Raw genomic sequence first — 144,179 nt, 5'->3', positions numbered from 1 at the left:
TGAACGTGTTTTACGTTCAGAATAAGCTAGCGTTTACTCAGTGTGAATGCACCCTAACTCTGTACTGTGCTGACCTCATGTTGATGACCCGGTATGGACAACTACTCTCTGGTACTTTGCTGCCATCTACTGACAACCGCCTGCCGCTGCCTTCTGGTTTTTCTTTCCTGCATCTCTACCCTGAAGTTTGTGTCCAGCCTTTCCTGACCTTTACCACTCTGCCTGACAGTAGCCACCAAGTCCATCCTCACCATCAGGGGCTCTGGTGAACACCACTGTGGGGTTGGAGTTGGTGCGGCCGGGGTTTGCTAGATGCTCAGCGCCGTGGGGTCTCATCTTCCTCTTAGTTGGTGACAGCTGTATGGGGGTGAGGTGGGTGATTTGGGGTATAACGGTCCGTGGAGTCTCATCTTCCTCTTGTTTGGTGACAGCTGGACACATTATTAGCTGTATACAGTGATATGCTCCCCTATTATTAGCAGTATACAGTGATATGCTCCCCTATTATTAGCTGTATACAGTGATATACCTCCTCCATTATTAGCTGTATACAGTGATGTGTCCTGTATTACTAGCAGTATAGTGACATGAATCTGGGGGCAGAGATGGAGAGGACATGAATCTGGGGGCAGAGATGTGGGGAAATGAATCTGGGGGCAGAGATGGAGGGGACATGAATCTGGGGGCAGAGATGGAGAGGACATGAATCTGGGGCAGAGATGGAGGGGACATGAATCTGGGGGCAGAGATGGAGGGGACATGAATCTGGGGGCAGAGATGGAGGGGGACATGAATCTGGGGGCAGAGATGGGGGACATGAATCTGGGGGCAGAGATGGAGGGGGACATGAATCTGGGGGCAGAGATGGGGGACATGAACCTGGGGGCAGAGATGGAGGGACATGAATCTGGGGGCAGAGATGGAGGGGACATGAAACTGGGGGCAGAGATGTGGGGATATGAATCTGGGGGCAGAGATGGAATGGGGGCATGAAACTGGGGGCAGATAAAGGGTGTATATGAAACTGGGGGAGAGATAGAGGGGGGACATGTAGGAGGATTATACTGTGTGCGGGCACATGAAAAATTAACGAGTGGGCGGAGTCAACACAGAAGTGGGCGGGGCTAAATTTGCCGCAACGCACTACGCGCGCCGCACATTTTGTCCCTCTTTCGGTTCTTCAAAAGTTGGGAGGTATGCCTCCCCCATTATTAGCTGTATACAGTGATACACCTCCCCATTATTAGCTGTATACAGTGATATACTGTACCTCCCCATTATTAGCTGTATACAGTGATACACCTCCCCATTATTAGCTGTATACAGTGATATACCTCCCCCATTATTAGCTATATACAGTGATATGTCCTGTATTACTAGCAGTATAGTGATATACCTCCCCCATTATTAGCAATATAGTGATATACCTCCCCCATTATTAGCTGTATACAGTGATATACCTCCCCCATTATTAGCTGTATACAGTGATATGTCTTGTATTACTAGCAGTATAGTGATATACCTCCCCCATTATTAGCTGTATACAGTGATACGCTCCCCTATTATTAGCTGTATACAGTGATATGCTCCCCTATTATTAGCTGTATACAGTGATATGCTCCCCTATTATTAGCTGTATACAGTGATATGCTCCCCTATTATTAGCTGTATACAGTGATACACCTCCCCATTATTAGCTGTATACAGTGATACACCCCCCCATTATTAGCTGTATACAGTGATATACTTCACCATTATTAGCTGTATACAGTAATATATCTCCCCCCATTATTAGCTGTATACAGTGATATACCTCCCCATTATTAGCTGTATACAGTGATATACCTCCCCATTATTAGCTGTATACAGTGATATGTCTTGTATTACTAGCAGTATAGTGATATACCTCCCCCATTATTAGCTGTATACAGTGATATGCTCCCCTATTATTAGCTGTATACAGTGATATGCTCCCCTATTATTAGCTGTATACAGTGATATGCTCCCCTATTATTAGCTGTATACAGTGATACACCTCCCCATTATTAGCTGTATACAGTGATACACCCCCCCATTATTAGCTGTATACAGTGATATACTTCACCATTATTAGCTGTATACAGTGATATAACTCCCCCATTATTAGCTGTATACAGTGATATGTCCTGTATTACTAGCAGTATAGTGATATACCTCCCCCATTATTAGCTGTATATAGTGATACGCTCCCCTATTATTAGCTGTATACAGTGATATGCTCCCCTATTATTAGCTGTATACAGTGATACACCTCCCCATTATTAGCTGTATACAGTGATACACCTCCCCATTATTAGCTGTATACAGTGATACACCTCCCCATTATTAGCTGTATACAGTGATATATCTCCCCATTATTAGCTGTATACAGTGATATACCTCCCCCCATTATTAGCTGTATACAGTGATATACCTCCCCATTATTAGCTGTATACAGTGATATACCTCCCCCCATTATTAGCTGTATACAGTGATATACCTCCCCATTATTAGCAGTATACAGTGATACACCTCCCCATTATTAGCTGTATACAGTGATATACCTCCCCCATTATTAGCTGTATACAGTGATATGCTCCCCTATTATTAGCTGTATACAGTGATACACCTCCCCATTATTAGCTCTATACAGTGATATACCTCCCCATTATTAGCTGTATACAGTGATATACCTCCCCCCATTATTAGCTGTATACAGTGATATACCTCCCCATTATTAGCAGTATACAGTGATACACCTCCCCATTATTAGCTGTATACAGTGATATACCTCCCCATTATTAGCTGTATACAGTGATATACCTCCCCATTATTAGCAGTATAGTGATATACCTCCCCCATTATTAGCTGTATACAGTGATATACCTCCCCATTATTAGCTGTATACAGTGATTTACCTCCCTCATTATTAGCTGTATACAGTGATATGCTCCCCTATTATTAGCTGTATACAGTGATACACCTCCCCATTATTAGCTCTATACAGTGATATACCTCCCCCATTATTAGCTGTATACAGTGATATACCTCTCCCCATTATTAGCTGTATACAGTGATATACCTCCCCATTATTAGCAGTATACAGTGATACACCTCCCCATTATTAGCTGTATACAGTGATATACCTCCCCATTATTAGCTGTATACAGTGATATACCTCCCCATTATTAGCTGTATACAGTGATATACCTCCCCATTATTAGCAGTATACAGTGATATACCTCCCCATTATTAGCAGTATAGTGATATACCTCCCCATTATTAGCTATATACAGTGATATGCTTCCCTATTATTAGCAGTATAGTGATATACCTCCCCCATTACTAGCAGTATACAGTGATATACCTCCCCCATTATTAGCTGTATACAGTGATATGCTTCCCTATTATTAGCTGTATACAGTGATATGTCCTGTATTAGTAGCAGTATAGTGATATACCTCCCCCATTATTAGCTGTATACAGTGATATACCTCCCCATTATTAGCAGTATACAGTGATATACCTCCCCATTATTAGCAGTATACAGTGATATACCTCCCCATTATTAGCTGTATACAGTGATATGCTTCCCTATTATTAGCTGTATACAGTGATACACCTCCCCTTTATTAGCTCTATACAGTGATATACCTCCCCCATTATTAGCTGTATACAGTGATATACCTCCCCCCATTATTAGCTGTATACAGTGATACACCTCCCCATTATTAGCTGTATACAGTGATATACCTCCCCATTATTAGCTGTATACAGTGATATACCTCCCCATTATTAGCTGTATACAGTGATATACTTCCCCATTATTAGCTGTATACAGTGATATACCTCCCCATTATTAGCAGTATACAGTGATGTACCTCCCCATTATTAGCAGTATAGTGATATACCTCCCCATTATTAGCAGTATACAGTGATATACCTCCCCATTATTAGCTGTATACAGTGATATGCTTCCCTATTATTAGCTGTATACAGTGATATGTCCTGTATTACTAGCAGTATAGTGATATACCTCCCCCATTATTAGCTGTATACAGTGATACACCTCCCCATTATTAGCTGTATACAGTGATATACCTCCCCATTATTAGCAGTATAGTGATATACCTCCCCATTATTAGCAGTATAGTGATATACCTCCCCATTATTAGCTGTATACAGTGATATGCTTCCCTATTATTAGCTGTATACAGTGATATGTCCTGTATTACTAGCAGTATAGTGATATACCTCCCCCATTATTAGCTGTATACAGTGATACACCTCCCCATTATTAGCTGTATACAGTGATATACCTCCCCATTATTAGCAGTATAGTGATATACCTCCCCATTATTAGCAGTATAGTGATATACCTCCCCATTATTAGCTCTATACAGTGATATGCTTCCCTATTATTAGCAGTATAGTGATATACCTCCCCCATTACTAGCAGTATACAGTGATATACCTCCCCCATTATTAGCTGTATACAGTGATATGCTTCCCTATTATTAGCTGTATACAGTGATATGTCCTGTATTAGTAGCAGTATAGTGATATACCTCCCCCATTATTAGCTGTATACAGTGATATACCTCCCTATTATTAGCAGTATACAGTGATATACCTCCCCATTATTAGCAGTATAGTGATATACCTCCCCCATTATTAGCTGTATACAGTGATACACCTCCCTATTATTAGCTGTATACAGTGATATACCTCCCCATTATTAGCGGTATACAGTGATACACCTCCCCATTATTAGCTGTATACAGTGATATACCTCCCCCATTATTAGCTATATACAGTGATATGTCCTGTATTACTAGCAGTATAGTGATATACCTCCCCCATTATTAGCAATATAGTGATATACCTCCCCCATTATTAGCTGTATACAGTGATATACCTCCCCCATTATTAGCTGTATACAGTGATATGTCTTGTATTACTAGCAGTATAGTGATATACCTCCCCCATTATTAGCTGTATACAGTGATACGCTCCCCTATTATTAGCTGTATACAGTGATATGCTCCCCTATTATTAGCTGTATACAGTGATATGCTCCCCTATTATTAGCTGTATACAGTGATATGCTCCCCTATTATTAGCTGTATACAGTGATACACCTCCCCATTATTAGCTGTATACAGTGATACACCCCCCCATTATTAGCTGTATACAGTGATATACTTCACCATTATTAGCTGTATACAGTAATATATCTCCCCCCATTATTAGCTGTATACAGTGATATACCTCCCCATTATTAGCTGTATACAGTGATATACCTCCCCATTATTAGCTGTATACAGTGATATGTCTTGTATTACTAGCAGTATAGTGATATACCTCCCCCATTATTAGCTGTATACAGTGATATGCTCCCCTATTATTAGCTGTATACAGTGATATGCTCCCCTATTATTAGCTGTATACAGTGATATGCTCCCCTATTATTAGCTGTATACAGTGATACACCTCCCCATTATTAGCTGTATACAGTGATACACCCCCCCATTATTAGCTGTATACAGTGATATACTTCACCATTATTAGCTGTATACAGTGATATAACTCCCCCATTATTAGCTGTATACAGTGATATGTCCTGTATTACTAGCAGTATAGTGATATACCTCCCCCATTATTAGCTGTATATAGTGATACGCTCCCCTATTATTAGCTGTATACAGTGATATGCTCCCCTATTATTAGCTGTATACAGTGATACACCTCCCCATTATTAGCTGTATACAGTGATACACCTCCCCATTATTAGCTGTATACAGTGATACACCTCCCCATTATTAGCTGTATACAGTGATATATCTCCCCATTATTAGCTGTATACAGTGATATACCTCCCCCCATTATTAGCTGTATACAGTGATATACCTCCCCATTATTAGCTGTATACAGTGATATACCTCCCCCCATTATTAGCTGTATACAGTGATATACCTCCCCATTATTAGCAGTATACAGTGATACACCTCCCCATTATTAGCTGTATACAGTGATATACCTCCCCCATTATTAGCTGTATACAGTGATATGCTCCCCTATTATTAGCTGTATACAGTGATACACCTCCCCATTATTAGCTCTATACAGTGATATACCTCCCCATTATTAGCTGTATACAGTGATATACCTCCCCCCATTATTAGCTGTATACAGTGATATACCTCCCCATTATTAGCAGTATACAGTGATACACCTCCCCATTATTAGCTGTATACAGTGATATACCTCCCCATTATTAGCTGTATACAGTGATATACCTCCCCATTATTAGCAGTATAGTGATATACCTCCCCCATTATTAGCTGTATACAGTGATATACCTCCCCATTATTAGCTGTATACAGTGATTTACCTCCCTCATTATTAGCTGTATACAGTGATATGCTCCCCTATTATTAGCTGTATACAGTGATACACCTCCCCATTATTAGCTCTATACAGTGATATACCTCCCCCATTATTAGCTGTATACAGTGATATACCTCTCCCCATTATTAGCTGTATACAGTGATATACCTCCCCATTATTAGCAGTATACAGTGATACACCTCCCCATTATTAGCTGTATACAGTGATATACCTCCCCATTATTAGCTGTATACAGTGATATACCTCCCCATTATTAGCTGTATACAGTGATATACCTCCCCATTATTAGCTGTATACAGTGATATACCTCCCCATTATTAGCAGTATACAGTGATATACCTCCCCATTATTAGCAGTATAGTGATATACCTCCCCATTATTAGCTATATACAGTGATATGCTTCCCTATTATTAGCAGTATAGTGATATACCTCCCCCATTACTAGCAGTATACAGTGATATACCTCCCCCATTATTAGCTGTATACAGTGATATGCTTCCCTATTATTAGCTGTATACAGTGATATGTCCTGTATTAGTAGCAGTATAGTGATATACCTCCCCCATTATTAGCTGTATACAGTGATATACCTCCCCATTATTAGCAGTATACAGTGATATACCTCCCCATTATTAGCAGTATACAGTGATATACCTCCCCATTATTAGCTGTATACAGTGATATGCTTCCCTATTATTAGCTGTATACAGTGATACACCTCCCCTTTATTAGCTCTATACAGTGATATACCTCCCCCATTATTAGCTGTATACAGTGATATACCTCCCCCCATTATTAGCTGTATACAGTGATACACCTCCCCATTATTAGCTGTATACAGTGATATACCTCCCCATTATTAGCTGTATACAGTGATATACCTCCCCATTATTAGCTGTATACAGTGATATACTTCCCCATTATTAGCTGTATACAGTGATATATCTCCCCATTATTAGCAGTATACAGTGATGTACCTCCCCATTATTAGCAGTATAGTGATATACCTCCCCATTATTAGCAGTATACAGTGATATACCTCCCCATTATTAGCTGTATACAGTGATATGCTTCCCTATTATTAGCTGTATACAGTGATATGTCCTGTATTACTAGCAGTATAGTGATATACCTCCCCCATTATTAGCTGTATACAGTGATACACCTCCCCATTATTAGCTGTATACAGTGATATACCTCCCCATTATTAGCAGTATAGTGATATACCTCCCCATTATTAGCAGTATAGTGATATACCTCCCCATTATTAGCTGTATACAGTGATATGCTTCCCTATTATTAGCTGTATACAGTGATATGTCCTGTATTACTAGCAGTATAGTGATATACCTCCCCCATTATTAGCTGTATACAGTGATATACCTCCCCATTATTAGCAGTATAGTGATATACCTCCCCATTATTAGCAGTATAGTGATATACCTCCCCATTATTAGCTGTATACAGTGATATGCTTCCCTATTATTAGCAGTATAGTGATATACCTCCCCCATTACTAGCAGTATACAGTGATATACCTCCCCCATTATTAGCTGTATACAGTGATATGCTTCCCTATTATTAGCTGTATACAGTGATATGTCCTGTATTAGTAGCAGTATAGTGATATACCTCCCCCATTATTAGCTGTATACAGTGATATACCTCCCTATTATTAGCAGTATACAGTGATATACCTCCCCATTATTAGCAGTATAGTGATATACCTCCCCCATTATTAGCTGTATACAGTGATACACCTCCCTATTATTAGCTGTATACAGTGATATGTCCTGTATTACTAGCAGTATAGTGATATACCTCCCCCATTATTAGCTGTATACAGTGATACACCTCCCCATTATTAGCAGTATACAGTGATATACCTCCCCATTATTAGCTGTATACAGTGATATGCTTCCCTATTATTAGCTGTATACAGTGATATGTCCTGTATTACTAGCAGTATAGTGATATACCTCCCCCATTATTAGCTGTATACAGTGATATACCTCCCCATTATTAGCAGTAAACAGTGATACACCTCCCCATTATTAGCTGTATACAGTGATATACCTCCCCATTATTAGCTGTATACAGTGATATACCTCCCCATTATTAGCTGTATACAGTGATATACCTCCCCATTATTAGCAGTATACAGTGATATACCTCCCCATTGTTAGCAGTATACAGTGATATACCTCCCCATTATTAGCAGTATACAGTGATATACCTCCCCATTATTAGCTGTATACAGTGATATGTCCTGTATTACTAGCAGTATAGTGATATACCTCCCCCATTATTAGCTGTATACAGTGATACACCTCCCCATTATTAGCTGTATACAGTGATATACCTCCCCATTATTAGCAGTATAGTGATATACCTCCCCATTATTAGCAGTATACAGTGATATGCTTCCCTATTATTAGCTGTATACAGTGATATGTCCTGTATTAGTAGCAGTATAGTGATATACCTCCCCCATTATTAGCTGTATACAGTGATATACCTCCCCATTATTAGCAGTATAGTGATATACCTCCCCCATTATTAGCTGTATACAGTGATATACCTCCCTCATTATTAGCTGTATACAGTGATATACTTCTCCATTATTAGCTGTATACAGTGATATGTCCTGTATTACTAGCAGTATAGTGATATACCTCCCCCATTATTAGCTGTATACAGTGATACGCTCCCCTATTATTAGCTGTATACAGTGATATGCTCCCCTATTATTAGCTGTATACAGTGATACACCTCCCCATTATTAGCTGTATACAGTGATACACCTCCCCATTATTAGCTGTATACAGTGATACACCTCCCCATTATTAGCTGTATACAGTGATATATCTCCCCATTATTAGCTGTATACAGTGATATACCTCCCCCATTATTAGCTGTATACAGTGATATGCTCCCCTATTATTAGCTGTATACAGTGATACACCTCCCCATTATTAGCTCTATACAGTGATATACCTCCCCCATTATTAGCTCTATACAGTGATATACCTCCCCCCATTATTAGCTGTATACAGTGATATACCTCCCCATTATTAGCAGTATACAGTGATACACCTCCCCATTATTAGCTGTATACAGTGATATACCTCCCCCATTATTAGCTGTATACAGTGATATACCTCCCCATTATTAGCTGTATACAGTGATATACTTCCCCATTATTAGCTGTATACAGTGATATACCTCCCCCATTATTAGCTGTATACAGTGATATGCTCCCCTATTATTAGCTGTATACAGTGATACACCTCCCCATTATTAGCTCTATACAGTGATATACCTCCCCCATTATTAGCTGTATACAGTGATATACCTCCCCCCATTATTAGCTGTATACAGTGATATACCTCCCCATTATTAGCGGTATACAGTGATACACCTCCCCATTATTAGCTGTATACAGTGATATACCTCCCCCATTATTAGCTGTATACAGTGATATACCTCCCCATTATTAGCTGTATACAGTGATATACCTCCCCATTATTAGCTGTATACAGTGATATACCTCCCCATTATTAGCTGTATACAGTGATATACTTCTCCATTATTAGCTGTATACAGTGATATGTCCTGTATTACTAGCAGTATAGTGATATACCTCCCCCATTATTAGCTGTATACAGTGATACGCTCCCCTATTATTAGCTGTATACAGTGATATGCTCCCCTATTATTAGCTGTATACAGTGATACACCTCCCCATTATTAGCTGTATACAGTGATACACCTCCCCATTATTAGCTGTATACAGTGATACACCTCCCCATTATTAGCTGTATACAGTGATATATCTCCCCATTATTAGCTGTATACAGTGATATACCTCCCCCATTATTAGCTGTATACAGTGATATGCTCCCCTATTATTAGCTGTATACAGTGATACACCTCCCCATTATTAGCTCTATACAGTGATATACCTCCCCCATTATTAGCTCTATACAGTGATATACCTCCCCCCATTATTAGCTGTATACAGTGATATACCTCCCCATTATTAGCAGTATACAGTGATACACCTCCCCATTATTAGCTGTATACAGTGATATACCTCCCCCATTATTAGCTGTATACAGTGATATACCTCCCCATTATTAGCTGTATACAGTGATATACTTCCCCATTATTAGCTGTATACAGTGATATACCTCCCCCATTATTAGCTGTATACAGTGATATGCTCCCCTATTATTAGCTGTATACAGTGATACACCTCCCCATTATTAGCTCTATACAGTGATATACCTCCCCCATTATTAGCTGTATACAGTGATATACCTCCCCCCATTATTAGCTGTATACAGTGATATACCTCCCCATTATTAGCGGTATACAGTGATACACCTCCCCATTATTAGCTGTATACAGTGATATACCTCCCCCATTATTAGCTGTATACAGTGATATACCTCCCCATTATTAGCTGTATACAGTGATATACCTCCCCATTATTAGCTGTATACAGTGATATACCTCCCCATTATTAGCTGTATACAGTGATATACCTCCCCATTATTAGTAGTATAGTGATATACCTCCCCATTATTAGCAGTATACAGTGATATGCCTCCCCATTATTAGCTGTATACAGTGATATGCTTCCCTATTATTAGCTGTATACAGTGATATGTCCTGTATTACTAGCAGTATAGTGATATACCTCCCCCATTATTAGCTGTATACAGTGATACACCTCCCCATTATTAGCTGTATACAGTGATATACCTCCCCATTATTAGCAGTATAGTGATATACCTCCCCATTATTAGCAGTATAGTGATATACCTCCCCATTATTAGCTGTATACAGTGATATGCTTCCCTATTATTAGCAGTATAGTGATATACCTCCCCCATTACTAGCAGTATACAGTGATATACCTCCCCCATTATTAGCTGTATACAGTGATATGCTTCCCTATTATTAGCTGTATACAGTGATATGTCCTGTATTAGTAGCAGTATAGTGATATACCTCCCCCATTGTTAGCTGTATACAGTGATATACCTCCCCATTATTAGCAGTATACAGTGATATACCTCCCCATTATTAGCAGTATAGTGATATACCTCCCCATTATTAGCAGTATACAGTGATATACCTCCCCATTATTAGCTGTATACAGTGATATACCTCCCCATTATTAGCAGTATACAGTGATACACCTCCCGATTATTAGCTGTATACAGTGATATACCTCCCCATTATTAGCTGTATAGTGATATACCTCCCCATTATTAGCAGTATACAGTGATATACCTCCCCATTATTAGCTGTATACAGTGATACACCTCCCCATTATTAGCTGTATACAGTGATATACCTCCCCATTATTAGCTGTATACAGTGATATACCTCCCCATTATTAGCTGTATACAGTGATATGCTGCCCTATTATTAGCTGTATACAGTGATATGTCCTGTATTAGTAGCAGTATAGTGATATACCTCCCCCATTATTAGAGGTATACAGTGATATACCTCCCCATTATTAGCAGTATAGTGATATACCTCCCCCATTATTAGCTGTATACAGTGATATACTTCTCCATTATTAGCTGTATACAGTGATATGTCCTGTATTAGTAGCAGTATAGTGATACACCTCCCCATTATTAGAGGTATACAGTGATATACCTCCCCATTATTAGCTGTATACAGTGCTGTCCCCCCCAATATAAGTGTACACCCCCGTCACACACAGATGGGCCGGCAGCCAGCTTCCTCGGTGTGAGGTACTGGCAGTGAGGGCCGTCCGCCGCTCTGCGCCTGTCCACCGTGCTCACCCCCGGCACTTCCTGCTCCTCCTCCCGTCCTGCGCTCCATTTCACCGCCCTGCTCCGACTACTCATCTCTGAACTGAAAACAAAACTTTTCCCATCCGGAGCCACTTTCGTTTCTGGCTGAGTCTCCGGCGTCTTGTTGTGCTTGTTCCGCCCTCCTCACCTGCCTGCTTGCCGCTGCTCTTAGTCATGTGCCCGGGCTCCATGCTGACTGCAGCTCAGTAGCAGGGGGCCCTGTCTGTCACCTCCAGCTGGCACTACACGTGGAGAGCCTGTGCCCCTCTCATGCCCCCTACACACAGGCTCCATGCCACACGGCCCCTCTGCTCCCCATGCCCGGGTACCCCTTTCCCATGCGGGCTAGATAAGGACGCTTGGCTGGCCTCTCTTGACTTTCGGTTCGGCGTTAGCTTTCTAGCAGGTGGGCAGCCATGGCCGGGCACAGAGAACAAGGCGCAGCCCCTGTCCCCGGCAATGCTGGAAATGCGGAGGAGGCTGCAATGGACACTTATCTGAAGTCTAAGGGGCTGTACAGGAAGAAGATTGCCAAGGACGGCTCCTGTCTGTTCAGGGCAGTGGCTGAGCAGGTAGGTGCCCACATGTCACTTCTGGGTATACACAAGCCTGAGCTGCCACCTGGGCCCTTAGTTGTAACAGTTGGCCTGCAGGGGGCGCAGTTTATTTACATGGGTCCTCCTGCTGATGGGGGGGTAATAACAGTCAGCTCTATAACCTGTGCTGCTTGATGTCTAGTGCCTGGCTTCCTTGAATACTTCTTTAAGGCCTGTAAAGGAGCGCTCCTCCAGGAGAAAAGGCCTCTACTTGCTTTACTCATATAGAGAATACCCTATCACTGCATGGTTCAGGGTCTGAGAAGTAGGTGGGGGTTTCTCTTCCACCTCAAGGGTCTTTCTACATGTGTGATGAATCGTGTGAACATATGTCCTCTAATCCCACCCGCAAATGTTGCTTGAGTTGTATAACAGACACTTGGGTACAATGTTTGGATGCAGCCTTGCTACATTTTAATCCCCGCTAAAGCAATGGCAGGGTGTCCTTTCATTCCTGTTGTGTCCTACAATGATGCACAGGTGGACGTTCCTCCACATGCTTTGGGAGCGGCCATTTATACAGGGGTTCTAGGAGCACTGTGCTACTATTTTTGGTAATCATGTTGGCTTCTTAACATGAACCCTGGTCTCCGCTTACTGTCGGTCTTAGATGCCTACATGCTTTTAATCATTTATGGCTTATGTACACAGTTATATTACAGATGTGGGTGGAATAGACCCTTAATGCATCTTCCATACATCTATTCAGGTCCATACTATGCCACCATGTGCTCTATATTTTGTGAAATTTGTAGTTTGCTGCATTACTTTGTATAATGTAGAGATACCAAGTGCTCCATTATGGTCAGTACTGGTCTTGGGGACTCTACTAGCCTTGAGAAGGTTGGAGCTGCAGTATTGGTGTAGCTTTGTGGCCCCCTCTTAAGTTTTTCCTGCACATCAACGTCCTAACCCCGGGCTCCAGTAATATTCACAAGAAAGAAGCCACACTACAATTCCATGAGTTTTTTTTTTTTTTTTTCTGCTATATAGTATGTAGACATACAGACACAAGACACATATTCAGGTAAAGAAAGTCAGTGGTCTTTATCATCTATAGTTAGGGGTTACATTAGTCTTCATCAAATACACACCTGAATATTTAAAAGTCCATATACGCATTAGATTGTCAGACAATGCTAATTTGGAATGGAGCTGGCCAACTATGATGTGGATTGGTGTGCCATGACTCTCCCTTCCCATTTGATATTGGAGAAAGAGTGCTCTGGCGTGCTCCATTGTATGTGGGTGTATGACCGCAACGTATTGCCCTCTCCTGAGCACAGTATGTATGGCTTGGTTTACACTGTGTAATTTGGAGATGAATTTGACTTGATCCTTAGATCATCTAGATCCTATCGAAATTCTGAAACTGTGCATCCCTGTTTATTCCCAGATACAATAGCCCACATTTAAGAAGGCGGATGCACTTTGAAAATGGCCAAAATGCACCACAGCCTCCATATCTTGCTCGCCGTTTTTTTAAGTAGATGGAGTGGGGCAGGAATTTAAGTGGGTAGGGGGGAGAAAACTGGCATCGGTTATACCACAAATCAGTCCCAGGCTGACACCAGCATAAATCTACAACCAGATTCACCTACATGCGCTAGAATTACTAAGGATGGAGCCTCATATTAATTCTAGAAAGTTTTATACCTAGAGGGGAATGAATTGGGAATAGCATAAGGATCGCCAGTCTTAATAAATTTTCCTCAACTGTGGATTACTCGGATCTGAAGAAAAGACATTCTGGCAATTGGTAGGTGTCCGAGCAGAACCCACGCCACCTGATTCCCCATAGATTACTATTTATTGCCTGTCCACTCGATAGGTAACAAATGCTTGAAGCTGGAGTGCTCCAGCAGTGTAAAGCATGGGGGTGAAAGTAGCATGAGATTCTGCTAAACAATTTTAGTTTCAGCTGCATCTTAGCATGGCAGAAAAGAAATTGCGGGAAGTTGTTTACAAGTTGAATAAAATGGTTTCTGCACTGCAAAATATTTACAGCCAGAGGCATCGAGATCACCTGTCTACTCTATATGTTATCATGCAGTGCTTGTATATACTTGTTAGCTGTTACATAAAGATTCCAGATACTATGAGAAACTATTTCACTGGTATTGTAATGAGGTTCAGTAATTCAGTGCCAAAATCCACCGAGAGGGTCATCAGGTTAGTCTAAAGCCTCGTTCACATCTGCGTTGGTATTCCTTCTGGGGGAGTCCGGATGGGGACCCCCAACGGAATACTAAACACAACTGCAAGCTATGTGCCAGTGAAAGAATACGGACCCCATAGACTATAATGGGGTCTGTGTGCTTGCCACCAGATCTCTGCAGGGATTATACGGACAAGAAAGTCGTTCACAATCTACTTTCCTGTCCGCATGATTCATGCGGGCAGCGCACGGCAAGCACACAAACCCCATTATAATCTATGGGATCTGTGTGCTTTTACTGCACACTGCTTGCAGTTGCGTACATTATTCCGTTTGGGGGTCCCCATCTGGACTCTCTGAACGGAATACTGAACGCAGATGTGAACGAAGGGTCAGCGTAAAGGTGACTTGTACCTTTAGTCAAGTGACTAGTCTCTTAGGCTAGTGTAACATGTGCTCTGGTGTCTTCGTTGAAACCGCAGTACTTGAGGTCGGAAGTTTGGCTTATAATTTTACCATCACATATAACGCTAAGGTCACTGCTTATGAAATTTCTTTGGAAAAAAATATCCAAGAAGTTATTTAGTAAATGGATTGTACACTTATTGACAAAAAATAATACCCAGATAGAGATTCATCATGTAGCCGTGTCTCTGTCAGATATATAACGGTTTACATGTGTGATCTGACTGGACACTGAGTCTTTCCACAAGAAGGTATAAAAGTACTTCCCCCTCCGCTGTAGTATAAAGAAGACTCTCAGAGGTTACCTCTTAGTGAGAGAGTATCGACTGCTAGATGTCAGCCTCTAGGACGCACTTGAAGACGTTTTCCCAGCTGACAGTTTGAAAGGGTGGATCATTGGACTGAGAAAAGCAGGATGGCTGCTCATGATTTAGGCTGTCCTGACCTAGCTGTGGGTAGGGAGCCTCGGCTTTCCAGCTGTTCCAAAACTACAACTCCTAGCATGCATTCTTGCTCTGCTGTTCATGGAAGTAAATGACGCATGTTGGGAGTTGTAATTTCACAGCAGCTGGAGAGCCAAGGGTCTCTACTCTTGTAAAGTGGATGCTAGGAGCAGTGGTCATGTGGGGGGCACACACCACCAATAGGCTCCAGATGGTCCAAACTGACCATCAGTAGAGAGGATCATTCAATCTGTCAACCAGCATGAGCCGCTCCCACAATTCCTGATCCACCATCCATCCCTTCATTACACATCACTGCTTCTATCCAAACCATTTCCAGGCACTTATCAGAAGGTAATTTGGTGTCACAGATCCCATTATGTGTCCTGCCAACTGGCCAAATGCCAGCCACTGTTGCCTTGTTTATAGTGCTATCATGAACTAGAAACCAGGTCTGTTGTGGTCTGGAACCATCTTGTCTTTAGTGGGGAATCCAGGATCTGTTTATAGTGAGCGCTTCAATGTTTGCTGTGGAGCAACACTGTGCTCCAACTACTGGTGTGATAATCTGTACAGCACCATGGAAGCAGTGGTGCTCTATAGATAATAATCTGGGAAGCCATCATATACGACACTATGATCCTTGTAGTGATATGAGGATCAGTGACATATTGGCAATATGTGCAGGATATCCTGTGATCACGTGTTGCCTCTCATGGCAGGGAATCTGGTATTTTTTCAGCAGGATAATGCATGCTCACACACAGCGAAGTTTTCCCAGGAATGACTAAACCAAATTGCTTCATTTCCTGGACCTTTCCTGTCTCTAGGTTCATTGCTAACCTAGCATTTATGGGACCATCCGGAACACTACAAGTATACAGGGTGTACCCCCAGCTGCAACATCTTTGGGCTAGTTCACACGGGGCTAGTGACCGAGTATTTTGGTCCTGATTTTTGACGTGGGAAGCCGTGTCAGAATAGGACCAAAATGCAACTGTCGCGGCTTCCAACAGTCGCGGCTTCCTGCTCCGGAGTAGGCCTAAATGAATGGGCCTAGTCCAGAGGGTGCTGTCGCGAGGCCACGGAATCCGCCTGAAGAAAGGGCAGCTCGCTTCTTTTTTCTGCGAGTTGGAACAAACTGCTCACGGGAAAAAGAACGCTAGTGGTCTACATAGACTTCTGTTGTGAGGGGGCAGGTTTTGAGTTAGATTTGGTGTCAAAATCCGCCCCCTCTTGCCCCGTGTGAACGAGCCCTTAGGATAGATGTGCTCAGGATACATACAAAACTTGTATCCAGGCTAGAGGTGGCCCAACAGGGTACGAGAGCCTTCTTTCTATTGTATAGTTTCCACCAATAAATGTATCCTGTCGCTCTAATGTTATAGTAATTTTCACATGTATAAAGCTTCATTCCCACAACTCCTTAGTGGGATTTTTGTCACTGAATGTATATTAATATATTAATAGTCTATAATTTCTGACTGTGATTTGTCAGTTAAACACCGTACACTTCTATTAACCACAGCTCTGCTTATCACAGCCTTTTTTTCACATTGCACACCTCCTGACATGTGGTTACTGCTATTTTATTGGCACTGCATAACCCTAAACATTTATCAACATTTGTGGGCACACATGAGATGACTCCTCTGACCACTGTACTGTTGTTGTGGCCTTTATATCCCTACTAGTAGTGATGATCTTCTCTTTATACATTATTTTAATTCTCTACAGTTTTAGTACTTTACTGCTTTTTTTTGTATTCTCCTTCTATTTACATCAGAATGTACACCATATAAAGCCCCTTGTACACGACCATATGCTATCCAGGTTTTTTCCGGATAGCACACTGATCCTTTCATTTCTGTCAGCGCTTGCACATGACCATGTATTGCACAGATCTGTGTGCGGGCTGACATTCCGGGATGCCAAACTCAGTACAGGTCCTATTCCCGTCTGGTTATGCAGCCATGCTTTCTCGGCTCCCATTCCATGATGACTTCCCTGTGCTACCCTTGCACTGACCATGCTATTCAATCACGCTCTGTAACCTGCGCATGCTAGTGTGCAAAGGGCCTTAATTGTGTAACACCCTGATTATATACCAGTCATAGTTCATCATTCATTGGTTGTGATAAAGAAAGGAATGAAAAGGATGACTTTAGTTAGGTTCATGACAGCCGAACGACTGAAAGCCAGACTGCTAAAACAGTGGTTACCCATGAACACCCTAGACCAGTGATGGCGAACCTATGGCACGGGTGCCAGAAGTGGCACTCGGAGCCCTCTCTGTGGGCACCCATCTGTGGCACAGATCATACTGTGGTGGCCACCATGGAGCAGATTGTACTGTGTGGTGGCCACCGTGGAGCAGATTGTACTGTGTGGAGACCCTTCACGATTTATATCACACAGTATCAGTTATATAGCAGATATGTGATATTGTTATAAGTCATAATAACATTGCACGGTAACTATGAAACAGATCTGTGCAATGTAAATAGTGAACATTAAAATTATGCCAAATGCAGTACAAAATTATTTCTATAATTGTAATCTCTTAAAGGCCCATTCACACGACTGTATTTTGCGGGTCCATAATTGTCCGCACTTGTGTATCTGTACAGTATTAAGGTTAAATTGTCGTGTTGGCACTTTGCAATAATTTAGTGGGTTTTGGGTTGGGCACTCGGTCTCTAAAAGGTTTGCCGTCACTGCCCTAGACTATAATGGGGTCCACTTGGTGACTGCCATTTTCATACTGAAAGCAGTAGAGAGAATAAAGTCCTCAATGTAGGACTTTTTTTCTCCACCGATTTCTGGTGGCTTCTGCAGTGGAATCTCCTATGGCGCAAATGTGAACTTAGGCTGGGTTTACATTTCCGCTCCTAATCGGTTATATCACTGGGCTTATAACACCATCTGCCATTATGAGTTTGGAGAGAAAAGTCAGACTTGCTGCACTTCTGCTCTGTCCAAAATATAAGCCTTCATGACAGACAGAAACCTATCCATTGCAATCCATTGCATGTTGCTGCTGGTTATTTAATATGGTTCTTGTGTTCCTCTTATTAGGTTTTACACTCTCAGGCACGACATTTGGAAATCAGGCAATCCTGTATAAAATATCTGCATGAAAATCGAACCCACTTTGAAGCAGTAAGTAAAATGAGAATTTTTCCTTTGTCTGCATCTTCCAACTTCTTTTCATAAATTCTCTTAGCATATATCTAGCAAACAGTGGGTGTTCTTTTAATTCGAATCCTCTTTGTTCGATAAAACCTAACACAGCCTCTTGGCGTAAAGGGGGAAATAAGGCTCTTTACAAATGCCCTCAGCGGGCGTTTCCCTTTTTTTTTTTTCTTTTTTTTTTTTTTTTTTTTTTTTTGTCTCCATTGAGCTGAAATTTTATTGTTCATTTGTGTCATAAATGTAAACCTACAAAAAAATGTAAGAAACCTTCTGAATAGAAAATTTTTACTGAAGACTACTTACTGAAGCCTCCTTAGAGTCTGTGCAACTCCTTCATAGAACTGGTTGTGCTGCTGCCTCTGACTCAAATCTGACAGCACACTGCTTCTAGACTGGCCATACACATACCTTATAGATTAGATTCCTTTTGACCAAAATGATCAATTCGGCTGACAAAATACTGTGTTGTAGATGCAGCTAGCATCTGCTGAAAATGGATTGGCCAAAGTGGATATATTTGCATCCTGTGTGGGATAAATTTATTTTATTTTTTATGGACCCATTTATATGGGTGAGTTGGGTCTATGAAAACCAGATCCTTGTTTTATCTGAGGGGGGCGGAAAGGATTCTCACATGGATCATAGGCACCAAAGAGCCTATGAGAGAGAAGCTAGTGATAAAAAGGAATGACATACACACAAGATCAAAGTTTGGAGAAGAGCAAGTATCTAAGCCCTCAGGAAGGTCAGATCACAGACTCTGTATTAGAGTGTATATAGGGAGGAAAGCACACTCCATGCAGGATGAGTTGAATCACAGACTGTTGTTCTGTGTAAACAGACAGGTGAGAGGGAGGGGGAAATCGCCCACTGCAACAAAACTTCACCTTCAGGGGCTACAGAGCAATTGATAACTGATAATTGATAACAGTTGTCCCATTACATAACTTCCATGTAGGCTTCTATCTGTAAAATACATACTAGATTTATCTGATCATGTAACAGAATTCTATATATTTCACTTTTGGTCTCTTTCTTTTTTAGTTTATTGAGGGCTCCTTTGAAGAGTATTTGAAACGTCTGGAAAATCCACAGGTACAGTAGATTCAATGACAGACATACAGCTTTATCAAACTTAACCTGAACTTCTGAATTTGGTTAAACTGTGATAAAATATTGCCCTACTGCAGGAGACAACAAATAAACAATTACCGTATATACTTGAATATAAGACGAGTTATTCAGCACAGTTTTTGTGCTGAAAAAGTCCGCCTTGGCTTATACTCGGGTCATTACGGTAATTCAGCAATATCATAGTTGCAGACCCGGCATCCGGACCTGGAATACAGGCACCGGGACGGGTGCCAGGCCACAGCATCGCTACGCTCATAGCAGGAGCGTAGCGATGCTGCTCATTTCAAACTGCACTAGTACTTCTGCTACTTCTTCTAGCAGGCCCAGAATACAGACACCCCTCTACGATGTCCCGGTACGAGGGGTCCGAGCAGGTGCTGCCATGCTGCTGGAGGGAGCGGGCGTGACTGCTCTCTTAAGGGCGATCCTTTAGATAGGAACTGCGGCCGGCCGCCGGCAGAAGCGCTTCTGTCGGGGATTCCCCTCAGCACTCCTGCGCGGCCGGCTTCAGTTCTCCTTCAGGTCCGGCCGGCTGGGGATTCCCCTCAGAGCTTCTGTAAAGGCTCCCCGGCCAGCAGTGCTTCTCTTTTGCAGGCTGCTCTATTTAGTAAAGTATTAGTAAATAAAAAGTATTAAAAATTCAAATCCTCCCCCTTTATCTAGAACACATATAAAACTAATACTGTCAATACTGTGAAACACATACACGTTAGTTATCCCTCTGTCCAAAAACATCCGCTCTACATACCTATAAATATATTTTTCCTGTACTGTAAATGCCGCAGCGGGAAAAAAAGTTGTCTAACTGCCCCTTCCCTGAGACTGAGTTCCCACCCCCCACCCCACTTGGAATTCAGCCTGAATACATCCAGGCTAAGTATAGGGTAACTGCACTGCTCCTATTCCGTCGGGAAGGGGTTAATAGGAGCACTGCAGATACCCTATATTCAGCCAGGCATAATTTCAAGTGGGGGGGAAAAAAAAAAAAAAAAAAAAACAGTCCTCAAGTTCAGGGAAGGGGCAGACAGACAACCAAAACACCCCCTTCCCTTCCTCAGCGTCTTCTGCACCCAAAAACTCAGGCCATCTTAATTTTTTAAATTTTCCAGTAGCTGCTGCATTTCCCACCTAGGCTTATACTCGAGTCAAGAAGTTTTCCCAGTTTTTTGTGGTAAAATTAGGGGGTCAGCTTATATTCGGGTCTGCTTATACTTGAGTATATACGGTAATAGTTTTTTTTGTTGTTTTCTGTGATTAAATATCATGCAGCAACAGTTTTACCAATTGCAGAACTAAGAACTTAAATCTTCTACATTTGTATATTTTCAATACCAAAAAACAAACAAACAAAACAAAGCTACGCAGCAATTTGTGTGAAAAGGGAGGCAGGTCACATTTCTCATTCCGGGTTTTCCGGGCAAAAAAAATGTTGTGTGTTTTTTTTAAAGTGTTGCTTTATTAGTGCTCTAGATGGGTTAATAAATGTACGCATATACTTTTTAGTGTATCCTTTCTATCTTAACTATCTGTCCTTACCTTCCTACTCAGCCCAACCCCGACCCATATTACACACTTTCCCTCCACGCTTCTTCCTGTACTGTGTGCGCGCTCTTTCTCCAGCAACGATTTGCCTCTACTGCGCATGCGTGGAGGTGCAGTAGAGGTGATTTACTGGCAGCAGTGCACGCACACTGTAACTCGGAGAGTGCGCACCCTGCCAGTATAGAGAGGGAGGAGCTGTCTCAGAGAGGGAGAGTAGTAGTGGTGATGATCTGTTTCCAGAAATAGGAAAACATGGTCACTGGGTAATCAAAAATGTCCTTGAGCCAGTGATAGAGATATATATATATATATATATATATATATATATATATATATATATATATATATATATATATATATATATATATATATATATATATATATATATATAAAATGTTTAAAGTAGGAGGGGGGAGGGTGTTTAGCGTAGTGTAGGGATTTTTAATTATCCCGGACAACTCCTTTTAAATAAACAATGAGTTTTGATGTCATGTATTTTTTTTTTTTTTCTTATAGGAATGGGTTGGCCAAGTTGAAATAAGTGCCCTTTCTTTAATGTTCAGGTGAGTATTGTTTCACAAAAAGCCAGTAGAACTTTAAAGAGGACCTTTCATCACTTGGAGCACATGCAGTTTTATATACCGCTAGAAACCGTCTACGGACGAGTAATTGGGGTCGTTCCTCACCACTCAGCAGATGGCTGGGCAGGAAGGACCGCCCCCTCTCAATGTACAAGAATAAAAAACAAAAGAGACACCGAGCACACTATATAGTGTAGAATGTCTGATAAATTTTGGTGGAAATAACCAGAAGATGTACCGTATTTTTCGGACTATAAGACGCACTTTTTTTCCCCAAAATTTGGGGGGAAAAGAAGGGTGCGTCTTATAGGCCGAATGTGGCGCCTGGCATCCGCTGTAATAGAGAGGCGGAAGCCGGAAAGTGACAGACTCCATTACAGGTGCCGGGGCCTGAGACATCGCTGCGCTCCTCTGCCCTGCATGAAGCCAGCAGCGGGAGGAGTGATGCTATTCCGCTCCTCCGTCCCCCCCGCCGCTGGCTTCATGCAGGGCAGAGGAGTGCAGCGATGTCTCCGGCCCCGATGTCTCAGGCCCCGGCCCGGCATCCGCCTCTCTAGTACAGCGGATTCCGGGTCTGCAGTCTGTATCAGCGGCCTCTTCTCCCCCGGGGCCGGTCCCCACCGGCCCCGTACCTGTAAAGTTGCAGGCCGGCTCCTGCGCGGCGATATCGCAGGAGCCGACCTGTTCGGGTGACAGCCGGGAGCCTAATGAGGCTCCCCGGCCTGTCACTGCTATATATTAGTATTGCGGCTGGGTCTATGACCAGCCGTAATACTAATAGACAGAATGTCCCATAGACGGCAATACAGTGGGGGGGGGATAAAATAGTAAAAAAAAAAAAAAAAAAGCTTTAAAAATATGAAATAAATAAAAGTTCTAAATCACCTCCTGTCCCTAGAATATATATATAAAAGTAGAAAATCATATATCATAAACCACCGTTTTTTGTTTTTTTTTCAATAAAAGGTGATCTAAGCAATAGATAGTCCCCAAAATGGTATAACTAAAAAGTACTTCTGGCCCCGCAAAAAAAAAACACTCTATGCGTCCCCGTACAGCTGCAGGGTCACCTGTCAATGTGGCCTTGCAGCTGTTGCAAAACTACAACTCCCATATATTAAATATTTTACCAGTTTTTGCTTCAAAATTTTTTTTCCCTATTTTCCTCCTCTAAAACCTAGGTGCGTCTTATAGTCCGAAAAATACGGTAATTTAAAAGGACCAAATGGCCTCTCACCTAATGAGGTTGTGACAATCGCTCACAACTACGTTTGGGGTTTACCGACAGGTGGAGGAGGCAGCACGTCTGATGGACACCGGCCAAGGCCGGGGAAGATAGCGTTTTCAATGAAATGGAAAGATGGCACTCTCAGGTCACAACAGGATTTTATTGAATAAGACAATGATACACAGCGCTAAAAAATCGCCGCGTTTCGGGCACACCTGCCCTTTCTCAAGTGCATAACTTCACACAAAGCTCGGTCAGTCTGGAAGATGTATACAAATTGTAGGTGTGCCCAAAACACGGCGATTTTTTTAGCGTTGTGTATCATTGTCTTATTCAATAAAATCCTGTTGTGACCTGAGAGCGCCGTCTTTCCGTTTCATTGAAAACGCCCTCTCAATGTACAGCAATAGATGCTGCTGTGAGGTAGGGCGTTCCTGAAAGACTGTCAGAAATGCTCTGACAGTGAAGAGCTACAGTAACTGCACCAATAGCTCTTCACCAGGGGCACAGATCATGAAAGCTGATAGTGCACTGTCAGCTTTCTAGTGGTATATAAAACCGTATGTGCCCCAGGTAGTGAAAGATCCTTTTTAAGATAATATAATCCACGTTGATCCAGGGTTTTTATACTGACTGCCAGATTGGAGTCAGGAAGGATTTTTTTCCCCCTGAAATGGGGCAATTGGCATGAGCCTCATGGGGTTTTTTGCGTTCCCCTGGATCAACACTGTAGGGGATTGTAGGCTTATAGGTTTGACTTGATGGACTGATGTGTTCATCCATCCTCATCTACTATGTAACAGTCCCACCATGAGGACTACTAGGCATGTTTAAGGAATATGTTGATCCTTCATGTATTGACATCATAAATTCTCATGACTGCTTGTGAAGTACTTTAAAATGCAGGCTACCATAAACAGCAACCTAAAGGTTTGTGATGTCCAAGAGATTTGCAGTATTTGTTTTTCCTGTGTGTATGGAAATAACAAATGAAGAAATATTACATTATTCACATAGGCTAATAATGGTGTCTGCCAGCACCAACTAGGACTCTTAAATACCTTTTTACGGTTTTGGGGCATCAAACACTGCCGATATACATTAGAGCAATATTGGCCAAACCTGACCATTACGGCTGAACTGGACAACTATCTAATGTGTATGGGGTGTGCTTCACCTCTCATCCAGCAGCAGATCTCAGGTAAAAGTAGACTTGGTCATGTTGTATTTCTCGCTTATTTCGTGGGGACACAGCACCATGGGTATAGACCTGGCCACTAGGAGGCTGACACTAGGAGAATGAAAAGCTGTCGACCCCGCCTCATAGACAGTGTAGTAAGCCATTTTAAACCTAGTGTCCTTAGGAGACAGACGTGACCTGACTCAGGTCTTTTTGTCTTGCATCGTTTTTATTTTTATTTTTTTTCTTTCAGGTGCAGGGGGTATGAGGGATACTGCTCCCTGCGAGTGTCTGGTTCTTATAGGATACTACGAAACAAGCTTTCTAAATTTTATATATTTATTAACCCCGAATGGGTCGGCACTAGCCACTTAACATATACAGAAATATATATCAGTGGGTGACAAGCAAATACGGTTAAAAACCATAATGCAATAAAATAAAAAGGAATAAAAGTAAGAAATACCAAACGAATCTCTAAAGCGTATCTCCTAGGCTTCAGGGTATATACTTAATCAATAAGAGATCCTTAGCCTTTTCACATGGCTTCCAGCAGCAGAACCCCATTTCCCCCTCCCCGGGGGAAACCAGCCAAAGACCATGTGCTGCTCACATGGTATTCATGACACAAGGGACCCTCCTTTTCCCCAGGAGAAGCTAGGAAACTCTCCCAGTCTTCTCCCAGAGTGATGTGATGGCGGCGGGGAAGCCCCACCATCCATCTTAAAACCAAATAAATATGCACAGTCATAATTCCTCGCCAGAGGAGCATCGTGTCAAACCATTGGTATGATGGGGTTCGTAGTGAGGTCCCCATATAGTAGACACCAAGAATGACACCCCAAACCCCTTTGGGTAATGAGTTCAGTGTCTGAACCTTTCCCCTGCTCTCAACACTAGTGAGTTTAGACTTGGAACATGAGCTTTCGCCTGTCGCGCTCAAGTAATTTATCGGGGTGACTAGCATTTTTTTCCTGGGGAAATATGGTCTTAAACCATATTTTCTTTTGTTTGACTTCATTCATTTCTAGCGGCCCCCCTGCTGTGATAACAAGATTAGCACTTCTGTGTAAACAAAGGCCTTTGTACGTGAATCTCTGGGAAACTGGGTTTGATTAACCAGAAATACTGTCTTCCTGTGATCAAGAGGAGTTAGCATGAGTACGTGATATTACACAAAAGAAAAATACATGACTGAAAATACATAACTGTTGGTCTGTTCATCACAGAGGGATCTTCAGTGTGTACGCCAACACTATTCTTACCCCTTTCGGGCGCAGCACTCTTCTTGAGCACTTCGTTGGTCACCCATTCCCCACTCTCTGTTTGCTGCATTGGTGGCCGGATTATCTGGTGACCCCCAATCCCATGTGCGAGATCCACCGTGCAGTTTTTCTTCCCCCACTCAAGCAGCCGCTATTCTCCAGGCAGTCTCCAATCTCCAGCGGCAGGGAGTCATCGTCCCTGTGCCTGCTTCAGAACATTTCTAAGGTTACTACTCCAACATGTTCACCGTTCCCGAGAAGGATGGCTCTCTTCACCCTATCCTGGATTTGAAGGGGCTTAACAGGTTCATCCGCAGGTTCCGCATGGAGTCTCTGTGGTCGGTGGTGGCATCCCAGGAGACAGGCGAATTTCTCTTATCCATCAACATCTACGATACTTACCTCCATGTTCCCATTGCACTGGGCTGTCAGTATTTTCTTCGTTTCACAGTATTTCAAGTTTGTTGTTCTTCCCTTTGGATTTACCAAGGTGATGGCGTCACTGGGCATGATCCTCTCCATCCACCAGAGCAAGATTCTCCTTCTGGAGTCTAAGATTCTGGTTCTTTGTTCTGGTGTGACTCGTCTTTGAGGAAATCTCTTCAATTTTTTGCATGAGGGTCCTGGGCATGACTGTGTCTACCTTCGAGGCCATCCTTTTTGTCCCGTTCCACTTGCGGTCCAGCCTTGACTTTCTGAGTCTTCTGCCTTTTCGAGTTTGTTGAGAACTTCTCTGGTGGCTCTCCTCCCCAGTAATTTCCCTGGGGAAGTCCTTTCTTGCCATTGTGTTAGCAGTTGATCACCACTGATGCCAGCCTTTCCGGCTGGGGAGCAGTCTTCATTGTTTTGACCATCCAGGGCCTTTGGTCCACAGTGGAATCCTCTCTCCGTATCAACCTGCTGGAACTGAGGGCCATCTTCCTGGCCCTATCTCATTAGATCTCTCCTCCTGGGGCGTCCAATCAGAGTCCTGACCGACAACTCCACTGCGGTCGCCTACTTGAACCATCAGGGGGGCACCAGGAGCTGCGTGACCTTCTTGGAGGCCTCCCGCTCTCTTATGTGGACAGAGCATCATGTCCCATCTTTTGGCAGTCCACAGTCGAGGCATGGACAATTGGGTGGAAGACTACATAAGCTGAGAGAGACTCGACCTGGGCAAGTGATCTCTGTATCAAGACATCTTCCTCCAGTTGTGCTCCTCGTGGGGAAAGCCTGGCATCGACCTCTTCACTTCCCACCTGAACTACAAGGACCCCCTCTATATGGTCAGGTCCCAGAACCCTCGAGCACTCGCATCCGACACTCTTGTGATTCCCTGGTCAGACTTCCGCCTACTGTACCTGTTTTCCTCCTCTTGCCTACCTTAGGTCCTCAAGAAGCTTATGACAGAGGGGTTCCAGCCATCTTGGTGGCTCTGGATTGGCTTTGCGTGGCCTGGTACATGGATCTCCTGTTCCTGCTGGAGGATGTTCCATGTCCTCTTCCCCTGTAGGTAGACCTTCTTTCTCAAGGGCCGCTATTCCATCCTACCTTACATCAGCTGTGTTTAACAGCGTGGCTGTTGTAGCTGAGGTTCTGAGGCGTTGTGGACTTTTGGAGCCTATTATCCAGCCCATGCTGAAGGCCTGGAAACCCTAGTTGGCCAAGATCTACCATCGCACATGGAAGGCTTACATCCGCTGATGTGAGAGTAACTATTATCATCTCTTTCTCTCTTCCCAGGATCCTAATCTGGTCTGGATCAAGGTCTTGATCTTTCTTCTCTTAAGGGTCAGGTTTCTGCCCTTTCTATCCTCTTTCAGAAGAGCCTGGACTTCCGCCCTCAGGTGAAGACCTTCCTCCAGGGTGTGGCACACTTCTTCCCCCCCCCCCGTGGGATCTTAAAGGGGCTCTATCACTGGGAAGTTATTTTTAACTAATCCCATCCTTGCATACCCTTTAGAAAGGCTATTCCACACCTACCTTTAGTATGTAGATTGCCTCAGTGGTTTCTGAATAAAGTCCATTTTTATTCATATGCTAATGAGCTTCCAGCCAGCACAGGAAGTTCCCAGCAGCACTTGTCTCTGCTATTATCTCCTATGCGTGTGAGCAAACAGGAAGCTGAGTCATCATCAGCATTAGCAGCCTGTGCTGTATACACTCATAGGAAACAATAGCAAAGGGGGTGCACGATGCATCGCGCACCAGTCTAATTAGCATAATAAAAACCACTGAGGCAATTTACATACTAAAGGTAGGTGTGGAATAGTCATTCTAAAGGCTATGCAAAGATGTGTTTATTTAAAAATGACTTTTGCCAATGATAGAGCCCCTTTAATCTCGTCCTTGAGGTGTTTCAGGCTCCACCCTTTGAGCCTCTGAGGGTGATTCCTCTTCGTCTTCTGTCCTGGAAGGTTGCTTTCCTGGTTGCCATTACTTCCATTCTCAAGGTCTCCAAGCTTGCTTCCCTGTCTCGGCAGTCCCCCTTTCTGGTTCTCCACAGGGACAAGGTTGTCCTTTGCTTTCCACAGGCTTTTCTGGCTAAGATGGTTTCCTCCTTTCACATTAAGGACATAGTCTTGCCGTCCCTTTGTCCTGACCCCAAGCATCCTCATGAGCATTCCCTTCACTGCCTTTATGTTGTCCGTAGTAACTACTTGTCACTCACTGACCCTTTCCATCAATCACATGCTTTGTTTGTGCACTCCGAGGGCCCTCGTAAGGGCCTGCCTGCTTCCATCTCCAATTGCATTTTTTCTGTGATCAAAGAGGCCTATTGGTTTAAGGGTAAGGACTTACCTTTCCATGTGACGGCTCACTCCACCTCCACTAGGGCTGTCAGAGCCTCCTGGGCTGTTCGGCATCAGGCTGTCACTTGGGCTTCCATTCACACTTTAATGAAGTTTTACCAGATCCATTCTGTGGCTTCTGCTGATGCCAGCTTGGGTTGTAAGGTTCTGCAAGCGGCTGTGCGCTAGGTTGTTCTCATGGCTGTATGCTCCCCAACTTCTGGGACTGCTTTAGGACATCCAATGGTGTTGTTCTCCCGGTGAAAAAAGAGAAAATAGGATTTTTATTTTTTTATTTTTATTTTTTTTTTTTGTACTCTTCATAAAATCCTTTTCTTGTTGTAGTCACTGGGTGACACAGATCCCACCCTTGAGGTTTTTTTTTTTGTTTTTTTTTTTGGTTTCTGCCTGTGGTGTTTTTGTTCTTCCTGGGTTCAGGACATGGTGGTGGTTCTGTGTTCCTTTTTATCTTGTGTGCCTCTCCTACTGCTGCAGTACAATCTGGCTCAGTACACTGCCTGTGAGAAGGTATAGACCAGGGGTCCTCAAACTATGGCCCGCGGGCCACATACAGCCGAGGACATTTATCCAGCCCGCCGTATGTGGCCCGCGCCGCCGGGATCGTTCACAATTCCCTGTTAGTGAGCAGACCGCTGCTTTCAGTTCTATGTGCAAATGCACATAGAACTGAAAGCTGTCAGTGTAGGCCGACGCAGGCTCGATGACGTCATTGCTCCTGCAGTCTGAAGGAGGAGGGCACGCAGCAGTGGCTCTATACTGAGGAGTATATAATGCAGTGAAGGGGGTACTGAGGAGTATATAATGCAGTGAAGGGGGTACTGAGGAGTATATAATGCAGTGAAGGGGTACTGAGGAGTATATAATACAGTGGGGAGTACTGAGGAGCATATAATACAGTGGGCTGGGGGGTGTACTGAGGAGCGCATAATACAGTGTGTGGGGGGGTGTACTGAGGAGTATATAACTCAGTGGGGAGTACTGAGGAGCATATAATACAGTGGGCTGGGGGGTGTACTGAGGAGCGCATAATACAGTGTGTGGGGGTTACTGAGGAGTATATAATACAGTGGGGTGGGGGGTACTGCGGAGCATATAATACAGTGGGGTGGGGGGACATACTGAGAAGCGTATAATACAGTGGGGTGGGGGCGTACTGATGAACGTATAATACAGTGGGGGGCGTACTGAGGAGCGTATAATACAGTGGGGGGGGCGTACTGAGGAGCGTATAATACAGTAGGGGGTGTACTGAGGAGTGTATAATACAGTGGGGTGTGGAGGTGTACTGAGGAACAGATAATACTATGTGTGTGTGGGAGGGGGCATACTGTGGAGCATATAATACTGTGGGGGGGGGAGTGCTTCTGTGGAGCATATAATCTTACGGGTTTTTTTTAAATTATATTTTTCGGCCCTCCAGTGGTTTAGGGGACAGTGAACTGGCCCCCTGTTCGAAAAGTTTGAGGACCCCTGGTATAGACTGAGGCGGAGCAGACAGCTTTTCATTCTTCTTGTGTCAGCCTCCTAGTGGCCAGGGCTATACCCATGGTGCTGTGTCCCCCAGTGAATACAACGAGAAAAGGATTTTACGTTGAGTACAAAAAAATCCCATTTTTAACATGACCAATGGCTTCACCTTCAGAGGTGTCTCACATTAACAGAATGTGTGGGGGAGATTGAAAACAGAAGCTTTTGTTGCTGATAGCAGTATGATGGACATTTTGGAAACACAAGTTGCATGTCTAACACAAATGAAGACTATGTACCCTGTACCTGATATACTGTGTTTGGAGGTGAACTAAATAAATTTATTTTATTTATTTTTGTAGCGTTGAGTACCTGCTCCGTATTTATTTATATTGTTCCCAGCAGGGGTATTATATTGGTGATAACCACCTCTGTGTGTGTGTTTTTTTTTTTTTTTTTTTTGAAGCAAACTATTTATACAATTTTAGTGTCATGCTATAACTTTGAAGTGTAGTATACTGAACATTTCTTCCTTCTGGATAATTTATTTATTTATTTTTTGTGTGTGTTCTTTAATGTGATTTTATTTAATAAAATATCAAATATAATTTTTTTTTTTTTCTTAAAGCAAAGATTTTATAATTTATCAAGACCCTAATACATCTCCTGCTCCTGTCACTGATAATGGCTTTTCTGATAAGGTTGGTTGGATTTCTGTAGTCTTTAATATATGCTTTATTCCACAGTTGATTTGTTTGGTAGTTACTATTATATTGCTGTTGGATGGGAAAACCCATATTTGAATTCCTATAGTGAGGCCCTGTATCTGGTTCTTGTATACTTGCTGGGTTATGTTCCAACTGTATACATAGAGCTGTGGAGTCAGAAAAAGTTACCGACTCCAGCTTAATAATAAAATGATTATTTTAACTTATATTATAAAATGATGAATGTTTTACAAATAATTACCCGTATATACTCGCGTATAAGCCGAGATTTTCAGCACAGTTTTTGTGCTGAAAAATTCCCCCTTGGCTTATACTCGAGTCAAGCGCAGGGGGGATATTGTTATATACACTCCAGGTAAGTAATAGAGCTCCACACACACAGATTGTGTTTAAACTGGTGATTTATTGTAGGGTATGAGTAAGTACTTTCGGTCTTTTTGACCTTCCTCAGACTCTACACAAAACATAAAAAGGACATTTTGTCATGAAAAATCAACATGTTATAACACATGCTGTAGAAACAAGGTGTCGACACATACACATTATATACAAAATATATACAGAAAGCCATGTATAATCAAAGGCTGGGTGTCCATCAGCAGTAGAACTAAAGCCTGGATCCTATTTGTAGTATGTTACAGTCAAGGAAAAATTGTCAAGAGAGGATACAAAGTATCAACAAATGTACTTGAAACACAACAATGTAGAAAAGAGCAACAAACAGTAATGTGGAACAATATAAACAAACCAGGAATGCTATTCACAGTGCCCCCTATGCCCTGAAGCCATATTATATAAATAATCACCTGTTGTTAATGCAGTAATTCGCAGAAGAGCAAGTTTATGGGGAGTATCCGGTGTACCTGATAGGTGAAAGTAAATAGTCTAAATATTGTCCCCGGACAATCAGCTAAAGGTTATAGCGTGTTATATATGTGGTGGTAATGCTCGTTATCAGGGGTCCTTACCTCTCGCCCGTCCGGGCCCGCACAGGGTTGAAAGGAAGCTGGAAGTAGAAAAAATATGCAGAGGTATGCGCAGCAGGGAAGAGCCAACGGCTGTGTGAAAAAGCTGTTGGACCCCTGATAACGAGCATTACCACTACATATGTAACACGCTATAACCTTTAGCTGATTGTCCGGGGACAATATTTACACTATTTATTTTCACCTATCAAGTACACCGGATACTCCCCATAAACTTGCTCTTCTGCGAATTACTGCATTAACAACAGGTGATTATTTATATAATATGGCTTCAGGGCATAGGGGGCACTGTGGATAGCATTCCTGGTTTGTTTATATTGTTCCACATTACTGTTTGTTGCTCTTTTCTACATTGTTGTGTTTCAAGTACATTTGTTGATACTTTGTATCCTCTCTTGACAATTTTTCCTTGACTGTAACATACTACAAATAGGATCCAGGCTTTAGTTCTACTGCCGATGGACACCCAGCCTTTGATTATACATGGCTTTCTGTATATATTTTGTATATAATGTGTATGTGTCGACACCTTGTTTCTACAGTATGTGGTGTTATAACATGTTGATTTTTCATGACAAAATGTCCTTTTTATGTTTTGTGTAGAGTCTGAGGAAGGTCAAAAAGACCGAAAGTACTTATACCCTACAATAAATCACCAGTTTAAACACAATCTGTGTGTGTGGAGCTCTATTACTTACCTGTAAGACTGGGTGGGACCTTATCTCCACCAACGGGACAGCAACTTTATCCCTATATCCGTTATATACACTCCAGACACTGTATTGTTTGCACGGTGTAGGTTGCCCTCCCATTCTACTGCGGTTGTTCCAGGGAGAGAAGGTTGTCCAGCCAAAAGGTCCACGGGGAGTGCAGCAAGACGCCCTCACTGCCCGGCTCCTGCGGCAGCTCCAGGCAGGTGATGGTTCAGGTGCAGCTGCTCCTCGCTCTCCACCTTCAGCTGCCGACGGTCCGGACCCGCAGGGAGTGCTATCTTCCTGTGGACCCCGCCAGCATCATCACTAACTGCGCAGAGAGTCAGCGCACAGAAAGATGGCGCTCCCCGCGGGTCCGGGCCGGCGGGAGCTGAAGGCAGAGAGCGATGAGCAGCTGCACATAAACCATCACTGGCCTGGAGCTGCCGCAGGAGCCGAACAGTGAGGGCATCCCGCTGCACTCCCCGTGGACCTTCTGGCTGGACAATCCTCACTCCCTGGAACAACTGCAACAGAATGTGAGTACAACCTACACCGTGCAAACAATACAGTGTCTGGAGTGTATATAACAATATCCCCTTCCACCCCCACCCCCCCCTTGAAATGAATAGTAAGGGAGCCTTCACACGCAGTTACGGTGCGCTCATTCTAATCATAAAAACATGTTCAGAATGAGCGCGTAAAACGCAGCTCCCATAGACTTGAATGAGAGCCGGCATACATGCGCTCCACATTGAAATCAATGGGAGGCTTTTTTCCCCTATTGCTTTCAATGTATTACGCGCGTAATTCTGATGTTTTTACGATCAGATTGAGCGCATCGTAACTCCGTGTGAAGTCTCCCTAAGAATGATCTTTCAACTATTTATCCCCTAGGATAGGGGATAAATACTAGATTGATGTTGATGAGGGTCAGGGTTTGGGTGCTGGGGAAGGGAGGAGGGGGTGTTTTGGTTGTCTGTCTGCCCCCTTCCTGAGCTTAAAGGGGCAGACCCCCCCCCCTCCCCTCTTGGAACTCAGTATGACTACAGCCAGGCTGAATATTGGGTATCTGCAGTGCTCCTATTTCATCGGGAAGGGGTTAATAGGAGCACTGCAGCTACCTTATATTCAGCCAGGCTGAATTCCAAGTGGGGGGTAAAAACCCCAGTCCTCAAGCTCAGGGATGAGACAGACAGACAACCAAAACACCCCCTTCCCCAGCACCCAGCATCTACTGCATCCAAAACTCCGGCCATTTTGATTTATGAAATTTTCCAGTAGCTGCTGCATTCCCCCCCCCCCCCCAGCTTATACTCGAGTCAATAAGTTTTCCCAGTTTTTAGTGGTAAAATTAGGGGCCTCGGCTTATATTCGGGACGGCTAATACTCAAGTATATACGGTAGATGCTGTGTTTTATTGTATATTTATTTTCCTGGGAATTCAATCACTGGTGTTTTTCCTGAATTTCAGAAACTTTGCTGCTTCTGCCTGACCATGGCTGTCGGCCATTTATGAAGTAACTGATCTCCACAGCCCTGTGTCTATAGAAAAATTGTGAATATCAGCTGTAATGGACATTATCAAAGATTATATCATCTGTCGTTTATATATCAGGGTAGCCTAGTGTTTAGCATTTTATAATGACGTTCACATATAGGAATTTGATGCTGATTTGGGGCAGATTGCACCCCCAATTAGGGTATGTTCACACGTGGGAATTTGCATTTGAATCTGCGCGGCTAGCTGCAACGGGATGCCAGATGCAGTGCACCAGCTTCCCATCGCATTATTCTGCTCTGGATTAGGCCCAAATGAATGGTACTAATCGGGAGGGAGCCTCGTGTCATGGACGCTGCGGCTGATTCAGCTGCGGAATCCACGGCAAGAAGGGTCATCTCACTCCTGGTTTCCGCTGAAGTCAATGAGAGCCGGTTTTGGCAGTGGATTTTGAGGCGGATTTCCTTGAGCGGTAGAATGTTTTAAAGAGGACCTTTCACCACTTTTGGGCACATGCAGTGTTATATACTGCTGGAAAGCTGACAGTGCGCTGAATTCAGCGCACTGTCGGCTTTCCCGATCTGTGCCCGGTGTGAAGAGCTTACGGTCCGGTACCGTAGCTCTTCTTTGGTCAGAAGGGCGTTTCTGACCATTAGCCAGAGACGTCCTTCTGCCTCGCGGTGCCAATCGCGCTGTGCTGTGGAGTGGGGAGGAACGCCCCCTCCCTCTGCTCACACAGCTCGCCCATAGACGAGCATTATCAGGAGCGGGAGGGGGGAGTTCCTCCCCGCTCCACAGCACAGCGCGATAGGCGCCGCGAGGCAGAAGGACGTCTCTGGCTAATGGTCAGAAACGTCCTTCTGACCATAGAGCACTACGGTACCGGCACCATAGGCACTTTACACCGGGCACGGATCGGGAAAGCCGACAGTGCGCTGAATTCAGCGCACTGTCAGCTTTCCAGCAGTATATAACACTGCATGTGCCCAAAAGTGGTGAAAGGTCCTCTTTAAATTGGAGGAAGACATTATTGCTGATAAAATAAGCATCCGGCTGGATCTTAATGCAGATGCCGCTGATTAGGCCCATTCACCTACGAGGAGCCGGTGGCCAGAAAAGGAATTCCTTTTTCTATACCACATGAGGGGCAATTCACACAGTGAGAATGGAAGAGAAGTTTTAGGTGAATTTCCACCTGAAATCACTCTTCACTTTCAATCTCTTTGGCTTTCTGCTGTAATTTTAGTTTGCTCAGATGAATGGGTAACAGCTGAACGTTACACACACACGCGCGCGCGCGCGCACACACGTTCTGCAGCTGCATTGGCTGCAGAATCCGCCGTAAGATCGAGCAGGATGCTTATTTCTTCTGCATCCTTTTATCTCTGCCACACTTTGACGCTGCCTCCCACTGTACTCAGAGCGGAATTTTCTGCTTCAAAATCATCACCGTATTCCATTATGTGAACAAACTCTAATTAATAAACTAATACAAATAAAACAATGACGTACTGTGCCTGTTTTTATGTTTTAGATAATGCTTTGTTTTTCTAATGGAAATCATTACGACATCATATACCCTTTGAGTTTTGCTGAGAATGCCGCCATGTGCCAATGTAAGTAATAAGCAAGTATAAATATGTTTTATTTTGTGATCTGAAAAAACAAAAAACTTGATAGTCTTCAGTAGCTGATACCTTTTTAATGGCTAATAATGATGACAGATTACAATGTTTCAGAACACTCGGCTCCTTTCTCAAGTAAATTTAAAACCATTTCTGAAGGATGCATATTTATATACAAAAAAGGGATAGAATTCCAGGAGGAAGGGGGGGGGGGTTTGTTTAGTAATTGGTAGAAACAATGTAAACACTTACAGGTCCTTATCAGTTCTCAGGGTCTCAAGTCAGTGATTTCTGTAAAAAGACGTAAAACCATGTGACAGATTTAACCCCTTCTCCAGTGTTTGAAGCAGGGTCATAAATTTACACTCATAAATGCGTCGTTCTCTCTTTGATTTGAAATTCCCTCCCAAAACCAAAACTTTCATGTGATCGGTGATATTATGATCCTCATTGCAGAAATGTTTTGATACAGGAAGGTCAAGTCTTTGTTTTTTAATTGTATGGCGATGTGAATTCATACGCATTCTAAGCTGTTGTCTGGTCTCTCCAACATACAGATTTTCAGTGGAACATTTGGTACACATTATCAAATACACTACTTTGGGTGTGCTGCAGGTGAATGTACCACAGATTTTATATTCCCTGTTAGAGTTTGGTATCTCTATCCTGTCAGTCGTCAGTATTAGAGATGAGCGAACAGTGTTTGGAACAGCCGTTCCGAACAGCACGCTCCCATAGAAATTAATGGACGTAGCCGGCACGCAGGGGGTTAAGCGACCGGCCGCCGTCAAAATGTACATGTGCTGTTCGGAACGGCTGATCCAAACAGTGTTTGCTCATCTCTAGTCAGTATGTGAGGGCAGGTTTTACACCTTTTCTGTCCGCATGGAAATGTTCCTGTGTTAGTTGGAGGTGACAGTGAGCTGCTAACAACCATATTCCTGAGGTTTGGAGGCTGTCTGTAGCACAGGAGAGGGGGATCTGGAAATATGGATGTTAGACGGTTGTCTTTTTTGTAATAGTGGATGTAGTTTGCGTGTGATTCTTCTCAGCGTCTCCAGGTGTGGGTTTGTATGTGACAACCAGGGGCACCTGATTGTTTTCCTTTTTGGTATTGTATTTTAATAAATCCAATCTTGGTATTCTTGTGGCTCTGGTGATCTGGTTATCAATTGTTCTTGGATGGTAACCCTGCCTCAAGAATGTGTTTTTGAGGCCTCACTTTAATGAGACTTTAACTTTAATGGCTAAAGTTAGCCATTAAAAAAGGTATCAACTACTGAAGACTATCAAGTTTTGTTTTTTTTTTCCTACCCACTGGCTAACATGGTACGAGAATAAACATTTTTCCTTTTATTTTGTGCTAATTTCAGGTGCAGCTTAAGCCTTATTCACATGGTCAGTAAGGTTCATCAGTGATTGTGAGCCAAAACCAGAGGTAAAAATAAGGGAAAGGTCTGCAACTATTCTGTAGACACCTCTCCTGGTTTTGGCACAAAGTCACTTCTGCAAATCACTGATGTGTGAGCAAATTTATCAGTCTGTGTGAGGTCAGGTCTCTCCCACAAAACTCGCCCACTTTTAAAAAGTCTGCCATGTCGGGTGTCTTCAGGTATAATTAGAATTTTGTGTTATTGGCTTATGTGTTTTGAAGTAATATTATCTCCTCTTAAAGGAATGCCCTGTTCTGTTATTAAGCTTGGCCTGCTTGGCCTCCTATGCTAAAATGACTTTCACTGTGAAAATCACTGATGTATCAGTCTGAAGACCCTGTAGGTCACATGATTCAGATAACTCGTGTCTATGTAGACGGGCGTGGGGAAGATGTACTAGGAAGCACAGATGATAAAGTCCAGCCAAGGTGGAGGCCGACGGTGGAGCTGACTAGAAGCTTCCTAGCACAACCCTATTTATATTCACACAGCAGCTTTTATTGAAGGACACTTGAATTGACAGCTACAATTTACATGTATAACTCTGCTGGTGATGTTTTAAACATAGACCTCTATTGTGATGGGAAGGGGTTTGCAACTGACCAGGTTTAAAAAAAAAGAAAAAAAAAAAAAGCCTTTTTGACAAGTGCAAGTAAATTTTATTTCACTTTTCTTTCCTTTTTTTAGCTATCCTTTATGAGTTGCTCTATGAAAAGGTATTTGGGCATTGTGTTACAAAACATGTGTCAAAAGCAGATACTTTTGAATATAAAACTGAAGAAGAGGTTTTCGTCAGTGGTGCTTCAGGATCTGATGGGGAAAATGAAGTTGCTGGGTAAGCAATAAATGTAAACTACAATTACAGGCAAAGCTGCACTCTAGCGGTATAACCTATTCAGCTAGCAATTAATTTTTAGAGGTACATTACCATGAGATGTCAGAATCTGGGGTTGCTAGGTGATTGGCAAACACACAAACTCCAAGATGTCAGTCCAAAATTTAGAGTTTTATTCACTCCAACTGACAGCGGTACGTGTAGCAGCAAAGAAAATACAAAATAAACACATGCCCGTCTGGGCTCTAACTCAACAAAAGATGGTTGCCTCACCTATAATAGAAACCAGTACAAATAGTCAGGAACCTCCTAGGTGGCTTTCCAGCCAAGCTCTGGCAAAGTCTGTTCTCCCAGCAAACTTCTTATACCTCGCTAACAAGGAAAACCCGAGACAGCTGAGTTGCTGCACGAGGGTCCACAAGGGGATAGAAGTGGTAAGTCCCACTACCTACCTGCCATTACCCAAAAATCCAGCCCTTGTGCAAAGCGCTTAAACAATGCTCAGCAAAGCCTAGCTGTTTGTTGAGAAACAACTTTTCTGGACTTTTACAATCTCACCCATCTAAGCAGTCTGGGTGAGATGTATACCCCCTCCAGCACCTTACCAGCCATCGGCTTACACGTCGGGGCACGTTCTCATAAGGTAAGATCTGTGTTTACATTTTGGAGGACAGATTGGTGGTGTTTGGTTATTATGCTGTACCCTGTATGACTTAGCCACTTATTTTTTTTTTTTATTGTGAGTTAATTACTTTCTCATATATACATCATGTATTGGTGATTTATTTATAATTATATGTGATCTAGGGAAAGGGGGGATGATTTAAACTTTTCTTTTTAAAAAAATATTTTTAAAGACTTTTTTTTTTATTTATTTTTGCCCCCCTAGGGGGCTTGAACATGTGATCTTTAGATCACCTGTACCATAGACTGAAATACTATTGTACTGTAGTAGAATACTGTACTGTGTTGCAGTCTATGGCAGATTCGCTATGTAACTATTGAAGCCTGCTGCACGCAGGCTTCAGTAGTTACAATACTATGGCCTCGCTTAGAGCTTTCGGAAGGCTCCAGGCTGCCATAGCAACAGCAGCATGATCGCGGGAGGCCGTCCCATTACAGAGAATCAAATAGAAAGCAAAAGTAACCACTCAGATGCCATGGTCCTATTTGACCACGGCATCTGAGTAGTTAAATGCCTGTGGCCGCACTAGCTGTCGGGTGCCTACTGTGTGAAACTCAGCAGCTAGTGCGTCCGCTCTTTCAGAGCAGCCACCATGTTTAAGCGCACCAGGATTTCTTATCTCTGCCTTTTTCATACATTTGTTAATGTAAAGTCTAGCTGAGATTTCTTATCTGTGCTCTTCACCTGCTGCAATGACTATCTTCATGTTTTAAATAATAAATAGTAAATTCTGATGATAATACCTACTTATTGATTTGATAAGGAATAAAAGAAAATGTTGGTGCTTAGAATTGTTTTAATGGCATGGGGCAAATCTAAGTTGGTTTTGTAGTTGGAGGTATTCACGATTGTATATATCTCCATATTCACTGTTCACTGTTTTTTCTAATTTTTGCAGAATCAATAATTCAAGTTTTGTGAATATGAATGGGTTTAAATCTCAGAAAGATGGCAAGGTATGTTTTGGATTAAATCACAGATGACTTGGTTCATTTCAATATAGTGACGCACAAGTAGGTTCAAAAAAATTAGAAATTGGAATGATACACAAAGCCGAATGTGCTTATTTATTATCCATATGTGCCCATCCAGCCTTGGCAATTTCTAAGAACCAGGACTTGAGATCCCTTATGTTCTGTTTGGTTTGCCATTAAATCTGCTGTTCAGTTCCGATAATTTTCATCTTTTATTATCTAATATTGACCTTGAATATCTTTAATAATTTACAGTTAGTTACAGTTAATACATTATACCTTGTAAAGGAAAACTACTACAATTATTTGGAATATCGGAGGAAATTCGAGTACCAAGAAAATCATGCAGACAAGGGGAGAACACACATTTTGTATTGATATTGTAAAGGCAATGTAACAGAGCAGAGACTCGCTTCTTATTCTGCTAGTCTGAGCATTGCTACATAACCTTGGAGGTTCTTCTACAGGTTCTCATGTTTTGTTTTTTGTTCTGCAGTTTCCCCAAAGAAAGTCAGCACCACCTTCTGTCCCCACGTCTGCTCTTCGATCACTTAACCCTGGAGTTTATAGAAATGTGGAGTATGAGGTCTGGATGAAATCACAAAGAGGTAAAAATAGTATACGGAATTATGGCAAGAGTGTAGCACCAGGAGACTTCACTGGGGGGTAGGGGAATCTGTTATGCTATATACTCTTGATTTTTGGCCAGATATCGGCGAATCTGTTGGTAGACTAGACTTTAAGACTAGCTGAACAAGTGGCATGGCGTAAGGTGCAACCATGTACACAGGAATCATGTCACAATTGAGGTGTAAAATTTGGGCCCAAAGTAATCCAACTAATAGGTGTAAACTTACAGTAGATTAGACATTGTGATGAATCCACCTGTATTCGATTCAGTGTAGGATGTTAGGATTCAGTGGATGTTACTTTTCCATCTGAGTTCTCAGTTGAAGCGTCCAGTCCTGCCTCTCTCATAAACGGTGTAAACATGATTGATCTCTATTACTTTGTCATGATGATCTGTAGTATAGTATAAGTTGATTAGTAGCTCCTTGATATATATATTTTTTTTTTTCCTTTTATGTTTTTGGTATTGCTTGGGTACTAAAGAACTATGAGTAGGTCAAATATCACAACTATGGCCTTTATCTTAGCGCTTATTATCTTAATGTTGCATTTCAGATCAGCAAAAGCTTGACTTCTCCATTGCTGCAGGAATGCAGTATTCTGTTGGAGACAAGTGCCAGGTAAGTTATTTTTACAAGTTACTATATGTTTTTCTGATAAGAAAACTTATTTTATTAAATGAACAATCTAAGAAAATGAATAATATTAAAAAAAAATATATACTCAAGTTCTTCTTAATTTTAATTTATGTTCAGACTATTGTGCAGGCTATTTTGATCCATTAGAGGATTAGAGCAACTGTATCCATCAGTTGTTATTGACTGCAGTAATAAGAAAACGACTAAGGGGGCATTCACATGGAGTAAAGTGGCACTGATTATGCCATGATAACTCGTGGCAGAATCGGCGCTGATAAAAAGACTCTCACTGAGTTCAATGGGTTACATCTTCCGCGCGGAACGCATTGAACTCAATGGGAGTCTTTTTTTTAAAAAAAAAAAAAAAATCAGCGCTGATTCTGCCACGAATTATCATGGCAGAATTAGCGCCCCCCCCCCCCCCCATGTGTCGGTTTAAAAAAATAAAATAAAATTTAAAGCCCAATGGAAGGGACCTTGTCATTTTTTTAATAACACTGCAATTGATCACAACAGATGCAGACACAAAGCACTTCATCTTCGTTTCAGTGTCCATTGTTCTGATTCTCTGATCAATGAACTGTATTGTGAAATGGGATTTAAAAGAAGTTAAATGTCGAAGTGCATCCTTTATATTTTCAGTTCCTTCTCCAGCCACTTCTCTTTGCTGTGTTTTGAGCCAAACACTGCAACAGAAAACAGGGGCCTTGGCCTTAAAGTGTTTCTAGGTTAAAAAAAAAAAAAAGTTGGGCTTATTCATTGTAAAATGAAAACCTGTGCATGTTTTATTAGAATTTTATGGCCACTCTAAGTTTTTCAGTTTTCAAAAATGTATTTATAGTTCTTTGTTCAGTTCCTTTTGTCTGAAAATCTGTCCAGATACATGGAGACAAGACACAGCACTGATAGAACTGTGACAAAGCCTGCAATTGTGAACAGTGCAAGTTTTTATGCTCTGAAAAATTACCAGTGAAAGTTCTCATTGACTGAATGTTAGCAGAGATCTTGTGCGAAACCAAATTAATATCTTCACAGTTCTACAATGCTACATACATAACCAATAGTCCTACAAATGATTACACCTATGAACATTGTACTAAGATGATGCTGTTTAATTTTTTCAGCTACTGACAGCAGTATTCTATTAGTTGAACTGCAGGATCAGGAACCTCTCCTGTACTTATGCTTATTATATCATTGTATAATGACTGTTTTGTAAGATGGTTTTAGTAACCCGTTTCCTACTCCATGCTCTAAGTGCACTGTATTTACTGACTGTAGGTCCGTTTGGAGCCGGGTGGAGTATTTTATAATGCACACATCCAGGAAGTTGGTGCAGATAATGGACCGGCTGTTGTCTTTGTGGAGGAACTGGCTCAAAAGTATGTATTTTTCATTGGTTACTGTATTTAACTGTGCTGTTATTAAATGGGTAGTTTGGTTTTGGCCTATGTAAACATTCTGGTTGTACCTGTATGGGATGTGGCATAAACGCAACAATATTTGGACAGAAGTAGCCTCAGGTGAAAAAGTAGCTAAAGTTGATGGTTTCTGGTGTTCTGTAGGTTAGCATGGTTATACAAGTCTAGTATCCTGAACGTGTTTTTCAGCTTCTGTACAATCAGATGTTTACTGACACTTCTGTTTCTGCAGACATGTTGTCCAATTGAAGAACCTTAAGCCGTTTTCCCTAAACTCTAGTGCAGACGGTTGGAACACTGTTGCAGGAAAAAGGGTAAAGAAGACAAGTGCCACAGGTAGTTATATAGGTAAGTATACATGCACATATTTTTTTTATTATTTTTTTTTTTTTAGTCTTATGTGCACCTTGGTTGAGCTAACAATGTTGTTTTGTTTTTTTATCCCCCCCCCAAAAAAAAAAAAAAAAAAAACATTAGAGAAGGATTACAGAGGACAAAAGAATTATAGTAAAGCTGTAAAAGCGCAGCCTTTACCCTCTCGTCTGCAACAAATTTCCACAAATAAGCAGCAGGGAATGTCTTCAGATCAAGCTACCCTAAATGAGAACAAGGGAAGGAGCAGGACTCCACCAAAAGTGCCTGGAAGGTAAACTGCTGGAAAAGATTGAAATATTCTGGTTATGAATATAACTGAAATAAAATATTAAGGAACTATTCAAGCTAAAGACATTTCTGATGTATTTGTAAGGCTGTATAATTTCTGATGGTCTGAATACAATCATGCTTGCCTCTGTACCTAATGCTCCATAGAAGGTGTGGTAGAATCCCTATCCACGTAGAATGGGAGATTTTTTGCCTCTGGTTCTTTATGTTAAGCACTATCAATCTCATGGTGGACTCTTTCCACTTCATTAGATCTGTGGCTGTCACCGGTGGGGCAAATTCATCATGTGATGGACACACAGGCGCACAGCTAATTATAGTCACAGCACAGTAATCAGACGTCTGCCTGGTAACGAGCTGTATGCTCATCACATGACAATGGACTGTACATCACATGATATGGACTGATTTTTATCCACTGGAAGTAAGCAGAATGAATGACGGCAAGCAGAGACCTAGAAAACGGCAAGAAATTGATACAGAAAGTATATTGGAAACCCGCGTAACTTTTTCATTAGGCAAACAAATAGCAACATTTATTTGCTGAAACTGGACAACTCCTTTTAAGAGAGTGTTGTTGCTTTTATTGCAACTGGCATGCTGGTAAGATGTCTGAATATATTCTTTTGCACTCTTATTTCAGGAAACTTGAGCAAAGTGAGGAATCCAGTTATTTTAAACGAGAGAATATTCACTTTGGCCTAACTCCTGAAGAACGCATGGAGAAAAAAGTGATTGAGGAATCCAAGTCTTTGTATGAAATGCAGAACCGAGACGCCGAAGCATTTCCAGCCCTGTCTGCAAGTGTATGTATTTCTTATATCATTCCTCTTAATAAATGACGATATACGAAGCTCTGTAATTGACCAAAAGTAGTCTTAACTTTTAAATTCTATGGTAAACAAAGAATACCCGTAATTTGTTGCTTTGTAGGTTCAAGACCTACAAAGCTGAAGGTTATTAAGCACTTCACCCAGCATGTCTCACGGTTCCTGACATCCGGTGGATCACATGACTGCTGGGCCAGGGAGAAGCACAGCAACCTCCTAAACTGACATGCATTCAATGATAGGGAAACCAGACATAGTAATAACCCGTTCCTGCCTTCTCTCAAGGATGTCAGGCAGTTAATAGCAGTCAGCTCCCTGGTCCTGCAGCTGCATGATATTTTACAGTTGCTTTACTCTGTAGGATGTACAGGTACATCTTTGCAGAGTTTATTAGCCATCATCTGGACGTACAAAGTCAAGGCGTGGTTGGTATTTAGTTAATGAGGTTAGAGGTGCATGATTTGTGATAACGGATGAGATTTCCCAATTTTAACATTTATATACTACTAAGGAGTGTGGGAATGTTCCAGGGGCATTATGGAAGATTAAGCGTTTTGTCGTTTACAAGCAATGAACATGCCATGAAAATGGGGTTATAGTACTTTATTACCCTTATTTTATCTGATCTATTTATCTTTAAGGCTCCAGCTGCTGATACTTCAGCACAGAGTTCTGATTCTTTACCCTTGAAAAAGATCCCAGCTCTGTCTGAGAAAAGCTCTAGGAGGAAGCCTGAAGCAGAAGATCAGAAAAACAAAGGTCTGCTTACTATTCCATTTTTGGGTTATTTTTTTTTTTTCTCAGTTGGTGTTATATACTCTTTGAAAAAAAGGCTCAATGTGCAACAAGTATGAATACTCTAAAAAGCACTTGTGGAACTACAAATTTCAGCAATTTTGATAGACATAAAATGTAATACGTATGAATAGCTAAGTATCTCACCAGCAGCAGTGGGCACTTATGTGTTTCCCTTTAGCTGCCAATTTTTCCGAGTACAGATGGGAGGGAATATGGCGAGCAGACCCTTCTCATAAGGTTTCTAATTGAAGATTTTGCAGCATTTCCCTGTGTCTACTGAACTCAAGTGTATTAGAGAAGATGATCAGGCAATTCTGCTCCTACAGAGCCTTCTGTCAGGTCCAAATTGTTTCTGAAACCAACAATAGTGCTACATAGGTGCCTTTAATAAGAGCAGAAACTTACCTCTGTGGCCACAAACTGAGCGTTAATTGCTCAGTGTGGCGTAAAAGTACAGCATGGAATCACAGGCACTATAAATACTAAACTATAGAAAATAATTAGTAATAAATGCTAAATAAATGAGTTACACTTTAAAGCCATAAGCAGATAGTCCAATTCAACATAAATATACTCAGAATATTGAAAACATAAAAAAAATATTTTTTTCATAAATTAATAGGTGAAAGGAACAAACTTTGTCATATACTTCACTACAGAAAAGTGCTACTGTGTGCCCAAAGCAGATCTGTGTACAGTAGGCTCTATGGAGGGGGAGGAGATGGACAGATATTAGGCCATCTACAGCATTAAATGAGTCATTTCTGTCGATACAGTCAATAGACTTTTACAAAGTGGTTTGTTTGTTTTTTTTTTTGTTTTTTCACCTGAACTATGGATTTATGACAAAAATAAGTAAAAGTTTTTAGTTATACTTTAAATATGAGACTTCCCACTAAATAATATTGATCTTATTGTGGCCCATGGGCTAAATACCTTGAGACCTTCTTGGGAAACTTGTAATTGCCAGCTAAGTCTCACAATCCCTCCATCAAAATTCACTCTGCATTATTAACATAAATAAAGAAATACAAGTTGACAGATGTAAAGCTCGGATTGGTTCTAAAATTGCCCGATATCATCTAAGGATGTTTACAGGTCTCAGTTACTGATAAAATATGTCCTGCTTTTTTTCTTAGCCTGTAAACTGGCGCAGCCTCCAAAAGCTACTGAGGAGAAGTTAAGCGAGGTAAGTACTAAATTTACTATAAATGTGGTGTTTTTGTGATGTTTTTGTTGTGTGTTTGTGCTTTGTGGGGGTTTTTTTTGTTTGTTTTTTTTTTGTTTGTTTTTTTGTGTGGACATTGTGAACGCATGGTCAGTAACAAGTCCATATTGACACCATTTATTACCTGCCACTACATTTTGTCTGCTTTTGTGCCTGCTTTAAAAATGAAAAGACCAGTCCTGTGTTGCTAGCATGTTAAAGCTTCATTTTTGCCCCCCAAAAAAGGAAAAACAAATTTGGCCAAAATATAAGATATAGATACTGCATTTGATACAAATGTCTTGAAACATAACATTTCATCAATATAAAACAAAAATAAATATAAGAACCAATTTGCAAAATGCACCAGAATTCTGGCATAATTTGTGCCAAATGCTGTCTAAAATACTGTGAGCTACATTTAACAAGGTGTTTAGACTCTTACAACTTACGTATCAGTGACACTCCAACCCATAATTTAGAATGGCAAAAACTTGTGTCTTGGAATCTGGAGCCTAAATGTAAGCATGTGATAGAATACAGAGAATAAGAGAGTGGTTCATGTGTGTGAAGAAGAATATGGTATTATTCATGTTTAATTTATTTTTTTTTTTTCTGTTTACAGGACAGAACAAAGCCACTTGCTACCTCTGAATCTGTTGTTTTACATGATGTCACCGTTCTTCCAACCCCTGCTGAGCAACAGACACCCACCACAGTGCCTTCTGAACCCGCAGTGGTCTCGTCTTGGTCAGGTTAGTCTGTTCTCTCTGACTATCCTCTTGCACTTACCATACAGCAACCTAGCTATAAAAGTGACAATCCATGAAGTAATGAGAATGAGGATTATAGGAATCCACAAAAATGCAGTAAACATTATCTGCTTGATCTGTTGAGGATTGTATACCTGAGCCTAGAGGTCTCTTGTCATACATTCTTATATAGCATGAATGGATGGTACCTGTGGATGTGCTAACATTACACCTCATGTATTACATATGGCAGATCTTCTGTAGTCTGTGTACATGAGAAACTAGTTCTGCTGTGTTGTTACATAGAAAGTAATATAGCTGCCATGATTGTTTTCCAAATAATTTGATGTGAGATTTTTTGAATGGATTTAGGATTGCATGTATTTGGAAATCTATAGTTCTGTAGCGGCTGAAGCAATCTGCATTATGTCTTTTCAGGGATTTCAGCGGAGATGCCTACTTTACCTAGAGCTGGATCTGACTCTATATTACAACCTCAGGTGACATCAGCCCAGTTCTCACCACTTCCAGTTTCAATTCCAGCAGTTAACCAGCCTTTACTGCCTATGCCACAGACACTGAGTGCTTATCAGGACCCTCTCTATCCTGGATTTCCTGTAAATGAAACAGGAGAGAGAGCTACTGCCCCTCCTCCCTACTCTCTCTGTAAGAATGGAGATGACCTACCTACTGGTAAGTCAGGCTGAAGGCCATTTCTGCTTTTCAGTTGTTTTAAACTAAAGGGGAATTTATCAACCCATATACTCTGGTTCTCTTGCTTAGCTGGATGTTAGTTTGGTGCCCGGCCCTTTCCAAAATTGTTCTATATCCCCTATTCTCTGCCTTGCTCAGCACTTTTTGCTAAAGTGGCATTAAAAACTGGCTTTAGTTGTGCAGGAAAGCTATACAGTTCCTGACTGGCATAGATTCCATTCTGGGGCACAAGCTTGTGTCTGATCTATTAGGAGACCAGAGCCTCTTGATAATTTAGGTGCGCCTTATGCCTATCGGGGCCTTTATTGAAACTGTGGCAGGAAACACCAGTCTTAATAAATACCTATAGTATATTCTTTATATGTATGGAGGAAATGTTTTGAAGTATTAAAGATTTTTCTTTTCCTTTTTCAGATAAAAGCATCCTTCATTTCTTTTACAACCTTGGCATAAAGGTCAGTGTTCTGTCAGGCTCTGAGACTTTGACGTCACAAATGCTGAAAGGGGTTTTCCCATAAAACCAACAGCCCTTAAAGGGATTCTATCATTAGAATAGCCTTTAGAAAGGCTATTCTTCTCCTACCTTTCTTTATCTGATCCGTGCCGCCGTTCCTGAGAATTTTTTATTTTTATTTTTTTATTCCTTAGGCAAATGAGCCTTCAGAAAGCACAGGGGATGCCCCCTGTGTTCACCAAAGACGCTCCAGTGATGCCTCTGTCTTCTGCCAACGTCTCTCTGCTGCATTATCAGCCGGTGAGTCTGCGTTCAGGATCCAAATCCCACGTATGCTCATTTGGTTCTGCCTTGGGCAGAGCAGACTGCGCATGTGCGTTCAATCATTTTCCTGTGGCTGAACGGACGCTCGTGTAAGAGGCCACAGGAAAATGGCCAAATGCACATGCACAGTCGACTCTGCCCAAGGCGCAATTTCAGTGCCGAATGAGTGTGCGCGGGATTTGGATCCTGAACCCAGACTTGCAGACTGATGACGCAGAAGCATCGGCAGAAGAAGACAGTCATCACTGGAGCATCATTTGCATAATAATCGGACAAGTACTGTCAGGAGGAAGGGGGCATTCCTCACCGCTCAGCGTCATCGCTGGGCTGTAAGGAACGCCCCCTCTCACAGTACAGCGCAATAGACGCTACTGTGAGGAGGGACATTCCTGACAGACTGTCAGAAACGCCCTTCTGATACTGAAGAGCTACGGTAATGGCACTGATGGCTCTTCAGCGGGGGCACAGAACGGGAAAGCCGATGACTTTCTAGCAGTGTTTTACACACCGCATGTGCCCAAGGATATGACAGGTCCTCTTTAAGTTGTAACTGCCATTTTCTTTGCTCTGTCAGTTCCATGATGCCTCAGTATATCATCACATGAGCAACAAGAGTCCTTACGATCTCTGCCTGCTCTGAGACAGTATCATATATCCACAGCTGGGATACTGATTTGGCTAATCGCTGCATCATAGCATTAAAGGCTTGTTGAAAAAGTCGGGCATGATGTTTAAGGGGGCTACCCCTAAAGGGCAGCAAGCAGAGGCACTGTTTTTCCATTTACATCTTGGAAACCAGATTTGCATATTTTCCCATAATCCCGCAGTGGAGCGAAAAAGGCTTTTGTAAAACTCCATACGCCTGAGAAGGTAATCTCTCTTTAGGGAGTGATATTATCCCCAGAACCTACACTTCTGTCATCTTCAAGATAACTGTGTGACAGGAACTGACCTATAATCACCAGTAACTAAATATAGCAGTGCCCCCCCCCCCCCTTCCATAGAGGACATGAGTGATGCAGTCCATCCAGTTTGAGTTAGTTAGGTAGGTCCTTTACCTGAGACAGTGACCTCCCACTTTGAGAGCACAGAACGACATCTTATTTTCATTAGTTCACCATGAGATGATGTGACCTGAAGAGAAGGATCTCATGAATGTTCAGACAGAAAAGAGTAACCGCAATGAGATTAAGTTGTTTACCTGTCAAATCAATATATGATCCATAATTGTATTTTTTTTCCCCCCCCCCACAGGCTTACACATGTCCAATGTGGCCCCCACACTTATACCTGCACCCTCTCCATCAAGCCTATTTAAATATTTGCAGGATGTATCCAAATGTTCATGTTTACCCACAGAGTCATTGGGTACAGGAAGCTGCTGTAAACCAAAGTGAAGTAGATCCTTCAGTCTTTGCTCATCAGAATGTGCAGAAGAATGAAAACCAGAGTGAACAGCCCCCTTCAGTGGATCAAACCTTACCTGTCCAAGTCCCAATAATTGGTGAGGAAATGTCTCCACAACCTAATTCAACAGAAGAAAAGCAGCAGTTCCAGGCACAGGGTAGTGAATTTGAAGACCTGCTGTCAAACAAAACAGTGCTCCCCCAACCCCCTTTTGGACAGGGTTCCTATATGGGACCACTTCCAATAGCTTCTCCATTTTTTCCACCTGTTTGGTATGGTTATCCATATCAAGGATTCATTGAAAACCCAATGGTACGGCATAATGTCTTTATCAACCCTCAGGATGCAAGTTTGTCTGAAAACATTTCAGCAGGGACTGTCTTAGAAAATAATGCAGTTCAAGCAGCAATAAATCCGCCTCATTTTGTAAGTGAACCAGTTGGGCCTCAGTTACCTGCTGCTGTTGTGGTCAGAGAGTCTGGGTTGAATACCACAGTGCTCAAAGAGGAACCAGCCTCAGATATGGCCAGAAAGGAGAAGCAAAAGGTTCCTGCTAAACAGACTGCTGATCAAATGGCTGTAGTGGCTTTAACTGAAATACCCGAGAGCAAAAAATCCACCCAGAAGGAAGTCGCTTCAGTACCAGTAGTTATGCCACCTGAGGAAAGGCCACTAAGATCAAGGGAAGAGAGCTCAGAAGATGAGAAGGAGGTCTCAAACATGCTGAGTAGCGGGAGATCAAAAAACTTTTACAATCAGTCCTATGGTAGCAGGAGGCCTCGAAATGATAGTAGGTATTATCCAACCAACAGAGGAGGCTACCAGTATAATAGAACTGATGAGGGCTGGAGGGGACAAAGAGGCAGAGAAGATGGCTCTTACAGGAATTTTAGAGGCCGGCCAAATAGAAGACGGCAATTTGCAGATTCTTATAAACCACAACATGAATAGAAGTTTATAATTGATCTCGCTTAAGAATGTTTGTATCGTTTTCTTCATATTTATTTGGACAATGTGTACTCTAGATAAGAAAACAAGAATCATATATTCTTTAAAGTACAGGATCAGAAATTAAGTGGGAAGGTTGGGGGCAAAGGAACCCTTGACTTTGTATTTTTGTTTTTTTCTCAGCTCAGTTTCTACCACTTGGGTTTCTTCCTATTGTTTTTTGTGAAATAGACTGATAGTGGAAATAGCTTAAAAAAGTGGCTGTGTGGTATTCCTATTTAGACATTTACCACCAAACCATTACATGTAGTAAGAAGAGGACAGATTGTACAGCCTGATCTCCAGTTTCTCGGCACTTAGTCTTGCAGTGATACATTAGTTTGTCACGCTATATATGGAGTTGGCTGTATGTTTAAATGCCTTATTGTTCTTTAAGACTACCCTTCAGTTTCTGTTGGCTGTTGCTTCTGATTGTGCTTCCATTCCAAAGGCCTTTCATCTTAACTCCTACACCGAGGAGGAACTTGAATGTTGTTACTTATGTTGATGTGTCGTAAATAGCAAACTTTTGAACCACTTCACTGTTTTGAGGGAGCGGAAAGTGTTGCATGTCCTTGCGGCAATTACAAATGTAATCAGTATTGTTGTGTAACTCCCAAGCCATCCCGGGAATGTTAGGTATTTTTCTCACAGCCCCTCCGTCCTATGGTAACTTCTACTAACCATTACTTAGCAGTGAGCTTGGTTAGTTGCTAGGGTGGCATGTGTGACGTTTGTGATAGAGACGTGTGTATTATAGACAATAATTCAGTAGAATGGTAGCGTAAACATTGGACTATATAGCTGCTAGCAATAACCTAAGGCTGCAGGATAAACAGTTGAGGGCTTTTGTTCAGAGAATTTATGAAAGCAAACATTTATGCTCTATTTTGCACTGACGTATCGAAGAGACGTGTAAGCACATTGAGTATTTTATTTTAAATCTGTTTAAGAAACTACAATGTTCTTTTCGCTTTGTGTCCTTGATTTATTTTAGTAAGTATTCAGTGAGTTTAACACATGAAACGTTCTTGTTATGCTGAAATATTTAATGTCCTCATTTATTACTCTTCTTATTTAGAGGTTTTTTTTCTGGGATTTTTTTTTTTTTTTTTTTGTTATTTTTAAAGCTTGTGGTGAACTTGAATGTTTTCTTGCAGATAATATGTACTTGATATCTCTTCTGGGAGCGGTTTCTCAGAAGCCTATGTTCTTGTCCTTTATATATTTTGTGTGGTGTGCTATAGAAACAGCTTTTGCTGTCATGTTTACATGTTAAGTTTGTTGGTTTTATTTACTACATAAATCCAGATTAAAGGATTGAATAAGTGCTACTGACTCGTTGGTTTGGATAATGTTATTTGTAATGTATTTATATTATCTGAAGATCTTTTTCTGTCTATTCAATTGTCTTGATGATATTTAGTGAAAGCTATTTACTAACAAATAAAATTAGAATTGTTACAATGAAACCTACTTTGGATATGCATAAATAAGTTATCACTTTATCAGACTAAATCAAAATCTAAAAACAGCATAGGTGTTGGTATTGAAGTTATGTAGCTTCATATTTGATGTTAAGGGTGGGGTTACATAGAGTCAAATAAAACTGACTGTGAAGGCCCAAGCTAAATATGTTGTCAATGGCTACAGAGCAGCTGGAAATTCTTGGTTGCCCATTTAGGCTTTTAGGCACCCTTCTCCACTTGCCATCTTTTTAGGGTTGGCTTCCTATAGAGAGACGAGTACTTAACATCTGCTAAAAGGCCCAGTGCCAATCGCTCAGGCACAGAAACCTCCAATGAAGCATAATCTGTGCAAATAGAACAGGATTACCAAAGTTTAGCTGTCATGGTAACATCATGAAGTCTACTCCTGAGAGGGAAGTAGGGATTATTGTGCCTCACAGCTTCAGGCTGTAGACTACAGCAATGTCGGATTGTACCAGGACACTTTTCCAATGTAGAAGATACTGGAAGTGCAGCAGAGCAAGATGGACTGCCTTGAGGTTGACTGGATCCTTACTTCCTGAGAAGAATAAAATCTTGCACAGCACCCCAGTTCCAATTTGATGCATTGGGCATAAGGACTGTAGAAACTTGGGGTAGAGGCCAAAGTGGATTCTTGGAACCAGGCCAGAGCTTGAATAGACCAGTGATAGAGGATAGTCAATGGCCACTGTCTTTGAGTAAGATCACTGGTTAAGGATGTCCTGTTGCAGTTTGCTGATATGGACGTTTGTGTAAGGGACTGCAATTAGAGTAAAAGTATGAGTCTCCAAAACCGCCATACCAAACTGCAAACTGATTCTGAGATCAAACTGTTACTATGAAGCTGTGGGAAAACCTGAACAACATCTGGGACCTGTTGAAACTCCATCCCATAAACTGTGACAGGAAAGGCAGGTCTTCTCTAGGTCCACTATAAACCAAAGCTGCTCTAATCTGAAGAGCGTAGTCTGTAGATGAGACACCACTAACCAGTCACCGAGACTTAAATATAAATATATTATAGATAATTGGGGTTACCTGGTATTTTGCTTTCCTAATGTCCAAAAGCAGCACAGAAGTGGTTAATTCTTTGCTTTCTTCTCCATTCTAGGACCAGTCCACCTAAATATAACAATAATAATTAGCTTCTACAAGCTATTACCCTTCCCTCTGCACTTGTGAAATAGTCAAATTTCTGTGACAAAAGATATCTTACTGGTAGGGTAAATATGTGCTTCTTTGAAACTCAAGGAAAGCAAAATGTCAGGTAACTCAAATTTTCATTTTTGTCCAACTGCGGCACAGAAGGGATATAAGTAGTAAAGAAACAGGTGGGGGTATCAAGAATATGAAAGTAGCCATTCGCAAAGTCCAATGCTCATCTTAAGACATTCACCAGAAAATCCCAAAGTCTGTGGCCAATTTTACATAACCCAACTGATCTAGTATGTCTTCTCTTGCTTCAATATCTCTTCCTAGCTGAATGATCCACATGTGTAAAGGCCCAGACACAGACTGTTGACATGGCAGATTTTTAGACAAATGCAAGACTCAAATTAGCTTTCTTAAGGATAGTATCAAATTTGGATCTTTTAACAAGGTTAAGTCCACCACTGGAAAAGGCTTTCTTAGACAGCATTGTAAGAACTTGGTCTACTCTGGATGGGGCTTTCTAGACTTGATACAGACAGATCAAGCTTGTAAACCGTGCAAAATCTGCCACCTCGCTCAAAGTTTTTAAAATTATTCTTCCACTTTTTTTTTGGAAATATTTTGCACAGATTGCCGTGGATGTACACACGCTTTCTTTTTGGGAGAATAGAACAGACTGTGTTTGTCAAAAGATGAGGCATTATATGCTTTTATAACTTTGTTCACCAGTTGTCTTTCGTAAACAAGTTATCCTCAGAAATGGCCGCCTCTGAGTTGTAAGCTAGACTTCCTTCCACTGAAGTAGTAGAGGCATGGAGAAAGACGTTCACCTTTCACAGATTTTTCTTTTCAGAGGAGGGCAAAACAAAGGCTTTCAGACAAGATCACAGCGACCTCATCTTCTTATAGTGGTTCACAATCGACAGAAATGGTGGAAGAAAAATTGTCTGGAAGTGGCTAGAGACAAATGACACTTAGTCTATGCTTAGTGTTTGCTCTTTTCTTCCATGAGTGAGGAGGAGGGCCTGAAGTGACTCAGAACTTTCAGCAGTTTGAAGACAAGCATTGCATATATCTGAAAGTACATCTTCAGGTAATGTCTGCTGACACTAACTCCAAAGCCTATGTTTTCGTTTGTCACTGCTTCTACCCTTAGTTCCGGCTTGATATCTAAAAATACAAACCAAAAATTACATAACCAAAAAGGCAGAAAGAAGCAACAGCTAGAGCAAAACATCTTCATTACCCTACATGTAGGTTTTGCTGTCCGCTTGAAAAGTCAGACATGTTTGGAACGGACAGTTAAGGACAGACACGGACTGTAAACGAACGCACCCGATCTCCATTTAAATCAATGAAAAATGTCACGGACACAGTGTCCAATGCTAATGTCCGCATAAGATTTTGAATGGACATTAACAGCGAACACTACCTGTCGGACACCGATGGTAGTGTGAATGCTTCCTAACTTGCAAGAAGTCTGGCTGCCAGGCACACAAGCAGTAGGCTATAGTCCTGATACTGATATATAGTTTACAATCCCCACCTACAGCTGGACTGACACCCCGTAAAGAAGCTGATGAGTGAACAGCAGAAGAGGTAAATATCACCAAAGTACAGTGTACCTTCTATTTAGGCAGACAAAAAAACTACCAACATAACTTCCTGGAGGTGTCTAAGTGTATAAAGTCAATAATAAAAAAGTAGTCGCTCACCAAATGCCCATTTTATGGTCCATTCTTCAGGGTGCACGGCTGGAAAAACCCGGACTCCAAGGGTGAACGGTAACACAAGCAATACAAAATGTATTCCAGTCCGCACTCCTGAGATGTTCTTTAAAATTTAACTTTTAATCTTTCATATAAAAAAAATGGGAAAATACAATACAAAAACACAAAACGGACGTGACAGTGAAAACACAAAAGTGTCGTTAAAACCCCATAATAAAGGTCTGGCTGACGCGTTTCTGGGTATGCTTTACCCCTTAGTCATAGCCTCATACTCAACTGACATTTTTGGTTTTAAATACCTTATAGAGTCTAAATTACCACCTGAACCGCATCAATAGATTAAACACCTACTTCCCTTCACTAAAGCACAAGCCGCACAAGGCATAATAGTGAAAGAGCTCATGATAAACAATCCTTGATAGAAACCATACATAATCCCACTTATAAACATATATAATTTAATTAATATCCATTACCTTTGTGAAACTCCCTTCCTGTAGGACGTCCTTTCCTCCTGTACTTTCCTAATCACCATAAACATTCGTAATGTCCTATTACTTCCTCTTTTTTTCTGAATGGACGATCACGTGATGTGAAAGATCCAATGATCAGCCACCTCCATTCATAGGCTACTCTAGTCACGTGGTACAAATCAGCCAATGAAATCTCCCTTATATCAGTACAATGTAACTCCATTCCAATATTGCCCGAACTTTTTTTATATGGAAGATTAAAAGTTAAATTTTAAAGAACATCTCAGGAATGCGGACTGGAATACATTTTGTATTGCTTGTGTCTAAGTGTATATCCATTGGAGCCATAGGATTAAACAATTCCAGTATTCTGAAACTGAATCCTAATACCAGGACTAGAGGCTGTAACCCATTTTTGGCTTTGGAAGAGGATAACCTGCCACACTTCGGCTCATCACGTCTTCTCTCAGAAATGCTAGACAACATAAGGAAGTCTGGTCTCTGATTACTTTCTTTTCAATAAGGATAAAGCTTCTCAACTGACCAAATTAAGAAAACAGGAGATTGATGATTTAAAGGAAAGATCTAGAAGAGGGAGACTCTTATGATAATTACACTTACTGGTAATTGGAGTTCCTCAATCCCATTAGGTACTGACCCACAGAGAGGACTGTCTCCTGGCTTCAGTGTAGTTGTCAGGCTTGGTCATGACAATGTATAGGACAGAAAGTCACCAGTTAACTGAAATGGGGAAACATATCTATTCCCCCCCCCCTTTTTTTTTTTTTGCTGTATGTACAGAATTTAATTGAAAAAGGTGGGAATTTGATTGGGGGTCTGTCATGGGTTTGAGGAAATCAAATTACCAGCAAGTGTAATTATCATTTTTCCCCCTTTTGAACAGAGAAGATGAATATCTTTTGGGAGTGATGGCAGCCTGAAGACCCTTAAGCCCAAAGAAAATATTTGAAGCTCCAAAGTCACCTGGTTGTGCTTAAAGAAAGTGGATGGAGAGGACCAGACCGCTGCCTTACAAATCTGGTCAATGGTAGCATGTCCCCTCTCCACACATGAAGTAACCATAGAATGGGTTAAAGGGGGGGGGGAGGTGACTCTCCCATAGAACTATAGGCTAAGGAGAGAGCCTGTCTGACCCTTCTTACCAAGATGTCCTCAAAGGGTTCCCTTATCCTTGCCTGAATACTTAACAAGAAGTCTTCTAGATTTCCTCAAGTCTTTAGTGCGCTTCTGGTATTCAATGAAACATCTGCACACTTCTAGACAGTGAAACTCCATTTCTCTATAATTTCTGGGATTGTTGCAAATGGTAAGAAGGTCAATATACTGAACTCTATGAAAATGGAAATCCACTTTTGGATTGAATGCTGGATCTGGTTTAAGAATGACCCTGTCATCTAGGATCTTGGTGTTTTATAGGAGAGGCAGAAAGGACCACTAAAGCCTATGTTGAGATCCTAGGAAGGGATCAGAGGTACAATCATGGGTACATTTTTGGACAAAGTATTGACAAATCTAGCTATCGAAGGTTTCTTAGCAAAAACTGGACTGAAAACTGACCATTATGACTGAAATTTGAACCTTGATAGTGGACAAAATTAGCTACTTATCCAAATTTAACTGCAAAAAAAATTAGGCTTTGAGGAATGGAAAGAAAAGGGACAGATCCAGCCATAATACCCAGAAAGCTTCAAAAGGCATTACAGATTCTGATATAGACTCTGGATGTGACTTACCCTTAACCACTTCAGTAACGGGCCAATGTGCGGTCTAGGACCAGACACATTTTAGGTTTATTTCGTATGTGCGGTTTTGAGGTCTGTAAAATTTTTCTCGTATGTCTTAGTCAACTAATTTTTGCGTCTTTTTTCGGGGACACATAGGGCTTTATTTTTATGTTATTTTTATTTTCAAATGTGTTTTAATTTTTTTTTATATCCAGGAAAATATAAACAAAATAGGAGGGAAATTGTGTCTGGTTTTCAATTTATAATTTTTTATTTAATAACACAAAGTGTCACTGAAAAACTTTATAATATAGTTTTTCCTCTCCGTTACGGTAATTTTTATTTTGTATGGTGTCGTCGGGGGTGGGGCTATAACCTTTAATAACAGCGTTTTATTAGCGTATTATTTATTTATTTTTTATTATTTTATTTAAAAATTTTTAAAACTTTTTTATTATATTTTTATTTTATTTTTTTCCAGATTGTGTCCCCATAAGGTGATAAGAGACCTTTGGGGACATCTGATCACTTTTTTTTTTTTTTTGTACTTGAGGCTGATTTCTCCTATAACTGGGGCTGGTACATTTAACTTCAGATGCAGGAGAAATTCAGCCTGCTGCAAGCTGTATACACAGTATACAGAGCTGATCTGGGGTCCTGTAGGACCCAGCAGCTCTGGTAGGACACTGCTCCCAGCGGATCACATGTCTGCCGGGTCAGAGGGCAGCTGATTTATGGCAGCATCCATAGCTGTGTATACAGCGCTCATTGAGCGCTGTATACACAGCGATCAAGATAGCAGAGGAGGTAAGAGAGCAGGTCTTCCCTGCTATCTCTCTGGGAGCTCCGGCTGAAGTTACAGCCGGCTCCTAGTGAAAGCAGCTACACGATCTCCGTGCAGCTGCTGTATTCTGATGGACGTACAGGTACGTCCTGTCAGAACAAGGCAACCACTTCCCGGACGTATATAGTCTATGGGCGGTCCGGAAGTGGTTAAGAGAGTGTCCACCAACTTATGTGAGAGACCTTCTGTTTTGCAAAATGGTCCTCTCAGAATCCATACTGAGAGCTGTAAACTTCTTACTTCAGGATAAAAAAAAAACTGTCCTTGAAATAGAATGTCCTACTCCTCCAGGAGAAGCCAAGGGTCTGGTAATGACTTCTTTTGTAGCCAAGTGAACCAGGCTCTTCTTGGCCAAGATCAAGCTTTTAACATGACGGTTGAACCGCTCTCCCTGATTCTCCTTTTTTTGTTTTAATATTACACCGGGCAGAAGTGCTAGTGGAGCAAATGCATAAGCTAGATGCCAGTTCCAAGGATGGGCTTAAGTGTCCAGGCCAGTGGATTGTGTGACTATTTTTCCTGCTATCTGATTGTTGGTGTGCTTTTATGTAGTGTTGCTCTAAGTGGAACATTTTGTTGGATATGGATAGGAAAGGCCTGGATCTTGTCTCCTCACCATCTGCAGTCACAGCTGGGGTTGAGGGGAGTTTCTTCCCTCATCAGGCTCTGTGGTCTCGCTCAGCTGTTAGGCTGAGCCTCTGCCACTGCCTTAAATCGCAGCTAATGTGAACAGCAGCCAATCTTATGTCGGTGAGTTTGAGGATCGCTGATTTCCAGCAACTCTCACAGCCCCAGGTGAGGTATGCTGAAGGTACTCAAAGAAAGACTACTCTTTTACCACCATTATTAAAACCCTCTGGGGAGGGTTTGTTTTACAGTTTGAGGGCCTGATGCAGCGGCAGGCCACGCCCCCTCTGGCCCTGAACTTATTTAAAAGACAGTTTGTGCTGGAATTGCTGCCTTACTAGTTTCCGGTGGAGCTACCTCGTCTTTTTTTTTCTAGGTTGGGTACCTGTAGCTGGCTGTAGCTTACAGACGTATCTGGAAAATTACATTTGTAACCACCCCAGGTGGTGAGAATTGGTTCCTATATATTCTCACAAAAGGGTATTAGCGCTGAAGTGCCTCAGTTCCGTAAGTCTGTAAGGTCTTGGTTTACCTGTGGTCCGGTGGTTAAATGTCTTTTTTTTTTTTTTTTTCGAGAGTTGAGTGGGCTAGCGGCTCCACGTAGGTCATCTACCCCTCCTCCGGGTGACCACAGAAGACGGGAGTCTTCCTCTAAGAGGAGGCATATGGCCTGTGCTGAGTGCGAAGTACCTCTTCCTGACGGTAGGATGAGTTCACTTTAGCCTGATATTCAGAAGAAAGAGGGAGGAAAAAAAACAAAAAAACGTATGGACCATATCAGGAGTAGTCCCTCAATCCAGAGGTATTCCAACAAATTGTCCAGAAATGCAGCCTTCCAGAAGTCGACCTCATGGCAACCCGACTCAATGCCAAGGTAGAGAAGTATTGCTCTCTATATCAGGAGGACAATCCCTTGGCAGTGGATGCCCTGTCCATCCCTTGGAAGTTCAGGCTGGTATATATATTCCCTCCAATTCCCATTGTACCCAAGTTATTGATGAAAATAAGACAGGACCAAGTCCAGGCGATTGCCATAATCCCATTCTGGCTGAAAAGGACTTTATTCGCCCAGCTCATACAGATTAGTCAAGGCGTATACTGGAGGCCTCCGTCCCATCAAGGTATATTTCTCTTCTCAAGGTTTTTCTCCTCCAGCTTGCCTTAGGGCACACTCTATGAGGGCAGTCTCGACTTCATGGGCGGAGAGAAGGGGAGTGCCATTGGAACAAATCTGCACGGCAGCTTCTTGGGCCTCTCATAACACATTTGTGAAGCACTATAGACTTAGCTCACGTGCTTCGGATGCTATTGCCTTCGGGCGGTCCGTCTTGAGCTTCCTAAGTCGAGGAAGCCCTCCCTAGGGGGATTACTTGACATCTCCCCACATTGTGCTGCTGGTATAATGACAAGGAATGGTGGATTATGTAGATAATCTGTTTTCCCTTAGTCATAACAGCAGCACAAGGCTTCCCTCCCGATTGTATTATTATTGTACTTTTGTATTAACACGCAGGGGGGAGGTTCCAGTACCCTCTTATAGGGCCTTGCCATGCATATTAATTAATTGTTGATTAAAAATTCTGCCGGTCCTACCAGCACACAGGGGTAAAAATACCCCACATTGTGCTGCTGTTATTACTAAGGGAAAACAAATTACCTACATAATCCACCATTCACTATTCCTGTATCCATTGGGATTTTTTGAATAGTTTCTGCTTGAATTTTGTTGTAGGATGTTAGGATAGTCTCCCAGAGTTGCTGTTTTGATGTGAACTGCCTCCCACCCTCAGATCTTTTGCTTGAGGATCTCAATAAGCAGGGCCGGCTCCAGGTTTTTATGGGCCCTTGGGCGACAGAGCCTCAGTGGGCCCCCTTGTAAAGGAGGCGGGGGAGTCGAGACACTGTGCGTCGCAGATGAAGCGAGTGACGTCATGCAGGAGTGTGGCGTCACCAATGCCATACCTCCCAATTTTTAAAGAGAAGAAAGAGGAGCAAAATGTGCGGCGCGCTCTGCGCGCCGCGGCAAATTTGGCTCCACCCACTTTTGTTGATTCCACCCATTCTCACTCATTTATCATGTGCTCCCACAGTACAATCCTCCTACAGTCACCCGTAAATTATATGCCCCCACTCCATCTCTCCCCCAGTTTCATATACACCCTTCCTTTGCCCCCAGTTTCATGTCCCCCCTCCATCTGTCCCCAGTTTCATCACGTTCTCCCCCTTCATCTGCCCACAGTTTCATGTCCCCCGTCTCTGCCCCAGTGTCATGCTGTTCTCTCCCCACCCCCTTCATCTGCCCCAGTGTCATGCCGTTCCCCTTCATTTGCCCCCCAGTTTCATTGGGCCCCCTCCATCTTTGTCCCCAGTGTCATGCTGTTCTCTCCCCACCCCCTTCATCTGCCCCAGTGTCATGCCATTCCCCCTCCCCTTCATTTGCCCCCCAGTTTCATTGGGCCCCCTCCATCTTTGTCCCCAGTTTCATGCCGTTCTCTCCCCACCACCTTCATGTTCTCCAGTGTCATGCCGTTCCCCCCCTCCCCTTCATTTGCCCCCCAGTTTCATACCGTTCTCTCCCCACCACCTTCATGTTCTCCAGTGTCATGCCGTTCCCCCCCTCCCCTTCATTTGCCCCCCCAGTTTCATGGGCCCCCTTCATTATGTTCCACCTTTATATTTAATACAAAACAAACACACTCACCTTCCATCGATCCCCCGACGCTCCTCTCTCCAGTCACATACGCGATTAAAGCAGGAGCTGTGAGTTCAGCTCCTGCTTAGCTGCGGCCCGGCTTGCGTGTGTAGGCGTGATGACGTCATCTCGCCTACACACGCAAGCCGGGCCGGAGCTTTAAAGTAGGAGCTGAACTCACAGCTCCTGCTTTAATCGCGCATGTATTCCAGCTCATCGGCGGACGGACGCCGATGAGCTGAAATCGTGACAGGCAAGTACCGGGGGGCCCCCAGAGGCTCTGTGGGCCCCGGCACTTGCCCGACTATGCCGTGCGCTGACGCCGGCCCTGTCAATAAGGGTTGATATCAAGGGAGCTGATGACTTTGTTGCATAAATCGGTGCATTGTCATGCATGAAGATGAGTTTGCTGTGGAAGGCGAAATTCTTCTTTTTGTATCCTGGAAGAATGTCACTCATCAGTAAACAAGGCTGTTTCAAAATTAGTCTTTATGTCCGGGCACAGTGCAACAATTTCTGTTTGTGACCTCTGTTTACGGGTGGCCAAATAGCCATAACTGCAAGCCTCTGGAGAATCCTACAACTTGAGATTCATGGCACTAGCAGCTTCAAATACTCATTTGCTGTTTTCTAATTTTAGAAGCTGCTCTCTTACCCAGGACTGGGTTTAGCAGACAGGAGTATAAGAGCTTCCTTTATATTTCCCATTCCTTTTGTAGCCACTCTTGATTTTATCTTAAAAAACACGCAGCAAAATCTGAAAAAAAAAGCAGCATTTCTACAACATGGGGCCTCAGGTAAGTTTCCTTTAATTGGGTTCATCTAGTAAACAAATAATCACGTTTAAGATTGATTTTTGTAATCGAAAGAGCCCTCAGAATTATTCTCACACAGCTTTCCCTGGATATTAAGGAAGGTGTTCATAGAGAAGAGCCATTGTGCACTCTCTCAGAACTTAAGTTAGAATCTGACTTTCTCTGTGACCTTCCTCTGGACACCCTTCAGATGACCACCCACAAGCTAGTGGTTGCTAATGCTGGCAAAGGAACCTTTTGGCTTAAGCAGTGGTCAGGAGATGTGGTCCCTAAAAGACAACTCTTGTTCCTTATCATTCCAACCAGAAGGCCTGTCCAGACCACAACTTCCATCCATTCTTGAGTGCTTAGCAGAGAATAAAGGAATATGACTTCTTACATGTCCAATAGACTGTAATACAACTGTATTGCAGCATATGACACTTCCACTACTCAGCTATTGAAGCTGGTCAAACCAGATACCGTGCCCTAAATTTTTCTTCAAATTATGCACTTGGTGCTACATGTGCACCCATAAAGGATGCTTTACATTGGTGGGTTACAGCAAAGTGGAATGCCTGCAATAAGAGTAAATTCTGATTGTGGGCATTAGCTCTAGACCTCCACTGTCCAATACAAGAGAAACCCGCTATGGCAGTTGCTCTGCAGTATAGAAGTCACCATCTTTAAAAAACAAAACAAAACAGACATCTGCCATAATAAGGCAAGTGTCATGAAAGGGTTAAAGAGGACCTTTCACTGCCTGGGACACATGCGGTGTAATACACCGCTAGAAAGCCGACATTGCGCTGAATTCAGCACGCTTTCAACTTTCCCGTTCTGTGCCCCCGCTGAAGAGCTATCGGTGCTGATACTGTAGCTCTTCATTGTCAGAAGGGCGTTTCAGTCAGGAACGCCCCTCTTCACAGTAGCGTCTATTGTGTTGTACTGTGAGAGAGGGTATTTCTTCTTGCCCAGCCATGACGCCAAAAAGTGAGGAACTGAATTCAGCACACTGTCGGCTTTCTAGCGGTGTATCACACCAAATGTGCCCCATGAGATGAAAGGTCCTCTTTAAGCTTGGAACTTCCTACACCAGTCTTAATAAAGTACTTGACTGACGGGAGGCATACCAGAATTAGAAGGCTTGAGCTTGTTCAGTCAGACGCAGTCCTGTGCCCCGAAACTGAAATCTGTCACTCAGGAATTAGGGTACATTTCTTGTATAACATGCCCATGAGCTACAGTAAATATTTAGGTAAAAAAAAAAAAAAAAAAGGCTAAGGCATCTCTTCTCACTTTCTCAAAAAGGGGCAAATGAGGTACAGAACAAAAGATTTGGTACAAGAAAGGACTGTGTGTCATCAGTTATACACTCATTTACTCAAGAAAACTGGCACAAATGGGTTAATTCCCCTTGGAAGGTCCATCAGTCCTTCTGCGCCATCAGAGAAGTAAATACATACGCTACATTCACATCTGTGACGGGAAATCCATTCTTCTAGTCTGTTGGAAGACCACAATGAGAAAATAAACCGCACAAATAGCATGGAGTCAAGGTTTTTTTTTTTTTTAAATAGCTAGACAAAAAAAATAAAAAATTAGGATGGTAGGATTTTTTCCTTCCAGCAGTTTCGAACAGACACTTCAATGGAAACTCCACACAGATGTGAACGTAGCCATATTTGATAAAACACTGTCTAATTTGGAGCATTACCAGATTGCCTTAAAAATTACTTTGTTTTAAATGATTTGTCAAAATAAACTCCACATTTTATTTCAACTAGTCTTTCTGCAATTGAGCCAGCACTAGACCCTCCCCCCAGTTGTATACTGGAATATTATCCCTTTAAGGATACAGAGTAGTTTGTATGGTGATGCTCTACAACTTTTTTCATATTTTTCCTCCCTCCCTAACTTATAAATTCGTAATTTTATATTTCTATTAACATGTGAGAGCTTATTCGTTCTGTGATGAGTTGTACTTTCATTTTGCACCACTTTGGGGTACATATGTGGTCTATGTTAAACCCACAATTTTTTTTAAAAAAAATTTGCACTTTTTTTTACGGTGCATTAAATTTAACATGTCTGGCGGTTTATTGTGATACCATCTTTATATTGTTTTTTTTTAGGTTTTGCTGCTTTTACAAATAAAATATCACATTTTGAAACTGATGGCTTTTCCTGGGGTTACTGCATTCTGACACCTTTTAACTTTTTTTAAACTGTTTTGTTGACTGAGATATGTCTGGCTGTTTATTTGCAGAACAAGTTGTACTTTTTAATGGTACCAAAGTTTGCTATGTATGACTTATTGGTCACTTATTGCCATTTTTTTGGAGGGGAAAGTGAAGTGACCAAAATACGTTAATTTGCACATTGCAGTACAATTTTTTTTATACAGCACTTACCATGCAGGATAAAATGCTATTTTTGGCTAGTGGAGACTTACACACACATGGGTATTTTTTTTCCTTTTTTTATGTTGTATATTTTTTATTTTTAAATTCTTTATTTTAAACTTTTTGTATTTTTTTTTTTTTTTTACATTTCCCACAAGGGGACTTGAACCTGGGATCTCAGATCCCCAATATATTGCACATAGGTTCCCTGCATATGCATTCAGGAGCAGGGGTGGAGATTTTGATACTGTGATCGCTATTGATCATGACATCCAGGGGGCTATTCTGCCAGGGTATCTTCCATCTCCAGCGGCTGATTACAGCCTGCGATATTACAGCATAGAGTGGGTAGGGGTTAAACATGTGTCGTGGTTGTAAGAGCTCAGCTTGTGGCAGTTGCTGGAGTAGAAATTCCAACTTGTCAACAAGTCATGGCTGTCAGCATAACTATAAACATTGATTGCAAACTCCAGGTAGAAGTCTTACATATCTTCACCAAACTTCATCCTGGAGCACGTGCAATCATTAGTAAATAAGAATCTGCTGACAAATATATTTTTGGTCAACATTGGAGCTCATTCACATTTAGTGTTAACAGTACTAGATGTGCATTTTTTATTACTAAGCAGATGTGGAACATACAAACAAGTACAAACTTCCTGTGGGAAAATGCAACAACTCACATTTTCTTGGGAACCTTCACACAAAGTCAGAGGCAGTAAAGATAGAAGCAATAGGCCACTTTCATGTGGGTGTTTATTCTTCAAAACCCCGAGAGGTTTAAGTTTCTTTAAAATAAGATTGTACTCTTGATGGCAGCATTTTATAAACCATATTTGAGAAATACAGTTCATTAAACTCTAAAAGTTGGGATACAGATCTTTGATGAATAAATTAGATCCGATGAAACCAAAAGAAAAAACAAATTTGCATAATGTTTTGGATTAGCACAGATAAGAAATTAACAATTCCTTCCCATTATTGGGAAGCTGTTTGGATTGTTAACATTGGGCAGTTATACTGTAAAACAATGAAGTATGTTGGGAGAGTCTTGTGGGTCATACAGCCATATGGTTTCATACAGGAAAAATGAAATTTATTAGAGAGCTGAAGATCTGATTGGTTTTAGTCATCCAAGAAAAAGTAGTTTCCACTCTTCTTCTGATCCACATCCTGAATTGTAAGCAGAAAAAAATAAAAAATTAGTGCATGCTATTACATTACACAAGCTCAGCTAAGGCTAGGTTCACACTACTGCTAGTCAGTGATGATCTGTCAAAGGACCAGAACATTGTGTGTGTTGTGATCATCTTCAAAGAGAGGAGTCTATGACGACGGACGTAGAAAGAATGTGCTCTATCTGTATAAGAACGACTGATGCAGTTTCAGTCTGTTGTTCTGAGTCTGACATAACAGACTACATAGTGGCAGTGTGAACCTAGCCTACGGCGTCAGAGAGGTTCAGTCATCACATTTGTCCACTGTTTACAACAGCAACAAGCAAGACTATGAATGCAGAATATCCAAAGTATAAGAAGTATAAGGCAGAGATGATTTGTAAGCAATGCACCATATTTATCTTTACTAGAACAGACATTTACCTTTACACTGCATTATATTGTAAAGACAAATTAATATCTAAGGGCGGGTTCACATCTGTGCCCGTGTGTGCTTCAGGCAATCCTGCTAGGTTTCCGTCTTCTCCCCTGAGAAACTGGACCAGGGACAGAAACCCCCCAGTTTTCAAACCCATTCACTTGAATGGGTTTGCAAAGTGACCGCCCGTGAGCGTTTTGTACTTGTCCGCAGCGAAACAGTTTTCTTTTTTAACCGGACACAAGGTCATGCATGTCCGACTTTGTGTCTGTTTAAAAAAACTTTCGCTCCGGAGAGGCACAAAATGCTCACGTGTGGTCACTTTGTAAACTCATTCAAGTGAATGGGTTTGAAAACTGACTGCTGGGTTTCTGTCCCTGGTCCAGTTTCTCGGGGCAGAAGACTGAAACATAGCAGGATTGCTTAAAGCACGCAGGTGTACCCACCCTTACTACAAACAATAAATTTAATATGCAAACAGAAATTTCACAGCCCTGTGGTTTTTCTTCTATGACAATAACATACAGATAGAATTTATACAAAAAAATAAAAATAAATTCAGACAGCAGATTTTAATTTTTTTTGTGTGCAACTGACAGTTTAATGCCATAAATTCTATCAGGTATAATTTCATCTCTCTGCAGCATTCCCTATTTAGAAAATGATGGCGCACACAACACTTAACCGTATACAGCCAGCATGCCTACCTTAATAGAGTTCTGCTTGTTTATTCTTGGTCTGTAATTGTTGGGATCTCTCCTAAATGTGATTTCCAGCTGAGACAAAAACTTGTTCATTCCAGCAAGAAGAGTTTGAGGGCTGTATGGGTAAAAAAATAAATAAAATCCATTTAACATTTTAAAAAACAGGTTTAGAACAGTCACATCAAAAATGACTATACAAACATTACCTGTTAGCCACAGTATCTTTAGATGGGATACCATCAAAAACGATCACACGGTCAGCAAGATAAGTAGCCATAATAAAATCGTGCTCCACAATAAAGGCGGTCTTCTTGGCGTGAAGGATAAATCTACAATAGATATCACAGACTAAGTCAGGGTTCAAAACCTTCAGGAGTACGTGGACCTTTAAATAACAGGGTAGAGGACGTCTTTTCTCCCAACCCATTTACCTTTTGATTACTCTGGCAGCTGTGAGACGCTGTTCAGAATCAAGATAAGCTGAAGGTTCATCAATAAGGTACACGTCTGCTGGCTTACCCAGACACAGAGCTAAAGCCACACGCTGCAACTCTCCTCCAGACAAAGTCTGAACCTGTTAGATCACATGAAGAGAAACATCAGCTACTGAAATCAAGGACCATCTGGGTGGTCTAGAGGGCGTTTTCATTGGCTACATCATAGGTGGATTATCCTCCCCTTGGGTAGTCCGTTTGCTGGGAGGCGATTGTTACTTTGTAGGGACACTGGCTTTGGTGGTGGGGGTGTTATTTAACATCACACCATATACTTGGATGTGTTAATTTAAACTAGATCTGATGAAGAGGTTGTATCCAGTTTGGAGCACAAAAAGCCTCGAAACGCATAATCAATAAATACTATCCTTTTCACTCATCCGAGTGTTGTCTGAAGACTTTGTGAGCGCCATTGGATATTTTTCTTTGGGGTTCCTATCCATTGGTCCCTAATCCATCTTCAGTATCTGTTTAATCAGCTACCTCCCTAGGGAAAGCTGGGTATTCCGAAAAACGGTGAACCATTGTCCAGACGACAGTTACTCTATCATTATACCTACCAAAATGAAGGGAAGCGTTTTTTGAGACTTCCAAACGCATCCCAGGAAACACAAGGAAGTTCCATTAGAAAGCGCAAAGTATCCTTCTACCTTTTTCCTCGTATAGTACTATATGTTTTATCTATTGTATATTATATTGGAGGATCTGTGCTTACTAGTCAAGGACCATCTAGGGTGAAATGACAGTTTCTCTGACCAAATGTTATTTCAACAAGTGAGAAGCACGAAGTTTGATATATATATATATATATATATATATATATAATAAATATATTAAAAAGTTACCTCTTGATCAATAATATTCTCAATCTGCATTGGTTTCATTACATCTGTAACAAACTGAGGATGTGTGTAGGCATCTCGGATCTTTTCATGCAGCAGCTGACGGACAGATCCCTATTTAAAGGAAAAAAAAATTAGTAAGACAAGTAGTGAATTAGCAATACTTAATTCTCGTCTTGTAAAGTTGACCACAACTTATATTATAAACCCCATTTAAAATGACTACAAAAGTCTGGAGAGTCACAAAGCTTTGGAGACTTTAACCCCTTAAGGACACAGCCCAAAACTATGTTAAGGACCAGGCTTATTTTTTCAAAATTGACATATGTAACTTTAAATGGCAATAACTTTGAGACGCTTTAACTTACACAAGTGATTTTGAGATTGTTTTCTCGTAACACTTCATGTTAGTGGTAAACACTAATCAATATTTTTGTATTTATTTATTAAAAAATTAGGAAATTTGGAAAAAAATGCAATTTTCAAAATGTGAAATTCTCTGCTTTTCATGCAGATAGTTATACCACCCAAATATAGTAATAAATATTATCTCCCATATCTCTGCTTTATATCGGCATCATCTTTTGATTGCATTTTAATTTATTTTGGACGTTACAAGGCTTACAAGTGTAACAGCGATTTTCCAGATTTACAAGAAATGTAACTATTTGTTTTTTTGTTTGTTTTACACACTTTTTTTTTTTTTTTTTTAAACTTTTTTACATTTGTGCTGTAAGCACACTAGAACCAGCGATCAGAGAGGATCACTGGTTCTATACTAACTATAGACTTGCAATACACGTGTATTGCAGTCTATAGAGGAAGCTAGCTATGCAGATGCATAGACTAGCTTTCTCTCGTCCCAGCATCCAAGGGGTTAACCCTCCCCCCCATCAGAGCTGGCTCCGATGGGGGGAGGGATTAAGGAGCAACGTGTAGCTGTAAATTACAGCTCACACAGACTCCTTAGGCAGCCGGCAGCATGCTTTATGGCCGGCCAAACCCCTAGGGTGCCATGATCACTATGGATCATGGCACCTTAAGGGTTAAACAGGGGGGGGGGGGGGGGTTGGTGCAATCACCATCCCTGCTGCTACAGGGGAAGCCTGGCTGTCAGATACAGCCGGCCTCCCATGGAGATCGCACGGGCTCTGCTTCTGAGCCCGTGCAATCTCAATCACGTACAGGTACGTGGGAATGCGGGAACTTAGCGTTAAGGGGTTAAAAGCCAAAACACAGTCATTTCCAATGAAGCCTTAATATACCTAAAAGAAACATGCCATGTAAACCCCTCTATTTAGTGACATTTTCTGTCTGATAATACTTACTGTTGATTTTGGACTGATTTTCTGTGGTTTGTAACTCACATTGAGAACTGGTACATCACCTGCAACATAAAGGTCATGTTTTCTGGATTAAAAAAAAAAATAAAGACAAATGATACTGTTCAATGAGCAATCATTTTCTAGAGTTCAACTACGGCTCTACATAGTGAAATACAGCTAAAAGACACTCTGGAAAAAGCCGTAAAGGAAATGCATTGTTTTTTCAAGCCGCATTTTTCATTGCGGATTTTCCTCCTCATTTAAACCTATAGGGAAAATGTGAGCGTTTCCACAAATATAAAGTGACATGCTGCGGTTTTCAAAAACGTGGATGTTTTTGAAAACACAGCTTATTCACAGTGGCGTTTTTTCTGCAATATGTAGATGGGATTGGCCAGAATCTCATTCACTTTACGGGTATTCTAAAAGGCTGGGTTGTTTTTTTTTGCAGTGTTTCTGCCGTGCAAAAACACTGCTTTCCTCAACATGGGACTTTACCCGTAAAAGTATCAAAGCGATTAAAATGAGAATGGAAAATACAAAAGAAGGTCTTGATTTCCAAAACTGGGATGAACTAATGTTCACAGCCGGAGAAGAAAATCTTGACTTAATCGCTATTGAAGCTGCACCTGAATTTTCAGTCACATTAGGAGGAATTGGATCCCTACACTTACAGAAGACAAATGGCCAGGTAGAGACCAGCTATTTGTTAGTCTTCTTCATTGTATATGTAGACGGAGTGGATTTTCTTTTGCCAGAAGTCCTCGCCTTCTGCTGAGCAGCCTAAGGAAAGGACCTGGGTACATCACAAGCAGTCCTTCACTGAGGCAGCTGTTTGGCCTCAGCGGTCACTTCTGCCAGAAGAAAACAGATCTGCAGGACCAGACCATGCTGGCAGACATTGGAGCATCAGGGACAAAAGTATGTTTGGGTTTGTTTTGTTTTTTTCACCTTCCCCTGCTTAAAGTTTTTATTTGTATTTTTTTTTCTGGCTGGTCAGAGGTGTGGGGCGCCAAACTTACAACTCTATGGAGAAAGGAGGCACTGAGTAGAGGTACGCTTTGAATAAGTAAAAAAAAATAATAATAATAATAAAAAATCTAAAATTATTTTTTTTTACCTCCTTCATCAGGCTTCAGTCTTCCAGCCAACATACGAATAAAGGTAGTTTTACCAGTTCCTGTAGAAACAAAAAAAAAACAAAAAACTTATTTGTACCAAAAGCAAACAGTTATAGATTACTGTATGTAGAAGTAAAAAAACGTTTTGTAAAAGCACAAACACATTGGGGGAAAAAAAGTAGTTTCCCCAAACAGCACTGCGCAGCCCCATATCCACTAAAGGGTTACCTACAAAAAGAGAAAAAAATGTAATCTGTCAGCAGCTTGTCAGTTAGATGGAAAAGATGTCATTTTTATTTGGAAAGTAGCAGCACACCACATATCATATAACAAGAGCAATTGAGAAAGAACCCTGGTGTAGATCAATACACGGAGTGATGCTACTTTCCAAATAAAAAGGACATCTTTTCCACAAGCTGCTAAAGGATTTGATTTTCTCTCTTTATACAGAAATAAGATATTTAGATACTTCAGTAGAAGGCCTGGGGTGCTCAGGCAGGAAGAAAGGCAACTGGACACAAAATAATTTCTTAAAAACATTAACAAATGATATAAGAGACATTGTCTGAAGGGAAGGAGACATTGCTTGGTTAAAGACAAATCCTGTAAGGATTTGGTCAGAGGCTGTATGGAGACATTGATCTCCTGTAGATACAAATCAATCTTTGTTATTAGAGTATGTAATAGTTACAGCATCCCCATGCTCTGCTTGTCACAGATTCCACTTCATCAAATCTCACCATGTTAAGGCCACACTGCACCTCACCTGTTTGCAGGTGGATGTGATGATGCCAAATGCAAAGAATTTTTGTAGCTCAGTTTACATCAGGTTTGCATCAGTTATAGCCAACAATGACAAGTCACTCAAGCAATGTAAAGTGATATACATTTTATTTCATTTATCCATTTAAAATGATGAGCTTCCATTCCAGTGTCTGGTTGCAGATGTGGTTATAAAAAGGTGCCAGAGCCTTAAGGGGTGCACATGAAGACATACAAATACAGAATTTAGATTGTGAGCCCTACTTAGAAAAGTGTTCACAAGATCTCTAAAGCGCTGTGCAATATAGAAGCAAAATAAATAAATGAGCTAAGCCGCAAAACAAGTCCACTGAAACATGCCATGAGCGATCGTACCGGTAAACAGCTGCACATATGTTACTCACCATTCTCCCCCAGCATAACCATGATTTCAGAGTCTGTGAACTCTCCAGCAACAATCCTCAGCTGGAACTCTCCCATTTGTTTTCTCATTGATGGATACTTGTACATACACATCTTCTTCACTTCTTCCTCAGTGGCAGTTTCTGCTACCTTGAACACCAAAGAGACGTCTCTAAATCTCAAGTTTTCAGTTGGAACATAGCCATCCAAGAAGATGTTGATGCCTGGTAAAGAGCAGAAAGATTACACTGAGATAGCATACAGTATGATTACTTAAATTGATACTAATCCAAAATAAAACCTATGGTTTATCCACAAGATAAGCAATCCATTCCTGTTTAGTGGAGGGCTCTGCAATATCGCCAACAAGCTTTCGTAGGGGCCATCAATTTTCTTTTTGCTGGAAAGCCCCTTTAAATCTTATAGGGGCATTACAAACAAGTACATGGAAATCACCATCAAAACATTTCATTTCAACAATTGCTAGTCTTAATATTAAGTAGGCAGAGTCTGCATTGTAAAACAACCAGAATGACTTATAAAATAAAAAGTGTTCTGTTTTTACATCAGTAGTCATGGAATGAAAAAAAAACAACCCAAAAGGTTCCTCCCATTTACTTTCATTTTTTAATGGCAAGAAATAAAGCTAACAAAAGGGATGACAAAAATAAACTGTCATCCTAAATCATAGCAATGAAAAAAGGGATGTATTCACCTCATTGTAACAGAAGCGATGGCTCACTGCAGGATGCAGACAGGCCCAAGTGGTAAATGGTGGAGGCTTCATCAAGCAAAATAGTGTTAAACATCCATGAGGAGTTCCATCATTTACCACTTGGTCCTGTCTGCATCCTGCAGTGAACCATTGTACATCACATAAATATGCCCTGTCAGTGATATGGCAACTGAGACAAATGGAAAGAGTTCCACCTGTATAAGTCATTCTGCTTGTTTTATAGTCCATTGATTCTCTGACGGAGCAATACAATAGACAGTAAGGTAGTGTGAAATTAGCCCACCTAATTACATATTCCTACAAAATACACACATTGCAATTGCCAAGGTTAAAGAAAAACCTACCTTCCCTGACGCTGAAAGGCATAGTGACTACACCATAAGCACTTGGGACACCATACAAGCAGCAAATGAAGTCCGAAAGATAATCAAGAACACTCAGATCGTGCTCTACAACAATAATGTAGCTGAAAAAAAAAATCAATTCCAGTTTCTAAAATCAGCATGTACATCACTCAGCAACATCATATCAATATACAAATGAGCTCCTTGTAGCAATGAGGGTATTGCCATTTACTTCCTTGGAGCAAGAGCAAATCATTCGTTGCTCCAAACAGCTTATTAACAAAACAGCAATATCTCAGCAACAGAGTCACAAGTTCATAGCTGGGTTGATATGCTGGGTTCTGGTGACAGCGCCCCCTAATGACAGTACCTTTTAGGGTTGCTTCTGCACTTTCCAAAGATGTCTTGTTTATTCTACATTTTAGCTCCATTTTCAGTCAGTCAATCATCATTTGATTATTTTGTAGATTAGCTCAGAAGGGTTTCAGGGGTGTTTCTCCTGTTGGGGCTTCGCTCTATGCTTTAGATAACTGCTACTGGTCGTTGTTCTGGTTCTCCGATGGACCAGAACAACGGAGAGGCAACACTAGTGTGAACCTAGCATTAATGCAAATTTAGTCTTAGGCTCAAAACCTGACTGTTGCTGGATAGAGATGTCATGTTTTTTACTTTTCTGATGGAAGAAAAAATTGTGCATGCAGGACATTTTTTTCCCCATTACAAAAGTAAACAAATATGACGAAAGACAGAGTCAGTCATGTTATTTATATCAGAATCAATGGGAAATAACACAGATAAAGGCTACTCAGTCTGTGTCTGTTACTCTGCTACAGTTAAAGTCCGCTGCTGTCATCTTAAGGCAGATGACCGTAACGGCCATGAATAGTGTTAGTGTAAACTTGTGAAAAGCAAAGTTGGCTTACCGGTCAGGATTAATCAGAGATCTGATGGTAATAGCAGCCTTAAGACGCTGCTTAACATCTAAATAACTGGAGGGTTCATCAAACATAAAGCTGTGAAAAAAAAAAAAAAAAGTTTGTGATGCTTATTTGAATGACACTTAGAAATGACCTGCCAATGTACTTTATTCCACATATAAATACCAGCTTTTCTTACATGTCAGCTTTCTGGATACAGACAACAGCACAGGCAAACCGCTGAAGCTCTCCTCCGGAAAGGTCCTCCACGTTTCGATCCCTCAGATGAGTAAGATCTATGACAACCAAAATTGGAATTAAATGGTGGTCTCAAAACATCATTAAAGAAGAACTTTTGAATTTTTCTTTTTTTCCGCCACTCTGTGTCTGTCAAGTGACCAGACCAAGGACTCGAGTACACAGACTTGCTGATTCACAGTGCATCCTACATGTGAACCAAAAAGCCCGTTCCCTGATTTATTCCTATGAGACCGACTTTGAGAGACTTACAGGAATAAATGGAGCAATGGGCTTCTGGTTCTCACATAAGATGCAGTGTGAATTGGAAAGCCTGTTTGCAGGTGTGACACGACCAGAGACTGGATTAGAGTAACTAATAGAGATGAGCGAACACTGTTCGGATCAGCCGATCCGAACAGCACGTTCCCATAGAAATGAATGGAAGCACCTGTGACGCTGACTTTGCCGGCGTCACAGGTGCTTCCATTCATTTCTATGGGAGCGTGCTGTTCGGATCGGCTGATCCGAACAGTGTTCGCTCATCTCTAGTAACTAAAGCAAGTTGAAGTAAAATGTGCGCAGTAATTTTTCCCACAGTTTGGAAAACCAAGATAAAAGAAAGCTTCCATCTTCTTTACATAACATTACAGTGAACGTTGAAAGATGCGCTGTCTGCATCTGTCATTCTATTATTTCTTCAGTCCATCGTTCTGATCAGAACAATAGAAAAAATGGTGCTGGTGGGGATCTAGCCGTAGAGCAGTATTACATTGATGAAAGAACATTGTCAAATAGACTAAGAAGAATAAAAAGACTAAAAATGTTACCTAGGGCCCGTAGTGAGAGTTGAGCGTTTGAAGATAAACCCACAGCTGAAAATTTCTTGCCACATGTAAAAAGGGGTCCAAGCCTCTTCATGCATGTTAACTGGTATTTTTAAACAATATATGTAGTTTTTTTTTTTTTTTTTTATTATTATTATTTCATAAAGTCACCAGTGAGGGACTGTGTCATATCAGCTGACATTTGTTAATTCCACGCTGCTCCTCTCTAACACTACTTACCAAGCTGTTCACAAACAATAGTCTGAGTCTTGGTTTCATCCTTTCGATCCAAAATGGTCCCCACTGGGCCCTGTGAAAGCAAATTACAATACATTAACTTCAGATATTAAAATCCTCTCAAGTCATTTAAGTATCATGTAATAAAAGTAGTAATACAGAAAGAAAATTTACAGCACTTTTTTTACTATAAGATTTTAAGCATATACAATGGCTGAATAGCTAAATAAAACTGTACACTAACCTTTGCAGCTTTTGGAATTTGGTCCACATATTGAGGCTTAATAATGGCTTTCAAGTCATCCTCCAGAATCTTAGTGAAGTAGTTCTGCAGCTCTGAACCCCTAAAATAAGTCAAGATTTCTTGCCAATCTGGAGGATCCTGTAATGAAAAAAAATAAGGTGTAAAGGCAATGAAGAAAAAAAATGTAGAACAAAGCCAAACAATTCACGGTATTCTGGGCTAAAAACAACGATGACCTATCCCATACATAGGTCAGTGACTCAGCTCAGTCAGTACATAAAAACAGAGCTTGTCTGCTTCCTGCTGCTGATCATTGATGTGTATCAGATCCTCACTATTATCATACTGTATATTTTAAACATTATTATATGTATTTTAACTTTGTCAGTCTAAAGCATGTTCTGAATATTCCTGAAACAAGCTTGGATAAATCCATTCTCCTCTCGTTCCAGAAATTTTCAGCTGGCAAACAGCTGAGGAATGGAGCTTGGTCAAAAGGTCAAGCCTAAGGGCTAGTTCACATGGGGCTAGGGACTGCGTATTTTGGTCCTGATTTTGACACAGGAGGCCACGTCAGAATAGAACCAAAATGTGCCTGCCGCGGCTTCCGACAGCCGTGGCTTCCCGCTCTGGAGTAGGCCCAAATGAATGGGCCTAGTCCAGAAGGTGCTGTCACAAGGCGGACACGGAATCCGCCTGGAGAAAGGGTAGCTCGCTTCTTTTTTCCATGAGTGGGAAACAAACCGTTCACGGAAAGAAAAGGACGTTAGTGGTCTACATAGACCTCTATTGTGAGGGGGCGGATTTTGAGGTGGATTCAGCGACAAAATCCACCCCCTCCTACCCCGTGTGAACGAGCCCTTAAAGTGTAACTCACATATTTCGCCCCCTATTCTGTCAGGGTGAGTTCAGTCACCATTTTACTTTATGCAGTACAGTATTTAGTCACAACCACTTACATCTGAGTGTAAATGTCCTCATGAAGTAGTTGGAGAGCAGAAAGTATAGAACTCAAACGCTGAACACTACAATGACCATAGGAATTGTATTGCTCAGATTTGGAAGATGGACAACAAAAACAAGAAACCATTAAAAATAAATTGTTTGCTTACATCATACTTTCCAAGATTAGGTTTTTGCTTTCCAGCCAGAATTTTCAATGCAGTTGATTTTCCAATACCATTGGTGCCAACTAATCCAAGCACCTCACCAGGCCGGGGAATAGGCAACCTGTAAAAAATAGCTTTTTATTAAGGAGATTGTAGGATATTGCTAGACATTCCAAAAAAGCTTGATATATGCAAACAACAACACTTACAACCATGGGCTGTACCCCCTTTTAAACCACCGTTAAAGCACATATTTGTTCTTACCTGTGAAGCTTAAAGGCATTGGCACAATATCTGTGGGTGGTTTCTTTCTCCAAGTTGCTTGGCAGGTTAACAATGGACAAGGCGCCAAAAGGACATTTCTGTTTAAATTGTAAGTCAATTTAGTATGTTACATTTCAGTAGTGAAAATAAAAGCATCATACACAATTTTTACATTCCAAGTTTGTTTTTTTTATTTTTTTTTTTTCCAGAACTAGAAAAAAAAAAAGTCTACTTTCTTCCAGAAACACTGCCACAGCCTTCCACAGGTTGTATCTGGAAATGCAGCTTGGCTTCACTAAAATGGATGAGGCTGAGTTGCACTACTACACAAAAGCAGTGAACCGAACTCGTTCCCTATTTCTCTATTACTACAATCTGTACAATGTCTCTCGCAGCGTATAGATGGACGAGGTCAGGTAACAATAGGAAAGAAGACAGGAGCAGGGGGCGATTCAAAGAGTCATACCTCAAGCATTTTAGAATGTAGAAATGTGGTTCTGGTGTCATATGAAAACGGATTCTAAACCTTCATACAACAGTAAGTTCTTACCATTTCTGCAAATATCACCATCTGCAAACAGACAGGATTAGAAGCAGCTGTACATACACACCAATCCAGGCTGTTTCCAACTAGTGACACCTTTAGAAATAATACAGATAGAACTGCCAAGAATCACGTTTCATATGACAATCACCGCTCCAAGTTATAAATGGCCCTAGATATAAGTTTGAAATGTCCCCCTCCCCAGCTATGGGTGAGCCCCTCCACTCGTACTCCACTAAAAAGCAGATTACAAATTTCAGCTAGTAAGAGAAACATAGAAATAGTAGATTTCACAGAAAGGAGACAAGATTTGTTAATGAAGTATAAAATATTTATTAACGTAACAAGTTATCCAGTTCATACTGCATTACACATTGTACATGAGGACAACACGTTTTACCTCGCAAGTGCAAACTTATTTTAGGCTTAGTCATTTTACAGCGCAATGAAAACCTAAGTTATCTCACCTTGATGCAGATACCACACCCGATGCAAAGGGTTTCAGAAATCCATACAATCTTACTTTGGGGAGTGACTTCAATGCACAATTTTCCTAGAGTAAAAAAAACAAAAATCCATTTGTATTTGCAGCAAAGCCCTACATATTAACACCTTTTCATATAACATGAAATGTTATCAGCAGGTTGATGATACTCAGTCTTTTCAATCAAACTACAGTATATAACTAGTACTTCATACATTTCTAGCTCTAAACATTCTGTTAGGAGTTCTGTGGGTGGTCCGATTTAGTAACCTGCTGCTATTTCTACATGAATACTCCTACACTGAAAGGTTATCAATCATTGATTAGAACCGCCCACTGGACTCCTAAGGCCAGAATGATATTTACAGAAAGCAAAACTATACTGAATTGTTCGCTACAAAATAATACACCAACCTTGCTCATGGACTATTTTCTAGTGATTAAGTAAAATTTAAAAAGTATTTTTTTTTTTCTAAACTGATTTAGTTTTTTTCCCCACTCCTACACTGAACATAGTTTTTGATCTTTTATTTTTAACTGTGATGTTATAGGATATCTGTAATACCAGTACTTATGGATTGTGCATACCTAACGTAAGCACTAACAGTCTCTTAGTACAGTTCTCTCATCTTAGGACCCATTCAGAAAGTGGAAAACAAAAAGCAATGCGAAGCAACGTCCACCTGTGGTATGAGAGAAGACCGCTTACATCTTCCATATAACACTAAGGTTGTGCTATCTGTATTATTTCTCGAGATATCCTCAGTTGAAAAAACATTGGGGTTAAGATATTTATATGCAGCCTCTCTCAATCCTGACTGTATTTTCAACAGTTATCTTTGGAAAAATAGATAGAACTGCAATTTGCTCTTTCATATGACACCAGAATCACATTTCTGCATTTTATATTGTCTGATATATAGCTGTCTGAAGTGACCCCACTCTTACTTTCCAAGAATTACACATAAACCCATATACAGCGAGAAGCAGGGTAAAGCTCTCAAAGAAATAAAGTAGTGCAGGATCTGACAGAAGGGACCTAAAAATGTGCTAATCAAACAAAGTTTACTGATGACACAAATACTGCCAGAAAATCATAAGTTGTCAAAGTTTAGTTACGCTTTAAAGACTCTGAACGCAATGTACAATGGCTACCATGCCATTTTATGCAAATATGGTTTTAGAAAAAGATTATATACACCTTACTAAAGAATGGGAAGTGGCAGCGATCATTCCTGAACAAATGGGAGACATTGTAGTAACACGTAATATCTTATGTTCCTCAAGACACTTACCCATTCTCACAACAGGGCAACTCTTTTTGCACTCCTGACGACATTTCTTTGGCTTACATTTATCATGGTTAACAATGGCTATCCTTGTCAGTTTGTCTGCCATCTTGGATGTACTGGTGGCGGTCGCTGTTTTAGGAAATAACTTTAAAACCCAAACCTAAAATGTAATTAAAAAAAAAAAAAAAAATAGACAAATGCTAAATATGAATGCAGTCGTGGAAATTTGATAAGTTACTATAAAACTAGAGAGTTTGAACTGGCCTCTAAAGATGCCATCTCCCCCAACCATCTGTATTTGGCAACTGGATTTCAAATGCTCAGGTAATTCTTATAATGTGACCTAAGACAAATGTGACGGTAACAACTATATAACAGATGCTGAGTGCGATTTAGGAAAAAAACCAACAACATGTTTTATGCCACTTTTTCTGCTAAAACATTCCAAGGTCAGATGTTGGAATCATTAAATGAATTATAAACCGTGATTTATTTGTGACATTTAACCTCTTTTGTTGCATTTTTTTCAATATAGTAGAGACGGCCAGGGTTTGAGTGCGTGTCCATCAACACCAGTGTATTGTACACCACGCCAGTGTTAACTCAGTGACCCCTGCGCTGCCAAAAGATTAGCCTGATTTATGACCAGAGGAAAGCCTCTTCATAGATCAGGTGCATCTTCTGCTGGGTTGTACGCATTGGTGCGGGGGCTTAGAAAATCTGCCACAGTACACTCTGGAGAAATTTTCCTTCAAGCATTATGCCTATAGATTTCTCTACAGGACAAAAACTTCACACGGTGGAAGGGGATGGGAGAAGAAGAAAAAAAAAAAATCGCAAAAAAGAAAATGCATGAATATCAATTCAAGCCAGGAAAAAAAAAGAAAGTCTCAAAAAACTGCATTTGTAAATACAGTAAAAAAATAAAATAACCCACAATTCCTGAGTAACCCACAGTAACTGAGTTACTGCTAAGAACAGAAAAAGAAAAAAACTTATCAGAAGTTACAGCCTGTGTTACTGTTCCAACCACCATACAATATACCAGAGTATGCAAAACCCTCACAGAAGCCCAAGCCCAGCTCAGCAACTGTTGCACAAAAGCTAGAAAGATAAGAATGAGAAAGCAAGAGCTGCATTCTGCCACTATCTACCCCCATGCTACTGGCTGATCTGTTTCCCAGCACAGCCAAATAACGGCACATTAATGGGAGATCAATTACTAAGAGGATCAGGAAAATTGTGCATTTCAGTGAATCGCTAGCTTTGCTAAAATACAAAGAAATTGCAAGGCCCTGCTGCATTCACTAGAGCAAGTACAGCAGCGAGAAGAGATTAACTGGTAATAATATATAGGTAGTAATTATAGTCAAAGCTGGTATGGAGACTATTGGTTACCTGAAGAGGTGACGCAGGGAAAATAAACCACCCAGGCTTCCCTTTGCTGGCTACTGGATATACCAGGGAGCTAAAGATAATGCAGAAAACCATATGCCATATACCAGTCAGTGCAGAGAGCTGCTGCATATAATGGCTCTGCCGGATACAATCATCCACCTTAAAGGGATTCTACCCTACACAAGACCACCACAAAATGCCTGACGGACATGCGCAGTTGGCTGTTCAGTCCGCCTTTTTGCGGTGGTCTCATGTAAGAAGAGGAGGAGAATGGACGACTCGGGCACCAGCAGGACGGGCCAATGGCAATCTGACAACTGCATGTGGCACCCAACATCAGCAGTCCATGCACAACATTACCACCTGGGACATATAACTTGGCCACTTCTATTATACTACAAAGCACGGGCATTATAGTTTATGCCATTTATAGCTGAAACATTTAGCACCAGCCAACTAATGTTTATGGGCGTTCTCTGGGTGTAAATGATTGAACGAGGATCTTAAGTAATCTTTGATGCCACAGAACACAAGGGTGCTGATCATCCCTTCTGAAGCTGGTCACACAATCTACAGACGTCTAGCAAATCCAGCTGAGTTTGGTAAAACCTTCCATGAATCTGATGACTATGTCAAACACACAAGATTGACGGCAGATACTGCAAAAATAAACTGGATGTGCCAATTATCAGCAGATAAATATCTCACGTGTATGGCCAACTCAAAGCTGAAGTTTTTACACTTTAAGGATATGTTCACATGGCATTTTTACTGGCTAAAAACAAGAGCTTGGAAATGCAAATACCTTATCTGTTTTCTCAGTAGCATTTCCAGCTGTGTAAACACCTGCATAACACACGGCAAATGGCGCGCACGTTAACTACATTTTTAGCTTTAAAACGCCTCAAAAAGTGAAATTTTTACCCTGCATACAACTATGGTAAGTGAAGTATGAACTCCAAGAGATTTCATCTACATCACAGGCAGCTTGTAATCCCAACCAGCTTCCTCCTTTCAAGACGCCATGCTTTATGCTAATATGCAGTGTATGGGCCGGAAAGGAGCCACCGAGATGACCCTCCTCTCTTTGTACCAGGATTTATATTTGCCCTTGGTTAAGGGGTTATGTGGTGACAAATAAAGCCTACGAGTACATTCTCTGCACTGGATAAGCTATATTTCTTATGTATAGGACAGAGCCCCGGCGTTTACCTTAACAGACCCCAAAGTAGTGCAGGAAACTCACGCATGCTACCTTCCCTGATGCAGCTCCATTGAGAAAAGCAGAATTGGTCATGTGACAGCGAATTGGACACTCAGCAGGGGAGATGTTTTTTTCTTCTTCTTTGTAGTAAAGCTTATTCAGCACAACAAATGCACTATTAACCTTAAGTATTCCCCATGGAAACCCCTTTAAGACCACACCCCTTTAAGACATATTACAATACAAATATTAATGCTATGATGTCCAATAATAATCATGATTGTAACCATATGGTCTTCCAAAACTACAAATCCCAGCATGCCATACACCACTATGAATACAACCAGGTTACAATATGTGGCTGTTTATGTGAAAAGGGCCCACACTGTCGATATGGAGTTCTTGGTATCATTGTAACGGTTATGGTGTAACATTGTCCGAAACAGCAAAAATTTTTTTATTGAAAGCACAATTGACATTTTTAAATAAAATTTTTGCATAAAACAAAGTTGTGATTTTTTTACCCAAATATGTTTTGGACTATTTTCTCTATAATTAGTATCGACGATCTGGGCCCTTTTCACGTAAACAGCCACATATGTCCTATAATCCCGAATCCCTACAGAACCTATGGCACTCCAGCTGTTGGTGAACTACAGCTCCCAGCATGCTCCAACACCTCTCTGGGAGAGTCAAGAGCAGACAAGCGAGGGGCATGCTGGGAGTTGTAGTTTCGGGACAGCCGGAATATTCCTGCTGTGGCAGCTACACGACCATGGCACTAGTATGGGCGTAGAAGCCTACAGAGCCGCATCTGGTATAAAGCGGCCATGGCGTACTCAGTAATCATACATCATCCATATAAATGTACATACATATAGGCCTCTCCTAGCAAGAGGCGCCCACTACGAGGCTGTACACAGCTCAATGAATTAGTAGCAGGCCGTCATACAACAGTGAGCAGATACCAGGCCACAGAAGAAACTCACCGGAGCACGGCCGGGAAGGGTTGCTACCGCTGCGGAGGTTACAGATGCCGGATGGTGGGGAAGGGGAGGGATGTCTGACGACCGCCTCTTTCCCCCCTTTTCTCAGCCGTAACACTCGCACTTCTCCCCAGGTAGCAACGTGCACGGCACACGAAGAGGAACCGGCCAAGATGGCCGCCACAGCTACCCCCTCCCACACTGCTGGCGTGCAGAGTTACGTCAGCGTTGCGTTCCATTATGGAACGCTTCGTTCGTCGGCGAGTCGCGCTGTTGACCTCATCTGTTGGAGCCGAGCAGTAAGAAGCTGGCGGGCCTGATTGAGAGCAGTTGATAGTGAAGCTTGTTTTCCGAGGGATGGAGTGAGCATTGTGTCCAGTGTATGTGATCTGCCAGCAGTACGTGCCAGGGACTGCTCTCATTCGCTGTGTGTTAGGTCGTCTCCTGTATGATCTTTACTCTCTCATTCTCTCCATCTTCATTCCTGCTCTGTGGACTGTCAGCAGATGTTTATAATAGAATAACCATCAGTTCTTGCTAGAGTGTTTTTCGAACTCTGTTTTCTTGAAGAGATTTTTCCCATTGTCAGGGATTGTGGTTCCCAGCTCACCTATATCAATAGACACCCATTATTCCCCAATCCCATACCGGGGCGCACCTCCAGCCCTCCCCCAATAGTGGACAGCAGTAATGACATTCCCATATACCCTGCATTGGTCTCAGAAGTCTCATACTGTATACCATGAGGTCTGTGATTGACTGCTGCGGTTACGTGTAAGTCATAGCTGCAACCAGGTATACAAAGCTTGTTGGGGGGGGGGGGGGGGGGGGGCACCGGGTGTCAAAAGGAGAACTGTGTGAGTACAGGTTTTTCATTTACTTTGTCACTGTTCCTGGTGGGGGGAAAAGTTTTGAATAACCCCATTCCACTAGTCTTAGCTATCTTCAGTGATTCTGTAGATCTGTAATTTAAAGGGGTTTTAGTAATTGTGAAAAAGTACCGAAAGAACATTAACTCACTTGTTTCGTCCTCCTTACCAGGCTTTGTTCACTTGGCGGCAGCAGTGTGGTGTCCATGTTTCCACAGTGATCTATAGCACAAAGCTGCTGACACCAGTGATGAGCTGTGATGTTCTTGTGGCATATAGAGGCATCTCATCAATTCAGAAAGTAAACAAATCCAAGTTGGTGGAGAAATGGTTACGTATTGGTTCTTTTGTTATTTTATCACAATTCATAATGATGGACAAATAACTAAAAAGAAAAAAGACCCTCGAGGGTTTCAGGTCTTATATGATTGAAGCCCTATCCTTAGTATTAGCCATCAATTGAAAATCAGTGGTAGGACAGATACATGGGACTCCCATTAAGCAGCTGTTTTAAGTGACAGATTCACAGGCCATATAACTTCACATCGATTTATCACATGGCCTGTGAGAAACTCGCTTCCATTCAAGTGAATGGGAATAATCTGCAAAACCATGCACAGCCACTATACAATGTATGGTGCTATGCTTGGTATTCAGTGAAGAGACCACACCACTTGACTAAATGCTGTAGTCTCTTGAAACAAAATGGTTGTTACCTATCGTATGGATAGTTCAACTACAAATTAGTCTTATACTTAAAATGGTAATAGAAAGGATGTATCTTCTTTTAAGTTCTTTCAAAATCTACTGCTGGGCTACTTAGTGAATTTTCCTCCTCCCTTTAGAAACACAACCTTTATTTCTGACTGTACGTGGCTTCTACTTTGCTAGCTGGAGCAGTGCTATATAGTTTCCACTTACTATGCAATGCTGACAGATGATGAGTGATGTCTCCCACCTGGTCATTGCAGGTGGTCTGAGCATTGAATTATCACAATACAGGCTTCTATTAATGGTGTCTGTAAGGTGGAAGTGCTGTTCAGATAATGTGGGTAGTGTAAGAACTGCTTTGTTAATCCAGGGACTGGCTGCTGGACAAGTATTCATCTTCATTCTGTCAAGTTGGATGTATCTAATATCTAGAATCCATTCTAGTAATGATACTTTTTATCTTTATTTTGTCTTTATAAATGTCTTTCTTATTTTGTTTACTCTGATGCCAGCTTGTACAAAGAGCTCAGAGGTAACCCTCATTATAGATGCTCATTTTTTTCCCTGTTTCTTTACTAGCAAACTATTGCAAATGCAAATTTTAGACCATTATCTGGATACCCTTGTGACGGGGAAATTGTATGAGATATAACTATAATAAAAAGCAATTTAGTCACATTGTATTCTGTTTTCAGGTTCTCCCCAGGTTGTCTACACTTGCCTGTTTGCCTGCTTATACTTTGGAACATCTCTGCAAAGACCATTAGCTAGGTTTGTGACTTAACCTTTGCTGTTATATTTATGTAAAGTTTAAACAGAGTGTTTTGATGAACATTTTTAAAATTTTTGTGATCTACTTTATTATCCTGTCTAACTTCGTTTTTGTTAGAGATGAGCGAGTAGTATTTGATCGAATACCTCGCTCCCATAGGAATGCGTGTAAGCGGCCGAACACTTGCTCATCTCTAGTTTTTGTTATAAAACACAGAAATGGGCTGTAACATTCTCTCCAGCAACCCACTAACTGAGCTCTTGCTAGGGAAACATTTGTGCAATACACATTTGTATTGTAAATATGCAGAGCATTTATCAAGGGAGGGCATGGTAAGTTCAAATGACTGTATCTTTGGCTTTATACCGCCTAGAAAAATGGTTATGGTATCATAAGAAAGTTGAGTTATGCTGCTATATGCTGTTCATGCAGCATATAAAGTCACATTCCCAACTGTGTTTTTAACTTGTGATATCTCAGGTTATGTTATACTTGGTAACATCAATGTTGTTGGCTCTTGAAAGCTGGGGGGGGGGGGGGGTCTGTCTTAAACTTGTGTTTTTTGAAAAAAGTGTGAACACAACCAAGGTCACTATATGAGTTAGTACTGGATAAGTTAGTGTGCAGGTAGGAGGACAGAAAAATACTGTGTAATAACACAGACTCCAAAGATACCTAGGTTAATATAAGTATATTCATTGTCGTTGTGGAGCCAGTGAAGAGACTTAGCAAGAGAGGATATCTCGTACAATGGCACAGCTACCCAAAAAAACTTTTGAAAGCTGGACGGTATGTTGCTGGGAGGCAAGGACTGCTAGCATCATAGATAACTATACTGCTAAGAGTCCCACTCTCGGAATGAAGGTCAGACCAGTAAATCCAGCAAATACACAGACCGAGTTACACGGGTGAAATTTGGTCTTGTGAAGATAGTCTTAGAACATAGCTAATGGGAACTTTACAACCTCTATTAAAAAGAAGTTTGATAGGTTAGTAAAGTATATTGCAAAAATGTTCAACACCTACTCCTTAAATGCGATTCATCCATAATAGTACATCATCCATAATAGTACATCATCCTTGGTACATCATCCTTAGTACATCATTGTATCGTATGAGGACATACCTTTAGGCTACATGCACATCTGCATTAGAGCATGTGGTGCACAGTCCGTCTAAAATTCTGACAAAGTTCTGCAATAACAACATTTTTTTGACAACACAATCTCAGAGAAGATGATGTGGACACCATAATAGTTAGTGGTGTTCCTCAGGATCCATTGTTGGTCATCATTAGACAGACCCTTCTTAATGTTTAGTCCGTTCTTCTGTTCCTACAAAGGAACAAAAGAATGGCCTAAAACAACACAGATGTGAACCCAGTCTTTGTTGTTATACAAAAGAGGAGTTACTTGTCCTTCATGTGACACCAAGATCGCATTTCTATCTATTTTGGAAATATCATTGGTTGTTTAAAAGTTGAGGTACGCTTGAACTCAGAAGAACAGATTCCAAAGTGTTGAGGTCAAATGACAGCAGGTTCTTTCATACAAGAGTTTGGGAATGCTGCCATGGCAACCCCAGAGCAAGCATTAACATAACAGTAATTATGTTGCTGCACCAGTCCAGAGTGCAATACCTTATGCATTATATTAACATCTTTCATCAGTGTCCACATGCATTTTCTTAATTTCTTTCCAGGTAGTTGGAAATGACAACACCCAACAAAACCCCACCTGGTGCCGATCCCAACCAGCTGAAAAGGACTGGAACTGTACGAGAAATTGGCTCTCAAGCTGTTTGGTCACTATCATCTTGTAAACCAGGTAGAATGCTAATAATTTATGTGCAATCTTATTTTATGAATTTTTTTCAAAAAGGGAAATACAGTTCAACATAAAACAGTAATATGAGTAAGCATATGGCACAAATGACATAAATACGAGATTTGTCACCATCTATAAATTCAGAATCCTTTTGCATCAAATTAGGCTTGCAATGTCCAAATCCAGGCTGTAGAAGACTGCAGCGTATGCGAGATAACTAGCTACCAAGACAAGATCCATAAGCGTACATCTAGTAACTGTACTGTAAGGAAGAGGAAGAAAAAAATGGTGGGAGGGCAAATAACTTCAAGGGGAGTTCTCAGCTGTTGCTTGATAGGAGACAATTCTATACAGGCACAAAACAGGCTACGTCCAAGAATTTCACAGATTAAACTGAAGAAGCTGGGTTCTTCCTTAATGCTTCAGCGCAGTCATTCTCCTCTGCCAGTAACTCCTCCGTTTTCATAATACATAGACATGGGTCACAGTCAGGCATTTCCAGTATTTTAAGATAACCAGCTTAGCTACTGAAACAAAATGTTAAAGTATTGTCTTCTTGAATTTTTAAATTGAGCCTCTCGACAAGGAGAGCAACACTATTAGTGGGGTGTTGAGGGATGGATCTGGTAGATATGCACATTTATGTACAGTGCTAATAATTGCCTGGACAATAATATATTGTTTAAAGAAAAAATTATTGCAGCAAGCATTTTTATATTTTGTAATTGTATTTGTAAATATAGATTTACGAGGGTAGTCTGAAAAGTTTCTGATCTAACAAAGAAATAAGACATTTTTTCTTCAAATTAATTTTTATTTTTCAACATAATCTCCTTGTAATTGGATACACTTCTCCCAGCGATGCTCCTATCTCTTTAACCCGTCCAAAAAAAAAAAGTCGGTATCTTTCTCTTCAAAATAGCTCAACTTTTAGCCGAGGGAACAAAAAAAAGTCACTTGGGTCTAGATCTGGTGAGTAAAGGCCCGTTCACATGCGCACAGAGGGGGAAGATTATGGCGTGGAATCCATGTCATAATCCGCCCTCTCACAATGGTGGTCTGTGGAGACCACTAGTGTTCTTTTTTACGCTAGCTGCAAAAAGAAGCAACATGACCTTTCTTGAGGTGGATTCTGACTCAGGAAGGCAATAGAAGTGAATGGGAGGCGGAAACCGCGTCACTTTTTTTTGCAAAAAAAGCGTCACCATTTTTGGCGTGGGTTTTTTGCAAAAACCGCAACGCGTTTTTTTACGGTTCATTCGCTGCCCTGCAGGGAAAAAATGCCTGGAGTTTTCTGAAGGGTTTTTACCAAAAAACGCTCCAAAAAATGATCCAAAAAAACGCTTTAAGGTCAAAAAACCGCTTCCTAATTAGGACCACGTGTGAACTAGCCCTTAGGAGGGTGGTCAAGCAATTCAAACCGCAGTTCATGGATTTTCGCCATGGCACCCGCTGAGGTGTGGGATGGTGCATTGTCCTGGTGAAGCAGAATTTTCTTCTTCTGCAAATGGGGCTGTTTTTCCTCAATTTCCACTTTCAGCTTGTCAGGTAATGTGGTGTAGTATGCTCCTGTAATGTTTTTTCCTTTTTCAAGAAAATCTGTGATGATAACTCCATGACTATCCCAGAAAACAGTTGCCATCACTTTCCCAGCCGAAGGAACTGTCATTGACTTAGTTGGAGCCGATTCTTCTTTCGCAGTCCACTGTTCTGACTGTGTTTTTGTTTCTGGGGTGTAATGGTGTATCCAAGTTTCATCCACAGTAGTTAATCGGCGCCAATACTCTGATTTATTGCGCCTAAACTGCGCCAACAGAACTTTGCAAATGTTCATCCAAACACGTTTTTGGTCCAGAGTGAGCAATCGCGGCACCCAGCGCGCAGTCAGCTTTCTCATCCCTAAATTTTCAACCAATATGTGGCAAACACGTTCTTTGGATATGCTCATAGCCTCTGCTATCTCTCTAACCTTCATTCAATGGTTCTCTAGCACCATTTAGTGAACCTGAGCAATCTTTTTGTTCGTGGTTGCAGTTTTTGGCCGTCCCGAATGTTTATCGTCAACCAAGCTGGTACGGCCACGTTTAAATTCAGCTGCCCAAAATTTGACGGTGGTACATGATGGTGCAGAGTCCACTTACACAGCGTCCAACTCGTCTTTAATTTGCAAAGGCGTACTGCCTTTCAAAAACAAATATCTAATGACAGCTCGATATTTGATTTTATCCATTTACACAAAATCACTCGCATCGACTCACTACAACGACTGTCAAAGAAAAACCGCTGGTGCAAAATGGCTGAAATTTTTGTGAGTATATTTCAACGCATGTGTGAACACATTCGCCAACTTTGGTTGACGAGTATTGCCATCTACATGTGGAGGTCAGATAATGGTGTCATTACGAAATGCATCTCATCCCGCAAAGAATAAGCCCTTATATGGCCGCGTCACCAGAAACATAAAGAAAATATAGCCTCTCACAATGTGAAGACAAAAACCCTCAAAAATCGCCAAATTATTAGAACACAACTGGGTGCGTCATGTAGGGAATATATAAGCTGTGTGAGCGGATATCAGGGGACACCCCAGATTTACAGCTTATGAGGGAACAGACACCAGAAGTGACCCCTAAAGTGACCCCCAGAGTGACTCCCCCAATCATAGGAGCTACGGGGACATAGTAGGGAATTTGGTGTTTGCAATGTCCTCCGCACAGCTTATACATTCCCTCTTCGCCATCCGCTGTGCAGTCACGTCCGGGATACTAATACTCACTACACCCCCTGATAAATTCTTTGAGGGGTGCAGTTTTCAAAATGGGGTCACTCCTGGTACCCCATGGAATCCACTTTTCTGGTACCTTACAGGCTCTACAAACATGACATGGCGTCCAGATACCAAACATCTGAATCTGTACTCCAAAAGCCGCATAGCGCTCCTTCCCTTCTGCACCCTGCTGTACGTCCAAACTGCAGTTTATGACACATGTATGACACTGGTGTACCCCCGGATAACGGACATAATGTCATATGTGGTATAAACTGATACTAGGGCACAGCCGGACACAGAAGGGAAGAAGGGTCATTTGGTTTTTGGAGCACAGACGGTTTGGTTTTTGGATGCCATGACACTTTTGTAGAGCTGAAACGCCAGTAATTTGGAATCCCCTGATAAATTACCTTATTTTGGAAACTACACCCCTGAAGGATTTATCCAGGGGTACAGACAGCATTTTTAACCCCCAAGTGTTGCTATAACTTTATATATATAACTATAACTGTAGTGGATTGTGAGAGGTGAAAATGACCATTTTTCCAGGAATACGTCCTTTCAGTGCGTAATATGTTGTGCCCACCTTGTATCAGAGATGAACGCTCTAAAAGCTGTTGTGCCTGGGATACCCGTTTAACAGTTTTTGGAGTGTCTCTGCTGACATAAGTCGGGCACAACATGTTGCACACTGAAATGGCAAATCTGTAAAATTTTCATTTTTAACTTCTCTATCAGTTGCGATTTCATTTCTGGAAACTAAATAAATGCAACACTCAAGGGTTAAAAATTCTCGCTACACCACTTGATAAATCCCATCAGTGGGCTAGTGTCCAAAATAGGGTGACATGTCTGCGGATTCCACTTTATTGGCAATTCAGGGGCTTTGCAAAAGTGGCAAAAAAAACCAAACTGTGCTCCAAAAACCAAAATAGCGCTCCTTCCCTTCTGTCCCCGGTTGTGCCCAAACAGCCGATTCTACCCACATATGGCATTAAGTACGTTATCCGGGGTACACCAGTGTCATACATGTGGGCATACACTGCTATTTGGGTACCCAGCAGGGTGCAGATGTGAAGGAGCAATATGTGCTTTTGGAGTGCAGATTTAGATTCTTCGTTTTTGGACACCACGTCACATTTGCAGAGACCCTAAAATTGCCCCTACAAAATGGGGTCACTTCTTGGTGAATTCCAGTTTACTGGAACCTCCAGGGCTCTGCAAAAACATCATGGCGCCCAGAGGGTCCCTCTAAATCTGTATCCCAAAAGCTAAAACGCACAGTGGTCCTTCCCTTCTGAGCCCTGCTGTGTGCCCAAGCAGCAGTTTACACCCACATATATAATTTTTTGACCCCCGGGATGGCCCACTTAATAGTTTTAGGAGTGCAGGTCTCTGACAACACAAAGTGGGTGCAACGTATTGGGCACCGAAATGGCATATTTTTAAAAATTTCAATTTTCATTTTGTACATTAATTTTTGGGAAGCATTTTAGGCTCAAAATGATAATACCCCTTGATACATTCCTTGACAGGTGTAGTTTCTAAAATGGGGTCACTTTTGAGGGGTTTCCATTGTATTGATACTTTAGGGGCTCTGCAAATGCGACATGGCACCTGAAAACTATTCCAGCAACATCTGCCCTCCAAAATCCAAATAGCGCTCTTTCCATTCTGAGCCCCAGCATGTACCCATACAGCAGATTTTGGCCACATATGGGGTATTGCCGTGTTCAGAAGAAATTGTGTAACAAACTGTGGGGGGCTTTTAATTCTTAAACTATTTGCAAAATTAAAACTATGGCGCTAAATGGACGATTTATTGGGAAAAAAAGTAATTTTTCATTTTCACGTCCCAATGTTAATAAAATCTGTGAAACACCTGTGAGGCCAAAATACTCACTCTACCCCTAGACAAATTCTATGAGGGGTGTAGTTTCCAAAATGGGGTCACTTATAGGGGGTTTCCACTGTATTGGTACTTTAGGGGCTCTGCAAATGCGACATGGGACCTGAAAAATATTCCAGCAAAATCTGCCCTCCAAAAGCCAAATAGCCCTCTTTCCATTCTGAGCCCCGCCATGTTCCCATACAGCAGATTATGACCACATATGGGGCATTTCTGTGTTCAGCAGAATTTGTGTAACGAACTTTAGGGAGCTTTTTCTCCTTTATCCTCTTGTGAAAATTAAAAATTTGGGGCTAAATTGACAGTTTGTTGGAAAAAAAGTAATTTTTCATTTTCATGGCCCAATGTTAATAAAATCTGTGAAACAGCTGTAGGGTCAAAATGCTCACTCTACCCTTTAATATGTTCTGTGGGGGGTATAGTTTCCCAAATGGGGTCACTTTTAGGGGGTTTCCACTGTATTGGTACTCTAGGGGCTCTGCTAATGCGACATGGCACCTAAAATTATTCCAGCAAAATCTGCCATCCAAAAGCCAAATAGCGCTCCTTCCATTCTGAGCCCCGCCATGTTCCCATACAGCAGATTATAGCCACATATGGGGTATTGCCGTGTTCAGGAGAAATTGTTTAACAAACTGTGGGGGGCTTTTACTCCTTTATCCCCTTGTGAAAATGAAAACTTTGGAGATAAAGTGACATTTTAGTAATTTTTCATTTACACATCCCAATGTTAGTAAAATCTGTACTGTAGGGTCTAAATGCTGACTATACCTCTTGATGAATTCTGTGAGGGGTGTGGATTCTAAAATGGGGTCACTTTTGGGGGGTTTCCATTGTTTTGGTACTCTAGGGTCTCTGCAAATAAGGCATGGCGCTGAAAATTATTCCAGCAAAATCTGCTGTTCAAACACCCAGTGTCGCTCCTTCCCTTCCATGCACTGCCGTGTGCCCAAAAATCAGTTTACACCCACATGTGGGGTATTTCTGTGCACGGGAGAAATTGCACAATAAACTGTCAGATGCAACCCTTTGTGAATGTGTTAATTTTGGGTCTAAATGAATGTATTAGTGAAAAAAAATGAAATGTCTAAATTTCACTGCCATATTATTTTTATTCTTATGAAATGCTTAAAGGGTTAACAAACATCCCAAATGCTGTTTTGAATAATTTGAGGGGTGCAGTTTTGAAAATGGGGTAATTTATGGGGGTTTCTATTATACAGGCCTTTATAATTACTTTCAGAACTGAAGTGGTCCCTAAAAAATTGGTTTGGAGAATTTTCTTGTAAATCTGGAAAATTGCTGTTACACTTGTAAGCCTTGTGACGTCCAAAATAAATTAAAAGACAATCAAAAGATGATGCCAATATAAAGCAGAGATATGGGAGATAATATTTATTCATGTATTTGGATGGTATGACTATCCGCCTGAAAAGCAGAGAATTTCACATTTTGAAAATTGCTATTTTTTTCAAATTTCCATCAAATTTCCTAGTTTTTTTTTATAAATAAATGCAAAAATATTGATTAGTGTTTACCACTAACATGAAGTATAATGTGTTACGAGAAAACCATCTCAAATTCATTTGTGTAAGTTAAAGCGTCTCAAAGTTATTGCCATTTAAAGTGACACATGTCAGTTTTGAAAAAAGAGGCCTGGTCTTTAACATACTTTTGGGCCTGGTCCTTAACCGGTTAAAAAAAAAAGAAAAAGATTTCCATTCTTATTCTGGAAAATCTCTTTGTTGTACCTTAGTATTGCTGATTATTAATGGTGTTTTTATCTATTTCTGTTTCTTAGGCTTTGGAGTTGATCAGTTAAGAGACGATAATCTTGAAACATACTGGCAATCTGACGGATCCCAACCTCACTTAGTGAATATTCAGTTTCGGTAGATATCATGTTTTATTCATTCCTCTTCTAATATCCACATAGCACTGTTTGTACTATAATAGAAAATATCGCTTTATGTCAAAATTGATATGCTGAGAGATGGACAAAGGTTCTATGTCATTGCACTTTATCACCCATGGACCCAGAGCAGAGAAAGGGAAGTGTGATTAGATCTCACCCCTCTGCTTCTCAAAAGGTAGAAGCTGTAAGGAAAATGTAGACTGTATTAGGGAAACCACATCTGAAGGAAAGAAAAAGCCAACATGGCCGTATGGGCTGGTGGACTCTTGTCTGATGCCCTGGAAGCTGAATCTGGGTTATTTCAAACAGTTATATTTTGGACATTATAAAACCTAGAATAGTGCTTCTGGTGACATATGAAAGAAGACGTTCTTGGAGTTCTAGATAACACCAGTAGAAAACTCAGTCGAGATTGGGAGCAGCTTCATATAAATATGCCAATCCTGACTGGGTAATATCTCTGGAAATAATACAGGTATAACAGTGGAACTCATGTTTCACAATATAATGACATGACTGATATCTAACTGAAGTGATACTCGCCCTTACGGCATCAGGCAAGAGCCAGTCCATGTATACGCACGCGTTCAGTGAGAAGCAGTGTACAGATTTCAGCTGTTAGTAGTGAGGGTGAAAAAAAAATGCAGGATGTCAATGAAAGGAGACATAGTTCAATGTCAGAAATGCTACCTGGAAAATCAAAAGTTCGAAAGTTTTACTTTAAATGTTGTTGTATAAGACTAAATATGAATTCTGGCTGAAAGTTATACACAGTTGTCAAATAGCCATATTACAGTCCAGACCCAGGATAAGTAAAATGCAGTTTTAAAGGACCACTGTGTAAATTATACACAGCTCCTGCTTTCCAAAGTGGAATTTCCATATGGTTATGATTACAAAAACTTAATCTCAGTGGCCCTTGGTGCCCCCTAAATTGTGTTTCGCCAGCAAAAAAAATATGTCTAAAGATAGGTTACACTGTAAATAGGATCCAGCAATTTGATAATATAATTGCCAGCGATCCATAGACAGTCCTCTTTAAATCCACAAAAAATCGCCCTAAGCCTGAAATGAGTATTTTGCTTTCATGGTCTCCTAATTACCACACTTCCGAAACATCCTGCAGTGTATTGTTTAGTAGGACTTGTTTATATGTGCAAGTATGTGCCAAGACTTTACAGATTATTCACAGCATAAAAGTACACGGTGCCCACAGTTTTACTACGCTACAAAAACATTTTGATGAGCTTTCATTGTGGTTGCCTTACCATGTACTTTATTTTTCTGGCTTTATAGAAGAAAGACTACCGTGAAGGCTTTATGTATTTATGCTGATTACAAGTCGGATGAGAGCTACACACCAAGTAAAATCTCGGTCAGAGTGGGAAACAACTTCCACAACCTTCAAGAGATTCGGGTAGGTTGATTTTTTTTTTTTTTTTTTTTTTTTTTTTTTTTGTTTGTTTTGACTTTGCTTAACAAAACAGTTTCAATATTTAGCCATGTAAGTTATGGGTTGTTAAGTTTATAAACTTTAACCAATTCCAAGTTGACATCATGAGGCTTGGAGGCCGTCCTGATTGTGTAACTGCTTTCAGTGCATTTTTAGTCCCAACGTGTTTTTTTTCAACTTAAAGGGAAATTCCACTAACAATTTCTGTTGTAGGTAGAATTAATTCTCATAGACTGAAAGAGGTAATTCTTTTTGCATTATTTTACCAATAAAAGCAGTTTCAATAAAATATATCAATTGCCTTTTAAAGAGATTTGTCCATAATCAAAAGATATGTCTGCAGTGTCTGATTCATGAGAGTACGACTGCTGGGAGGGTCACCGGTCCTGAGAATGGTTCTCCTGTGTTCCCACTTTTTGCATATAGCAGTGGTCTAGCAATATGCATGTCTATAGGACTGCTGATGATAGCCGAGCACGTGCACTACTGCTCCATGCAGAGCCTATGGGCCATTTGAAGGTAGTATGCCTCTTGGCTGTCTTCAGCAGTCCCAAAGAGTTTGGATTAATGCAGTGGTTTATATGTATGGCCATGTTCCTTTCAAATGGGTGGATTGAAGACCCCTGTTCCTACGATCATCTGAGGTCCCTGTAGTTGGACTATCCTACCCGGACCCCATCAGATACTCTTTGGAAAAGCCCTTTACATCTTCGGATAAGTTGACATTACCCGAGTAGTGATGTCAGTGCTGTTTTATACTAAATGGGTAAATAAGTCATTGTCATTACAACTTCCATAGAGGGCCCCACTTTTTAGCTAGATCTATCCTATCTGTCCTATCTATCCATCCATCTTAGAATGATCATAAGAATGGTAATTTTGGAGATCTCTAAGGAAATTGCTCATTGACCATAATGGTTGATTTCTAATAGCATATATACTGATTCGTAGATGAAGTTAGTTTTATATGAGTTAACATGAGAAAAACAAACAAGAACACCCACATAGAAATGTCTAATCTCATGATTCAGCATGAAGTTATGTCTCGGGCATATTTGTAAATGATTACAGGTGTTGTCGGATTTGATACTTCATCTTGCCACAAGAGGGGGTAAAAGAGCTTCCCCTGTGCCCTTTGGTAATTTTCAATGAATTGCCATTCTTACTGAGTTTTAAGGAGGTGTTGGGAGCAGTGGTTACATGAGGACACCCAGCAAACAGGCTCCGGACAGCCCAGACAGACCACCAGTAGAGAGTATTGTTTGTTCTGCCAACAAGTACAAGCAGCTCATACAGTTTCCCTTACCACCACCCAGACACAAGTGGCATCTTCACTACATACCCCTGTCTCTGTCTGGATCATTTCACTTCTTTGGGAGTGTCACGTTGACCTAAATGCTGGTGTGATGATATGGAGAGCCATTGCCTATGACTATCTGTCACCTGAAGTAGTGATACAAGGGGCACTAACAATTCAGTGATATTTACAAGACCACATGTGTTGCCTCTCATGGTAGGTCTTCCAACTGGTATTTTTCAGTAGGATAATGCTCCTCCACACATAGCAAGGGTATAGCAATGAACATATTTTAGACATATGTCTCTTTATGTAAAAGACCTTGTGGTATTGATAGATACATATCATCATTAGAACTGTATATATTGTTTTTTTAAAGGTGCATTTATTCAGCAAAAACAATAATACAACAACAGAAAGAACAAATGCATGACATAGTATGACATAGTTCGGGGGATATTGTCACTCCTTAGGGAGAGACCACCATATAGGTGTGTGGAGGCTTGTTAAGCCTTTAGCACTCCACTTTGCAAGGAACTATGGGAAGAATATGCAAATCCGCCTTCCATGATGTAATTAGGAAGACAGTTGCTGCCTCATTGTTGCAAACCAATAGAGGGCGCTCACTGGAATGTGCAAGCCTGTCTTAAGACAGGATTCCAGTGAAATAACCCAATAATGGCTGCTCCCTTTAGCCTCATGCCCGACCTTCCAAGAGGCCTTTGTTTAGTATGACATAGGCATAGTATAGGATCATATCCTAAACGACATATGGGGTCATACATAAGTACATACAATAAATTGCATAAATATAACCAGCGATGATGGAATGGAAGAAGGGGTATACAGTACATTCTGATGCTGTAGCAGGTAAATTATTATTATTATTATTATTTATTTATATAGCACCATTAATTCCATGGTGCTTTACATTTGGGGTTACAAGGTAAATCTATCCAAGGGCCCCAAATTTTAGTGAATCTGTCAGGAAGCCACTGGGCCTTGTGCATGAATTGTTGTATGGGCAGAACGTTATATATTTCACAGAACCATGCTACACGGGAAGGGTACTTGGGATGCTTCCAGTTCAATAGAATAACCTTTTTAGTATAGAAAAGCCAAAGCTTGTATAGACTGCGACTAACAACACTGACATGCACATCATCGACCATACCGAAAAAGAAAAACATCTTGAGGTAGTTGATCTGGCCAGCAGACCTAGCACTCCCAGAACATGTTCCTCACGTTTCTGCCAAATGTCTTGGTCTTCAGTCACAGGGGATTTACCCAAGGAAAATAATCTAGCAATGTAAATAGATCCTGTGGGGGAACTTAATATAAATGTGACTGGATCTGGTTTGTCAGGCCCTCCAACTGGGTTAGGGTGAAGGAGATGGGAAACTGTCAAAACTGCATCCCCCTGGAAATCCCAAAACAAGGAATAACTCTTGGTAGGTGTAGGTCAACTGCAACTACTGGAAATTATTGCAGCACCTTAACAAGCGCAATAACACTATGGAATTTCCAAAATTGTGACCCTGGGATACTTTTCAGATGGGTAAGGAGCAAAAGGCTCCATAAAGGAGTGTGAGATGACCACTTAACTTGCTCTTCACGGGTGCAATGAAGTCTGGTAAACCATATCTGGATTGTAATTTTCTTGGATTCAGGAAGATCCGCGTTATATGCGTTTATACCTCTTACCTACTTACCTGCTGCTGTGGTCTTAGTGGCAGGTTGTGCTCGGCATATACCATCTGATTGGATGGTAGTAGAATTATGTGGGAACTCTTATCTCAATTGATGTCACCCTACAGAGAACCCAGCAGGATCCAGGGATTTCCTATTGGGAAATGGTTTAATGATTTCCATCATCTCTTCTTCTGTTAAATCTGGAGAGGGTGGGAAAATAAACACTATCCAGATATTTAGGTCATCCCCAGGTCCAGACAATTGGGAGGTATTTAGGGACCTATAATAATCTGGAAAGACTACATTCAGCAGCTCTTGATCTTCAACCCTAGTACCCACTGCAGTAGGGAGCAACTTTGTATCTTCCCTGCCCCGATTATCAAGCAAGTGCCTGTTTTTTGTCACCCTGGTCAAAGACTCTTCTTGACGGGGTGTTCAGTGAACAGTAACTTGTATTCATTGAGAGAGGAGTTGTTGTCTGGGGCTAGCAATATAGACTGTGTCCACCGGAGCCATACAGCGTTCCAAGTCAAGCCTAGTACAATGCAGTGAGCTCCTGTACTTGGAAGATGAGCGTTGCCCCCCCTCCTCTTTAAAGGTCTCCTATACTACTCTCAGCAGTATCACAGCCATTATACATATGGTTTAAATGGGTATTATGGAAATCAATGGAGAGGGCTGCACATGCAAAAGCTCCTCTCCATTCACAGTGGTGGAGCACCAGGAAGGTTGCGGGGCTGAAGATACCTCTAGTTGCTAGTTTCTATATTCAAAAAATTTTCTTTTTTGTCTTTTTTTTTTTTTTTTTTTTTTTTTTTAATTATTATTTTTGTTCCAGCTAACTCCCATTTTGTTTCAATATGCCCATTTCTCTCTAAATTGGATCATAATGTTCATCTCTGTGTGCTTTGTAGGAAGGTGTTAAGTGCAAATATCAAGCGTAATAGTATTTTTACTGCTCCGCTAAGATGACCTCCAACTTGGATAAAGTCAATATGTCTCCAGCTATCTAAACATTGTTTCCTTAGCAGTCAGCCCTCATCTTGAAGAAACCCATTAACCTCTCATATACTGACCTGTAAGAAATGCTTTATGTTAATGTTGCGGGGACATCTTCCATGTAATTTTGCATGCTAAAACAAATACAAACATGGAAGGCTTTGAGCACTAGAGATGGTCGAGAAGTGTTTCCATCTTGTACTGTAAAGGGTTTGTTGCAGCACTAGCAAAGTAGTAGCAATTGAGTTTACTCATGTCTCACCGGGCTCAACCGAAATAGATTTTGAGTGATATTTCTAGCCCACAAGGGATTTATTTTATATGCATTTTCCTTTTAAGATGTAGACTCTTCCTGAGTAGGCAGAATATAAAAATAAATGTTAAAATGGAAGCTGGGTACACACAGCTGTGTGCCCGTCTGTGTGAGTGATGTCTGGCTGGGGACTATTTGTAGTTATAGAGTCTGTGTGTATGTTTAGGTTACTGATAATAACTTTTTGACGTTATCCTTTTTCCTGAAGAGCCTGAAATCATTGCACAATTATAGAAGAAGCGTGCCAGGCACAATGTGCTACAGGGTACTCCAGAAAGCAGGGAAATATTTAGTTTCATTGCCAGACTGGTCATGATGCATTAATCAAAAGTCTATATAAACACATAAATGCTTAGCTTCCAGTACCAGCGGCAGCCAGGAGTTTCTATGAGTTTGGGCAAATCTACCCAGTGCCTCTGCCCTAAATGTTTGTATTCTGGGAACTTACAGAAGAAAGTGTTTAGCTTCCGGTACACACACGAGACCCCCTCTGGGGTACTGCTTTCACTATACAAAAAGCACAGTATGAAAGAAGAAAGTAAATCCAGTAACTCGTAATATGCGTTACAAATGTTTGCCGTTCTTGGTGCTATATATATCTTTTATTGGTATTTCAATCCCATGCAGTGCAATGTTCTTCCGGCTCTGTGGGATCTAAAATACTTTCCATCCCTAGACTCTTGTGTGATAAATAGAATGCCAAAACTGCAGTGAGAACTGGCACCTAGGAATAGCACTAAGAGAAGTTGTGCTGCTTTTTGACAACTGCTCACATAGTGCTACAGGTACCTCAATGGCCACTCAATAATGAATATGATGTTTAGAAATTCATCATTTGATGGAACAACATAACCATCAAAGTTAAAGGGATATTCCAGAATGTGTAACTCCACTTTAACCCATTGGCTAAATCAATCACCTTTTTAAAGGTATGTTCTCAATACCATTATGAATGTACGTTGCTCTTCTCCGTCAAAGGATGTCTCTGCAAAACTCATACAGAAGGCAATATATTTAAAGGATGGTTCATTGATGGTTTATTGTTAAGCTAGGCCATCAATATTAGATTTGCATGGTTCTGACACCCGAGACCCCCCGCAGATCAGCTGTATCAGAGTAATGCAGCTCCTGGTCATGCTTTCATGCTGTAAGCTTCACTTCTCACTTGCAGTACAAAGTGTAGGCATTGCACTTGTGTCCTATATTCAATGGGACAGCTAAACCCAGTGCTACACTTTATAAGTCGCGTGAGCAGCACGGCTTCGAGAATTTAAAGATTACCTTTCCTAAGGCCTCATTCACACATGCCAGAGTGGGGCTTTGATTCGCTGTTTCGATCTGATAATTATAGAGAAGGTCCTATCCTGCTCTATGATATCAGAATGTGATTGAACGCCCCCATAGAAATGAGTATGATCTGGGGGCCACACGGTGGCTCAGTGGTTAGCACTTCAGCCTTGCAGTGCTGGGGTCCTGGTGTTCAAATCCCGCCAAGGGCAAAAAAAACATCTGCAAGGAGTTTGTGTGTTCTCCCCGTGTTGGCATGGATTTCCATCCCATATTCCAAAAAGACATACTGATAGGGAAAAAAAAAGTACATTGTGAGCTCTATGTGGGGCTCACAATCTACATAAAAAAAAAAAAAACAAAAAAAAAACCAAATGAGTATGATCTGAGTGCTTTCCTTTAAAAAGAAATTACCTACTCACCCTGTACCCTCTATCGTGTGAACGAGGCCTAAGGAAATTCATCAATATTGGATAACCCCTTTACGGTATAATTATAATATAATTAAAGTTGTTTTATTTGGCTATTGGAAAGTTGTGATGGTGAATCACCAATAAGGGGTTAAAAGTAAAAAAAAGTTTATTATCACAAAAACATGACAAACGGAGTGATCTATTTGATGACATGTGCATGTAAGGCTCAATATGTGGGTAAAACCACGAGAGAACTCCGGAAACTGATATTGGAGCATGGCAATCACATTTTGAGGAAAGAAGACACTCCAATCTCTAAACACGTTTGGCAAAAACATGGAGGGGACCCAATGGTAATGGGATTTCACGCCCGCTGGACTTTTTTTTATTAAAGACACTGAAACCAGACGGTCTTAATGACTATATTGGTTTTGCATCCTTTTTGTAAATTCTATGAGTATGAAATCTAGACACCAATGATATGTGTTTAGTCATCTACACATTTGACTGTTTGTTTTGTCGCATATTTGGGACACTTATAAGTTTATACTTCGGACTCTTATGATGTGTATATAGTCATCTATACACTTGACTGCTTATCTTGTTGCATATAGTGTAAATACTCTGGATTTTAAATGGATATGAATAGCTACCTGAGTCTACTGTATGAGACTCTATGGCGGCATCGGGTATTTACAATGGTTGTCACAGGGATGGGTAACATCATATATATTATTTTATAGGGACTGTATACCACTCCTATGTATAAATCTTTAAGATGCGGCGTCTAATATAGGTTGTCTCATCTTTTTTTTATGGGTGATGGTTATCCCCTTTTCCTTGAATAGGTGATACTTACCACGAATATTGGTTCACACATGGTCCTAGAGACTATTTTAAGAGTGATGTACTTTTTGAATAAGATAGGGGTTAAGTCCAATTGCCCATGAATTGGATAGTATATCATCATGAGTGCTGATTAAAATATGGATGTCTTGGACGCTGGCTTCCACTGACCGTCTATAGATCTTGCATTGGGTCGTCTTATTTCTGTATAATATGCCTGCTTAAATTATGTTGCCTGTAAGAAAGTCTCAGTTGATTTGCAGTGTTGTTTCTGCTTCTGTGGAGGGATGACAGGTGAAAAACTATCTTTTGTCTATTCCTCTATGCGAGCGTAGATCGTCTGCGCATGCGCGAACGGCCAAATAGGCTCTGGCCTCATTGTAGTATCTGATTGGACGTGGTGCGTGATGCTGTAAATAGTTCCTCCTCTCCGCTCACCCTCACAGCTGCTCAATTACCGGGAGGAGGGGGGAGCGGGAATGACAAATTAGCTCTCATCCGAAAATAATGTTTACCGTTAGGTAGACGTCACCAGCAACAGGATATAATAGTATGCTTGATAGATGGTAAACCTCTTTAGGTGAAACTCTACTTATGAGGATTCACACCTCTGATGAATTACTACAATACTTAGAGCAAGGAAACGCGTAAGTTGGTCTTATGTAGCTTGTTATGGGTGATTCTATGTAGCTTTTTTTCGCCAGTGGGAATAATTGCTGACGATTACTATAGCTCTAGTACAGGTCTCAGTGTGCGGTAATGTTAAAGATACACTGATTCGATATATACAAATATTTTAGTAGTTGGCAGTGAGAGATACTGTTTATCCTGCCTGCTAATTGAGATTTTTAATTATGCACCTTTATACACCCTAGTAGCGGTTGATACGCTTAAACAAATCTGTTTTCCAGTGTGGAAACAAACTAGTGGATATATACCGTTTATGCATAGTTCTTTCTTTTGTCATCTTCGTTGTATGTCTAGGGAGCTGTATTCCTTTTAACTTTTTGTGATAATAAAGTTTTTTTTACTTTTAACCCCTTATTGGTGATTCACCATCACAACTTTTTGATTTTTGAGGGGATTCATGCTTGGATAATTTAAAAATATTTTATTTGGCTATTGAGTAACAATTTTAGATCCTGGAATACCCCTTTATAAAGGACATGTGTGCCCTGTTTTAGTAAATTCTTATTATTTCTGAAATAACTAAACGTTGTGCTGTCCCTATTTTATTCCTCCTGCATAACTGGGTGTTAGCATTCCCCTTGTCAAAGGGGTGTATATCGATTTTTCAATGGTGTAGAGACACTCCCCCCAACTGGTAACACCCACCTGTCCATTTATTTCCATTATGTCCATTTGTAAGAGGAGTAATAGAGGAACAACACACTGCAAAGTTCTAATAGGCTTCAAAATAATTTGATGTGGAATACAAGTATTATTGGTATATTAGGAGCCGTGAAGGGTCTCCTTCATCTATGGTGCTGAAAGCTGACAAAAAGACAATTTTTTTTTTTTAAACTGCTCTTTAACAAATTTTTATTTACTTAATTATTTTGGTTCAGCTTGGATTGTGGTCACCATGTTGGTGTAAATTTGCCCAATACGTCTAAATTGGAACTTAAATTCTGGCTATAGAAGAAGGTGATGGGCCGTGTTTGCCTTCCACTAGGTGTCAGAGTTGTATTGCTTTGCAGGACACATGGAGGGATTGTAGTGCAGGGATATTTCTCTAGAAAGTGTTACTCACTTATTTTGTTCTTGTACTATTCTACATTCATGGCGCGGTGGGTTTTCAGATACCAAGTATATGTGGTAATATGTCTTATGTGTGATGTTAATTACATCCGCACTGTGTACTCTCTGATTCATAGGCAGGCAGGCACTTTATGCTTTCCTGTGTAAAAGTCTCGATCTAAAATTGTTCTACTTTTAGGTATTATTATGCTTTTTATTTTATAGCAGACCGCATCCTGTTTTTACAGAATAAAGCAATCCTGTGACGTTTTGGCCACATTTTTGACATGCTTTTGACATTTTAATTGTTCATAATGTTCACAAGACCACTTTGTGTCTGTGTATTGTTAAAGAGGTCCTCCAGCTGTGAATAAACAGACACGTTACTTGACGTCAGCACTGGATGTGCTTGTACTTTGTCCCATAGCAGATTTAGCGGACGTCACTTGTATATGACCAGTCCATGGTCAGTGTGTACTTAAATGGAGTGTTTTGTATTTCTATAAAGGAAGTTTCTCTCTGGAGCAGTGGTTCCCAATATTATTATTATTATTTATATAGCACCAGTAATTCCATGGTGCTTTACATTTGGGGGTTACATACAGTACAAAATATACATACAAATATAACACTAACAATGACCGACTGGCACAGTGGGGTAAAGGGCCCTGCCCGCAAGGGCTTACAGTCTATGAGGGAAGAGGGATAGAGACAGAAGGAGAGGGGGAGACTGTTCAGATGGCAGTGCGGTGATAGTGTTATTGGAGGTTGGAGGCCTTCCTGAATAGGTGAGTCTTCAGCGCCTTCTTGAATCCTGTGATTGTGGGGGATCAGTCTTTTGTGTCTTGGTAAGGAGTTCCAGAGTATGGGGGATGTACAAGAGAAATCTTAGGGACGGTTGTGTGAGGAGCGGATACGAGTGCAGCGGAGTAGGAGGTCATTGGAGGATCTGAAGTTACATGTTGGCAGGTAGCGGGAGATTAGGTTGGAGATATATGGAGGGGACAGGTTGTGGATCGCTTTGTATGTTAGTAACTTGAACTCAGTTCGCTGGGCTATGGGTAACCAGTGAAGGGATTGGCCGAGGGCAGCAGCTGATGAAGGACGGGGGGTGAGGTGAATTAAGCGAGCAGCGCAGTTTAAGGTGGACTGGAGAGGGACGAGAGTGTTTGCTGGGAGTCCATAGAGAAAGGTGTTGCAGTAATCTAAGCGGGAGATTATGAGGGCCTGGACGAGCATCTTGGTAGTTTCTTGGTGAGGAAACTCCTCTTGGCATAAGGGTATTAGACGCATCATCTATATACTAGCTGGGATAATTGACTGTTTTCTTTGCCCCCATGCCAAGCTCCTTTGAGTGGACTGAGACACATATTCCATTCCTACTGTAACGGTACATCCGGGAGAGATTCCTTATCCAAATCTATGACAAATCCACAGCAACGATATACATGTTACCTGTTGAGTTGTGACTGATTTTGATAAATTTCAGAGTATGTGTTCGGTTTGAACATATGCTTAAAGGGGTTGTCTAGGAATTGGAGCAACCCATGTAGAGACTGTGAGAGGTGTAAAATGAAAATAAATAAAGCATATGCACCTGTGCCCGGCATTCTGTTGTCCAATGCTGGTGCTGCTTATAGTCTTTTGACTGTCAGGTGGGTGGTGTCAGGCAGGTGTGGACAAAGGGTGTGATTGAAAGCTCTATGACACTGTCCTATCAGATACTGATAGGCCCAACATGCGGTGAATGGCTTTACCTGTGGATTTACTAATTATAGATATTTTTTACATTTTTGTTTGAGTATTTTCTTGATAGTGAGCCCATTCATTTTGTCCAGGAGGTGATTTTAGTGTCTTGGATTCTTCATTTTCTGGCCCTCTGGCACCCCACAAACGAAAGCCAAAGCAGATCTACAGCTTTTTCTAGCTGATTAGCCTCAGCTGAATGGGGCTTATCCGCTGAGTATCTCGCACTGCGGGTTCTGTGGCTGATCAACTGAGGAATCTGTGTCAAGGTAGAGCAGGATTTTTTTTTTTTTTTTTAAATTATTTTTCATTGTCCTGCCTTCCATTGAAAATTGCCTTAAAAGGGCTCTATCAATGGGAAAAGTCACTTTTAACTAAGTACATACTTGAATTGCCTATAGAAAGGCTATTACACACCTACTTTTTGTATGCAAATCGCCTCAGTAGTTTTTGAATGAGACTGTTTTTATTCATATGCTAATTAGCCTCCAGCGTGCACCTGGAAGTCTCAGCGAGCGCTCTCTGCTGTGTGTATAGCACAGGCTACTGCTGCTGCTGATGACTCATCTCCCTGCTCTCACACTCAGCAGAGGGTGCATGATGAGACTTCCGGGTGCACACTGGAGGCTAATTAGCTTATGGATAAAATTAGACTCATTCAAAAACTACTGAGGGGATTAATATACAACAGGTAGGTGTGGAATAGCCTTTCTAAAGGCTATGTAAGTATGTGCTTAGTTAAAAATTACTTTTCCCAATGGTAGTGCCAAATTACACCTAGATATTACCTTTACAGTAAGCGCGTGGATGTGCAAAACATCAATTCTAAAATGACTTCTGCTGGAAAATGTTGTGGGCAAGCTGTATGATCTGAGATGTGACCATCACGTGTCCGTGTTGTGGTCCTTTATCTGCCTCCTGTTTTATGTCAGGCATTTTTTGCTTTCACAGTAATAATGTCTGTGATGATAATGAGATGACTGCTGAGAAGTGATCTCTACAGAACGGGAAGCGTCATCCTGTTATAAAGCTCAGTGTGAAAACTGCAGGATTTAAAGATATTTTTTTTAAACTTGAAGCTGGTGATGTGAAAATAAGTTTAAAATTATGGTTACATAACATATAAAGTACATTTAATCAATATGTCATTTTCTAATGATGGGTCCCCTTTAATAAATTATTGTAATACACAGTCCACACAGGATATTTTGTCCTTGAGAAATATGAAATATTCCCTAGCCTGAAGATACCTCAGAATGATGCCACCTTTAATGCTTGGACTTTACTAACATTTCATGATTGTAAGTTTTTTTTAATTTTATTTACTGGATTTTAAGTGTTCAGCCGATCTATTTTATGGGCTCCCGCTGTCCTTGCTGCAGCCGCCAGTTTTAACTGACTTTGCTTTCTAAAGGTATCTCTTTCTTTGAGTTGGTTTCATTTCCAGTAAACAGGCGTTGTTGGTTTCCTCTTGGTAAAATGAATTTCTTATTCAAATAGTCTTGTAACGTCAGGAAATCTGAACAGAAGATTCTATTTTTCAGGACTCGCCATGTGGCTCATCTACCTCCAGACCCCGCTTTTCCCTCAGGAGGTCTGCTAGAGCGTAAAAATGATACAGTGAATATTGAGAGTCGATTTCTTTCCTGTGAATTCTGTATGCATTTGTTTCTTCTGCCTATATATTCTTGGTCAGTTTCTCAAGACTGTAAATCAAGGTGTAGTTTTAGCGAGGTCTGTCCTTTGTTATCCTGATGTAGTCCAAATAAGTGTTATTAAATAGGGGTTAATATGTATGTGGTCACCTACTAGAGTTTCAGCGCTCAAACTGTGGCAAAAGATGGCAGCCCACTGAAAAAGTGGCTGTTGTGGATTTCACTCGTCATCAGTTGAGAATAGAACTGAGGCTAATTCCAATACGTTTTCCATATTAACCTGATCACTGTTGACAGGTTTTCAGCTATAAATTGAATATCGTGAAGTATAGAGGCCTTCTGCGAAATACCATGACATCACTGGCTTTTAAAAAAGGAATTTGTATCCTCCGTATCCTTTTTTTTTTTTTTTTTTTTATATATATATATATTCAATATCATATACAATTTACTAAAAAATAAAACCTGAAAATATGTCTTGTCCTGAACCAGGGAAAGCGTCCCAGTGTTGAACTGGTTAAATATGGGGTATGTTCCTGGGAGAACCTCTTTTGTACTTGGTGACAGGTTGTCTTTAAGGTACTGCAATAACCTTGCAGAACTCACCATGACTGCGCCCCTAAGAACCGCAGTCAGTGTACGGTGGTCGTACAGAATTAAAAAATAACTTGACTGCTTTCCTGCTTTGTTGGAGTTGTTTTCTAGTTCTGTATTAACCCCTTTTGGCTTTCTGACATTTTTGCAATGTTCTTTGGAAATGGCGCACTGTAAAGAAACCATCAGATCTGCCCTGCGGCATGTACCTCCATGACTTTAAATATCCTGCTCCATCAAAGAATTGATTCTCATTAGTTATTTGCGTAGAAATTAATTTAGATTTATATGGTAAAGGTGGCCATCATGAGATAAACATGACAATCTCAATGGAGCTGCCCAGCCATCAAGTGTGTGTGTCCTGGCTCCCTAACAGTAACTGTCTAATTTCAGAATATATATATATATATATATATATATATATATTTAGTCATTGCTCAACGTGTCTGGCAGAGGTTTATTCTCAGCCAAGCATGCATGTGTATGGGTTGCGAGGGGATCAGGAGGTATCCTAGTGGTGCATGCTGTGGTGTCCATACAGAGGTTTCAGTGTTCTGGCCAGTCATTATAGAAGTATCTGGTATAGACATTATCACCGCTCGGCGCTCATGGCTTTGTTGAGTCTTGTTTGGCCTATGCGGGGTTAGAAATGATTTTATCATTAATGCTCTTTCTGCAAAAAATGTTAATGTTGGTTGTGGTCATAGGCGTAAGCTTTTCAGTTTTATTTTTTTAGTATAGTAATACATTCTGCTAACACAAAATATGTCTTGGAACTGCTATCAATTGGTTTACAACTTGTGTGGAAAGAGGAGAATGGAATTATCTATTTATGTAGTATAAAGTGTTCGTAGATGTGTCATGAAAACATTGTGTGGGTTCTTGGACAGTGTAAAATAACATCTAGACTGGGGACACGGGCAGCGTTATATAAGAAAAAAAAAGTGTGTGTGTATATGTGTGTGAATGAATATAAATAAATATATATATAAAAATATATATATATATATATATATATATATATATATATATATATATATATATATATATATGTGTGTTACTGTGCAGTGTTGCACTGGAAAAGTCCCTCTATAGCTCTATCATTTGCCACCCCCCCACCCCCTGCCCAACACGGACATACAAAGATAACATATTATTATGTATACTGTTCATTTTATTTTATTTTTATTTTTTTTTTAAATATGGGAGTCTATGCCACTGTACATCTATACTGTACAGGTATTGCCTTTTGGTGAAGGACAGGCTACAGGACTGGGCAGAGGAACAGGCAGGAGTGGACCTAGAGACTGAGGCATGTTGGCAGTTGTATCACACACTTCATTATTAATCACTCAGGTCAGAGAATACTGAATAGTAATAAAGTGCAGTTGTATTTATTAATCGGATTAGTTTTTATTATTGATGTTTCAAATACAAAAAAGAATACAAAATATAAACCCACGTTCCTCAACACCCCTCATCCCATCCCTGTCCACCAAAAGTAAGCAGTGAAAGTGGTTGCAGAAATAGTCACGTAGCTAGAGGTAGTGCAATGCTTGTAGCATTGTTCTTATTCTGAATTTTGAGGCCCCAAACCAGTATCCGTGTGGTCACTATGTGAGACATGCTGACATATGTAAGAAGTCTACTTTCTGCAGTCTGTCTATTAATGATAAAAAAGCACATTTAGCTGTATAGATATCATAGGCAGGGCCTTGGTAAGAAACTCCTGAGCCTTATACAGGCAAATGATAAGGGCGCCGAACTCCATTACGTACATGTGCTTGGTAACTATAAGGCTGTTGACCAGATATGTACCGTAAATCATTTCCTATCGTGTAATGACTGGAGACAGCTGATGGGCGACAGATCACACACAAGCAGGTGGTTCTCAAGTGCTGCAGTATCAGTACATAGGACAGGGAATGTGATGTGTCTTTATGTCTGGGTTGGCCATGGTGTCTGTGTTTCATACGTTTTAATGGCCAGTGCCCTTATCAGTGTGGATTTAGGTGGCCAAGGAAGGAGAAACTTCTTTGGACGTTATGTAGGGGTTCCTTCACTAATGTGTGAATTGTAAGAAAGGTAAAGTGACCATGTCATCTACAGCAGTCAGGATTTTGGTCATTGTGCGGGTAGGGAATGGTAAATGGTCACAGTAATGATTATCCTGCATTATAAGATCCTATATTTAGGTTGAGTCCTATAATAAAGTTTTATCCCGCTCCTCCCCCTGTCCTCTCCAGTGCACTATGGAATGCTCGCTCCGTATGTAATAAACTAGACTACATCCACGACCTTTTTGTTCTTAATGAATTTACGTTTCTCGGTCTCACAGAAACATGGCTGACACCCTCAGACACAAACTCCCCCGTCGCCCTCTCCTATGGAGGTCTGCAATTCTCACATACTCCCCGCCCCAACAATAAACCTGGTGGAGGTGTAGGCGTCTTCCTGTCAGACAATTGCTCATTTGCCCATATCCAAGCGCTACCTGCCCTCACCCTCCCCTCCTTTGAAGTGCACTCTGTTTGTATTTACCCAACCTCCAACTGGCTGTCATATATCGACCGGCAGGACCTACCGCTGTCTTCATCGACCACTTCATCGCCTGGCTTACACACTTCCTATCCACAAACACCCCCACAATCATCATGGGTGATTTCAACATCCCCATTAACACATACCACTCCTCGCTTCCAGTCTCCTGTCCCTCACCGCCTCCTTTGGTCTCTCCCAATGGTCCTCCTCTGCCACCCACATGAAGAGGCACACGCTAGACCTTATATTCACCCGCCTCTGCTCCATATGCAGCCTCTCTAACTCTCCATCCACGCTCTCTGACCACAACCTGCTGAAATTCTCTGCCGTCTCCCCTCCAATAGACACCCCAACCTCTAAACCACCACGCCCCCGCAGGAACCTCAACCGCCTTGACACCTGCACCCTCTCAGACTCTCTCCTACCACTCGCTGATATATCCTCACTCCAGGACACAGATGCCGCTGCTACCTTCTATAACACCACCATTACCTAAGCCCTTGACTCTGTGGCCCCCTACACAAACACCAGAGCGCCGACCGATCAATAGGCAACCCTGGCACACCGACCTGACTAAAAAAAAACTGAGACGTGCCTCGCAGGTTACAGAACACCTCTGTAATTGAGGAAGTCTTCCTGGGAATGGATTTTCTTCCAAAGAGGCACTTCTCACATTTAAGAACGCACTCGCCTCCGCAAAGCAGGTCTACTTCACCACACTCATATCTTCACTCTCTCGCTATCCCAAACAGCTATTCACCACCTTCAACTCCCTCCTCCGTCCTCCTGCACCCTCCCCCCGACATCACTTATCTCAGCTGATGACTTTGCCTCTTCAAAACTAAAATTGACACCATCAGAGACACTCTCCCTAGTCCCCCGACAACCCCTCTACCCAACTACTCGCTGCTCCTCATCCTTGACCTGTTTCTCCACCATCACTGATGAAAAACTCTCCATCCTAATCTCCAAATCCCACCTCACCTCCTGCGCGCTTGACCCGATACAGTCACATCTCATCCCCAAACTCACTGAAGTCATTACTCCAGCCCTAACCCATCTCTTCAACCTATCCCTAGCCAATGGATCCTTCCCCTCTGTGTTCAAACACGCTACAGTCACACCCATACTTAAAGGGATTCTACCATTAAACTACCTTTTTTTTTCTAATGAACACGTCGGAATAGCCTTAAGAAAGGCTATTCGTCTCCTACCTTTAGACGTGGTCTCTGCCGCGCCGTTCCGTAGAAATACCGGTTAACCGGTATGCAAATGAGCTCTCCGCAGCAATGAACGCGTCCCCATTGCTGCCCAGAGCTCTTTCCTGCGCTGCTTCCTTCTTCTGCAGCAACTCCGCCTCTTCTGGCTTCTCTTGCTCTTGTAGTTCTATACAGGAGCATGGAGAGGCCACCCCAAAATGGCCACCGACCAGCTCCTGTATTGAACTGCAAGAGCAGCTACCCCAAAATGGCCGCCGGCCTGCTCCTATATTGAACTGCAAGAGCGGCTACCCCAAAATGGCCACCGGCTAATCTCTCGCTACTGGCCTACACGTAACCTCAGATCCTCCAATGACCTCCAACTCTTCTCTGCTCTCATCTGTTCCTCACACAACCGTCTCCAAGATTTCTCCCGTACATCCCCCATACTCTGGAACTCCTTACCAAGACACATAAGACTGACCCCCACAATCACAGGCTTCAAGAAGGCCCTGAAGACTCACCTATTCAGGAAGGCCTACAACCTCCTATAACACTATCACCACACTGCCATCTGTACAGTCTCCCCCTCTCCTTCTGTCTCTATCCGTCTTCCCTCATAGATTGTAAGCCCTTGCGGGCAAGGCCCTCTACCCCATTGTGCCTGTATATTTTGTGTATTGTATGTAAGCCCCCACATGTAAAGCACCATGGAATTAATGGTGCTATATAAATAAACAATAATAATAATTATACAGATATGTCTAGGATACCTCATTCAGTATATTGTTGTGGAGAACTGGTATTGGTGCAAGGTGAGGACCCTATGGCAACATATTATACATGCAGAGCTGCCATCAGACAAGTCAGGGCTCCCTACAGTCATTTCACCCCAACACAATAAAGTTAAAAGAAAAAAAAATTACAGCAAGGATTTTTTCCCAACAAGAATAGCCCATTATATTGTACACAATAAAAAATGTATACGGTGTTGTGTGTGTATATGTATATGGTGTGAGTCTATGGGTGACATGCCTATATAATAGCATACACTTAGAAGCAATAGTCAGAGGGTGAGTTATGGAGGGTAAAAACTAGACTGGCTTGGGCTATGTATGAAGGCATCAATCTTAGTTCTGCGAGGGTCCTACAGCCAAGACTGCAGATAATAAAATTTCTTTAATAATTCTTTGTTCGTACATACCAGCTGTATGAAAAAGTTAGACTGACATCTGGATGGGGTTTACATCACATAAGTGTGAAGTATGGTGATACTGAACAAACCACATGTTGATGTGGTCTTTGGTTCGCCAGCTTCCCCCATTTTTTTCCCCTTTAAGTCATCAGACTTACCTTTACACTTATTCATGGAAGTATATCTCCCTTATTGTGTGAGCTTATGTGCCGAATTCTCTGATTTCCGCAGTATTACTTGACATTGCTTTCCTTCCTGCTGGCTACATTTTCATTAGAATTAGTTAAAAATAAATAAATAAATAAATAAAAGCAATGCTTACCTTGCCAGTTCCCTGGTGCTTGCATTGCAGTGCTGCCTAGCATTGGTCTCGTCCCTCTCAGCATCCTGGAAATGACCACTCAGCAGGGGATGGCTAAGTGCCACTTTTTATGTGCAGAAAGGTACCAAGAAGTGGAGATTTGAACATCTTGGGGGGCGTTCACACTCGCACCCGTGTCCACCTGCCAGGTATCCGTCCTGTTCCCCAGAGAAACTATATAAGGGACGGATTCTCAGCGGTCAATTGTAAAACCCTGCATGTCCGACTTTGGATTTTAAAACTGACTGCCAGGAAGCCGTCCCCTATGCACGCAAATGTAAACACCCCTTTAACTTATACAGAGATGTTTTAAAGAAAAAAAAAGAAAAAAAAATTGGTCTGCGGGAAAACCATTTTAAGGCCAGATTTACATTCAGCCTTAATGGGTTTTCAGTCGATGAAATGCAGATAGTATGTTGCTTGTATTTCCTGGACCAAACCCTGGTCATGATCCAGACTTCCAGCATGCTTTCCCTCATCTCTAGTGCCCCATATCGATAGTATGAATATAGCACGGAACAGTATGGCTACAGCGAAGCAGAGACTCACTAACATCATACATGACTGTAAATACTGGGAGTATGGGTCCACGAAATACAGCCAACATCCAGTCTGTAACTCCCGGGCCGACCCTCCCCATGTCAAGCCGGCCTTAAGTTAAGGACACGTTAAGGTTTTTTGATGCAGGTTTTCAGTATGAAATATATTCCTTTAGTTCATATGTTGCGTTTATGCCTTTTTTTTTTCTTTTTTTTTATTTTTTATCTTGACTGAACTTTCTTGGCTGATAAGCCCTTATGGTGTAATGCGGGTGGAGTACAGAGTTTGCTGAAGGATAAATACATTGCCTAAAATCCAAGCAGTATATTTATAATGTGATTTGCCATAGAAACCATATAGAGTACATAAATTATCCAAATGTTTTTACTTAAGCTGTACATGCCAGTAATGGAGAGCAAGAATACATTAACAAGTTTACAAAGTGTCATCTGATTACATACCAAAGAGACTTCTATGTTAAAGAAAACCTCACATTTGGAACCCCCGTTGGAAATTGGTTATCTATATAGTGTCAGCAGCAATATTTTGAGAAAACCTATATTACTTTACTGGCTTTATAGTTGTAATGCAGTAATTTTTCCATGTGGATAACCCTGTTTCAATAAGTAACTCCCCTGATTATTAGGTATTAATCAGTGAGTCCACTTTTGTAGTCTTCCATTTTCAGTTGTCATTGCCTAGAGAAGTGGGAGAAGAATTTGTATACAGTATAATATAATAAAACGTGTCTTTAAATGAATGGCTGACTGTGTAACCAGTGACTTTGACAATCCTTTCAGGTTGAGAGACATGCTATAACTAGAGATGAGCGAGTACTGTTCAGATCAGCCGATCTGAACAGCATGCTCCATAGAAATGAATGGATGCACCTGGTACTTCCGCTTCGACGGCGGCCGGCCGCTTAACCTCCCGCGTGCCGGCTACGTCCATTCATTCAAACAGTACTCGCTCATCTCTAGCTATAACTCTTCATACATGGTGTCCTATCAGGGTTTTTTTTTTGGTGCTAAAAGCCTCATTATGTCTGCAGCACACTTTGCAATTCTGTCTGTGGCAGTGGGTCTGTACAATACAGGGCAGGTTACCCCCTTTCACGTTCAGTATTTCTTCTACTGTTTTTCTTACATTTAATTCAGCCCAGAATAACTGTAAAATAGCAAACAAATAAATAAGAAATATGAACCTGATATAGGAGACATTGGAGTCCAAATCCAGGGTATGATGCAGCTAAAAAGATCCCTGATACAGGATAAAAAGGAAAACTGATTGCTGTCTAAAACTAACATCCCATCAGGAATAACACAAGCAACTAGTCAGAAGTAGATAGAAGTACATATACCCTCCTTACACTTGCTGAGCTGTGAGAAGCCTGTGAGGTATACAGGAAGGAAGAGCTGTGTGGAAACCTGTAGAGACTGTGAAGAAGTACCTGCACCTCCCTCCTTCACATCATGTGTTCTCTGTGATATCATGGCAATGAAGACCGATTCACAGGGGTAAAATGCTGTATGATTTAGGTGATTGTAAACTATTTGTGGCTTGGTGGATATGCCGCATTCTGATGAGACTCCCTTTAATAGAAGAATTTCTACATAATATTTCATCTTTTGCTCTCAGCTGTTACACATTTAACAGCTCTATTACCCATATGTGTTATCAGAGCTATGAATTGTGTGAATATTTTTTTTAAGTATTTTCACTCTTCTGTTTTTGTAGCAACAACTAAATTTCAATTAATATTTTTTAACCCAAAATTAACAATACTGCGTGCCTAAACTGCAATCCTCTGTGTAATCCCTGTCCAATAGGAAATGAAAGTGTATGATATACAAGAGTGAGTTAAAGATAAAGCTAGGTAGCAGATGTCAAACCTCCGTGTGTTTCTGCAAGAAGATACTTTTGTTTTTTTTTATCCTTTGGAACAAAATGGACAAATCTGAAATACAGACGTAGAGGGTGGATTACACCGTGCTTGTAGAATAAACCCAAAAATTATCCCAACTGAAAATAAACCTTAAATCTGCAGTAGAAACAAAATGGTGTATTTTACCTAAACTGCAAAGTACAATGTGTAATAAGGGATTTTGTGGTTTTACAGCTCAGTGCTTGTCCTCGAAAGCTGTTCTCTCAGCAACGTGGGTGGCAGGTTATGCTACTATATAATGTATTGTAGTTGGCTCTCCACACTTGTCAGGGTTAGCGTGCAGCCATTCGTAAAATTTTCCCATTGTTCTATCATGTGAACCAAGGCTGTTTTAAAAGTGCCCTCAACCCCCTGAAAAGAGTCTAATTAGAAAGTATGATATTGAACCACTTAATATAGTGGCGCTATCTGTTGTGTGCCATTGAGAACCTTGTTTTCTCCAGTAAGACTGTTACAAATAAAATCACAGTGTTATTGCTGTAAATTCTATTCTTTCAGCTCCGTTTTTATATTGAGCCTTTGCATTTTTGTCCTATTTCCATCTTTCTTTCTTTTGATGTACCTTCTCTTTTGGCAGCTTTCACTATTTTAGCAAATAATGCTGTTTCTAGTAGGAGTTGCGAAAGAAGAAGAGGAGGAAAAAAAGCACTTTGTGTGAGGTCCTTGTAAAATGAACCTCGGGAACTTTGCGTTATTGCAGCATTTTTTTCCCTTTCTCTACTCCTTCTGTCCTTGACGTGTTGTGATTAGAAATTACATCTCTTGAGTAGACCGGATGAATAGATTTTATTTTATCATGGCCATAATTTACATACATTTTGTTGTACCTGTTATTTCAGAGATTGGCACCCAGAGAAACAAGCAATTATGGTATTTAAATTCCATTGTGCCAGCACCTCCAGGGCACCGTCCAAAAAAAATAAAAAACTTGCCTGCTGGGCTGCATGCAGTATACTTGTGTGAACATCACTGCCTGCTGTTCACACATCATTTTTCACAGAAAGTTCCGTTTGGAATAAAGGCCCTGTGTTACTGAAGGGCATTGGAACATTTGTTGTTCTCTGTTTGTAAAGGCTCCAGAGTAATTTTGTTTGCATGTCTTAGGTTTGCAGCGCTTCTGGTTCATCTTTTACTGGTTGTCCCAACCAGGATTCTTTATTAAATCTATAACCAGCTGCGGTCTTATCCTGATCATTATACATTCCCTATACTCCTAAAACAGTTTATTAATTTTTAGATTTGGGTGAGGGAGTAAATATAAATTATCATTTTGCACACAAGTCCATTGAAAAAATGGCACCAACAGCATGTCCATTTGCTGCTCATATCTCCACAGACCCATAGATTTCCTTCAGTGAAACAAAATGGAAAGGTATATGACTTGTCTGGAGTTTTTCCCTAGGCTGAAGACCCATACATGAACCCGATAATACAGTGGCGTGAGTACGAGTCATAGAAAACAAAGGGTCACACACCCTATTCATGGCTAACACACCGACAGAGTACACGTTCATGTGCCTGTGTTTTTCTTTGCACGTGTAGCACCCCCTCTGCTACCCGGTTGTTCTAGTGACACAGGATAAAACTACAGTTAGGTCTCCTTTTAGTGTCACCTTGGTTTGTTTGAAACCTAAACTGAGGTGGTAGAAAAAGTTACTAGGTAATATCCAGGACTTTTTCCGGTGTAGAAAACTAACTAAACTGAGTAGATTTAAATACGCTTAAGCTGCTACCGATTTGGAGATGTATCTTCAGGAGGAGAACATACTGTAGATTTGTAACTATGCATGGCCCGAAATATCATTCAATATTCTTAAGAGAAAACGTCAATTAGTAAAAAAAAATTATTGGAAAGTTTGTATGAAAAATAAATCTATCTTAACATAGCCTATCCTGTCCAAAAGGGACATTTGTGGGTGGATACGTCAGCTGTTGCATACAGCACTTCTTGGCCATAGCACCACCACTCATAGATCTAGATGGATCGTTTCTGTATGATGGGCATGTAGTTGTACTGGGTGTGATGTATCTGATGTACATGCAGTCGAGTTGGGGTGTACCACTCTGATATGAGCACACACAGCTCTGTCTGCTAGACGAGGACTCTGGCTCCTCCCTGATCATGACTTCATCAAAGATCCTTTATCAACTAGAAATAACCTGTGTACTTTGTGATACAATAATACATTACACTAACGAAGCTCCCTCTAGTGGCCAACGGTGGGAAATTCTATAACTTTTTAAATAATAATAAATAAATAGTAATTGTTCTTTTGGTGAGAGATTCCCTTTTCTTAAAGGGAACCTGTCAGGTCTATTTTGGATAGTTAACCACTCACTGGTTCTTATAGTCCAGGGTTTAGTGTCCTAAATTGCCTGTTATAATACAATCAATGGTCTTATTAGAAATAAAAAGCTTTAACTTTATTCTCATCGGACTTGTCTTTGGTGCTCCCACTGCCTGCGATGTTCTTCATAGAAGCCCGAGATGTACACCCCGGCTTCACTGCACAAGTGCCATAGCTACAGGGCATGTGCACTAAAGACAAGGTGTACTTCTCTTGCTTCATTGAAGAACTTTGCCGGTGCGGTGAGTATAAAGCTTTTCTTATTTTTAATGTGGCCACGATTTTCATTATAACAGGGCGATTAGATCTTAGATCTAGCCAGGTCTAGTATCCCGTGTATGAATGAAGTGTGTTAGTGTGCATATGTGACCAACATTCCTTTCACTTCTATAGAATTGATAGAAATAGTCAAGTGCACTGGCCGGACCCACAGTGAACAATAAAATAAAGGTCTCTGAGTCCCCTCTAGGAATGAAGCAGTATTGCACATATGGGATCACCACTACATTCACTTCTATGGGACTAAAAGAAATACCTGAGCACAGCACTCCATTAGTCCTTTAGAAGTAAAGAAGGGCATGCCTTGTCACTACTGTGCTTAAGAAATATGTGATGATATTGGAAAAAACCCTTCCCATTCTGTGTAACATTATGTCACCAGGGTTGGAAATAATGTCAAGCTTAGGCAGATTCGACCCTTAGATGCTGTGGCCAATACTTATTGCTACTTCTGAGTGGTTAGAGAGGAAGAGAAGGCTCCTTCTATGGCAGCCAGAGGCGTAATGATGGCCTCCATGCTGCCATATACAGATGCCTATTAAAGGGATATTCCCACGTCGTATACTCACCAGTCTTCACTGCTATAAAATCTTCTTTCTTCCTGGTTTCTTGCGTCATTTGGTGGGTGGGGTTTCATATGCAACCTGCCGTTTAGCTCTGCCCCCAAATTAACATGTAGCTCCGCCCACCGCATAGCGTGATCCTATGGGGCGGCTGAAGGGCCTGTGATGTCATCAAAGGTCCTCAAACAACACTATATGCACAATATTGGACTATGAAGTACAGGCAGGAGCAACTCCATTCTGTGTTACATACAGAGACTGCCTGTCTCTGCCATAATGAGCACAATTGAATTAGCTAGCCTGATAACTGGGAGAACAGAAGACTAGTTCAGAAATGAAAGCAGATCCTCTCCTCTATCTGAGAGGAGGGAGCTAGGTCACGGTGTAGACACAGGATTAGCTAGATACACAGGCTCGCTCCTGTGCACTTAGCCCCTCCTCCCTCCCCCCTGAGAGCAGCAGATACATCACTTGACTTATGAGCAGATAAGTCAAGGGCTGGGTCCACAAAGAATTGAATAAAGTAAGATTGTGGACAAACAAAGCTGTTTTGCTGAAGCAGTGTATTTAGGAAAAGTCTTACATCCATATTAACAAGCAGTATAGATAGGATCCTTGTGATGGGACAACCCCTTTAAAACAAATGCCTGTTTAGCTTGTGCCTCTGGTAGTATTAGAATATACTATATTACAAAATATTGTGTGTATAGTATAGGTGTATTATGATGGCAAATACATGTTCAAATCCTCTAGTGAGGAAACAAGTTATCATTCTTAATAAGATCTATATTAAAGGTTCAAAACACTCTTTCCCCATTTATCATATAAGATAAACACAATCCATTTTTCCATAAGGAGCCATTCATACGGTGGAATTTCACAGTTTTTGAGACTGATTTGGCCTCCAAATCTGTACCAAATTTTGTCCTTATTCTGTTTCCCATTGTTTTCACTGGGAAGCAGAAATAAAAGCAGGGTGCTGAAAAAAATAAGCATCCCGCTCTATTGTGGGGCATATTCAGACACAGAAACCGCGGCATAAGCCCTGCCGCTGATTGAACGTATTCATCCCACCATGGGAGGCTGGAGGATGTAAAGGGAAGAGAAATATGAGGTGGAAGTCTTACAAATTCCTCTTCCATTTCCACTATGTGAACATACCCTAACAGTTAGGACTGTTGAAAGGTAACGTTAATTGTTGTGGTACCAATTAAAATTACAGCTCGCCCCGCAGCCTGGGTGAGATATTCAAGGTGAATTCTACATTTGTGAATGCAAAGGGCTCTTGCTGGGATGTGAATGTGAAGTCTTGCATATCTGTTTTACATCTGAAATGAAGTAGTATTTAAATGATTATGCAATGTAATACGTACACTTCAATATTAGTATTAATGGAAAGAGAGGGTGTTCTGAGTTGTGTTTTATAACAGGCGTTTCTGAAACTACTTTTATTAGGGCTTTGAAAAATGGAACAAATTATGAAACTCCTTCACAATTTAAAAAAAAAAATCAAAGGCACGTTAATACCTTTTCATGGCTGTCCTTCATGGCCCTAGCGACAACAGCCTTATAATGGGGTAAGTGCAGTGATTTTATCAGGATTGGTTTCCTGCCAGTCATAATGGTAATAAAAGTTGAATATAAATACCTTAAGAACTGAAAGGTTCTTCTAAGTGCCTTTTATTCATTTTAATCTTATTAAGCTATTTAAGGTTGTGTCGAGTCTGCTGCCAGCTAAGAGCCAGAAGACAGTGCGTGCAGAATGTTGGCACTTGGAAACTTTAGACAGATTTTGTATGTAATTGTATAAAAAGTGTTTTCTTAGTAGTCCATTTATGAGTAGAGATGGGTGAACTGGCTCATGCCAAGCTGGATTCAACCCGAATATTCCAAATTATCCATTTACTTACAAAACCGAACAAAGGGAGATTCATGTAGCGTGAACTAAAATGGCCACCACATTATCGGCGTCTCTTTAGACTCAAGAGTGTAATAGGTAGAGGCCCTGGGGAGGTGACAAAAAGAAAAAAACTTTGATACTCTCCTTGCATTACCTATTTGGGGCCTCCTTGTGGCATCTGTCGCTCTTTGGTGGCTTTATACATCTGGCTCCCCACTGAGGCCTGTGATTGGGCCACGAGCATCATGTCACCTGGAGTGCCCAAGTCACTGGTGAAGCCCAATGAGTCTATGGGGTCCGTGTGCTTTAAGTTTGCAAGATAGTTATCAGAGTTGATTCATAATTTGTTGATGCTGTCATCAAAGACTATTTCCTGTTTCTGCCAAACACTGTATAGCTATTACTAAGGTAAGCCGTAAGCTACAGGCACATGACCAAGTGTGCTGTCTGGTCGGGGCTCCAAGACTCCGTTTGGTGATGTGAGTAGACAACTGTTACTGTTGAGGGAGTGGTCTTTTAGCATACATAGCATGAAAAATAAAAAATAAATAAAAAAAAGTCTCACTGGAGTGTTGCTTTAAAGGGAGTCTGTCATCAACAAACTTGATATCAAACTAGCTACAGTGCATTGCACAGAGCACCATAATTCCTCTAGATTGTTCAATTGATGCACAATCTCTCTATCTATCTATCTATCTATCTATCTATCTATCTATCTATCTATCTATATATATATATATATATATATATACACACACACACACACACACACACACACACACACACACACACACACACGAGGCTTGTGTGCAATGGTTCATCTTTTGGGATATATTTAGATCTAAATATATCATACAATAATAAATACTTAATATCTCCCGCAATACACTGCGACTGCATTGAGATCAATATTTCCGGTGACAGACTTTTTAACTGCTCACCATTTCTGATATAACTTAGAGATGCCACTGTCCGCCTCACAGGCAGGTCAAGTTTCAATCAACTATAGAAGTCCATGGCTAGGGAAAGGGATAGAGTTGTCCATTTTTACTTTAACAACTGGCCACAGACGGAGAATAGTTAAAAAAAAAAAAAAAAAAAAAAAAAGTGTTACTTACCACCTTAATCCTCCAGTGCTCAGTCTCCGTTGCAGGAACTGGACTGGTAATGCTTACCCTGTGTTATCAGTGCAGTATCTTTGCTTAGAAAGACTGAATTGGCGCAATCTTCAAGACTCCACAGGTCCTTTACCCAGCAGCAGTGAGCAGTTCAGCCCAAGTCTACAGCTTGAAGGCTGTAACCTGGAGATAGAGGAATCCTAGATTGGCAATGCAGGTAGAAGGCTTTTCTCTTATTTCTATTGTGGGCACGCTCGTGATAGGGGCCACTGATGCCACACTGTAAAGTATGATGCTTCTACGGAGGTATTTTTTCTGCATTATGATATTTGTTTGCCACTGCTATGGTGAGATGTGCAGATGTTTGGCACTTTTGGATAAGAATTTTGCGCCATACTGTGGTGGTTGGCACTTCTGGGAGAGATTTTCTGCTGAATACTGGAATTTGTGCCGCAATGTGGTATTTGGTTGCCACTGAGGAGGCTATTAAGTGCACAGCATAGTGACACTTATTTGGAAGTCTCTGGTTTATTTCTTCGTGGATGAGGCCCTAGCAGCACAACAGATTGACTGGTGAGGCCCATATCAAAAACATTTGAGAAGTCTTGGGATAGATCATCAGTATATTTAATCTGGAAAAACCTTTTAAGTTTTATTTGATAAAAACTTTTTATTGCAGTGTTTAAGTTAATAATTTCAAACTAGTATCTTAATTCATTGGCTTATACCTTTATCCCTGCTGTACAATGGGCCCCTCAAACTTTTGTAGTAGAAATAGTTGTAAATTATCCATACAATCCAAACATGATACTAACACTTCTCAAATAAGATTCTTGTTCACAGCCAAGCTTAAGGGCTTTGTGCCAAAGGGCATGTCTTGCTGAAAAATAACATATCATAAAAGATAATTCAAGCCCTATTGCCGGACGCTGTCCACATATGTGTTTAAAATTTACCATGAGGATGTGTTTAATGTGTCTGCATACACAGACGCTTGATGTACTGTACCGTTGTGTGTGGCACATCAGTCAGCCAAGAGGGCAGGTCCCTTAATTACTTCCAATGTTGACATCAGTGATGTCTTATGAATCAGCTGCTGTAAGCCACTGAAAAGTTCTTCTCATGGAAGTTGGTGAGCAGCGCTTGCTTTTTTATACCATAGGACTAGATAATCTTTCTTTTATAAAATACATGTCCCCGTGTATATGGAAACTGAATCCTACAATAATATAAAACGACATAATATAATGCTATGATTTGTTCATTTCTCCCGTGTACATGTAAATGTTTCTGAGAGGACACTAATCTAAATCATAGGTTTACAGAACTAAAACACTAATGATTTATTTTTACTAAGGATAGTCAAGATGGCGAGTACTGCGTCTGCTTCGTAGACCATCTGCCGTTACGTTTATTGGTCACGTGTGCAGCTCAGTACCTTCATTACCAAATACAGGTGCTGTGTTTAGCATAAACTGCAGAGGCCACAATGCTCATCTATGGAGAGGAGGGGGGTGCTTAGGGTTGGACCCCCACTGATCTAACAAGTGGCCTCATCGGTCACCGTAAAGTACCAGATGACATCACACACATACGTCACCAGTTCCTTTCCTTATACTTTCGGGGATATCTGCCACCAAAAGGCCCATCCAACGATAGGCCAGACAACGATGGGGGACATCGGATTGCTGGGGACAAGTGTAAAGTTTTTTTCTATGTTTCACGTTCTGCCCAAGTACTGTAATTCCTGGACAACCCCTTTAACCAAATGGTGAACCACAGTGTGTCTATATGTGTAGAGCGGGATATCTCGGAGGTGAGACACAATTGAGACTTTAGTAGATAGATTTTCCATGTTCTTAACATATGGCTTAATAAGGCAGATTAGTGAGAACTTTGGAAACTAGATTGGTTGTCAGAACGGGAATGTCGTGGGGTGTTTAGAGTCTATACTATAGGCCATGTGTAATATATATTTCATGTGGAATGTATTCTCTAACCTGTTATATACATCAATGTGTAGTTGGCTGATTAGGGTCTAGTGTGTTAGCATATTGTATGCAAATACCTCTAACTAGTAAGGACAATGGGTGGAGATAATCTGCTCGGTGTCCCCAAGAAGATGTTGGATGGTGCATTGTCCACAGGAGACAGGGAGTCTGCTCTGTTTGGCATAGATGAGGGGGGAAGGATCTGCGACTCAGCCCTTCCCACCCACAGATATAGGATGTAACAGTCTTAGTATATAGTATGTAGCTGGCAGTTAGTATGTGTTAGCCGGCCTGTGCACAGCTCTGCAGAGAGCCAGGATTTAGTTACAGGACCAAGGAACCAAAGCTATCATTGAGTTGTGACTTCTGTGGACTTATTGTTATTACGGTTGATGTGACTGCCGCCGGCTACTAACTTTGTGGATTACAATAAATTGCTGTTGCCTGCAGACCTCTTGCGTCCCTGTTGATTCAAGATATCCTCCGGAGGAAGGACGTATACCTTTGCTCCGTGACAGGGAATAAAAAAAAAAATCTGCTAAAAAGGATTTTTAACCATTTGATTTGAAAGGGAAGGTCACAGATCAGTGTATACATGTAGCTTTTATCCTTTTGCAGCCACTACAGCGGTTTATAGTATTACTTGACGCCTATTCAAATAGAAAATTTTACATAGAAGGGAGGGCTCAATGTTCACATAACTCTTAAATGGTAAGGACTATTACTACAAGTAATTATCCTTTCATTTGCTAAAGAATACTAAAGTAGTTTTGATTAAAAACACCCTCTCTTTTTGGGTCTACAGCTCGTAATCAGACCCATGTGTCTCCATGGTTACAGTTTGTAAACAAGGCGTAGCCTGATCAGCTAGTCACGCTCCCATCTGACCCATCCTGCTCTCTAACATACATTGGGTTGGCAGTATGGTTTCAGGATCTGACTACACAGGGTTTGCCTTTTTGTTTTTTGTTACCATGGAGACACAAGGAGCTCTAGAATAACTTTCTTATTAAGACACTTTGCAAAGTTGCTTCCCTTTTCTTTTTGGAAACAGTAGACGAAGGTGCAAAGTTAGAACTTTGCTTCAAAAGGTAATGGTAAAATGTATGGTTCAGATTTGACAATAACTTTACTTGTGGCTACTATTTACATTTTAACTTAAGTACATTAATAGATGTGAATTAGAGAATAGATTACTCCTTAGGGGGTGTTCACACTTGTGTCCGGTTTGTGCATTCCATTGGGTTTCCGTCTTCAGCCCCGCTGAAACTGGACAGGGGACATAAACCCGGCTATCAGTTTTAAAACCCATTCACTTGAATGGGTTTGTAAAGGTGACTGCCCATGTCCGCTGCAGCCTGTCCGCGGGAAAACAGTTTGTTTTTTTTTTTAGCTGGACACAAAGTTGGACGTGCAAAACGGTTTCCCCATGGACTGGCCGCAGGCAGACACGGGCGGTTACCTTTACAAATCCATTCAAGTAAATGAGTTTTACAACTGGCCGCCAGGTTTCTGTCCCCTGTCCAGTTTCGCTGGGGCTGAAGATGGAAACCCGACAGAATGCATAAACCGGACAACGGGTGCAAATGTGAACCGTCCATAATACAGTATACAAGACTAATTCTCTGATATTTTTGATGTATACAAAGTGCTTTTAAAGGGAGTCTATTGCCTTCCCCCAACTTCTTCAAATTGCCACCATAGCGCTGTAGGTACTGTGACATGCTTAGAAATTATATCTTCATTATGTCTGACAGTCCTGTGGGAGCTGAGGATAAAACATTTTACTCATTATACAAATTAGGTACCCAGAGCACAGGGGGGAGCTCCCAAAAATCCCTGAGCACAGCTTTCTCTGTTGAAAACATGAGCTTGTACAGCTTGTACCTAATTTGCATAATGAATAAAATGTCTTTTTTGTAACCTATTTTCACCAGTCCAAACTGAACTTACAACTTCAGACTGATTTATGATGCTGTGACCATCAGAACTACCAGAATTCTGTTGTCCTGCACTTGCAACATCATGTGCGTGTTGGGGAGTAGACCAGGAAATATGGCCATCACATGGCTATACTGTATTTCTCAGTCTGAATACTTTCTTGTGCCCATAGAGCAGCTCAATCTCATTCACATACGTGAGACTGAACTGCAGTACCAGTCACAGCCAATATTAAAAGAATATGGCGTTGTATCTGGTAAACGGTAAAGGGAATCTGTTCTTGACATTTGGCTTCTGGCTATTGACGCTGCCCGTTAGGTTTGCTGATCGACAGGGTTGTGCCAAGAGTCAGACCGCACCTATTTTTAATTGATACCCCATCCTAAGAATAGGTCAGTAACTTTCTAATCCTGTAAAATCCCTTTACGCATCTGCCGTTACAGCTTTTTCTTAAGTTGCAGGCTTTATTCCCCACTTAGTCTGATGAGTAAAACAAAAGGCTGTAGTATGTCATAACAGCAGAAGTAAAACATTCACAGGATGAACAATTGGTTTAAAGGGTTTTGATTGTGTGCCTGAACATCTGGGTTAAATGGTTTTTCCAGTACCCAAAGCAATGATGATAGTTTCACATCGCACCCAATCAAATCCTGCGGTTAGAACGTTTGACCACGCTTAATAGAACTTAACGTTCCAAATATCCTTGTGTTGTCGGCTCCTTAGCGATCAGGAAATCCTAGGTGATAGAATTTTATGGATTTTATTTACTTCTATGGATGTGCACAATGACTTTAAACCACATTCTCTTGTATTGTAATAGGCTCAGTGTTTCATTGATACCCAGTTAGTCAATGAAAGCTAAAGTCCTGTAGAAAAGCCTGATCTGCAGGACTACATCCACTAAACTGTTACAACATGTATAGATTATGTCTAATGGTCATATTTTTTTACAAAGCGTAGGGAACCCAGTGCTGCGAGACAACAATGCTAGTCACCGTGCCGAGATCACCAGCGCTATCACCATCAGATCTTTAGTCTTTTAAGATGTGACATCTTAGGGCCCGTTCACACTGGCACAGAGGGGGGCGGATTATGGTGCGGAATCCACGTTATAATCCGCCTCCCTCACAATGGTGGTCTTTTTTCTGCTAGTGGCATGTTGTCGCTAGCGGAAAAAAGAAGCGACATGACCTTTCTTGAGGCGTATTCTGCCTTAGGAAGGCAATAGAAGTGAATGGGAGGCGGTAACCGCGTAGCGGTTTTTGGCGCGGTTTGTGCAAAAACCGTGACGTGGGTTTTTTTACGGTCCATTCACTGCCCAGCAGGGAAACATCGCCTGGCGTTTTCTGAAGTGTTTTTTTTTTTTTTTTTTTTTTTTTTTTTTTTTTTTTTTTTTTTACCAAAAAACTCCTCAATGTCAAAAAAATGATTAGGAAGCGGGTTTTTTCCAGACCAAAATTTGGCACGCGGTTTTCACGTATGAACTAGCCCTTAATAGTACCCCTGGTGATCTGAAAAAGGGCCACAAAGGTGTCCTGCAGCACTTCCTTTTACTTCAATGATCTATTGGATTCCAGAGACAAATTTAAGATAAGTAATGTTAAAACTTATTTATCGTGGTCTTCAACCCACTGGACTTCCTTGGCATCACCTAGTTCTTTGTATGAGACCCCTGTAGAAATAAAAGAAAATGGCATACATTAAAGTAGCGTTTATCCTGCAGATGTGTAAAATTTCTCAAACTGGCATTTGAGTGTCATCAGTTACTCCATTCCGATAAAATAATGTAAGACTGTGCAATCGGTAGGCCATACCACCGACTCTGACTCAGATATTTTTCTCCCGCCTTACTTTCATAAATAGCTGACATTCATGGTCAGTCAGGAGCAGTAAGGGCTCATTCACACGGGGCAAGAGGGGGCGGATTTTGACGACGAATTCAGCTCAAAATTCGCCCCCTCACAATAGATGTCTATGTAGACCACTAGCGTCCTTTTTTTTTTTTTTTTTTTTTTCCATGAGTGATTTGTTCCCACTCATGGAAAAAAGAAAAGAGCTGTCCTTTCTTCAGGCAGATTCTGTGGCTGATTCAGCCGCGGTGTCCACCTCGCGACAGTACCCTCTGGACTAGGCCCATTCATTTGGGTCTACTCCGGATCCGGAAGCCGCGACAGGCGCATTTTGGTCCTATTCTGACGCGGTTTCCCGCATCAAAATCAGGACCAAAATACACAGTCCCTAGCCCCGTGTGAACTAGCCCTAAAACTTCTCCAATTCACAAAAAAAAGATAAAATGTAACAAATTATTCATCTAATTATTTACATAATGCCAATAATTGTACGATACAATTAGAAATAGTTCATCATTTTCTTTTGAATATGGAGTCAGTAACTTTTTGCTGACTCCAACCCTACAGCCATGAAACTCATGTATTACTTAGACTCATATTAGCTCGTATAATAAATGTAGCAAATGATGATTGGTAGATTACAAAAATAGGTGAGGCTAAGTTCACACCTGCTTTCAGGTTTCCGTTCTGTGACCCCTGAAAAGAAAACCTAAACCCCAAATAACAGTAGTTACCTTAGGAAACTCACAGATCCCATAGACTATAATGGGGTCAGTGTGGTTTCTACCCGAAAAGGGCAAAAATGCAGAGAGAAAAGCACTGCTTGCATTTTTCATGTGGAGAGAGGAATGGAATCCCTGAATGTATTGCAAGCACTGGTGTGAACCTTCAACCCAGCATAAGTTAACTTCCCCCCACCCCTCTAATTATGAATCTTACATGTACCCCAGCTGGCGACTAGTAAAATTCTTTTATCAAAATAGTAGTTGCTGAGGTAAATCTTAAAATGGCTTCTCAAATCGCATAGGGTACACAACACAGTTGTCTCATATAGAAAATACTATTTTAAATTCTATATAGAGAGGTTCTCCATTTAGGACACCTATGTGTTAGCCAAAGGATTTTGGTGATGCTTTATTTCCCCTGCTATTGTGCTGCATTGAAATTGAAGACTTTAAAGAGGACCTTTTGCAATCTGGGGCACATGCGGTTTTATATACCGCTAGAAAGCCGACAGTGCGCTGAATTCAGTGCACTGTCGGCTTTCACGATCTGTGCCTTGGTGAAGATATATAGGTGATGGTACCGTAGCTCTTTACCGTCAGAAGGGCGTTTCTGACATTCTGTCAGGCATGCCCTTCTTCACAGCAGCGTCTATAGCTCTGTACTGGGACAGCAGTGAGGAACGCCTAGCCAGTTCTAGTCTATGGACGAGTACTATCAGGAGGGGAGGAGGTGTTCCTCACTGCTCTCACAGTACAGTGTTATAAACGCTGTTGTGAAGAAGGGCATGCCTGACTGACTGACAGAAATGCCCTTCTGACGGTAAAGAGCTACTGTACCGGCACCGATAGCTCTTTACCCAGGGCATAGATTGTGAAAGCCGACAGTGTGCTGAATTCAGCGCACTGTCTGCTTTCTAGCGGTATATAAAACCGCATGTGAAAGGTCCTCTTTAAGCCACGTTTTCACACATTTATATAGGGGCCACGGCAGTAGGATACCTTGTGATCAGTCAGACCATTCTATAAAAAAAAAAAAAAATTCTGTATCCACGATGGGTAATCCTTATCAGACTTGTTTATTGGCTGTAGAATAATAATACTAACTTATTGTGGAAAATATGGTTAGTGATATGTTTTTGTTATGAGGCAAGCCAGGTAGGCGCTCTCTACATTTAAGATGAATAAATACAATATTATTCCTGATTGTATATTTTATCAAGTGCTTTTCCTAACTCCTGCTTCCATACTTGTTCTGTGAGGCCTGTGTCTTTCTTAGCTGTACCGTTCTTTAGCTATTTCAAGTGAAAATCAAAGCTTCTGATCTAGCAGAAGGAACTGCCAAAGATGCCGAAGTCATCTCCTTACATGGTGGTCTTAATGTCTCATAACTGTTTGCTGCTATAAAAGAGCTTTCTTCCTACAATTGCCTCTTTCACCAGAATCCATTCTGCTTGTTTTTGTTTGGGTTTTTCCTTAAAGCGTCTCTTGTAGGGGCTCTCCTTTTAACTTGCTTGGAACTGTGGAAGTTTCTTTTGGATCTAGCAACATCTCCCTTTTTGGAACTACTGCCTCATTTCTACAAGATCGTCTTCTTCCTACATAAAAAGGAGGTGGCGTCAAGCCAGATAGTAACACTTTAAGTGTTGACAGGTACAGTGCTATGGCAAAGCCGTGATATCTGTTAAAGGACAAGTGACTATAGATTTGAGAGCAAGCTTTCTTTCTGTGTGACATTTTGTTATTGAGGACCTTCCAGACAGGAAAACATACATGCAGATCTTCTGGCAAGGTGGCTCAGTTTTTCCTTAGCTCTTTCTCTATGATTTTCCACATTGATACTTTTTATTTTCTTATTTTTCTGCTTATTTCAGCCAAGTCATTCATATATTTTTACACCTTTCGCCTTAAATTTAAATTTGTTTTTTTGGCATTTGGAACAAAAAAGGGTCAACCTCAAAATATTCCTCAATTATGTTAAATTCACTTAAATCCAAGTAAATAAGAAGATGTTCTTTGCAGCGCAAGTAACCTTTACTTTTTGTAAGATATCACTCTATTTATAATGCTAGTGCTGAGCATATGGGAAAATAATGAGATTTATTAACATAGGATAGAAAATTTATTTTCAGTAAAAAAAAAAAAAAATATGGTAATAATTTTTCATTTCTGGGCTCAGCACAAGAAGTACTTCTGTGGTATTGGTTTTCTTGTATCTCTGAGGTGTGAGAGAGCCACATCATTTGTAAGTCCTCAACCCAAAGTAGCATATGAAGAATTTATTGCAGGCAGAGGTAGAACTTGAAGCTCCTAGGTGCCAATGCAAAATCTATAATGGGGCCTCTACCTACCTCGTGCCATTTAGAATAGTGGCATATTTTATATAGAATAGGGACCTTTGGGCCCCCTTAAGGATACCGTATTCACTCTATAGCTGCATCCCTAGGTACAACTACCTATATTCATATGGAAGTCCACTATACTAGTTGTGTTATAGGTGTGGCGTATGACACTCCCAGTTCAATGGGTTGCTCCTTATTTGCCTTCTGACTTCTTGAAGGGATCATTAGGGCCATGCACTTTTGTATTTTGTATTGTTTTTACATCTAGTGTGAATGGAGGAAGCCCATTCTGTTTGGCTTATGACTTTAAAATCAACACACGTTTGGCCAACAGTCTCGTGTATGGCTAGCAGGGGCTTAGTTGCATTTGTGAAGTGCACTCGTCTTTGTGAACCACTTTTTATTACATATATACAGTGTATATATATATATATATATATATATATATATATATATATATATATATAATGATGATGATGATAAAGTCAAAGCCGTGTTTATGACTAATTGACCAATAATCCCGGGTAACTGTCGTTGTCCTAATTGATATGAGCTAAGGGCTAGTGCCGAGATATTGATACCAGACACAAAGTGTTGGTATTAACTCCTCTCTTAGAAGTGAAGTGAACGTGCACTAATGCGCTTTATTAAATCAACGTGGGGTTAAATAGTAGCAAAGAAAGGAAGAGAGATAACAATGTAAGTTTTCATATTCATTCCTGAATGGTATGGTACATCTCAATCAAACAGAAAAAGTTTAAGCAGTGCCATATATAGCCAGCTGCTCCCGGTCCTGCGTGGTAACCTTGGGGAGCTGTCTTCTGGCAGCAAGCCAGGCATTTGTTTTTCTTGCACCCATCCTGGATACAGGTGCCATCTTATCATATAACATTATACCAGTTTCAAGCATAAGCAAGTACAGCTAGCATTCATCTTTTAAGGATAACAATGTTTTTCATACATTACATGATTATAAACTGCGGTTCTGACTTTGTCCACTAGGCCACACAATACAATGAGACCTCCTGTTTTCAAGTCACAGGGAATGCCTAGAAAACTCATTTTAAGTAAATTGGGTCTGCTCCAGACCATAGCATCTATGACTCATGGTTCCTTTTCAGAAATCAGGAAGTTTTAGGTTTTGTGGCAGAAGGTTAGATTTGCAAGACTTTTAGGAAATTTTTGAAAATTAAAAACATCATCACCAAAATTTAAAATATGTTTAACATAAAAATGTGTTTTAAGCAATAGGTAATTTCCTGGCGGCACATTCTCTTTACGTTTGTATGTGATGTCTGTTTAGGACTCTGTACCTTGCAAAAAAAATTCCTCAAACTGAAAGTTTGAAAAGAAAGTACCAGTACCCTCTCTATATTTTGTTTTAATTTTATTGTATACAATCTTTTGAGGTGACAGCTGAGTTCAGGTTCTTTGACACTACTATATATTATATACACGTTTATATAGAAGATCTAGTGTCTGCACATGGTTTTTGGAGGACATATTCTGGATACTGATGACCTATCCTGAGGATATAAACTGTATACTGCTTCCGGCAGTGAGATCAGCTGATTGCTTCCAGGTCTCACACCCACAGCAGCATGGATAATACAGGAATATATTGCAAGAGAGAATACAAACAAACTCAGCATAGCAGATAGAATAAAGATTCTAAGAGTCATAGCAACTAAGAAGAAAAGGAGACTTCAGGATCATTTAGTTCTCTGTGCGGAGTGATCTTTGCTTATCCTAATGTACATTATGTAGCCTGACCGTGGTTAGGAGGAAGGATTTCCAATAGCGCTCCTTCTCACACTTGGGGTGAAGCAGTCGGTTACTGACAGTAATACCCAGTGCTGTCACGGTGTCATACATGGGGTGGGAGTTGTTCTCCAGCAGGGAGCTCACCACAGACCGTATTGTTCTGTCACCCACCACCTGTACTGGGTCCAGTGGGCTCCTCAGGACAGAGCTGGCCCTTCTAACCAACCTGTCGAGTCTATTTCTGTCCCTGACTAGTATACTACTCCTCCAGCATGCCACACTGAAGAAGATGGCTGATGCTACTACAGAGTTGAAAAAGGCCCCAACTCTGTGGTAGCATTAGCTATCATCTTCGTTGTGGCCTGATGACCTAACTTGTTGAAAGGTTATCAGTATTTAAAACACTTCAAGATCTTGGACAACCCCTTTAGCGCTTCTTTACCCTATCACTTGCTGTCAAAGGAGGCAGTCTGTATTCTAGGCAGGTTTTAGCTGAGTTCCATCTAACCTGTATGTCCAGCTTGAAGGGGTTTGTTGTATAGGATTTTAATATTCATGCCCTGTTCTCAGAATAGGCCATGGATACTAGATTAGTGAGGGTCGACTGTCAGCATCTCTGCTGTGAAAAGGCTGCAGCACCTTCTGCAGTGTCACAGTATCTCCAAACAGCTGACCAGTAAGACCCCGGGACAAGCTATTTAATGATATCTGCTGAAATGTCATGCTCTTTGGTGCAGGATACCAGGATAGAGGAAGAGACAAGAAGATATATTTTTGGATTTACACTCATGACGTAAAGTATCTTTAGAGTTTGAGTGTCCCAAATTATATCCCAGCAACAATTCCACTTAGATGGACTGCAATATATAGGTATCCATTCCTCTTCATCATGTCCAGAATGGCATAAATAGTTCCTTATGACAAATAGGAGCTCCAGAAGAATACATTGGTCCCATAGTTATGAGTCCAGTGTATTCAAGATAAGAGACTACTTTGTGTATGTCTAAGAGGAGAGGCTTCTTATGTTGTAATTCATTTGAAATATGTGTTAATTGATGTGTTTAGACCTAATATGTACCTTTCTGTTTTTCTTGTAGCAACTAGAATTGGTAGAACCAAGTGGTTGGATACACGTGCCCTTAACAGATGCGCATAAAAGACCAATCCGAACATTCATGATCCAGATAGCCGTTTTAGCAAATCATCAGAATGGACGAGATACTCATATGCGACAGATCAAAGTGTTTACTCCAGTAGAAGAAAGCTCCATAGGCAAATTCCCAAGATGCACAACTATTGATTTTATGATGCATCGTTTCATCAGGTGATCTAACCAAGATCCAATAAATGGTTGGCATTGACATGTTCCTAAATGGACACTTTTATTTTTTTTTTTATTGTAGCAGCAAAGTATAATTTTATTCCATAGTACCAAGTTTTTATTAAGTTTCGAGCCATTTTATTCTGACAGTGAATCTAATTTGCTCCCCGATCTAGTTTATTTATTGTAATGTTCACATACTTTTTTTCTTTTTAATGTTCACAATTTTTACGTAGGAGAAATTCAATTGATAAACTTATTCTCTTTTTCCAAGGGAATACTGTTAGAAGCTGTTTTCATGCCAGAATAGATGGCTCTCATTTTTATCTTATTTATTTTCTAACGCAATTGAAGTAGGTATGTGTAGACATTACAAACGTAACAAAAAAAAAAAAATACACACCTGGCTAATGTTAATCTGTATTTTCATTTCTGAGAAATTATGCAAGTGTACTGTTGGCAAATATTTTTTTTGTTATATTTTTTGCTGATGGATAACTTATTACACTTGTGCTATAGAAAGTGTTTAGACTAGTGTTATGCATTCCATCCATAATGGAACCATGAGAGCTATGATAAATTCGATTTCATTGCATCGAACTATTATTGTGCCCTGTTTCTTTTTTGGTTTTGATACTTTTGACAAAATAACAATAATACCAGTTCTAGTTCTTACTAAAATATCGTCTGTGAAGACAACCTCACATGAACACGTATGGTTAACTGTATATTAATAAGTATGCTCTATTTGTTCCAAATTTAGTTGGAAAAACATAATAAGATGTCCACTTGATCTCCAGCATTTCATTGTCTATCATATTCTCTATTTTGATGAGACCTTTAACATCTTTGTGTCCTGCTTTATGTTTGCTATCTAGAACACAGAAGATATTCTTTTAACTCTTCATTATTTTGTGCCAAACATGATATGCTCTCTCTTTTGTAACTATGACTACTTTTATCTGTTTCTCATTTGATATTTAAACATGTTCCATGAAAAAAGGAAAACTATTATTGATTAATTTCTAAATCCATTTTTTTCTTTTGATTTTATAAATAAACTATTATTCACAATAGCCTTTTTATATATTATTTTTTATGGTTAAAGAAAAAAGCTGAAAGTAGTACTTGGCAATTATATTGTATGTAACAATAATACGCTTCTTTTATTATAAAACTTTATCTTGACTGAGTCCATTGTCAAATGTTTCACAGGACCCAACAGTTCAGTGCCACATCTGTAAGTCACTTTGTTAAAGGGATTCTATCATTAAAAAACATGTTTTAAACTAAAAGCAGGTAGGAATAGCCGTTATCCATTTCTTTATTTTTATCATTCATAAAAGCTATTCATCTCTTACTTTTATTTTGAAGGATCCGTGCTGCCATTTTTGAATTTTTCTTTGTTGTGCTCAGAAAGCACAGAGGGTATTCCCTCCTTGCTCTGAGCACAGCATTGTCATCCACTCCAGCGCTGCCTTTCTTCTGCTCAATCGGACATTCTCCTTCTCCTCCTCCTCTTACAGGAGACTAGCATCAAATGGCCAATGCACATGTGCAGTCTGCTTTTCTGTCAGCCATTTTGTGGTGGTCTCCTATAAGAAGAGGAGGAGAATGGCCGACTGAGCAGAAGAAAGGCGGCACTGGAATGGATGACCACGCTGTGCACTGAGCACAATGAAGAAAAATTCAAAAATTGCAGCACGGACCTTCAAAATAAAGGTACATACTTTTAGTTTGAGACGTTGTGTTTTGTTTTTTTTTTTATGATACAATCCTTTTAAGCTATATTGAGATACACTTTAGAAATCTGTTCCTATGACCCTAATATTCACAAACTCCCCCCAAAACATGCACACTTTGATCTGGTGTACTGTATTTAAAGCTGTAGGAGGAATGGCTAGGCACTATTCCCAATGTCTCCTGTCACTCTTACACAGTTTATTCAAGGTGATCAAGGTGACTAGTTTCCCAATATTTGCAAATGCAAACCTAAAGATCTTAATCTTACTCAATTGTGCTTGCCCAATATGGGACACAGACTTAGTCCTGTCCAAAGATAAGGTGCATTATCAGTTCGATAAACTGCAAGTACTGAAAAGCAGATCATGCAAAAAAATAAAAAAACTTTAATAGAATGCCATAAGCGCATGATAGTATACAATGGTGTATAGGGGTGGTGGCAGCCACTAGTGCATTTTAGACAGGATACCTGCCCTTAAGGAGGACCTTTCATGGTTTGGGGCACAGGCAGTTCTATATACTGCTGGAAAGTCGACAGTGCACTGAATTCAGCGCACTGTCGGCTTTCCCGATCTGTGCCCTGGGTAAAGAGCTAGCGGTGCCAGTACCGTAGCTTTTTACAGTCAGAAGGGTGTTCCTGAGAGTCTGTCAGGAACGTCCTTCTCCACAGCAGTGCCTATCGCTCTGTACAGTGTGAGCGGGGAGGAACGCCTCCTCCCCTCCTGATAATACTTGTCTATGGACAAGTACTGTGAGCAGAGGGAGGGGGCGTTCCTCCCCGATCACACTGTACAGCGCGATAGGCGCTGCTGTGGAGAAGGATGTTCCTGACAGACTCTCAGGAACACCCTTCTGACTGTAAAGTGCTACGATACCGTCCCGGAAGCTCTTTACCCGGGGCACAGATCGGGAAAGCCGATAAGATAAGATAAGATAATCCTTTAATAGTCCCACCTTGGGGAAATTTCAGCGTGTTACAGCAGCATAGTAATACAGATACAGGATAATACAGAGTAATATGTTACAGACGTAGACACAGATAAGCTGAGAAGAGAAGATATACTAGGAGTCCATGGCAGCTAAGGAAAAACAGAAGAGAAAGAGGAAGACCTCATGGTCATCCTCATAATCATTAGTTCTCTGTGCGGAGAGCTCTTCGTTTGGTCTGATGTAGATTATACAGCCTGGTCGCGGTTGGAAGGAAGGACCTGCGATAGCGCTCCTTCTCACACTTGGGGTGAAGCAGACGGTCGCTTACAGTGCTGCCAAGTCCCATCAGGGTCCCATACATGGGGTGGGATTTGTTCTTCCGCATGGAGGTCACCACAGACAGTATCCTTCTGTCACCCACCACCTGTACTGGGTCCAAGGGGCTCCCCAGGACAGAGCTGGCCCTCCTGATCAGCCTGTCAAGTCTATTTCTGTCCCTGGTTGATATACTGCTTCCCCAGCAGGCCACACCGAAAAAGATGGCTGAGGCAACCACAGAGTTGAAGAAGGCCCTAAGAAGTGTCCCCTGGACTCCGAAGGCCCTCAGCCTCCTGAGCAGGTAGAGTCTGCTGTGGCCCTTTCTGTGCAGCGCCTCCAGGTGATCAGCCCAGTCTAGTTTATTATTGAGGAGCACGCCCAGGTACTTATAGGTCCTGACTATCTCAATACATGTTCCTTGGATCTCCACCGGGGTCGGAGCACCTCTCCGTTTACTAAAGTCCACCACCATCTCCTTGGTCTTCCCAGCATTAATCCTGAGCTGGTTCTGCTGGCACCATTCAACAAAATCCCGGTTTAAGTCTCTGTATTCCCTATCATCGCCATCAGTGATAAGGCCGACTATAGCAGAGTCATCGGAGTACTTCTGTAAGTAACAGCTGGATGAGTTGTGCCTGAAGTCAGCAGTGTACAGTGTGAAGAGGAATGGGGCAAGAACTGTACCTTGAGGTGCCCCCGTACTACAGATCACAGTGTCAGACACACAGTCCTGGGCTCTCACATACTGAGGGCGGTTTGTCAGGTAGTCTAGGATCCAGTTGGACAGGTGATGGTCCACACCACCAAGGTTCAGCTTCTCCCTCAGTAGCCCTGGCTGAATGGTGTTGAACGCACTGGAGAAATCAAAGAACATTATTCTCACAGTGTTCCCGGGTTTCTCCAGGTGAGAGAGAGCTCTGTGAAGAAGGTGGATGATGGCGTCATCTACCCCAATGCCTGGCCGGTAGGCAAACTGGAGGGGGTCCAGAGCGGAGCTCACTAGGGGGCGTAGGTGTGTCAGGACCAGTCTCTCTAGGACCTTCATTAGGTGTGATGTCAGTGCTACAGGTCGGTAGTCATTGTAGCCCATCGGGTTGGGTTTCTTTGGGACTGGTACCACGCAAGATGTTTTCCACAGTTGAGGTACCACCCCCAGCTTCAGGCTCATATTGTACATGTGCGTTATAATACCACACAGCTGGTCACTGCACATTTTAAGAACTCTTGCGCTTATACCATCAGGTCCCCCTGCTTTGTTCGCTCTAATGTTCTTCATTTCCTTACACACCTGAGACTCCTGCAGGATCAGATAGTCAGATTGCAGTTGACCGCAGGTCGGTGGGGGTTGGGTCTTGGTGTGTGAGGGGAGGGCGGTTGGCTGACATGCTGGTGGAGGGAGCATTTGCTTGGAGTCGAATCTATTGAAGAATAGATTAAGCTCGTTAAGCCATAGTGTGCACTGTCGGCTTTCCAGCAGTATATAGAACTGCCTCAGCCCCAAACCATGAAAGGTCCTCTTTAAGTATGGTAATACGGTTCAACCACATAATGGTAACATGATACACAGCTGAGGGTCAAAAGGGAGTGACTAAATCACAAAGTAAGAGAATGCCATTCACTGCAGTTTATAGAACACTAGCTGGTACCCGCGACTTCATCTGCGGTGATTGTAGCAGTGGGTATATACAGGCGTGGGTAAGGTTTTCGTACTGTGTATAAGGTATGGGATATGAAATGTAACTGTGTATCTTGTTTTTGCTGTAATTCTGAGAGCACATGAGACTTTTGTGATGAATGTAATTTGTATTTCAGCTGCTATACGGTGTTGGTATAAACTGTACATAGTGTCTTTGGGACAGAGGTATTTCAGGTTAATATACTTCAATATACGACATTGTATGATTTGTTATTTTCCGCCAGTACATGTAAGTTTTGGGCACAGGATACTCTCGAGCAGCCACATAGTCTGTCCCTGTGCATGACAGTTTAGTAACTCCATGCGCCTCTTATTAAAAGCAATTAACCCCATCATGTCCCTCACATTAACCCTTGTGTAAGAGTTACTGATATGTGAGAGACTTGGAGGTAATAGTTAAGTATCTTCATTATTGAGGTCTTTTATTAGTCCCTCCATATGTCTCACATATTAGTAACCTTTATATGGGGCACACAGGGGTTAATATGAGGGACATGATGGGGTTTATTCCTATTAATGTGAGGCACACAGGGGTTAATATGAGGGACATGATGGGGTTTATTCCTATTAATGTGAGGTACACGGGTTAATATGAGGGACATGATGGGGTTTATTCCTATTAATGTGAGGTACATGGAGTTACTAAGACTAAACTAATAACCCCAAATGCCTGACATTAATGAGAACAGTAATCCTATGTACCTGTGTGTTTTTCAGTTTCACTTTGCTATTAGCTTCCTCTTCTCCTCGGGGAATGTTGGCAGGATGCAGACGGCAGGAGCTATCACTATAGCAGGCACAGACCTGAGCGATTAAGCTCCACCCCCTGGGTTTCCTGCACCCCTCTCAAAGGGGAGTGTCCTTATGCCTCAGCTCTAGCAGAGCACTTAAGGGACTTCATTTAACTCTTGCAGGTCCTGTGCTGCTGGTGTGCCAGTGAAATATGGCAGGAGTGCCACTCTTGGCATGTGTTCCAGGGGTTGCTGACCTCTGCTGTAGAGGGTAATATGAATTGTTTGGCTTGCTATGGTCCAAAGTGTGTGAGATTGCAGAAATAGTGATGTGAGTTTGGGTTTTGTGGGGGTCCTGGGAGAAACGTATGTGCGCTATTGTGACGGAAAGTAGCCTATTGCGCAATCGAGTGTAGTGACTGTTTGTGGAAAATTTCAGCCAAATCGGTCGAGCGGGTTTTGCGTGATTGAGGAACAAACATCTAAACATCCAAACATCCAAACTCACAAACTTTCACCTTTATAATATTAATAGGATATATTTCCAAGATGCTATAAAAAAAAATTTGTGGAATTGCTTTTAACCAGTTTCATGGTACCTGTTCTTAGATTAGGTCAGCAGTGTCAGATTGGAGTGGCAATCCTTGGTACCAACACTCCCCCCACCCCCCTTTGGCACAGGTGTTTTTGCAGTCTCCTGCTAATTAAAAAGGGACCCACCTACTAGCTCTCAGTCCTCTGACTGGGGCAATATGGTAAGTTGAATTTTTTAGATCTGTTCACATTGGTCCAGTGCTGCATAGTGTCTGCTGCTCCTGTGGTGCTTTGCCCATGGGGTGGTGTGACCCAGGTCGCCGTGAAGTGGCTAGTGGGCTTATGCACCTTGATCAATACGTATACTAAGAACCTCATGTTCAGTATTGTAGAGTTTGCTGAAAAGCACTAGATCAATGTATAAGACTGGGATGTGCGGGCCATGTCTTTTTGTGTTTTTTTTAATGCCTCTTTTTACTCCCATCTGGCCGTTTCTATACTCCTCTTCCTCTCTGCTAAACTACCTTATGGGAATCACTGATCTGTCTGTCTTGAGATGGTCTGTCGGTCACATGATTTAGGTGGCTCATATCTAGAGAAGACTGGTTAGTGAGGAGGAGAGAACAGGAAGTGTAGGCGAAAAAAAGAAAATCGTATGCTCATACGGAAAAAAATCTGCTTCAGGAATTAGGAAACTTTTTTTCTTACCCTTTTTTAGTTTTGGTTTTTGTCACTTTCCTTTTTTTTTTTTTTTTTTTACACAGTTTATTGCTCCACAACACTGTATGGACTTGGAAACCTCACTTTAAAAAAAAAAAAAGGTAATGTTTTTGATGCATATTTTTTTGCATCAAAAATGGACGCCCTTTTTTGCCTGTCATTGATTTCAATGGGTTTTTTTTAAGGCGGAATCCACCTGAACAATAGGGAATGTCACTTTTTTTTTTTTTTTTTTACCCCTCTAGCTGAAAAGTATCAGCTAGAGGGGACAAACTGCTGCTGACTTCCATTGAAATGAATGGAAGGCATTTTTTGAGGCAGGTTCGGCCTCAAACTCAGCCTGCAAAAAACTGTGTGAACTTACACTTAGTCTGACGCTAGAACTGAATGCTAAATGTTTTATCACATCCAAATCACTTTACTCATGCAGGTTAAGTCAGTACTTCTCTATATTGGACGCAGAGTATAATGAGTAGATGCCCAAAGAAGGAAATTAAACATGCCATACAATAATATTCATCGCCCCTGGGCTCTGGCGCTGGTCACGGGCGCCTTCTAGTCTCAGAGACGTTATGAATGATGTCAGACATGGCTGTGCTCTGTGATTGGGTGTCAGTGATCATGTGGGTTCAATCACAGGCCTCAGCAGTCTCTGATGTCATTTATGATGTCTCTGAGACTGGAAGAGGTCCGGTGCTGGAGCACAAGGGGGGTGAGTTAAACTGTCATGTTTCATTTCCTCCCCTAGGGTATGAAGAAACCCCAAAGTTTAATAATACCTTGTGAGTGAGCGATTCCCAAAAATTTATAGGGGCCTCTAAGGGACTTTATACTGTGTGGAAGATCCACTATGGGATACTATACCCTGTGGATGGGCTACTGGGAGAAATTATATTGTGTGGTGGGGGGCATAAAACTGTGGCGGCAACATGGAAGGGGACTTGAATCTGTGAGGGCAACGAGGAGGGGGCCATCAAACTATGTGGTAATCAGGAAAGGTACATGAGACTGTGGGAGAAACCAGGAGGGGACAGTATACGATAGGGACCACTGGGATGGGATGGGTTAATATTATATAGCTGTAGGGGTGTTATACTGTGTGAGGGCCTTTAAATGGCATTCTACTATGTTGAGGCCAGTGAGAGGCATTATAATTTGTGAGGGTCATTTATGTCTAAATGGTGACGGTTGGGGGTGGCACTAACGTGTTAAAAACGACTCTGTGTGCAGTTTATGGCAGTTAGTGTCCACCTTCCTGTTTAGAGGGGAATGCAAACTATAAATATAGCATACGGAGGTGGAAACTGCTAAAAACCTCACAATAGATCATGTCATTAAGATATAATAACTATGGGGTAAAGAACTGATTCATTTAGAACTGGATTTGACCTTGCCCTCTTCTGGGCTTACACTGATACTCTAGGACAGAGGTAGCCATCCTTCGGTACTCCAGCTGTTGTAAAACTACAACTCCCATGGAAGTGAATGGAGCATGTTGGGAGTTGTAGTTTCATAGCAGCTGGAGTGCCAAAGGTTGCTGACCCCTGCCCTAGGGTCTAAGCACTTCTGGATGGATATCTGAACAAGTTCAGCCCAAAATTAACCGGAGGGCCAAACCTCATGAATATTTGTCAAAATGAACCTTGTGAGGTTCGCCCATCTCTATTGACCAAAAATAGTGCTACTCCTCATGTAAAGAAACACCAGCTTATCCTGACAGGTGTGCCTTAATGTTATGGCCGACAAATGAGCCTACATATGCAAATTGAAAGCCCCAATTTATAGGACTTGGGTAGCATTTAATATGTACCTTGAAAATCAAGATTCTTAAAGGAAATCTATATGAGCTTAGTGTTTTCCTAAATTTTCTTCACATGATGGAAGCCCTTCCCTATACTAGTCATCAGCTTTTCATTACAACCACATGGGTTTCCAAACTGTTTTCACAGGTTTAACTACAAAGGCAGATCTCCTATAACAAAAGTGAAACGCAACATCTGGAACGCACCACCCAGGTCATTTCCAGCATTTATCTGTAGTATCAAAATGTCATTATGTACGTAGTTTCGACCTGTCCAGGAAGAAGTGTTTTATTTCAGTTATTAATAGTCATGTAAGTATTTGATATCCAGAAGATGCCCCTGGTAATTCTAGTGGCAAGGATATGGAAGCCGGAAAAAGAAGAGAGGCCACCTGTGTTGAGAACTCATGGACTTCTCTGCAGTTTGCGCCAACTGATATTTTATCTTCCCAGAGGTGACTAAAATCTTGTAAAGAGAATGGAATGGATTGGAGCCGTTTGATTTATTTGTGAGCATTGAACAAGCCATAAAACATTCTATTGAAAAACCACAAAATATGTATAAAGCAGATTTTACAGCTGGAACAACTATGTTCCTTTCTTTTTTTCCCAAGTGTACTCTTAAAGTCCACATTTATTGAAACTCTTATATTAATTCAGTTCCGAATATTTTATGTCTTTTCCCCCAAGTTTCCCAAAGATTAGCACAAAGCATATTACTTATTACATCAGTTCGGTCGCAAGTCTAGTCTTACTAGATTAAACAGTTGGGGCGAGGGGGCGGGTGCCTGGTAAAGTTGGAGTGCCAAATTGGCACTGCCTCAGGGATTTTAACCTTGATGTTAAATTCTTTTGTTTCAGATCAACACTTTGTAGCATAACACCCGTATACAATAATTTATTTGATGGGAATTAAGTTATAAGTTTTTTCATAGCAGGTGTTTTTTGACAATGATGTGATTATTAATAGCAGTATTTAAGCAATCCCTTCTATTGGCACCATACTATACTACAAAAATGTAAGGAATTGGTTTCAAGGTAAATTTGTCAAGAAACCAAGACCAACAAACCAAAGAACCGAAAACTGCCCAATTTTTTTTTTCTTATATTAGATGGATATTCTTAGCATTATACACAGTCAATCATATCCTGTTGAAAAGAGGATGTCATTGGGGAATACTATTACTCCAAAGGGATGATTTTGGTCTTCAGCACTTAGGTGGATGTTGAATGTTAAAGTAACATCCATATGAATTCCAGGACCCAGAGCTCCCACTCGAATATTGCATTGAACATCACACTGGCTCTCCTTCCATTCTTTCTTCCTGTAGTGGATCTTGTGCTATTGTGTGCCCAGGTAAGCAACACATACACACCCTGCTCTCCATATGATGTAAAATTTTGTATGTTTCCAGAGATCATGTCTTCCATTGCTCTATTGTCTTGTTCTGATTCTCATATTCTATTGATGGCACTTTGTGTTGGTCAGAGCTCAGCACTAACACTATATTTTCTATTTATGTACATGTTATTCTATACAGCTACCAACTCTCTAAACATAATTCTGTAAATTTCCGTATATAATATGGTTTATAGCCAAACCAGAATGGCAAAGCAAGCAGAAGCTGTCGTTTCAGAACAGAGGTTTGAGTTGTTGCACCCCCATTAACATTAAACAGAATTAGCCATCATGGTTTCTACTTACCAGAGTGATCAAGATTTTCTAAAGTGAAAATTGTCTTTAAACTGGGCACTCCATGATAGCCGACATCTTTGTCTTCCCAATAGAAAAGCCGTGGTTTACTCAGTCTCTTTCATACCCCTGTGTGCCTCCCTCCACTGTTTCAAATGCCTTCCTTCTCCTTCTGGTGTGTGTACTCCCAGAGTTTGCACGTTGTGTTTGTCTCTTATCCCCACCTTTCCTTGGTTATATAAGACACTTTCTACTACAGAAAGGTGTTTGAGCAATTTAGGCTTCTAGCTCATCTAGTTACAACATTGGTGTTCCTGTGTATACTGACTACCTGTTTGACCTTTGTCTGTTTCCTGACTCTAATTTTGTGCCACCTGTTATGATCACTGTCTATCCGTGTTTGAGCTTGACCTATTGCATGACTCTGAACTTGTGATGCCTGTCCTGACCTATTGCATGGATTCCTGTCACACACAAACTCAGCCTGCCTTGGCCAGTACCTATGACCAAACTCCAGCTAGTCTCCTCGGTGCCTCCACCAATTACTCTTGACATGCCTGAGTCAGCCAGTACTAAACCAAGACTACTTTTAGAGGTAGCTATCTGGTGTTCCCCGGAGAGAAATCTAAATCCCTGTACAGGGGTTAAATAGTGAATAA

General features: G+C 41.2%; 3 protein-coding genes across 7 annotated transcripts; 2 read left to right on the top strand and 1 right to left on the bottom strand.

Annotated features, from left to right (window-relative positions):
- Positions 1-12,292: 12,292 nt before the first annotated feature.
- Positions 12,293-51,996, top strand: OTUD4 (OTU deubiquitinase 4). Its single transcript, XM_075287677.1, has 20 exons — positions 12,293-12,845; positions 19,014-19,097; positions 20,175-20,225; positions 22,323-22,369; positions 30,951-31,023; positions 35,764-35,845; positions 37,975-38,122; positions 39,706-39,763; positions 40,278-40,389; positions 40,967-41,031; positions 42,331-42,431; positions 42,703-42,818; positions 42,948-43,116; positions 43,777-43,939; positions 44,605-44,722; positions 45,901-45,950; positions 46,594-46,723; positions 47,159-47,413; positions 47,849-47,889; positions 49,467-51,996. Exons 1-20 carry the CDS (start codon positions 12,690-12,692, stop codon positions 50,568-50,570), a joined length of 3,123 nt encoding a protein of 1,040 aa, XP_075143778.1. The 5' UTR covers positions 12,293-12,689; the 3' UTR covers positions 50,571-51,996.
- Positions 51,997-65,283: 13,287 nt separating this feature from the next.
- ABCE1 (ATP binding cassette subfamily E member 1) lies at positions 65,284-82,815 on the bottom strand. The gene is made up of 18 exons (XM_075287663.1): positions 82,631-82,815; positions 79,043-79,199; positions 77,731-77,816; positions 76,720-76,817; positions 76,459-76,576; positions 75,347-75,484; positions 75,106-75,175; positions 74,001-74,097; positions 73,808-73,897; positions 72,885-73,006; positions 71,807-72,028; positions 70,640-70,699; positions 69,523-69,581; positions 68,198-68,308; positions 67,290-67,432; positions 67,065-67,187; positions 66,862-66,973; positions 65,284-65,731 (listed from the first exon to the last, which is right to left on the bottom strand). Exons 2-18 carry the CDS (start codon positions 79,143-79,145, stop codon positions 65,684-65,686), a joined length of 1,800 nt encoding a protein of 599 aa, XP_075143764.1. The 5' UTR covers positions 79,146-79,199; positions 82,631-82,815; the 3' UTR covers positions 65,284-65,683.
- An 88-nt stretch (positions 82,816-82,903) lies between these two features.
- On the top strand, positions 82,904-133,821 carry ANAPC10 (anaphase promoting complex subunit 10). 5 transcript variants are annotated; one of them, XM_075257843.1, is made up of 6 exons: positions 82,904-82,989; positions 84,903-84,978; positions 86,681-86,805; positions 93,286-93,376; positions 94,696-94,816; positions 133,131-133,821. In XM_075257843.1, the coding sequence occupies exons 3-6, from the start codon at positions 86,691-86,693 to the stop codon at positions 133,359-133,361; spliced, it is 558 nt and encodes a 185-aa protein (XP_075113944.1). In that variant the 5' UTR covers positions 82,904-82,989; positions 84,903-84,978; positions 86,681-86,690; the 3' UTR covers positions 133,362-133,821. The 5 variants fall into 5 exon arrangements, with proteins under 5 accessions (XP_075113944.1, XP_075113952.1, XP_075113918.1 ...); XM_075257851.1 differs by having other exon boundaries at positions 82,913-83,007; XM_075257817.1 differs by having other exon boundaries at positions 82,913-83,025.
- Positions 133,822-144,179: the final 10,358 nt, after the last annotated feature.

Source organism: Leptodactylus fuscus, chromosome 1 (genome assembly GCF_031893055.1).
Source record: "Leptodactylus fuscus isolate aLepFus1 chromosome 1, aLepFus1.hap2, whole genome shotgun sequence".
In the NCBI taxonomy this organism is placed as follows: Eukaryota; Metazoa; Chordata; class Amphibia; order Anura; family Leptodactylidae; genus Leptodactylus; species Leptodactylus fuscus.
This window is presented reverse-complemented; position numbering and strand designations above follow the sequence as displayed.

What these genes read in the sequence shown, in the direction of transcription:
- OTUD4 (XM_075287677.1), top strand. Translation starts at nt 12,690, where the DNA reads ATGGCCGGGCACAGAGAACAAGGCGCAGCCCCTGTCCCCGGCAATGCT. An exon ending in AACGTCTGGAAAATCCACAG is followed by an intron (nt 20,226 to 22,322) that starts GTACAGTAGATT and finishes TTTTTCTTATAG; the next exon opens with GAATGGGTTGGCCAAGTTGA. An exon ending in GTGGAGGAACTGGCTCAAAA is followed by an intron (nt 42,432 to 42,702) that starts GTATGTATTTTT and finishes CTGTTTCTGCAG; the next exon opens with ACATGTTGTCCAATTGAAGA.
- ANAPC10 (XM_075257843.1), top strand. Translation starts at nt 86,691, where the DNA reads ATGACAACACCCAACAAAACCCCACCTGGTGCCGATCCCAACCAGCTG. An exon ending in ACTATCATCTTGTAAACCAG is followed by an intron (nt 86,806 to 93,285) that starts GTAGAATGCTAA and finishes TCTGTTTCTTAG; the next exon opens with GCTTTGGAGTTGATCAGTTA. An exon ending in TTAGTGAATATTCAGTTTCG is followed by an intron (nt 93,377 to 94,695) that starts GTAGATATCATG and finishes CTGGCTTTATAG; the next exon opens with AAGAAAGACTACCGTGAAGG.
- ABCE1 (XM_075287663.1), bottom strand. Translation starts at nt 79,145, where the DNA reads ATGGCAGACAAACTGACAAGGATAGCCATTGTTAACCATGATAAATGT. An exon ending in TTGCCCTGTTGTGAGAATGG is followed by an intron (nt 77,817 to 79,042) that starts GTAAGTGTCTTG and finishes TTTTTACTCTAG; the next exon opens with GAAAATTGTGCATTGAAGTC. An exon ending in AATGCCTTTAAGCTTCACAG is followed by an intron (nt 76,577 to 76,719) that starts GTAAGAACAAAT and finishes TATTTTTTACAG; the next exon opens with GTTGCCTATTCCCCGGCCTG.